Genomic DNA, 144,179 nt, shown 5'->3' on the forward strand with positions numbered 1-144,179 from the left:
TATTGATCAGAGTTGGCTACAAATTCTTAAGAGTGTTTTTAAAACATTAACAACAAGAGAAGCTAGAATTTATCTGTCTCTATGACAGTATGCTTTTAAAATGTTCAGTTTTTCCATCACCTGCTTCTGTGTCCCTCTGGGTAGTTCCTTTACAATGTAAAAAGGAAAACAAGCAGTTCAGGCAGCTTGGCTAGTTATCTCAGCCTTTTGTCCTAGGCTGAGTTTCCTTTGCATGTACTGATCAATTACTGGAAATATTCATGAAGACTTAGGTTACTCCAGGAAATGAATTTTGCAGGTTGTAGACCCAGTGGAAAATTTGTGACAGATTTGAAGATTTTCTTGTTTTTGTAATTCATTGTCTGTAATTTGGGTGGCAGAGTTAAAAAGCATTTAACCAGGACTCAGGAAACTATCCTTAGCTAATTTTTTGACTTTGTGAAAATTTCTTAAACTCTCCATACTTATCATTTTTTAAAAAAAAAATGCAGATTTTGGATTATCTCACCAATAACCATCTTTCCAGTTCTGAATGTTCCAAGTCTCCGTTTTAACATTAATTCATATTGTTAGCCCTAAGGGAATTATTTTAATTCTATGTACTGTGTTGACACAGTCTCACTGTGACAAAATTTTAGGATGCTAGCTTGAAGCTTCACATGTTATTTGCTGACATTAATTCTCTGAAGACATAATTATATTTGGTTTATCAACTAAACACATAATCACAGAACTTTTATCAGAATACAGTTTAAAATGTACACATATATTCTTTTGAGCTAAAGATTAATGTTCTAAAGATTCCAGTATGAACCAGTTGATTTGCAAGCTGTTCAGGGAATTTAAATGCTTCTAGGATATGCATTAAATTTTAGTCACAGCATGTGTTTTCCTTCTCCAAACTATATTTCGTTGATACACCGTAATTAATTGGCTTTTAAATAAATGTTCTCTTTGTATTTATCAAGCTGGCAAGAAATTAATCAAAATCATTATTTAACTTTTTAACTTGAAATAACTTTTAGAGAAATTTAAAAAGGTTTTTTTTGTCATATGATTTATAGTTTCCTCAAAAATACAAATAGTTCAAGAACATTTGGGGTATTAGAGTTGACTATTCTCTAGCCTGGTATAAATAGGAAAGCTCAGACTTTATAATATTTCTTTAATGAGGTATGTATTACATTAAGTTGTAATGAGATGATTTCAGAGATACAGTTGCAAATACCAAACAGTCTGCTACAGATTAAAGCTAATTCCTTCCAAATGGTTGGAAACTCTGTTACATACTCCAGTCATCACCACCACCTGGCAAAAGTAATTCTGGGATTTACACAAAAATATACATTTTTAAAATTTGAAAATGGTACTGTATATTTAAACCTTGTTAAGTGTGTAAATAACTATAAAAATGTATCAAAATGAACTCTTCCCATAATTCCCTTAAGGTTTAGTCCTTATCATACCAATATTAGTAAAATGATTTCTGGGGGAATCAGTTCATAAGTAACTCTTTCTGGTTACTTGTTAGGGTTTTAAATGAAGCAATTCATAGTATATGAATCTTAAAGAACTATACATTGAGTTTTACACAGTGTATACCATAATATTCTTGTATTGATCTCTTATCCAACACTTGTGCAGAGAAATCTGTTTGTTGTATTACAGTAGGCAGATTGGCAGAATTTCTATTTATGGTACAAATGAGCAATTTTCACTGATTTTTCAGAAAATTAGTCATATAAGATTAAATTATCTATAAATGGTAACTTATTGAAAAATAATTATTTGAAATATTTAGTTGTATCAGTATTCCATCATATATATTTGTTCTTCCAGGTACATTTGTCAGTATTTCACCTCTCAGTCTTGATTTTCCAACTGAATATTAAGCCTCATCTATCTTCTGAGGTTCTGGGAAAATAAAAGAAACTAATTAAATATATGATGTTCACAGTAGTTTTAAAACAGACAAACCTATTATTTTGAAAAATCTTATTTTTCAAAAATTCATATAAACAAGCCTAAGGATTTTTTTATGAAGCATTTTTTAAATTAATTAATTTATTTATTTTTGGTTGTGTTGGGTCTTCATTGCTGCACTTGGGTTTCTCTAGTTGCAGCGAGCGGAGGCTATTCTTTGTTGCAGTGTACAGGCTTCTCATTACGGTGGCTTCTCTTGTTGTGGAGCATGGGCTCTAGGCATGTGGGCTTCAGTAGTTTTGGCACACAGGCTCTACAGCACAGGCTCAGTAGTTGTGGTGCACGGGCTTAGTTGCTCTGTGGCATGTGGTATCTGCCTGGACCAGGGCTCGAACCCCGGTACCCTGCATTGGCAGGTGTATTCTTAGCCGCTGCGCCACCAAGGAAGTCCCAGCCTAAGGATTGTTAATCATGGCCAAATATAGGTTTTTACTGCTTTGCTTGTGACTGCAATACAAAATTTAATTCCAAAAATTCTAAGTTTAGTAAGACAAAATAGTTTGGAACTGTTCTCAGTTTAATTAACCACAGGTTAAAGGCTCAGGAGAGCTGGAAAAGGATGCATTAACATAACCTTCACATTGCTTTTTCCCCCATTGGGTTACCAAATAGCTCTTGAATTGTGCCCAAATCTGTTTATGGCAACTGTACTTTTTATCACAATTATATGATTTAATTAATGTCACAATAAACCAATTATTATCACCAAAAAACGAATGAGAAATGAGTGACAAATGGAACAAATTCTATGAAAACTTATTTGAAAGCTTTGGAAATATTAATGATATTATAGTGAGTTGCTAAAAAAATAATGTTAAATTAGCTTTGATCAGACAATTATAAAGTATAGAAGAAAATATTATAAAAATCTTAAACAAGCCTGCATCTAGAGGGCTTAACAAATATCTATTATTAATCGCTTGTTCATCTTTAACAGTGTGGTAATCTCAGATAGTGCTTTATGAGTGTGACTTATACACAAAGACTGGGAACTCCAATCATTGGATCTACAACCAAAGACTCACCCATGCATTAAAAGAAGATGAATGAATGCAACTTCTCTACATTTTATATATATATACATATATATTTCATATGTATGTTTCCCATCTTAATAGACTTAAAAAGTTAATCTACCAGTGACTTCTTCTAATCACTTGAGAACAGAGGATATCTATCTTAAATGCCAGGCAAATTATGGACATTGGGAATGGAGTGATGAAGAAAGTCCTTGCAACTTTGAACATCATTTTCTGTATTCCTTGCAACTTTGAAAATCACTTTCTGAGACAGGTGTGGTAAGACAGACAATAAATATAAGAGCCAATAATCATAAGATAATTACAAATTAACTTAAGGTAGTAAGTGCTATGAAGAGACTATAAACATACAGAGTAAAAGGGAGTGATAGTTGCTTTGACTGTGGTGGTCAGGGAAACCATCTTTGGAGAGCAGAAATTTGAATAGAAACTTGAAAATAGTCATGAAAATATCTATAGTTCTCTACAGCGAGAAAATGATTTGACGTGCTTAAGGAACATCTAGAAGGTCACTGTGGTTAGAAAGTTATGAATAATGGGGAAAGTGGAAAAGTTAAATTCAGAGAGAGGTAGGGGTCCATTTACATGAGCGTTTTTAGATAATAACAAGTCTTTTGATAAGGGTTTTGATTTTAGTTTAAATGCAGTAAGTATCCACTGGGGAATTTTAAGCAAGTATATAATATAATCTAATATGTTCTTTGATTTTTACCTTAAAATGATAAGAGAAGATACTGCAGAATCTTAAGGATTAGCATGGTAGCAATGGAGATGGCGATCTGTGACTTGAATTATTATCTTTTTCTTTTTTCCAGAATGTAGCCACCAGATTTTGCTGATAGTTGGTATAAGTGGAATGAAAGAGAAAAGAATCAAAAATAACTTAGAAGTTTTAGGCTTAGCATCATTAGCTAAGATTGTAATGACTAGGAGAGGGGTAGGTTTGGCGTATGGGGCAGATGGTGATAAGTGATTAGTTCTGAACAACAGTTTCAAAGTTGAGATGCTAATTTGATACTAAGGTAGAGATGTCAAGTAGGAAGTTCAACATACAACTCAAGATCTCAGGAGATGGGTTGTAGTTGGAGATACAAATTTAAAAATCATCAGAATCTAGGTATATTTGATGCCCATCTAGGGAAAGGGTAAGTCCAGAAGAGAGAATAAAGAGAATAACTGAGATATGAGCCATGCTGTCCTTGAGAGGTCGGACCACAGAGAAGGAGTCAAAAAGGATATTGAAAAGAAGTAGCCAATGGGGTATAAAGAATTTGACAACTTTGCGGTAATGAGAAGTTAAAGGAAATGCTGCTTTGAAAGAAAGAATGGATAATATAAATAGTTGGGAAAGAGACTGTTGTGGCTTCAATAGTGTCTTAAGAGCCCCTCTCAGAGCTCTTCTTGTTAGTAGTGAGAACAAGCCTAGAGTTTCTTAAAAGTGTATGCTATTGATACTGTGTATAAAATAGATAACTAATGAGAACCTACTGTATAACACAGGGAACTCTACTCAGTGCTCTGTGGTGACCTAAATCGGAAGGAAATCCAAAAAAGAGAGGGTATATGTATATGTATAGCTGATTCACTTTGCTGTACAGTAGAAATGAATACAACATTGTAAAGCAACTATACTCCAATAAAAATTTTAAAATAAGCTATTCAAAATTTAAAAAAAAAGTAAAGACATGAAGATGTGGACCCACAGTATAAATGACTCATTTAAGGAATGTTGCTATGAATTGATGAGAGAAATGGGTGGTAGCCATCAAGGAATATAAGGTCACTAGGAGTGCAAAAGAGATCTCATATTAAGTAAGCCATGTTGCTATACCAGTGACAATAGTACTGGTGTGAGGGAGAGATTGAAGATGTAGAGGGAAAGTGGGACAACCACCAAAGTAAAATCCTTGAACAAGTGACTGAGATTGGCTCCAAGCATAACTGTAGAGATTGACCTTGGATGAATGCAAGGCACTTAATTTATTGTGACAGGAAGAAGTACAGCGTAAATGAGTCCAGATGCAGAGGATGGATTTGGAGAGGTAAAGTAAGTCCACTCCCATTTGAATATGTAGTAGTTAAGAGCAGTGCTCTAGGGCAGACTGCCAAGGTTCATTTCTTAGCCTGGCCTCTGACAGCATTCTCATCTTGGACAAGTTACTTGACCTTTGTGTGGCTTGATTTCTTCATCTGTAAAGTGTAGAACTACCTTATAAGGTTGTTGTGAGAATTCAGTTAGTTAAGATATCTCTAATACATGTACAGCAGTGTCATAATCCTTCGTGCAAGCTGAACTAGCTTCTAAGAGTGAGGAGACAAATAGGGATTTTGGAAATTGTTGTTTTTCTTAACATGGTATTTGTCCTGATAATCTCTTAGGCACTGTTTTAATGCTTTAAATGTATGAATATATTAAATACCCACAACATCCCTAATAGACATATAAATAAGAAAATTGCCTAAGGTTACACAGCTGGTAAGTGGCAGAGCTAGTATTCATATTAAGGGAGTCTGCCTCCAGAGCCTGAAATCTTCTTTTTTTAAGGGGGATTTTTTTTTTTCTTTTTTACATTGGTGTTGAGGTACAAAATACATAAAGTATCCATAAAGAAGATATACAAATAACAAATAAGCACATGAAAATATGTTAGCCATTAGAGAAATTAGCCATTAGAGAAATTCACGTTGAAATTATATCACCCCTATCAGAATGGGTAAGGTGAAAAATAGTGATAACACCAAATGCTGGTGAGGACTCAGAGAAAGTGGATCACTCACATTGCTGGTGGAAATTTAAGATGGTACAGATACTCTGGGAAATAGTTTGGGAAATCATTTTGGCCTTTCAAAATTGAAAATGGGCTTAACATAAAACTTAGAAATTGCAGCCTTGGACATTTAGCCCAGAAAAATGAAGACTTATTTTTATTCATGTTTGTAGCAGCTTTATTCATTATAGCCCAAACTAGAAACTACCCAAATGCCTTTCAGTGGGTAAATGGTTAAACAAACTGTGGTATATCCACACCATGGAATAGTACTCAGTGACAAAAAGGAAGAAACTATTGCTATGCACACCAAATTGGATGAACCTTAAGGACTCATGCTGAGTAGTAAAATAGCCAGTCTCGAAAGAATACATACTGGGGTAGATGCACATAGAGTCTGTCATACAGAGTGAAGTAAGTCAGAAAGAGAAAAACAAATACTGTATGGTAACACATAAATATGGAATCTAAAAATAAAAAATGGTAGTGATGAACGTAGTGGCAGGGCAGGAATAAAGATGCAGACATAGAGAACGGACTTGAGGACATGGATGGGGGAGGGGAATCTGGGGCGAAGTGAGAGTAGCATCGACATATATACACTACTGAATGTAAAATAGTTACCTAGTGGAAGCAGCAGCATAGCACAGGGAGATCAGCTCAGTGCTTTGCGATGACCTAGAGATGTGGGATATGGAGGGTGTATCACTACTCTGACTTATATTACCACCGATAAGTTTTTGCTGATCTTGGAACTTTGCAGAGATGGAATCCATTGGTATACTCTTATGCATCTGGCATCCATCCATGCTGCCGCATGCATCAGCCATTGTCCTTTACCATTGCTATGTGGAATTCCATTGTGTAAATACACCACATATTTTTTTACTTTGCCATTGATGGCTATTTGGGTTGTTTTATAGTCTTTGGCCATTTTGAATAAAACAGCTATGATTGTCCTTACACATGTGTTTTGGTACATACATTTTCCCCCCTTCGGAATGTGCCTAGAAGTAGAATTGCTTTAGTACATACAGCCAAATAATTTTGAATCAATTACACTTCCACCTGCAAAGTATGAGAGATCCAATTGTTGTACATCTTTGCTAGCACATAGAAAGTGCAGTCATAACCTCTATGCTATACATAGGAGTAAGGAAAAGATGTGAAATAAGCACAACAGAGAGAAGGAAATGGACTTTACTTGGAAAGTGTGGTAGGATTACTGACATTAATAAATATACATTTGAAATTTCTTGATCCTAATTTTAAAGGAAAATGAGTAGTCCTGATTGTGTAATTCACCCCATCAAGCTTTAGCTGCTTGAATGATGATATAGCTTGTTGGATTTAATCAAGGTGTTTCAGGAAAAGCAAGTAGAACAGATTGGAGCCCTTTGAAGTGCTTAACACCTTGTAGCTAGGAGGTTTGTAGATGGTGGCAACAAGGACAGATGACGCATGCTTGAAAAAGTGGGAACAGCTATATTTTGGGGTATTATATATTTCTTGGGGTACTGTATATTTGGGGTACTATATATTTCTTGCTTTAAAAGAACCTCAATATCTCCTTTGTATCTTTCAAAAGGTCTTAATACATCTTTTAGAGAGTGCAAATTTATGGTATTGATAAGAAACTACTTTAGAGAATCATGGCAGATAAAATTTCAGTAATATATCATTGTTTACCCATTAGGATCCCTCATTTTGCTTTTATGTTGCTTGTACTTCTTACTTGCAAAGCCCATTGTTTGATATTCTCTATAGAACTTCACAAAGTTTAAGTTTACATATCCTACAATACATCCATTATCTTATGTTTCAAAGCTTTTAGAAACATAAAGGGAGACAGCATTGTTATCACAAACTTCTGATTCCAGTTCCCCACATATTTGTTAAATCTGTTCTATAATCCTGCCTGTTGGAAGGTTTCCTTGAGAATTTCCTCCAGAGATTCCATTGCCTTTTCATATTTTACCTGCTAAGGAGGCTTAGCCAAGTAATGTCTTTCAAAAAAACAAGATCGTCAATTATTTTTAACAAAATAATTATTGATAAAGATATTTCCAAGTAGTTCTGAATTTTACAGAAAGTCACCTGTTTTTCTTAATCATCATCTTGAGTTTTCATCATCTTTTGTAAATAAGACTGTTAGCTTATCTCTACATGTCTGTGTTTATAACTGTGTACTGCAAAAAGTTTCATGAGTCTTTTGATTGGGCCATCCCTTCAATAACATAATTTTGTTTCATGATATAGAATTCTTGACCAAGAACTTTGGCTAGAGTGACTTTAACTTATTTTATTATGCTCTTTCTCAACTGCATACATAAATTTAAAAATTTCTACTACACAGTAAGTTGAATTTTTCCAATGCTGTTTTAAAAATTTCTAGAAAATACCTTTCTGTATCTCATGATAACTTAAAGTGTAGAATAATTCCTGATGTTATTGGGAGGTATTATGATTTTGTGGTTTTAGTGACTACTTCTGCTAAAACACCCTGTGTTTCAACCTGTGTATGCCACATGATTTTGGAGGTAGTTGGAATGATCTTTTAGGTGAAAAATATCAGCTCCATAGTAAGGTAGCTTTTCTTTACATAATTTATAAAAATATGTTCATCTTACTACAATATCATTTACTACTTTTACTGAGAGCATTTACAATAGTGATTTTTAGAAAGGATGAATATTATGGAGATTTCAAGATTCCAGCTATAAGAAGAGTCAATTTTCAACTTCCTCCAAATTTTAAAACCACAGACCTTACCTTATTATTCTCTTATTATATTGAGAGAACTTGTCTAGGGGTAAAGAAATTATTGTTATTAAATTCCATAACTCTTTTTATATAAAACTACCAATTTGATCATTTTAGAAATTTATTTTGAAGAGAGGAGAACTTAGATGGCAAGATTGAAACTGAATCTATTCTCAGCATTTACATCATCTACAGCACAATTGGCTATAAAAGGCAGAAACCAATTCTGACTTGCTTAAGCAAAAATAAAGAATTATTAAAAAGATATGTAGGGCCACATCGTGAATGGGAGTCTGGGAACCAGGCTGGGTACTAGGAGAGCTGCTTAGAGCCAAAAAGCTAGAAGCACAATGACTGTCTTTTAACAGAAAGAGTAAAGCTAGGTCTTCTGAGGCTCTAGGATATGGTCTCTTCTGTAGCCTTAAAAGAATTCTTCTTGTTCCTCATTTTTTATGTCATTCAATCAAGAGACAAAGGCCTACTGGGGCATCTGATAAGCTATTGCAAAATGATGTCCATATGTGCTGCCTGCCAGTGTAGAGCAAAAGTTCTTGCCTTTCTGATACTAGTAGTGGGAGACAGACCATTGCCTTTCAACAAGGTGACACATACAGTAGGGAACTCCTACCAAATAGAAAAGAAGGATGGAAACTCATCAATCAAAAGAAGATACCAAACTTATAAATGAGCTCTTCCCCATTAAAAAATTAAATATATACATACATATATACACACATTAATACACACATATATATAAATTAAGTGTACATATACACATGTGTATTTCATGTCAATATGCATGTATATTTTACACATTTTAGAAGAAATAAAATTCCTTGGAAAAAAGATCAATAAGTACTTTTTTCTGTGACTCTTTCCCTCCTTTTTCCCTCTGAGCCATAATATTTTAATCTAGAGAAAAAGTATTTTGACTGCTGGTTTCCTCACCTCTGTGCAGTGAATTAGTGTGTTAACAATGTGAATAAAATACATAAATATTTTCCATTGATATTGTCCTCTAAAATCCAGAAAAAAATGTACAATTGCCCCATTATTTCACTTTCCAAATGACAAGAGTGAGGAGAAATTCAAGTTGCTTATTTTAATAAGGAGTAGACAAGTGATGCTGTCACAGGTGCTACATGATGTGTCCCATGTACATGACCCTGTTGCCCCGAGAAAGCTCCCTGACATGCTTCCATCAACCCTCCCTTCATCGGCGGTCTGCATGTTCTGAGGAGACCCTGCAGACAGAACTAACCTTTCCCAGCTGTGTCCTGGTCTCTCCCTCCTTTCACTCAGCACCTCGCCAGGAAGAGGCTCTAGGGCTCCAGCAGCTCCAGCCACAGGGGGCCTGGCTAATTTCTACGCTAGGTGGATTTTCAAATGATATAGTTTAAAGTTCTGATAAAAAAGTGCAGTTTCTCTTGCTAATGCTGCATCTCATATGGGAACCAGGATCTCTAGTCTGAAAATTTGTAATTAGAGATTGATGCAACGTAGAGGACTATATAATTTCAGATATTAACCAGGAGATGGGCAGCTAGGTACATAAACAGATCATCACAATGTTTGAAGATAATCATACTCCAGACTTGTAAAGTCTTTGAGGAAAACTAATGCTTCCATTTTCTTTTCCTTATATTGAACCAAAACATATATTTTAGAGAACAATATAGAGCAATATTTACAACTTTGGAGTTATATCTGAAGCTCTATTATTTTCAAAGTAAAGAGTAATATAAATGGATTGGACTTGGATTACAACATTAAACAGTTAAGAAAATAATTCTCCGTTAAGTTTGTTCCTATGTGTAGGGCCACTCTTAAAGTCAATCTCTCTATGACACTGACCCACAGCTTTTAACAAGAAACACCTATTTACAGAATTGTAGATATTTTCCTTTTGGACTGTCTTGATATTTATATTTTCTATTAAAATACAAAAGAATCAATTTCAGCCCACTTCTCATGGTGAAAGGGTGACCCTTCTAAAATATTTTTTGGCATATTTAAGTTGCAATGCAGCAATACAGTGTTTTTCTAGTGTTTAGAGATGATGTGTCAGAGAAGACTCTTTTAGAGAGCAGAGTTGGCTCAAATCCTTCACAGATGCAGTTAGCATAACTTTAAAACTAAAATAGGAAACAAATACATCCAATGTGATCTAGGTATATCTCAACTGTGATCGGAGCCTGTCTTTCCTTTCCCTTTGGAAACGCTGAGTCTTCCCAGAAGTGGCTTAAGAGAGAGGACACCTGCTTCTCATTTGAGAGCTGACAGGTCATCAAACATTAGTGATTCTTGCTTAGTTCTTAACATTCTTTTCCCTGTTCTGATTTTATTTTCATTCTATGCTCTTCACTATAAATTAATATTTCAGCCCAAATGTCCAAGCTAGTTTTTACCTTAAGAACCAGCTCATCCCTTACCTTCCCACCACCATCTTTTCCTTTGTTGTTGAGTTAGTCTACTGTCATCTCTTTATTCCTCCGCTTTAGTGAGTCACTCATACCTAGCATTTCCCCACTGAGCCACCCTGACCAACACAAAATCACTTTATAGCAACTACTCTTAACCACCAAGAATAAAAATAAAATTTGAAATAAACCTCATTCTTTGTAAGTGGAGGTGTGAGAGGAAAAGTACTCCTTTGTTTTCATAGTCACAGGCTCTCGTGGCTTTTTTTTTTTTCCAGTTTAGAAGGTGAGTGTATCTGACACCGAAGCATATTTTATACCCTAAACCGAGGGAAAATAGCAGGAAATAGTTCTAACCCAATGATAGAATAACCAACTTTGCCCATTGTAGTAGTACAGGGAGAGAGTACTCAGTTGCCTGGAAAAGATTCCTTTATCGGGTTTTTGCAAACCAAATGTATTTTATCCTCACTAACGCCTTACCCCTCTCCCTATTAAGTTTCTAAAGCTTCATGAAAATGATTAGACAAAGGATGGGGAGAATTCACTTTCTCTGGATATGTCAAAGAACTATTTTTTTCCTGTTTATTTTAGTTTTAAAAAATTCTAAACATGTTTGTTTTTTTTATTTCTTCCTCCTCTGCTTTCACATCACTGAGTCCCAAAGAGGTTGTTACTTCGAGTACTTTTTGAAAACTGACAAATAGACAAATACATGGAAATAAAGTTAACCGCAGCAGTGGATGTTTGTTCAGACCTAATTAAAGAAATAGAAATTTGATTCAAGGACATTTTTACCATTCCGATTTGAGCTTGTCCCCAGCAATACTGAAATAACCTTCTTCTTTATAACTAATGTTTTTAGCTCATTGATGTGAAGCAGGGGCCGTTTTACAGTTTGGATGAATTGTGTGAGGGTTGCTGGGTGAACAGGACTGGCTGCCATCCTCAGGCCAAAAGGCTTTGGCTTCTGCAGCCCCTGCCACTTCTGCCATCACCTGTAGGGTTGAAGGAAGGGACAGTGAAGCCATTCTGCAGACTCCAGTGCAAGAGGGACTGCTCCTTACCAAAACTTACCGGAAAAAGAATTTCAGAGAAATTTTCATTCTGAGTGCAATGAAGACAATGGGCCCCAGGGGAAGGCCCCACCTGGAAACAGGAAGAAATGTGTAAGGGACCTTGAATTTAAAAATGGTGATATGGTTGAAAGAATAATGGTGCCCTAAAGATGCCCACATCCTAATCCCTGGAACCTGTGAATATGTTAGATTAAAGGGCAAAAGTACATTAAGGTAGCAGATGGAAGGACTTCCCTAGCAGTCCAGTGATTAAGACTCTGTACTACCAACGTAGGGGGTGCAGGTTTGATTCCTGGTCAGGAACTAAGATCCCATATGCCTTGCAGCATGGCCAAAAAAAAAGGTGTCAGATGGAACTAAGGTTGCTAATCACTAACTGACCTCAAAATGGATTATCCTGGGTTCCTGGGTTTTCCAGGTGGTCCCAGTGTAATCACAAGGATTCTTAAAAGGGGAAGAGGGATATAGAAGAGAAGGTCAGAGTGATGAAGTATGTGAAGAACGCAACCCACTGTTGCTGGCTTTGAGAGGAGGAAAGGGCCGTGAGCTAAGAAATGTGGGTGGCCCCTAGAAGACAGAAAATACAAGGAAATAGATTCAGCCCCGCAGCCTACAGAAGTCTGTGTACCATTTTTCTAGATTCCACATATATGCATTAATATACGATATTTGTTTTTCTCTTTCTGACTTACTTCACTCTGTATGACAGTCTCTAGGTCCGTCCACGTCTCTACAAATGACCCGATTTCGTTCCTTTTTATGGCCGAGTAATATTCCATTGTATATATATGTACAACATCTTTATCCATTCGTCTGTCAGTGGGCATTTAGGTTGCTTCCATGATCTGGCTATTGTAGATAGTGCTGTAATGAACATTGGGGTACATGTATTTTTTTGAATTATGGTTTTCTCCATATATATGCCTAGGAGTGGGATTGCTGGATCATATGGTATCTCTATTTTTAGTTTCTCCATAGTGACTGTACCAATTTACATTCCCACCAACAGCAAAGGAGGGTTCCCTTTTTTCCACACCCTCTCCAGCATTTATTATTTGTAGACTTTTTGATGATGACCATTCTGACTGGTGTGAGGTGATATCTCATTGTAGTTTTGATTTGCATTTCCCTAATAATTAGTGATATTGAGCATCTTTTCATGTGCCTCTTGGCAATCTGTATGTCTTCTTTGGAGAAATGTCTGTTTAGGTCTTCTGACCATTTTTTGATAGGGTTGGTTTTTCTTTTGATATTGAGTGGCATGAGCTGTTTGTAAATTTTGGAGATTAATCCCTTGTCTGTCACATCATTTGCAAATAGCTCTTTGTTAAATATTTCTTGAATCTTTTCAATCTGTGTCTCTATTTGTTTTCTGAGATCTTAGATCATCTTTACTATCATTACTCTGAATTCTTTTTCAGGTAGATTGTCTATCTCTATTTAGTTGTTCTTCTGATGTTTTATCTTGTTTCTTCATCTGGGACATATTCCTCTACCATCTCATTTTGTCTAATTTTCTGTGATTACTGTTTCTGTTTTGCAGGCTGCAGGGTTGTAGTTCTTCTTGCTTCTGCTTTCTGCCCTCTGGTGGATGAGGCTGTCTAAGAGGCTTGTGCAGGCTTCCTGATGGGAGACTGGTACCTGCCCACCCAGAGCTGGGTCCTGTCCCTCTGGTAGGCAGGTCTGTGTTGGGGGTGTGTTTATCAGGCAGCTGTTTATTCACAAAGACTTTAAGCTTATCTACTGATGGGTGGAGCTGTGTTCATGTCCTATTGGTTGTTTGGCCTGAGGCATCCCAGCACTGGAGCCTACAGGCTGTTGGGTGGGGCCAGGTCTTGGTGAGAAAATGTTGGCCTCCTAGAGGGCCTACACCAATGAGCACTCACCAGAACCACCACCGCCAGTGTCCCTGTCCCCACAGTGAGCCACAGCCACCCCCACCCCCGCCTTCACAGGAAACCCTCAAATACTGGTAGATGAATCAGGCCCAGTTTCTTATGAGGTCACCACTTTTTTCCCTGGGTCCAGGTGCACACAAGACCCTGTGTATGCCCTCCAAGAGTCAAGTTTCTGTATCCCCCAGTCCTGTGGAATTTTTGTGGTCAAACCCTGCTGGCTTTCAAAGGTGGACTCTCTGGGGACTCCTCCTCCCATTGCCAGACCCCCAGGCTGGGGAGCCTGATGTGGAGCTCAGAACTCTCACTCCTGTGGGAGAACTTCTGTGATACAATTGCTTTCCAGTTTGTGGGTTGCCCACCTTGCGTGTATTGGATTTGATTTTATCACAGTTGTGCCCCTCCTACTGTCTTATTGTGGCTTCTTCTTTGTCTTTTATATAGGGTATCTTTTTTGATAGGTTCCAGCGTTCTTTTCGTCAGTCATTGTTCAGCAGTTAGTTGTGATTTTGGTGTTTCCGTAAGAAGAGGTGAGCTCACGTTCTTCTACTCTGCCATCTTGCCTCCTCTCCTAAAGTAATTATCTTATTCAGTGACAGCATTATAATCCAGTTAATTAGGTTTTATCATCCCTGAAAATAAAATATAAATTTAAATTCACATTTTAACTACACTGTACATATCCTTATTAGAATTTATTAGAGGTCAAATTTGGGTATTCAAATATATGTTTATTGATTTACCTATCATGTTAAAAATTGCAGAGCTGCATGAGTAGTAATCACTTATACTTCTCCTATGTTAGTGTTACTTCAGCAAAAAGTCTGTAAGGCATTTCCATTTCTTCCAAGTAAAAGCATTATGTGACAGAAAATATAATACAGGAAGTGCATTAATGTGACACTTAGGAATATTTTAATGATTTAGGGATAAATTTTGAGCAATAAATCAGAACTTTAATTCTTTCATGTTGTTTCAACATGCATGTAGATGAGACAGGTAACAAGTTCCCTGAAAAATTTCTGGACCATCTTAACTTTCATCTCCACTTTATATGAGCTACAGTGCCTAGAGAAAATCCATGAACTTAACCATCACCTGCAAATGGTCTGCCTTGAAAATCATAAATGTAACTTTCCGCTCTTTGACCACATTCTTCCATTCTTCAGTCTCACTCTAACTTTCCCAATATGCCCACTTTTCAAACTAAGAGAGCTCCCAACTCCCTGATGCTTTCTTTTTCTCCTAAGCCTATCAGCCCTCCTCACTGCTAATCATCTCCTTCTGCCTCTCTCCCTTCCCTCTCCCTCATTTGACACCAGTAATCCCAACTCTGCTGCCTTCAATTTCCTGTGGAGAGAGAGCAGAAAATAACTTGGTTGCACCTGCCACTTCTGCAAATCCTGATCTGTAATCCTGGAAGCAACCTTTTAATATCCTTGGTTCATTAGTGATGAGAGGTTTGCTTACGCTGCCATAGAAAATCCCAAAATCTCAATGGCTTAACACAATAGGGCTTATTTTCTGCTCATATTATACTCTGATAATACTTGATAGCCCTTCTTCAATTTATAGCTTTTCCATTGGAAGCTCACAGCCTTTAAGATTTTCATAGCTGGTGGAGAGCGAGCATGGAGCAGATATACCCACTCTAAACTGCCTTTGACTGGACAGCACTCTGCTCACATGAGCCCTCCTAGATGTGTGAATGCTCAGGAAATCTAGAGGACAAGGTGGATATTTGCTGAACACTAACAATGTCTGGCACACATCATTAGCTCAACTCCATTTCCCTGAATATATGTTTTACATTTTTATCACTCTCCTTAAGGCCTTAAATAATTTTCTGTATCCTCCTACCTATCCCACCTCCCTCACTTCTCCTACCATTTTCAACAGATGGCCCTTTCCTTCTTCCATGAAAACGTTGAATGTTTATATTTGATCTCCTTCTATTTTCCAGTCCTATCCATCCCTCATCATTTCTCTTTCACTCTCATGCCAATGAATCTACCCTAACCCTTTCTCACCAAGACCATGCTCCCTTAATTCCTTCCTATTCTCTATCTTTAGACAACCTCTTTTATCCTAGGATCTTCTCCTCAACCTATAAGTGTAGATTTAAAAAAATCTATCCTAAATGCTTCTTAATCCCCTGTTTACTTCCTTTTCTCCTCCAAACATCTCAGAGTTCTGGTTTATTACCTCTCGTACACTCATGCCATTGTAATCTAGCTTTTGCTCTCACTATGTTTTTGAGATTTTACCTTACAAGGTCTAAATACAAAGGACAAAGTCTTTACTTCAATTGACTCTGCTAATCAGTATCTAGTTCTGAAAACTTTCTGTATTACAAAAGGAACATACTCTTTTGAGTCTTTTCCTATCTTTGCGTTTTTCCATGTAATGGATTTTTCTCCACCAGTCCTTTAAATGCTGATTCCTGGAGGCTTCATCCCCAGCAGCTGTTCATTTTGCATTTACTGTGGGAGATATTGTCCAATTTCATGTTTTCAGAGACCAACCATATGAAAAAAATAGCTCTGAAGTCTGTGTGTCTAGTCAAGGCCACTTACATGACTTGAAGACCTTGTATCTGATTGCCTATTTTACCACTCCAACTGACTGTTCTAAAGATACCTCAAAATCAAAAATTTAAACAGTGAACTAATTTTCTCAGCACCATCATTCAGTAGACACGTTTTCCTGAAGTCTGTTTCAGTTGGTGATGACATACTACACCCTGACAACAAAGTAACATTCTGGTCAACACCTTCCATAACACCAATAGAAGCTTTGACCTCCTCTCTCAATCTGCACAATAACCAACCAATGATGAGGGCTGTCACTCTCACTTAGCATATATTTCTGAAGTCACTGTAACCATTCCTAGTCCCACTGCCATAGTTCAGATACTTTTCAACTCAACTTGACTACAGCAATAGTCTCCTAGATGATGTTTCTCCTTCTAGTCCTGTCTTTCCAAGTCTATTTTGCATATCCATAACCTCAGGTAATATCATTCTACGGCTTAAAATTCTTCTTTGACTTCTCACTACCCACAGGATAAATTCCCAGTCTCTCAGCAGGGCATATAAAGAACTTTTCCATCTGTCCCTTGCCTACCAACCCATCTTCACATCTTTACCTATTTTGTATGTTTGCTCTCACAACATTAAACTGTTAGGAGAGCAGGAGCACACCATGCTGTTTCTCCCTCTATGCCTTTGATCATGATGTCGCCTTTCCCTGGAATGTTCCTTCTCCCCTCTTCACTTGGCTGGGTCTTCCTGTTCTCCCCATTCTTCACAACAGGGAACCAATAGGAGATATATAAACATACATATACATTGGATTTATTATAAGGGATTTTCTCACGTGATTATGGAAGCTGGCAAGTTCCAAATCTGCAGAACCAATGTTCCTGCTTTAGCCTGAAGGCTGGCAGGCTGCTCTTGTACCAGGAAGAGCCAATGTTTCCATTTGAAAAATTACCAGTGCCTTTGTGGGTCAGTGGTGGGTCAGCCTTTGTGATATTCAGGACTTCAACTGATTGAATGAGGCCCATCCACATTGTGGTGAAAAATCTGGTTTACTGTGTCTACTGATTTAAATGTTAGTTTCATTCAAAAATAGCCTCCCTTGTAAATCAACTATACTTTAATAAAAGAATTGGCCTCTCAGAAACACCCAGAATAATGTTTGACCAAATATCTGTTTACTCCATGGCCCAGTCAAGTTGAAACATAAACTTAACCATCACACCACCTAATACTATTCTAATGTATCTTATACTTGAACTCTTTTATAGAAGACCTTATCATACTTCTTTGCAATTAAAATATTTATATTAAAATTTTTTCTGATCATTATGCTCTGTTAAAAAAGTTTCCTCTAGACTGAGATATTATTATAATGATTATTTCTATAATATGGATAAAAATAACAAATATTTTACATTTTTCGTAGATTGTTAAACATAAAATTCAAAATTTTACCAAGAACTCCTATTTTATTAACATAGATAGCTGCTTTCTCTTCAAATAGTTTCCATGTATTCGGATGAATAGTACTTAATGCAGGACTGAGAATGGGTTTGGCATCAATTCTATCCCTACTTTTCATTTTTATAAATGTGAATGATATGGAATCTTGTTTTGATATAGCAGTGTCACTTGACTCCTTGTCATATGCCAAAAATCACATAGTTATCCATCATTTACAAAAAAGAAAACTCATCTTTTTGTTGACAGCTTGATTAAGTCCTCTAACTCTTGAATCAAAGAATCAGAAGCCACCCTAGTGTGATAATCTGGGCTTTCTTAGATTGTGACAGGTAACACTGTGTAAAATAATCACGTACATGTGTTTGCCTTTCTGACTGGTTTGTGAGTTTCAAGAGGACAGGGACAATACGGTATCTATCTTTGATTCTACAGTGCTACATAATATCTGTCACATAGTAGATGTAAATTAATAAAAATTAAATTCGTATATTGTGGTTTGTTTTATAGTCATTTTTATTATCTCCAAAGGTAGATAAATAATAGGTCTCACATGAGGCATAAGTAAATTAGATAGTTACCCGTATATAAAAATACTGATAATTTTTTTCAAGAAAAATTAAGAAAATCCTCTCATTCAAAGACTGGATAAATATTTCCTGCATTGTTTGCTAGGGCTGTCATAACAAAGTACCACAGACTGGGTCGCTTAAATAACAGGTGTTTATTTTCTGACAGTTCTGGAGGCTTGAAGTTGGAGATTAAAGTGTTGACAGGATTGGTTTATTCTGAGACCTTTCTCTTTGGCTTGCAGATGACTTTGTTTTCCTTGTGTTTTCACATGGTCTTTCCTCTGTGCATGTCTGCGTCCTAATTGCATTTTCTAATAAGGAGACCAGTCATACTGAATCAGGCCCCATCCTAATGATATCGTTTTAAATTAGTTACCTCTTTAAAGGCTTTATCTCCAAATACAGTCACATCTTGAGGTACTGGGGGGTTACAGCTTCAACATATGAATTTGGGGGGGACACAATTCAGCCCATAATAATCCCTAATTAATAAAATGACTGAATTTTACCTTAATTATATCTTTGATTTTATGGGCTGATTTCTGATTGAAATCTTATTTCCCCCCTCATCCTCACTCAAACTACTGAGTTACTTTATTCTAGGACGAATTCTCAGTTGTTTCAGTCTGTCAAGGAAATACCTTATTCACCTACCTGTGCCCTTGCTCTAATTGCCCACAGATCTAATTGCTCAGTGTTACCAAAATTGCTCTTGTTAATGGGAAGCCTTTCCTTGTGTAGGTGTATATAACCACTGATCAAAATACGTATGTGTACAGTTGTATAAAGAACCTAGTACAAAACTTTACCATGGAACAGATTGTATTCATTGTTGTGTTATTTTTATGTGCTTATCTCCTTCACTAGTGTATAAGTTACTGGAGGGCAGGAACCTGTCTAATTCAACTTGGACTTAGAACCAAACACAGTGCTAGTAATATGCATAGTGGTATCTCTGTAAGTGTTGAATGATCAGTTAAAAATCATATCTTAGCTTTTGCTGCACTTCAACTGATTATGTGTTGATTTTCCTTTTAGTTGGTGTAAATCTCCGCCAGACTTTTGGTGAACATAAAGGAATTGAATAGTAATTCAATTTTATTTATGTCTTTAGTAAAGAATGTTCTCAACATCCAGATGGGAGAAAAGAATGGGATAAAAGCAAAAAGCTTGAGCCTTTGAGTTTTCTGTCCTTTAATGTTCAAAGCAACTGATGCTTGAAATCTGCTTCCTCACTTTCAGTGCTTGTAAGTAAGTGTCAATGTTTTAGGGGAGGAAGCATCTTGTTCTATTTAGAACTTCTTTTCACTGTCACATAGTAGATGTAAATTAATAAAAATTAAATTCGTATATTGTGGTTTGTTTTATAGTCATTTTTATTATCTCCAAAGGTAGATAAATAATAGGTCTCACATGAGGCATAAGTAAATTAGATAGTTACCCGTATATAAAAATACTGATAATTTTTTTCAAGAAAAATTAAGAAAATCCTCTCATTCAAAGACTGGATAAATATTTCCTGCATTGTTTGCTAGGGCTGTCATAACAAAGTACCACAGACTGGGTCGCTTAAATAACAGGTGTTTATTTTCTGACAGTTCTGGAGGCTTGAAGTTGGAGATTAAAGTGTTGACAGGATTGGTTTATTCTGAGACCTTTCTCTTTGGCTTGCAGATGACTTTGTTTTCCTTGTGTTTTCACATGGTCTTTCCTCTGTGCATGTCTGCGTCCTAATTGCATTTTCTAATAAGGAGACCAGTCATACTGAATCAGGCCCCATCCTAATGATATCGTTTTAAATTAGTTACCTCTTTAAAGGCTTTATCTCCAAATACAGTCACATCTTGAGGTACTGGGGGGTTACAGCTTCAACATATGAATTTGGGGGGGACACAATTCAGCCCATAATAATCCCTAATTAATAAAATGACTGAATTTTACCTTAATTATATCTTTGATTTTATGGGCTGATTTCTGATTGAAATCTTATTTCCCCCCTCATCCTCACTCAAACTACTGAGTTACTTTATTCTAGGACGAATTCTCAGTTGTTTCAGTCTGTCAAGGAAATACCTTATTCACCTACCTGTGCCCTTGCTCTAATTGCCCACAGATCTAATTGCTCAGTGTTACCAAAATTGCTCTTGTTAATGGGAAGCCTTTCCTTGTGTAGGTGTATATAACCACTGATCAAAATACGTATGTGTACAGTTGTATAAAGAACCTAGTACAAAACTTTACCATGGAACAGATTGTATTCATTGTTGTGTTATTTTTATGTGCTTATCTCCTTCACTAGTGTATAAGTTACTGGAGGGCAGGAACCTGTCTAATTCAACTTGGACTTAGAACCAAACACAGTGCTAGTAATATGCATAGTGGTATCTCTGTAAGTGTTGAATGATCAGTTAAAAATCATATCTTAGCTTTTGCTGCACTTCAACTGATTATGTGTTGATTTTCCTTTTAGTTGGTGTAAATCTCCGCCAGACTTTTGGTGAACATAAAGGAATTGAATAGTAATTCAATTTTATTTATGTCTTTAGTAAAGAATGTTCTCAACATCCAGATGGGAGAAAAGAATGGGATAAAAGCAAAAAGCTTGAGCCTTTGAGTTTTCTGTCCTTTAATGTTCAAAGCAACTGATGCTTGAAATCTGCTTCCTCACTTTCAGTGCTTGTAAGTAAGTGTCAATGTTTTAGGGGAGGAAGCATCTTGTTCTATTTAGAACTTCTTTTCCTGTGCAGGAATCTGCACTTTTTTTTTGCTTTATTCCCCCTCCCAGACAATTGTGTTGTATACCATCAGACCTGTGTCTTCTCTTTTTCTATTTGCTGACTCTTCTCACCAGCTACCTACATTTTTACTTCAGGATCAGCTTGGAAATCACACTAGCTGGCTGTGATGTTGAAAATGCTTGTCCTTTTCAAATTTCTAATACAGATGGTCAGTTCCCATAACTATCTTCGTCATTTGATCAAACATACCCAGTGGAGGTGACAGAGGGGCATAGTGATCAGTACTACTCTCTTTGTGACAATGAGCTTCATTTTCATTTTCTTTCAATTGTGAGTTATATGCATTCATGGACAAAACGACGAGAAATTACTTTTACATGTATATATGACAAATCACATTAATGCCAAAAAGTTTTAGAGCACAGTGTTAGCTAAGTAGACTGTTCTATGAGGTTATCTGTAAATATTCTCTAGTCTGGAAAAGACTGATAAGTGAAAACATTAGTCTTAGTTTACCAGATTGCTATAGAAAAAATAGCAATATGGGAACAAATGTAATTAAATAAATGTCTAAATGCACCAGATATTTTTAGAGACATTCCACAGAGAAGTAGTAAAAATCAGTTATCGGGCTTCCCTGGTGGCACAGTGGTTGGGAATCCGCCTGCCAATGCAGGGGACACGGGTTCAAGCCCTGGTTCGGGAAGATCCCACATGCCGTGGAGCAACTAAGCCCGTGAGCCACAACTACTGAGCCCAAGTGCCACAACTGCTGAAGCCTGCACGCCTGGAGCCTGTGCTCTGCAACGAGAGAAGCCACCTCAACAAGAGGCCCACGCATTGCAACTAAGAGTAACCCCCACTCTCCGCAACTAGAGAAAGCCTGTGCACAGAAACAAAGACCCAACACAACCAAAAATAAGTAAATAAATAAAAAGAAAAAAAAATTTTTAAATCAATTATCAATTAAAGCCAAAATGCTATATGAGCACAAAACATATACAGTAGGTTAGAATAATACAATTCCACTCAGATAATTTTCTAACTATAACTTAGAAATGTTAACAGTTCAATCTTTATCTTCCATGTACAAGATCACCTATATTTACTGGTGTATTTTGGTTGATAACCACCAACTTTATGTTCTCAATGAAGTACAGAGAAATAAATGCAAGAAATGTATTTTCAAATATAGGCAAAGTGTATTTATCTTTTTGTTGATAAACTTGGCCCAGGAAACTCATTGTTCCAAGCTTTTGCAAAAGTTATCTAAAATAAAATTAGGTTTTAAGGGCTTGGGAGCAAAAGAAATAAGGCTACTTAGATAACAAGAAGTTTTGATTAAAAATGAATGATTGTGTACGTATGTCACTTTATATAGAAATTATTGGGGTTGCTGCTTGTGTGTCTACCTTATATTTATAAGCTTATTTCATAAATACTTCTTTTAATAATCATGACAAACTTATTAACTAGATATATTATTCCTCATTTACATATGAAAAAATTGAGTTTTAAAGGGGTCAGTCAGTGGCCCAAGATCACGCAACTAGAAGCAGAAGAGCTAAACTTGAGCTCCCATGTACTGAGTTTAATATATCCCAGCTTTCTCTCATGAGCGGCAGCTAAAATTTTTTTAAGGTTTAAAGTTGGAAATCACCTTAGAATGTGATAACACATGTCCCTTAGATAGTTATGTCCCTTAGATAGTTAGATTATCTTTGTCTATTGGCAACTGTTATTTCTTCCTCCACTCACTTGCCCTATTCATTGCTTCATAAAATCATAGAGCTGAAAGGGACCCAGATCTCTCCTTTGTTTGTGAGAAAACAGAGACTAAGAAAACGAAATATATTTGTTCTAGATAATCCAAATAATTATTGGAGAATTTCAAATAGAATTTAGCTTTTCTAATCCCCATTTCAGGGATCCTATCATTGCATTCCTAGTGAAGCACATAATCATTCAGAAGTTATTTATTGAAAATCTGCTCACTGAGGTAATAAAAAGCTTCATTTTCTCTGACTTCTAAGTGCCTTATAATTCAGCTGGAGAGATATAGAGATATGAAATAATAAAGTGACTGTCATTGACCATAAGTTTACTGGTACACCTCAGAGCAAGCAGAGATCAGTTCAGGACATGGTACAGGAGCCCTAAGTGAGGGAGACTGGGCCTTAACCCTTCCGAATAGGTAGATTTCTAATGGAGGGTGGGGCAAAAGAGAATATTTTAGAAGAGGACAACAGTCTGTCCTTAACCCATATGCTACGAACTTTGTATAGATGCTCCATCAAATTGTGAACAATTTGTTAAATTTATTGTTGCTGCAAAACAGAGGCTCTGGTGATGACTGTCAGATGGGATGTTGAACTGAGCAAGGGTAAGTGGACAAGTAGCTGAAGGATGTGAGAGGTGTGCCTCAATGTTTAGCTAATACCAAGGAAAAGTTGCTTTTTTTTCTCATATTTGTGAGAACTTTGTTTTGTGAAACTAGGCAAGAGGACTATCAAGGAGGTAAATGGTGCCATTCAAACAGGCAGCACAAGACAATCGAGTAAAAGAAGAAATAGCTAGATCTTTCTAAAGATGTACTGAGCCAAGGGTGATTATGTGGTCAGTAGTACTGACTTGTTTGGTAGTTCCTACAAGAACTTGACCAAAATACTAATTTTTAAGAATAGGTTGCAAAAACAAAAAGTTGCTGGTCTCATAGGAATGTCCATAATGACTATCAGGAGTCAGTAAAGAGATGGAGATTCAGGCTGGAGTGGATGGCCTGAATTGATGCGGGAAAGGAAACTGCGCTGCCGCTCAAACAGAGGAGAAACTGACAAGCATATTCTCTAAACTTCATTGGGTTTTTTGTTGTTGGTTTCAGTTAAAATGGAATTCAATCTCATTCCTGTTCCTAAATTTCCTTTAGAGAAAAAATAAAAGGTGCTTATTTTGGTCAAGCAAATCAAAAATAAATCACAATATCTAATACCAAAAGAGATGAGATAGTCTTTCCAGCCTACCCTAGACCTAAAACTTGTTACCTTGTCCATCCAATATTTTAAGGAACATGATCTCCCTTGACAGGAATCAATTCACCTTAAATATATGTATAATGACCAGGCTTTTTTCTTATTCTTGACATGTTCTGAAGATAAAAGAGCCTATGAACCTCCAAGGAGCAAAATTTAAATACTAAAATGAAAACAATCATAGTAATAGGAAGGTCCTAAAAGGACTTCAGTTTTATTAGAATCACAGTAAACCAATGTGTGAAGAGAAGCCAGTTGCAAATGAAAAACAGAGAATAGGTGAAGATGAATTACAAAGAAAATATATGCATTTAAAATAATCAAAGAATATTATAAATTGTTACACAGCTATATCCCAAAAAAAGATTAGGAAATAAAGAAAAAAAGATACTAACAGGGTGAGATTGGAAAGTTAACATGATTATAGCTAACTTGTTAGCTATAAAACAGCAATTACAACTCCTCAAACAACACTAGAGTTTGTAATACTGTGACTTTTTAGTCTATTTTTTTAAAGTATGAGCAACAGATACATATATTTTGACAGGATTAAATTTAAAAATTTCTAACAACATTTAGAACATGCTGTAATTAATTATTAGTTCTGGCTGAGTGCATTTTGCACAAAATGCTCTTAGAAGAATACTTAGATGTTAATAGGCTCAACATTGAAATCATTTCAGTAAACTACAGGAAAGACCTGAATTTTAAAATAGAATGGATAGCTCATATGACAAGAATGTTATTTAAAAGAGTTGGTCATACTTCTGAGGGAAAAAAAAATTAACAATTTTACAGCCTGGCTACAACCTGGCAAAACTAAATAGCAGAAATTTATGAAGACACAAAGTAAAAATTCAAAACTAAAGTAATAGAAAAGGTGTGGCAAGTAGAAATGTTAGGACAGGAGAAAAAAAGAATGCTACCCTTTTATTCCTAAATATTTCGGGAACAAATTAGAAAATAAATATACAGAAGTATTGAAGATTTTAAAGCAAATGTAGTAAATAGAAGATGAGGGTGGTGCATGGTGGGGGTGGTGTGTCTGTGTTGGTGGTAGTGGTGTGTGTGTGTGTGTGTGTGTGTGTGTGTGAGAGAGAGAGAGAGAGAGAGAGAGAGAGAGAGAGAAAGAAAGAAACTCAGTAATTAAAGGAAACCAACCAATAGGGTTTTGTGGCTAGATTTAAAAGGACAGCAAGTTGATCTTTCAAGCTTGGTGGTAAGGCAACCATGGGGCTTCAAATGAAAACCCATACTCTGTAGGGTCACATACTTTCTTTCAAGTATAACATGCATAACTGTGGATTAGTAGTGCTACAAAGACTTGGCGTTACACAGCTCATTTTGACAGATTCATCAAATCATGGATCAAGTTGCACCTCTAGTCTATATGTCCAACATTTGTATTGTGTGATACGTAAAATATAGCTGCACTTTGGGGATATGAGGAGATTCAGAGACACCTTTCAAACTATACTAAGAAAACACATTGCACCATGGTTTTATAAATCTTATACGCTCACTTAGAATAGTGAGGTAAAAAGGAATTTGAAAACGGAAAAATTAAAAAAAAAAATACCCTTTGGAATCAATAAAGTGATTTTGATGTAAGAAAATAATTAAAAAGTGGGAATGAAAGGGAAGGTATGTACATGGGAGGTAGACTTACAAGAGTGCTGAAAGGATAGATTTTTAAGTGCAAAACAATGGGACATTGGTAATTAGTATGAAATACCATCATGAACATACAGTGGGCTGGTAAATTCAAGAGTATCATCAAGAACCTAGGGTAAGCTTTTATCTAAGACAATAAGCTATCCTGTACTGGCATCATGCCATAAACACATTTCTTTCTTTTTTTCTTTTTTTAAACTTTAATTATTTCATTTATTTTTTATACAGCAAATTCTTATTAGTTATCTGTTTTATATATATTAGTGTATATGTGTCAATCCCAATCTCCCACTTCATCCCACCACCACGCCCCTACCTCCACTTTCCTCCCTCGGTGTCCATACGTTGCTCTCTACATCTGTGTCTATTTCTGCCTTGCAGGCTGTTTCATCTGTACCATTTTTCTAGATTCCATATATATGCGTTAATATACGATATATTTGATTTTCTCTTTCTGACTTCCTTTACTCTGTGTGACAGTCTCTAGGTCCATCCACGACTCTACACATGACCCAATTTCATTCCTTTTTATGGCTAATATTCCATTGTATATATGTACAATATCTTCTTTATCCATTTGTCTGCTGATGGACATTTAGGTTGCTTACAAGACCTGACTATTGTGAATAGTGCTGCAATGAACATTGGGGTGTATGTGTCTTTTTGAGTTATGGTTTTCTCGGTATATGCCCAGTAGTGGGATTGCTGGGTCATATGGTATTCTATATTTAGTTTTTTAAGGAACCTCCATAGTATACTGTTCTATTTAGTAGCTATATTAATTTACATTCCCACCAACAGTGCAGGAGGGTTCCCTTTTCTCCACACACTCTCCAGCATTTGTTTGTAGATTTTCTGATGATGCCCATTCTAACCAGTGCGAGGTGATATCTCATTGTATTACTGATTTGCATTTCTCTAATAATAAGTGTTGTTGAGCAGCTTTTCATATGCCTCTTGGCCATCTTTATGTCTTCTTTGGAGAATGTCTATTTAGGTCTTCTGCCCATCTTTGGATTGTGTTGTTTGTTTTTTTAATATTGAGCTGCATGAGCTGTTTTAATATTTTTGAGATTAATACTTTTCCCATTGATTTGTTTGTAAATATATTCTCCCATTCTGAAGGTTGTCTTTTCATCTTGTTTAGAGTTTCCTTTGCTGTACAAAAGTTTCATTAGGTCCCATTTGTTTATTTTTGTTTTTATTTCCATTACTCTGGGAGGTGGGTCAAAAAATATCTTGCTGTGATTTATGTCAAAGAGTGTTCTTCCTATGTTTTCCTCTAAGAGTTTTATAGTGTCTGGTCTTACATTTAGGTCTTTAATCCATTTTGAGTTTATTTTTGTGCATGGTGTTAGGGAGGGTTCTAATTTCATTCTTTTATATGTAGCTGTTCAGTTTTCCCAGCACCACTTGTTGAAGACACTGTCTTTTCTCCATTGTATATGCTTGCCTCCTTTGTCATAGATTAGTAGACCATAGGTGCGTCGGTTTATCTCTGGGCTTTCTATCTTGTTCCATTGATCTATATTTCTGTTTTTGTGCCAGTACCATATTGTCTTGATTATTATTGCTTTGTAGTATAGTCTCAAGTCAGGAGTCCGTTTCCTCCAGCTCCATTTATTTCCCTCAAGATTGCTTTGTTTATTCGGGGTCTTTTGTGTCTCCATACAAATTTTAAGATTTTTTGTTCTAGTTCTATAAAAAATGCCATTGGTAGTTTGATAGGGATTGCATTGAATCTGTAGATTGCTTTGGATAGTATATTCATTTTCACAATATTGATTCTTCCAAACCAAGAACATGGTATATCTCTCCATCTGTTTCTGTCATCTTTGGTATCTTTCATCAGTATCTTACAGTTTTCTGAGTACACGTCTTTTACCTCCTTAGGTATGTTTATTCCTAGGTACTTTATTCTTTTTATTGTAATGGTAAATGTGATTGTTTCCTTAATTTCTCTTTCTGATCTTTCATTGTGCGTGTATAGAAATGCAAGAGCTTTCTGTGCATTCATTTTGTATCCTGAAGTTTAGCAGATTCATTGATTAGCTCCACTAGTATTCTGGCAGCATCTTTAGGATTCTCTGTGTAGTATCATGTCATCTGCAAACAGTGACAGTTTTACTTCTTCTTCTTCTATTTGTATTCCTTTTATTTCTTTTTATTCTCTGATTGCCGTGGCTGGACTTACAAAACTATGTTGAATAATAGTGGTAAGAGTGGACATCCTTGTCTTCTTCCTGATCTTAGAGGAAATGCTTTCAGTTTTTCACCATTGAGAATGATGTTGACTGTGGGTTTCTTACATATGGCCTTTATTACGTTGAAGTAGGTTGCCTCTTTGCCCACTTTCTGGAGAGTTTTTATCATAAATGGGTGCTGAAATTTGTGAAAAGCTTTTTCTGCATCTATTGAGATGATCATATGGTTTTTATTCTTCAATTTGTTAATATGGTGTATCACATTGATTGATTTCCATATTTTGAAGAATCCTTGCATCCCTGGGGTAATCCCACTTGATCATGGTATATGATCCTTTTAATGTGCTGTTGGATTCTGTTTGCTAGTATTTTGTTGAGGATTTTTGCATCTATATTAATCAGTGATATTGGTCTATAATTTCCTTTTCTTGTCTGGTTTTGGTTTCAGGGTGATGGTGGCCTCATAGAATGAGTTTGGGAGTGTTCCTCTGCAATTTGTTGGTAGAGTTTGAGAAGGATAGGTGTTAGTTCTTCTCAAAATGTATGATAGAATTCACCTGTGAAGCCATCTGGTCCTGGACTTTTGTTTGTTGGAAGATTTTTAATCACAGTTTCAATTTCATTCCTTGTGATTGGTCTGTTCATATTTTCTATTTCTTCCTGGTTCAGTCTCAGAAAGTTTCACCTTTCTAAAATTTGTCCATTTCTTCCAGGTTGTCCATTTTATTGGCATAGAGTTGCTTATAGTAGTCTCTTATTATGCTTTGTATTTCTGCAATGTCCATTGTAACTTCTCCTTTTTCATTTCTAATTTTATTGATTTGAGTCCTCTCCCTCTTTTTCTTGATGAGTCTGGCTAATGGTTTATCAATTTTGTTTATCTTCTCAAAGAACCAGCTTTTAGTTTTATTGATCTTTGCTATTGTTTTCTTTGTTTCTATTTCATTTATTTCTGTTCTGTTATTTATGATTTCTTTCCTTCTGGTAACTTTGGGTTTTGTTTGTTCTTTCTCTAGTTCCTTTAGGTGTAAGTTTAGACTGTTTATTCGAGATTTTTCTTGTTTCTTGAGGTAGGCTTGTATAGCTATAAACTTCCTTCTTAGAGCTGCTTTTGCTGCGTTCCATAGGTTTTGGATCATCGTGTTTTCATTGTCATTTGTCTCTAGGTCTTCTTGATTTCCTTTTTATTTCTTCAGTGATCTCTTGGTTATTTAGTAACGTATTGTTTAGCTTCCATGTATTTGTGTTTTTTACGTTTTTTTCGCTCTAAATAATTTCTAATCTTATAGTGTTGTGGTCAGAAAAGATGCTTGATATGATTTCCATTTTCCTAAATTTACTGAGGCTTGATTTGTGACCCAGTATGTGATCTATCCTGGAGAATGTTCCGTGTGCACTTGAGAAGATAGTGTAATCTGCTGTGTTCGGATGGAATATCTTTAAATATCAATTAAATCTATCTGGCCTATTGTGTTATATAAAGCTTTCCTTTCCGTATTAATTTTCTGTCTGTGTGATCTATCCATTGGTGTAAGTGAGCTGTTAAAGTTCCCCACTATTACTGTGTTACTGTTGATTTCCTCTTTTATAGCTGTGAGCAATTGGCTTATGTATTGAGGTGCTCCTATTTTGGGTGCATATATATTTATAATTGTTTTATCTTCTTCTTGGGTTGATCTCTTGATCAGTATGTAGTGTCCTTCCTTGTCTCTTTTAATAGTCTTTATTTTAAAGTCTATTTTATCTGACAGGAGCATTACTACTTCAGCTTTCTTTTGATTTCCATTTGCATGGAATATCTTTTTCCATCCACTCAGTTTCAGCCTGTATGTGTCCCTAGGTCCGAAGTGGGTCTCTTGTAGACAGCATATATACGGGTCTTGTGTTTGTATTCATTCAGCAAGCCTGTGTCTTTTGGTTGGAGCATTTAATCCATTCACATATAAGGTAATTGTCGATATTTATGTTCCTATTACAATTTGCTTAATTATTTTGGGTTTGTTTTTGTAGGTCGTTTTCTTCTCTTGTGTTTTCCACTTAGAGAAGTTCCTTTAGCATTTCTTATAGAGCTAGTTTGGTGGTGCTGAATTCTCTTAGCTTTTGCTTGTCTGTAAAGCTTTTGATTTCTTGATCGAACCTGAATGAGATCCTTGCTGGGTAGAGTAATCTTGGTTGTAGGTTCTTCCCTTTCATCACTTTAAATGTATAGTGCCACTCCCTTTCTGGCTTGTAGAGTTTCTGCTGAGAAATCAGCTGTTGACCTTATGGGAGTTCCCTTGTATGTTATTTGTTGTTTTCCCCTTGTTGCTTTTAATAGTGTTTCTTTGTGTTTAATTTTTGTCAGTTTGATTACCTTGTGTCTCAGCATGTTTCTCCTTGGTTTTATCCTGCCTGGGACTCTCTGCACTTCCTGGACTTGGGTGGCTATTTCCTTTCTCATGGTAGGGAATTTTTCAACTGTAATCTCTTCAAATATTTTCTTGGGTCCTTTCTCTCTCTCTTCTCCTTCTGGGACTCCTGTAATGCAAATGTTGGTGCATTTAATGTTGGTTGTCTCAGTGGTCTCTTAGGCTGTCTTCATTTCTTTTCATTCTTTTTTCTTTATTCTGTTCTGCAGCAGTGAATTCTACCATTCTGTCTTCCAGTTCACTTATCCATTCTTCTACCTCAGTTATTCTGCTATTGATTCCTCTAGTGTATTTTTTATTTCAGCTATTGTATTGTTCATCTCTGTTTGTTCTTTAATTCTTCTAGGTCTTTGTTAAACATTTCTTGCCTCTTCTCAATTTTTGCCTCTATTCTTTTTCTGAGGTCCTGGATCATCTTTGCTGTCATTATTCTGAAATCTTTTTCTGGAAGTTTGCCTATCTCCACTTCATTTTAGTTGTTTTTCTGGGGTTTTATCTTGTTCCTTCATCTCGTACATAGCCCTCTGCCTTTCATTTTGTCTATCTTTCTGTGAATGTGGTTTTCATTCCACAGGCTGAAGGATTGTAGTTGTTCTTTCTTCTGCTGTCTTCCCTCTGGTGGATGAGGCTGTCTAAGAAGCTTGTGCAAGCTTCCTGATGGGAGGGACTGGTGGTCGTTAGAGCTGGGTGTTGCTCTGGTGGGCAGAGCTCAGTAAAACTTTAATCCACTTGTCTGCTGATTGGAGGGGCTGAGTTCCCTCCCTGTTGATTGTTTGGCCTGAGGTGACCCAGCACTGGAGCCTACAGGCTCTTTGGTGGGGCTAATGGCGGACTCTGGGAGGGCTCACGCCAAGGAGTACTTCCAAGAACTTCTGCTGCCAGTGTCCTTGTCCCTGTGGTGAGCCACAGCTGACCCCTGTCTCTGCAGGAGACCCTCCAAAATGAGTAGGTAGGTCTGGTTCAGTCTTCTATGGGGTCACTGCTCCTTTCCCCTGGGTCCTCATGCACACACTATTTTGTGTGTGCCCTCCAAGAGTGAAGTCTCTGTTTCCCCCAGTCCTGTCAAAGTCCTGCAGTCAAATCCCACTAGTCTTCAAAGTCTGATTCTCTGGATTTCCTTCTCCCATTGCTGGACCCCCAGGTTGGGAAGCTTGATGTGGGACTCAGAACCTTCAGTCCAGTGGGTGGAGTTATGTGGTGTAATTGTTCTCCAGTTTGTGAGTCACCCACCCAGCATTTGTGGGATTTGATTTTATTGTGATTGTCCTCCTCCTACCATCTCATTGCGGCTTCTCCTTTGTCTTTGGATGTGGGATATCCTTTTTGGTGAGTTCCAGTGTCTCCCTGTTGATGATTGTTCAGCAGTTAGTTGTGATTCCAGTGCTCTTACAAGAGGGAGTGAGCATACGTCCTTTTACAATGTACACATGTGCAGAGATCATGCACACATTGATCTCTGTCTCTTTGCTTGCTAATTGTGAAAAAATAAGCAGAAAAATGAAAAAGAGTGCCAAGAGAGTATAATTACTCATTTCCATCCATTTTTTTCCTCTAACATTATGGATGGCTTAAAGATGACCAACTAAGTGAGAGACTGAGAAACAGCAGGGTGCAAAACCACATGTGTAATAAAGGAAAAACAAAGAAAGAAAAGGAAGTATACCTCGGTTATAGGTGACTAGATTGCTTCAAAATATAATTAAATTTTATGATGGAAGAGAAAATTTGAAACTTGACTCCTTGAAACACTCTTCAAAGGATTATTCTTGACTCTTTGCCTGAACCTGTATAGACTCAAGTACTCCAAGCAGTTGCCTCAGGCTGCCTGAAATCAGCCTATAAATAGATAAGATTGGAATGACAGTTTACTGATATCCTACTTCTGCTATGTTAATGCAGTTATAAACAAGAAAAAATACTCCAGGTCAGTGTTTTCACAAGTTATAGAAAAGCAGGCAAACCTCAATCTAGACAGATAACTACTGTACTTCCTGTTTTCAACTACTAACTCTTCCAATTCAGTGGAGTATCCAGTTGTCAGTGATAAGGTGGTGTTGCTAGGCAACAAGGGTAGTCCTTGCTACAGAAGTCGGCAGAAGGAGCTGCTGCTGTGCAAAAACATTTACCAAACCTGTATTTGTCTAGAAATAGCTAGTACCTACCACTGTCTTCCTGCTGAGAATCACAAATGATAGCAAAGCCTTTTAATAATATTTAAGAAATGAATATTGGGTTTTGAGGAAAATTATTCTGCGGAGTCCATCAAAGGCTTTACATACTACAAAAGGGGTCCATTCCACACACACACACACAAAAAGGTTAATAATTCCTGGACTAGAGACAATAAAGAATTATATAAAATCAGAATTTAATTTGGAAGGTCAGAAAATTTACCTATCTATATTAGATATCATCAATAGAATGAAATGTTGAGGTTTAACCGATTTAAAAAGTATGAATGTGGCAGGAATTCTAATCTGTCAACCTTAGGGAATGTGTGCAAGGCCAAGGCAGAGGTAGAATTCTAGGTGATGTCTGCTTGTGTTTTAACATTTTCTCTAAGTGTTTTCCTACCACTAAGTACTGGATTCCTTCATGCCATTTCAGACATGACTGTCATCATGTACTATCTTCAGATATTTATCTATGTTATTTAATTGTCAGATCAAACACTAATATCTCATTACCTCTCATTTTGCTATTCTTGCTACTTTTTACACTTGCAAATATTAATGATCTTTCTCTTTTGGATATGTTCATGGTAATGTTAAGGGAAGTTAAAATGTCATAAAATTTAAATTCAATACCTTCAACTCATTGAGGTACATTTTATCTTGCTTTTTGCTTTTTGTTTTATGAGTCTCATTTCTATATAGTGTATCTAATTATAGTCTTCAGTTCATGGCAAACTATCATCATTGGTCTGTTTTATCTGAGGTTATTAATTTTTCCTCTTCAGCCTCTCCCACCTACAGGAACCCAATCTAATGTGTTTAGTATCTGACTTCAGTATGGGGCTATTCTATATTATTGCAGTATGTTATTTTATTTTAGAAAAGTGATATTGTGTTATATTCTTGTTTTCTTTCTCAATTTTTTTCACCTAACATTATATGTTTAGAACCTACTCATCCTGAGCTGTAACAAACACACACAAACACAAACACGCACCTCAACTTCAGTGTTTTTGATTGCCGTATAGTATACTGTTCTCTGTTTCTACCATATGAGCTTCCCCCCCCCCCCCCGCCAGCCCCCTGAAATTGCCCTGATTAACAGCCATATTCATGTCCTCCCTTGGGCCTGTGGGAGCGAGTCCCTGTGGACACACTAAGAAGTGGGATTGCTGGGTCAGAGAGATAGGTTGCTGTGCTAGTTTTCAGAAGGGTTGCATTTGTTGACACTCCCACTAGCAATTTATAAAGGTTTTTATTTCCCATACATTTCCTAAAACTTAGTATTATTGAGCACTTAAAAAATGTACTAGTTTTTATGGAGAAAAGTAGAACCCCATAGGCATTTCTCTGATTACACTATCAGTTGATCATGTTATTCTTACATCAAAGCCACTTAGGATCTCCTCTTGTGATTTGCCTATACACGTCCTTGGACCATTTTCCTGTTGTGCTTCCCATGATTTCCTTGCTAATTAATGAGAAGTGCTTGTTAATGTTACATGCATTATTCACATCTCTGATTTAGGCATCACTAACAACTTCCTCCAGTGGGTTCCCCTTTAGCAATTTTATCTGTGGTATTCTTCATTGAATAGAAACCTTTAATTTTGATATAGTTAAGTCATACTATTTTTTAATTTTTTTGCATTTTGTTTTGTGCTCTTGCATTTTATTGAAGAAATTTCCACCCCAAGATCACCAATATAGTTTCTTATATACTCTTACTATTTACCTTATAGTTTTACCTTTCCATTTTTTTTTTCTTTTTTTTGGTAGGCGGGCCTCTCACTGTTGTAGCCTCTCCTGTTGCGGAGCACAGGCTCTGGACGCACAGGCTCAGCGGCCATGGCTCATGGGCCCAGCCGCTCCACGGCATGTGGGATCTTCCTGGACCGGGGCACGAACCCGTGTCCCCTGCATCGGCAGGCGGACTCTCAACCACTGCGCCACCAGGGAAGTCCTAGATATTTTTTTTTAATTAATCTGGGTTTTATTCTTCTATGTTATTTGAAAGAGGGGTTGAATTTTAGTTTTTCCTATATAGAGAGCCAGTATTACAAATGCAGTCATACATTATCTATAGTAAAAAAATATCTATTCTCCTACTGCTCCCTGTTGTCACAGCTATCACACAACACTACCCTAACTAAATATAAATCTGCTTCTGGGCATTCTTGCTTTTCCCTACTTTTATGTGTCCCTGTACCAGTACCATACTTTTTATTACTGTGGTATAGCATGCATTAAAAAAGCAATAAGGTGAGTCCTCCTCTTTACTTCCTCAGAAATTTCTAGGAGGACAAAAAGTTTATTGGCCACATTTTTTTTTCCTTCAATATAAAATTTGCTATATTTGAGAATGCTGAAAAACAATATATAAAAAAAACTTTTATGGGCTTCCCTGGTTGCGCAGTGGTTGAGAGTCCGCCTGTCGATGCAGGGGACACGGGTTCGTGCCCCGGTCTGGTAAGATCCCACATGCCGCGGAACGGCTAGGCCCGTGAGCCATGGCCGCTGAGCCTGCGCATCCGGAGCCTGTGCTCTGTAACTGGAGAGGCCACAGCAGTGAGAGGCCCGCGTACTGGAAAAAAAAAAAAAAAAAAACCTTTTATTGCCTGCTTTAGGAATGTCAATGCAGAATTGTGCTCTGCCCTGGAACCACTAACACTTGATCTTTGGTATGTTAGAATAGGAACTGGCAGCAGTATTTTAATATTTCATTCAGAAATTAAAGCATGAGTCTTGAAGCCCAGCCAGCAACATACTCCTCCACAGTCTTTATTTTGTCCAGCACTGCTCAAGGACTTAATGTGAGATAGTTCATTAACTCTTAGCCAAAAATTTTTTAATACTCTATTGTTTTCTCTCTGTTGATCCTACTGCTTATTTTACCACTACTAGCAAAAGGTATACGAAAGAGTTCGAGAAACATGAAGGCTCTTAATACATTACGTATTTTCCATTATAAAGAGTAGTGTTTTATAGATAATAACAGTAAAGCTTTATGTTTGTATGATTTATAAGTTTATACAGTAAGACTTTATTCTTTCCTTAACTTTAATGACAAAACCTCTGACTTAAGAATTTTTCTTATCCCAGATTATCCATGAAGGATCTGTGTCTTAGTGTGGTTCTCTTACTTTTTCAAGATCATAGGGCTGTGTGAAAGGCAGAATCAAAACTGGACCTCAGTTCTGTCCATTGGCATGCTGATACCATTTCATTGTTTGTATTGGCAGAAAAGCCTTGTCTACTGTAGCAAATCACATAAGAGACCCCTACAAGCCACAGTGGAATCTACTATAGGTTGCATTAAACTAGAACCTCTGGGTAAGAAAGATAACCATGCATAATGTTTTTATGCCTGATTTATAAAAGAATATACTATGGCTGTGAGGCAAACCGGATTGCAGTAACAAGAGCATCAATAATCCTCTATTGGCAATATTGTTCTAATATTACCAAGTATTCACTCTCCTTTTTAAATCCTTTTTTTCCCCCTGGCTCAGCTTATATCATACGTTCTCTGCATTTGAACAGTTATGCCAGAACCACTTGGCATTTATAAAAGCTTTCCCTCACAGACAAAAGTTGGCAAACACGTTGTGAGACAAATGCAAGAGGTACTATGGCATTTGCGAGGCTCAGAATATGAGGAACATATGATCACTGAGGACAAATAGACTAAGAAAAACTAAAAATGTGCACAAAATGCTTCTGATTTTCCAAACTGTGATGTGGGACGATTGGAAATCTTTGATTTGTTGCCCCTATTACTAAGAATTTTCTCACCAAAATGAAGATAACAAAAGAATTTAAGTACACCTAAATATTTTAAATATTCATGCAGAAAACCCAGTGATAAAACAAATAAAATCTATTTTTTGTGTTCTTTATTACATCATATATATATTTATATATATGTATTATATATATATATACATAGAATTATCTCCACATTTATGAGAAAGGGAAAATCTTGTACAAACTATGCTAGATGAAAAAAGTTTAAAGGAGAAAATCTTGTCACCTGCTTTTTATTTTTTTATAATAGGCTATAAATTAAGGGACTCGGCAATATAGGTGAATGACCATGAAGGACAACATGTGGGACTGACTGAGAGACCCTAGCAGTTTTCTTTTTATCTTCTTCAAATGAGCTACATTAAACATTACTGGTATCTTGTGAAGATCAGCTCTTCAGGTTTCTGCAGATCTCTTGAGCTTGAAACTGTAGTTGTCTCCAAACGACTCCTTTCTCCGTATTTATCTCCTAGTGACAAGTCCATGCTCCTGTACCTCTGTAATAGTCTCTCTCTCTCACCACTGTCATTGCCTCAATAACTCTTTCCCAGGAGTAATTCTGGACCCTATTAAAATAATGAATAATGTGGCCTTTAAACACACACCTTCCCACAACACTGCAATCTATTTTATACATCACTTTCACATTAATTGTCATTTCGAACAATTCCACTAAAGAGTTTTCCTTCCCTAATCAAGATTTGTGAGCCTGTAAACAGCCCAAGGGTGGATTTTGAATAGCCGAGGCCATTCACCATGCCACTCTGCCCGCTTTTTATGGCCGTGCCTCTGTTATGTATGGTTGGATTTTTAATTGTTCCAGAGCCTTCAGATAACATGTCAGCAGAGTACATTTCTAATTGGCCTTTCCAGCAACCACATTGGCTCAACGCTGAGTGCTTTATGTGTGTCCCAAGGAAGAGTCATTTATATCCACCCTAGTCAAGATTCATTTGCTTCAACATTTATTATATTTAGATGTTTGACATCAGAGCATAACTCAAGGTATAATGATGGAAAAGGGAGGAATTTACAGGCATTCCTTTGCACTGTTCTCATGAGCACAAATACCAGTTGCCACGATTTAGTAAATAACACCAGTCTACCAACAACACTTCAAATTTCAATGATCACTGTATTAGCTGTGAGTAATTGTATTAGGTACAAACTTGGAGGCTAGCTCTCAGTGCACAAATCACTACATAAATAACAGATGCCTTTATGATCAGGGACTGACTGACCACATCACTTCTTTCAAAGTCTATCAGTGATTGGTCACTGCACATCTATTATTTGGTTCACCCACAGACAGCAAAGGGTATAGTTCAGTTACCTCCTTGACTCCCAATGATAAAACCCACATGACATTTTACAAAAGTGGATATCCAGAAGAGGAAATTGGCCAACAAAGATTGAAGTGTAGCAAACAAATGATGAATGATAATGCTGGAAGTGAAATATGAATTGGGAAAAAATGGAGGTATAAAGAAACAGCGAACCTGGGCATGTTGATGGGGCCCCGATTGGAGAGAGTCTAGATGGGCAGCCAGGAGAACTTAATAAAGGGGAACTTGACATAAATGAAGAGTGTGGTTATGAAAAAAAGGATGACGACTGTCCCGAGGAACAATACAGGCAAAACACTTCACATGAAAGGAACTCCTGGAGTTATTTCACAATACTGAAAGCACAAAGGATAAAATGTCAGAAGCATATTCAAAGTTGGAGAGAGGTATGATGGTTTTCCAAGGCTTAGAAAAAAAAGTAGCTCTGTATCCTGTTATATGGCAAGCAGAAGGCAAGCACTGTTCAAACAACCACTTGATAAGTTTTATTTTTTACATAAAACACTCTAATTCTCAGTATTTCTAGTGGTTAAAATTATAGTTTAAGTAAATAATAATTTTACATCAAAAATGTTTTAATACATTTTAAACTAACATTAACAGAATTTTTAATGTTCTGACAAAATTTTTAAAGGTCACCAAAGAATTGTAACTTTCCTTTTTAATTGTTATTAAGATCACTTTACACAGTTTCAGCTTATATGGTCATTTTTACAGTCCCATACTGTGCAAAGTGAGGAATACACACTGTGAATGTGTGTGTACGTGTGGTCGCGGTATGTGTGTGTATTTTGGGAGATAAAAATGACAAATCTTTCCAAATAAAATTTAGATATAAAGTTTATAAAGTGTAAAATGTTATTTATATATATATAGCCCACATATATTTTACACTCAAATTATAGATTACTAAAAGAAGTCATGAAAAGCTATACTTTTATCAGAAAGATTACATTTATAGAAACTTAACTGGAGCTCATCAGAGTTTATCTTTTAATTCAAATGTTTTTCAGTAGAGTTTTAAAATGGTTATATAACCATGTATTGAGCTCAGATCTCTCTGGCAAGTTTACCAACCTCTCTGGAGAGTGCACCAACATGGCAGTATAGCAGTGAGCACTTTCCAATGCCCCCTGCCAAAAGGAACATTAAGTGATTTCAGCCACTCATATTGAATACTCTGTGTGCCATCACTGACCTACTAGAAATAGGATCCTTAGCACATTTTGCCTGCTGTAATTTTCTGACGCAATTGTCATACAGATATGAACAACCTACACTCAATAATGGAAGGCATACTTCAATCCGTTGTGCAAATAAAATGTAAATTTTTCCTTGATATTGAAGCTTTGCAAAGCAAGATTTGCAAGGCTACCAAAAGTTGTTCACCTGTATATGCATATGCTACTTTAAAAAACAAAATACAACAACAAAAGCAAAACACAGAAACATCTTGTGGTACTGAAATCTTGTCCACATGTGCAGTGAATACTCCTTAATCAGTAGATTGGAGAATGCAAGGTTCAAATCACTCAAATATTCTTAATAACACACAGTTACTCTACATGTGTCTTCAGATATTAATATTTCAGATAAATAGGGCCAATAGCATTGCTTTCAGTATAATTCTTAATGAATTAGAAGATATTTTAAGATATTCTTCATGAATGGAAATTGTAGACCTCAGGAAATACAGTGCTGGTTAATGGGGACTTCTGCCTGAAGGGAAAATATTGCCAGACTTTAGGATGTGCCGTTAATAAAAAAAAAAAAAAATTCTTTAATTTGCAGCAAATGCTATTTCAAAAGATTTATGTGGTTTGGAGATTTTGCCCATCTGTCATAAAAAAGGCAAAAATTACCCAACTGGTTCAAACTCATCCTTAGGCCATGGGGTTCCAGCGTACTCTGAGGAGTCTTCTCTCTAATATCACCCTGAACAAGTATCACATGCCCACTCTCTTCACTGCCACGCCAACACCCACCTTACTCCAATAACTCAGTCTTAACCTATCATCTCTAAAGGTATTACCTGAACATGGTTGAATTTCAGTCTGTGTCAACACTTGACAGCAAGAAAATCAATATATAGGTCTTTACTCTGTAAAATGCGTTTTCATAATTTCTGCTTAATTTATCTCTTAAGGTTCCATGGGGTAGGCTTTGGGTTTTATATTTCAGACTTGCTAAAGGAACTGTCTGCTTTTTACAACCCCTTCATGGCCTTATAAGCAGCAACACAATCCTATTTGGCACTTAGGTTAAAAACAGGCAACTTACTAAATTTGTGGTTTGGTTATGGAAACTTACCATCATTTACACATTAAATACATAACTCTACAAGGCCTAGGAAATGTGAATTTGCCGTGAGGTGGTTAAGAGGTTACAGTGTAAGAACCAGAGTCAGCAATCCTGGGTCCATTGCATGACATTTCGAGTCACACAAATTCTATTCTCACTTTCTTCATCTATAAAATGGGTATAATAATAATTTATGCCACAGTGTTGTTAAGAGGATTAAATGAGATGATATACATCTTTATACTTGGTGGCATGTAATAAGCACTAAAATATTTTCAACTATTATTAGAACAACATAATTTATAACCAAGCCCAGAAATTTTGTATTGGACAAATGCCAAACCAGACAGAATACGGGGCTTAAAATAGGATCACCCCAGGAAAACCAGGATGTATGGTGACCCTAGTTATTATTATGTGGTTGTTTTAATTAGTTTTACTTATGGCAACTGCAGTTAACCTTTCTACCCACCCATTCTTACCTTTTTTTGTTCTTGTATCCCAACCTATCCAAGATGGCACATATGTAAACCATAAGATGACATTAGCAAATGGTATACCATATCCGAAGTCTCTGTGGCCATACAATTGATTGCTGGAGTGGGTCAGCCCCAGAAGTACAGTGGACATGATGATGGCAGTAGCTCCATTCATTACAGCTGGCCCAAAGGTGGGCAACCCATTTTCTAGACCTGAGTCCTTTATAGCAATCTTCCTAACTTTTTTTTTTTTTGGCTGCTTTGGGTCTTCGGTGTTGCGCCCAGGCTTTCTTTAGTTGTGGCGAGCGGGGACTGCTCTTCATTGCAGTGCACGAGCTTCTCATTGTGGTGGCTTCTCTTGTTGTGGCGCATGGGCTCTAGGCGCGCGGGCTTCAGTAGTTGTGGCTTGCGGGCTCTAGAGTGCAGGCTCAGTAGTTGTGGTGCACGGGCTTAGTTGCTCTGCAGCTTGTGGGCTCTTCCCGAACCAGGGCTCGAACCCGTGTCACCTGCATTGGCAGGTGGATTCTTAACCACTGTGCCACCAGGGAAGCCCAACCTTCCTAACTTTTTCAAAGCCTTCATCACTGTTACTTTTATTTATACAAATTGAGGACTATGAAAGTTCAGTTATAACTCATGTTATTATGTGAATTCCAATTGATGCGTGCTTTTCAGCTAAACTCAATAGTTCTTGTGTAAGTAATTCTTCAGAGTTAAATAATTCTTACCCATGAATCTCATTTTACTCTTCAGATAAAACATTTTCTTGTTTTTAATAGCTATAAACTCTAGAAACATGATGGCATTTTTCTTCCTGGAGCTAGAAAGATGTAATAAGAAACCAAGCAAGTTTATGCAACCATGGTGCTAGCAGCTGGATTGTGTCAAAATTCCTTCATTTATTACTTCAGATTTACCAACAATTATGGACTCTTTTAAACCAGCCTTCAGAGTTTGAACATATTTTATTTCTATAATCAGAGTATACTCCAAACAGATGGATTAAGAAAATGAGACCATTGACCTGTGAATGACAGTTGGGGGCAACTGGGGGAGAATGTGCAAAGTATTAGGGCTGCTGGAAATTTCCTCCTTTTATACCAAGTTTTGGACTTGAAGAAGCATAACTATTACATTTTTCTGACTAGTGGTGGGAATCATTTTCATTAGTAGTAGCCTTAGTGCCAGATTAGGACAAGGAAACCTGGGCATCAGCTAGTATTTTCACTTAACCTCTAGAGTTCAGTGTTTTCTCCTTAATATAAGAGAATTGGCGTAATCTTCAAGATGTGTGCTTTATCTGTAATTCTCTGCTTCTAGGGTTTTCTTGACAATTTAGGAGAAACTAGTCATACTTCTGGGATAATAAATCTTGCAATTGCATGATGCATCAGAGGAAATTGAAGGAAGAGAGAGAAACTCTCATATAAAAGTCAAAACCAAGCCCCTCTGTGATCCTACAGCACCCCGTTGATGCAGTACCTATGCTTAGAAATGTGTGCAGTAGGGACTCTAGGCATTTTTACTTAAGATCAAGGTCAACAGTTGCCACAGTTGTCCTGAGTTACTCTTAGTAGTAAGCAGTCAGCTACATAAGTTCTTTTGTGTATGCCTGAGAATCCTTCACATCTCAGAACCTTGGCCTTCCTTAGAGCCACTTGATACTTCTGCCTCAGTTTCTCAAGTTCAGTCATTACACAGTAAGTCATACAGGAAGGTGTACTCGGTGTAGAGAGAGTCCATCATTCACTGCAATATGACCAGTTTAGCTTTAGTGGAAGAGTTGATGAAGTTGATTTCCACCAGGATGGAATGAGGTTGGTCCATCTGGATGTTATGCGGGGAAGACTACACAAAAAGAGAACTTCTTTTTCCTTTGCAGATTTTAATGTATGTTTTGCTTTAAACATCTGATCTCAGAGACTGAGCCTTCATTTTATTGTTGCATAATGTCTTGCTTTCTTTCCCTTTTTCATATACATGCCATCTTTCTGACCTTTCAGAATCACTAATTGTGTGGCATTTATCCTGAATATATTTTTGAGTTGTATTTAAATGGAACAATAACAGAATTTCTTATGACTCTGTCTCTAAGCTTTTGCCAAATGTCCTTAGATCCTCAGATTCCTGAATAACTTAAACATGCAATCAGAGATCTATTCTTTAGAAACTAGGCCTCACGTATGTGAGTCACAAGAGGAGAAAGTAGAGTCATGACCTCATTCCCAGATGCCTATCAAAGGTGAAGCAAAACAGGACCAAGTCATACTGACATCCAGGCCAAAGAGATTCCAGAGGCAGTTACTCAGTGTGCCAAGACGATAGCGCTTCATCACATGTCCCACTAGGAACACTGAAAATTCGAACTGAAGGAGATTTTAATATGATTGTAGCTTCAGAACAAATATTTTATACCTCCAAGAATAATATGCTGTTTTGGTGAGTTGACGTATCCTGGCCTGCCTTCCTGCATGAAGAAGGTCAAGCTTCAGTACATTGAATTTGTGATGCCACTTGGGCCTGCCAAGGGAACTTAAGAAACACACACCTGATGTCTAAACTGATTATTTTTGAAACCAACCCTATTTTGTGTAAAACTCAGCTAAGTACTTTAAAAAAAAAAAAAAAAGCAGTTACTACTCAGCATTTACCCCCTTTCCAGATCAGGAAGCTGAGGTCTGTTTTATAATTGGCTGAGAATATGTAAGTTTATCCACTGCAAGTTGGACTTCAAATTTTATAACCAGTTAGAGCTCTCATTAAGCTGCATGTCCCATGAATTTGATTCCACGTCTATTTCTTCTCTTCTTGCCAACTACAGCAACCTTGAAATACTTGTCTACTATAAAATTTTGCTTTGCATAATAATCCCCAAAGGAAATCAAATTTAAACTTGGTCAGTTGGGTTTTTCTTTTGCTTGTTTTATTTTTGTTTTTTTTTAATCTCTTTATCAAGAATATTCTCACCTTGGTAAAAATAATGAATTTCATCTGGGTCCTGGTACCAATGTGCAGCTCCCAGACTGGGAAACTTTTCAGGGTGGATGTGAAACAAACACTGCCAGACCTCCCAGGGTCTCTAGTCACTGTGGAATGTCTTTTGTTTCTCATTGTGCAGTCTCAGGAGCCCTGGAGGTATGTAATTTTCATGTACTGGAAAGTCTTAAGAGCTAAAGTGGAAGTCACTAGACCTGGAGGAAAGAATGGTGACTTGCAAAAAGGTCTAAATAAAATATCTTATTTTTTTTGCTGGATAATTGGAGGGATTAGGTTAGAAATACCAAACCATAGGAAAAGATACATGCATCAAGGCACAACACGTCAGATTAAAGAGAACTCCTGAGTTATTTGAGTTCTCGGGTGTTTTCTCAAGGGTCTGACTGCCTTGGAGGTCTCCTCTGGGGGAAAAAAAAACACCTTACTCTTGTAATAAACAAGTTTTTTATTGCTAGGTGAGGGCCTAGCACAGTGTCTGACTCAATAGTAAATGCCCTTACTAAGTAGTTGTTATATTTCTTTGATATGTTGTGACTTTAAACAGTTTGAAATATCTTTTTGTCCATTATGATGTTTTTCACTTTAAATTCTATTTAGTCTTACGTTAAAATTGTTACATTGGCATTTTTATCCTGTATGTTTTATGTACATTGTTGTTCTTTGATTTCATGCTTTCTATGTCCTGTTGTTTTATTTTTCTTGTAAACAGTATACCATGGGACCTTCTTTTTAAACGAATATGAGAAGCTCTATCTTTTGATTGTGTTCACGCACTTATATTTGACTCTTACCCATTTATTAGCTCTGATTACTCTTATATCTGCCATCTTGTTTTGTATTTTCTTGTGCACATGTGCCTGTGTGTATATGTGTGAGACTTTGAATACCCTGAGTTCCATGGCCAGCCAGCTAACACCAGCTGAAGTTTGTGACTACAATGGAGAAGGTAACACCTTTCTCAGGCTACCCTGATGGCAGCTTCTGGATTGGCCAAACTCAGGGCAATGTGGGAAAGAGAACAGAACAACTGGAATGCTCTCCAACCTAGTCCACTATAGTTGGCTATTTCCTCCCTGTCAGGGGACTTGTTCCTTTTCTGATCTTTCTCAGATAACTTTTAAGTTTTCTCCATGAATGCCTTAGGACCCATGATTCTCTACCCTCACTGCACATTATTACCATCTAGGGAATATTTAGGAAGTACCAGTGGTGTAGTGTCACCTTAAGGGACTCCAGCTTAATTGGTGTAGGATGAGATCTGGGAATTGGTTATTTTTGGTTTTTAAATTTTTATTGCAGTATAGTTGATTTACAATGTTGTGTTAGTTTCAGGTGTACAGCAAAGTGAATCAGTTTTACCTATACATATATACACTCTTTTTCAGATTCTTTGCCCATATGGGCCATTACAGAGTATTTTAGAGTTCCCTATGCTCTACAGTAGGTCCTGATTAGTTATCTATTTTATATATAGTAGTGTGTATATGTCAATCACATTCTTCCAATTTATCCCTCCCCTCCTTACTCCCCAGTAACCATAAGTTTGTTTTTGACATTTGTAACTCTATTTCTGTTTTTGAGATAAATTCATTTGTGCTCTTTTTTTAGATTCCACATATAAGTGATATCATATGATATTTATCTTTCTCTGTCTGACTTACTTCACTCAGTATGACAATCTCTAGGTCCATCCATGTTGCTGCAAATGGCATTATTTCATTCTTTTTTATGGCTGAGTAATATTCCATTGTATATATGTACCACATCTTCTTTATCCATTCCTCTGTTGATGGACATTTAGGTTGCTTCCATGACCCGGCTGTTGTAAATAGCGCTGCAATGAACGTTGGGGTGCATGTATCTTTTCGAATTATGATTTTCTCTGGATATATGCCCAGGAGTGGGATTGCTGGATCATATGGTAGCTCTATTTTTAGTTTTTTAAGGAACCTCCATACTGTTCTCCATAGTGGCTGTACCAGTTTACAGTCCCACCAACAGTGTAGCAGGGTTCCCTTTTCTCCACATACTTTCCAGGCTTTATTGTTTGTATAATTTTTTAACATCTTTATTGGAGTATAATTGCTTTACAATGTTGTGTTAGTTTCCACTGTATAACAAAGTAAATCAGCTATATGTATACATATAGTCCCATATCCCCTCCCCCTTGTGCCTCCCTCACATTCTCCCTATCCCACCCCTCTAGGTGGTCACAAAGCACAGAGCTGATCTCCCTGTTCTATGCGGCTGCTTCCCACTATCTATTTTACATTTAGTAATGAAGATATGTAACTGCTACTCTCTAACTTCATCCCAGCTTACACTTTCACCTCCCTGTGTCCTCAAGTCCATTCTCTACACCTGCATCTTTATTCCTGTCCACACGCTAGGTTCTTCATAAACATTTTTTTTTTTAAAATTTTTTTGTGGTACGTGGGCCTCTCACTGCTGTGGCTTCTCCTGCCGCGGAGCACAGACTCCGGACGCACAGGCTCAGCAGCCATGGCTCATGGGCCCAGCCGCTCCGCGGCATGTGGGATCCTCCTGGACCGGGGCACGAACCTGCGTCCCCTGCATCAGCAGGCAGACTCCCAACCACTGCACCACCAGGGAAGCCCTATAAACATTTTTGTTTGATTCCATATATATGTGTTAGCATACAGTATTTGTTTTTCTCTTTCTGACTTACTTCACCCTGTATGACAGCCTCTAGGTCCATCCACCTCACTACAAATAACTCAATTTCGTTTCTGTTTATGGCTGAGTAATATTCTGTTGTATGTATGTGCCACATCTTCTTTATCCATTCATCCGATGATGGAAACTTAGGTTGTTTCTATGTTCTGGCTATTGTAAATAGAGCTGCAATGAACATTGTGGTACGTGACTCTTTTTGAATTATGGTTTTCTCAGGGTATATGCCCAGTAGTGGGATTGCTGGGTCATATGGTAGTTCTATGTTTTGTTTTTTAAGGAACCTCCATACTGTTCTCCATAGTGGCTGTATCAATTGACATTCCCACCAACAGTGCAAGAGGGTTCCCTTTTCTCTACACCCTCTCCAGCATTTATTGTTTGTAGATTTTTGGTGATGGCCATTTTGACCGTTGCGAGGTGATACCTCATTGTGGTGTTGATTTGCATTTTTCTAATAATTAGTGATGTTGAGCATCCTTTCATGTGTTTGTTGGCAATCTTTATGGAAATAAAGATAAACAAATGGGACCTAACGAATCTTAAAAGCTTTTGCACAGCAAAGGAAACCATAAACAAGACGAAAATACAACCCTCAGAATGGGAGAAAATATTTGCAAATGAAGCAACTGACAAAGGATTAATCTCCAAAATATACAAGTAGCTCATGTAGCTCAATATCAACAAAACAGACAACCCGATCCAAAAATGGGTGGAAGACCTAAATAGACATTTCTCCAAAGAATATATACAGATTTCCAGCAAACACATGTTTGTATATTTTTTGATGATTGCCATTCTGACCGGTGTGAGTTGATATCTCACTATAGTTTTGATTAGCATTTATCTAATAATTAGTGATGTTGAGCATCTTTTCATGTGCTTTTTGGCCATCTATATGTCTTCTTTGGAGAAATGTCTATTTAGATCTTGCGCCCATTTTTTGATTGGATGACTGGTAGTTTTTTTAAGTCTCACCACCCCTGGGGATTCTAATGTGCAGTCACGGTGGAGAACCCCACTACATTACAAATATCATCTTTCACGATTTGTAACGTTTACCTAATACAAGGAACAAAAGCCTAGTCCTGAGTGGCTGCTCCTCCTGGAGGCTTTTGGAAGCTTTGTACATGTGGGGAGCTGTTTGTGGGGCTATGAGTACCCTGAGTTCTGGACTGACAAACCCCAGACAACATTTGTGGTTACCATGGAAAGAGGGCTACCCTGCTCAGACCATTCTACTAGGAACTTCTGGGTTGTCCTCAACCAGGACAATATGGAGGGAAGGGGTTAGAATAAGGCACAAGGGGAACTTTCTACCTGTCCTCATATTCCATATTGTCTTTCCCTAGCCCTCTCCTACTGTAGGCTGCTGTTTTCTCTCAACGCAGAGACTTAACCTCCTTTTTCCAAGGGTCTCTCATAGGATTTTTGTTTAGGTGACCAGTGAGGTTTTAAGTTCTGTCAGCCTCTCCTGTGCTCTTTCTGGTATTGAATGTGCCATCTTAAAAGGGCATTTTCCCTCAGCTCTTTTTTTTCATCCCTCACTGCCTTTGTCTATCTACAGTTGTAGGTTTTCATGTCTAACTGTCTTCTAAACTGACTAGACTATAATCTACTTTGTCTCTGGTAATTATTGTTTACTCTGTGCACAGAGTGGTGCTTGGCTTGGTTCATAAAATTATCTTTATTCCTGTTATCTTCAAGTAGTGAAGCTCTCCATCTTAAACAGCTTTGATTTTACAAGTTTCAATAAAAATATTTTTTAATAATCAGAAATAAAACATACATTAATTTAAATAATTTATATAATTTATTTTACTCATTTAATAGGAGGTAGGGCTATAATTTCAATTTTGTGATGGCCTCTAAATAGTTAAAATGAGTTTGTAAGTATCAAACTATTCTTAGCACGCTATGATATTACTGTTGACACAAATCAATCTGATGTGTTTATTCTGGAAAAATTACATTTTATAAGAGACATGGGCCTCTAAGATATTTTAGTTTCCTGGCTTATTGCTACATACTGCTTTTTATAATACCTAAAGTTCTGGCAGCAAATAGAGCCTTATAGAGAAAGAAAAGTAGTTGAAGGTGTTTTATTATACCTTGGGATACAAGAAAGGGAAAAACAAGGCCAAACTTTGGAGGGAATAAGCCAAGTTCAGAGCATACCAGGAGCCTCAGGAAACAGGATCTGATGGCTTCAATTAGTCACAGAGGATGAAGAGGGGAGGCTGTAGAGCACAGTAAACAAACCTTCTTGCAATAGACTTTAGAGCAGGCGTAGAGTCAGTTACATGCCTGAAGATGTGGAGGTTGTCCTTGTGGAAAAATTAACCTGAGAGAAGAGTCTGTCTCTGCCAGGAGAAAGGAGAAGAAGAAAGACCTAATTGGGCTTATAAGCAATTTGGTGAACAAACAAACCAAAGGGAGTGGGGGTGGGAGGGAGAGTGAGAGAGAGTACAGAGAGCAAGAGAGAGTTAATTTCCATAACTAAATGATCTGTTGGGAGAGTTTTATGTTTTTCCTTTGAGAAAACATCACAGTTTAAATGGAATATGATCAGTTTCTCAAGCTTATTCCCTTTCCTTTGATTATGGCCACCATACTTAACAAAGATAGTTGGCTCGGTATAATTTTTCTCTTTGCTTGTCAGTTAGTTTATTTGCTAACTCTCAGAAAATAGCCATACATATAAAATGATTTTAATTTATAACATCATTATGAGATATGAATCTCAATTTTCCTTTAAAAAGAGTATAAAAGGCAAATTTTACATATCAGTAATAGCGTATGCATCATTATGTCACATTAGTCTGAAGCATTAAATATATTTTTATACTCAAAGGAGACATGTTCAAAGTGAATAAGTTAATTTTATGTGAATTTTTTTATTCATTAAACTTCTGATAGCCAAAGGAACATTGAGATTTAAAGTTTGTTCATGTTCCATGTTCTAAAATTGAAATAATTTAAGCCCTACACATAATTTTAAGACATTCAGAAGTAAAACAACAGGGTGTCTCTAACTCCCTGGTTAACTGAGTTAAAGGATTAAAAAGACTGTACAAGTCAATTTCAAAAGGAATTCAGAGATGTAAATCACCATGGCCAATGTCCTGCTTTCAATTAATGAATAAAAAACCCTGTAGAAAATCTACAGACTCCTATTATAGAGAATGCCCTGAAACAGCAATTGTTCCATAATGTATTGTTAAACAATAAAACATTGTCTTTTCCTTCATATAAAGTTTGAATATTTTAAACAAAGCAGAATACCACCCATCTCTTGAAGAGCTCTTGCAGCTGTTTTCCCCAGAATAAGGAGTCTATTGTTTTATAAACCAGATCTGTCGGGAGCTATCTACATGGCTGAAAAGCGCGGGATAGTCAGTAAACGGTTCATCTATAATCCCAGCAAGTCAGTTTATTGATGGTTCAGTAATCCCTCAATTCCTTGAATTGAACAACTGGGGATTTTTTTTTTTTCTCTTCAGTTGATAGATGTGTCTGCCTCCAGACTCAGAATTTACCTAAAGCTCTTAAAGGATAAGTACACATACTTTATCAGTTAGGAAAAGCATGTTTGAAGTTTCAGACCATTGGTTCTCTGATGGTAGCAACTTCCTTAATTTCTGGTTTAGATTAGTCTTCCGAAAAATGATGAGATAGAGTTTGTGTAAATTATACGATAGCTATCTTCTGTCTCTAAAGTTCTATAGCACTACCAAAGGATCTTATTCCACAAAAACAGTCACTGGAATTTTTCACTTTGATAAAAAACTGGCCAGATATACATTGCTCTCGACTTGAGGTGCCTCATGAATAGACTCGGCACTAAAATCAGGATCACGTAGAATGTATATTCTTGTCAATTTCCAGACAAAAACAAGAGTAAAACCAAAAGCTGTCTGAAAAGATGAGGTGATCCCAAATCTAAAGGTTTCTATATTGGCTTGTAGTTGCTATGCTTAGTAATACAAAGAGGTACTTTTTATTTTATACTTTAAATTAAATCCACAACTTGATGCCATCACTGCTGTGTTTTTTTGAGATTATAATCATACATGAATTATTGACAAATAATCTCACGGGTTGTAATCATTGATCACTTTCTCCATTTATTTGAATGTCATTGCTCCAGGTGTTTTCAGGACTCATAGCAGGAGTGGCCCAGACTTGAAAGCTGCAAGCACAGGCATGGAGTGTGCTCTGTGAATCAGCTCTTTACAGGTGGGCCATAGTGTGAGCTTACTACACTTATTTTCAATAATTTAGGCACGTAAACTATAGTACAACCAAAACTTACATCTAGATTTGAACAAAAGTTAAGCTAATTTTCTGGTATAAAGACCTCAAAAATAGTCTGTTTGCATTCCTGGTCTGGTTTACCACATTTTCCAGTTTTGAATAAGATCAAACTAAAATAATCTGCATAAATAGCATGCTAACCCAAAAGAAAACAATTATCCAGTGCCATAAATCTCACAACAAGAATTTTGTTGGCAGAGTTTTGCAAATCTCATTGATACATGAGGGCCTTGAGCTGCGTATCTGAGTACAGCTGACATTCATCAATGATTGCAAAAAATTAAGGGAGAATTAAAACACTAGAAATACTCATTGCAAAAATGGGAGAAGCTGTGAGGTGTTCCTAAACTTTAAAATAATTCCTCTCTTTCAGGGAATATATTATGTAATCAGTTTATTAGTTAAACATTGCTTTTCCTATCACATTCTTCAAGCACAGTTCCATTCTTTTCCTAGAACATTTTCTTTATTGTGTGCTTGCATTTATATACCTTTAAATGCTCTTTTGACATAAATTTTGTAGTATTGCTTAAGCTACACCTTAAATCTTTTCTAGAGTCTTGTTACATAAGAAAACAATATTAGATGTGAAGGATTTTTTGCCTTATTAAAAATCAATAGCTAAGATAAATAGTATCAAAAATACTGTCAAACTGTAAAGATAGGGGATGGTATATTGATACATAATACATACATTTAAAAAAATAAACATATGCTTGTCATAAAAAATTAAACTTGAAGAAACCTGAGAAAACTACAAATATATGTCAACAAAAAGAAGGTAATATAGTAACTGACTACTGTGAACTACATCTAAGTGGTATATATCTATAGTATATAACTATAGATACTATATTAGTATATGGCTATAGCTAAGTATTATATCTAGTAAGTTTTTTTTAAATTTTTATAAAGTGGTCTTTAAAATTAATTACAAGCAATGATTTTCCTCCCCTTTTCCTACTCTCAGAAGTGAGTGCTTTTATCTCTTTAGCTTTTTCTTTTGGAAAATAATATTCATCCAGCTAGTTCTCCATCCATCATTTTAGCCATTGATTATCTTTTGCCAGACAAATGAAATTTATCTCCTTTTTTGCCAGACCTCTAGCTCCCCTCCTCCCATGTTGGAGATACACACTTTTTTTTGAGATTCAGTTCCTTTTTCAAAATGTCCCATTATATCTGTAGGTAATGCGTTAACCTCTAGAAAATGAGGTTAGAGAATGTTCCCTCAATTATGGAAGATCTCTTTGATGCTCCACTTTGTAACAAATGGATACAGTCTCCCCCATCCTACCCCACCAACAGCTCTTCTTATAATTGTGTATAAATACTGTTCATTAAAGACCCAAGAGTGAATATGATTCCACTCCACTTCTGCTGCTGCTTCTCTTTTCCCTGAAGTTGCTAATTATTCCTTTTTATGTACTATTTATAGTAAGTATTCCCTCTATTTCTTTCTAATCATGTGTGTTTTTTTAGAAACCTTTCTCCAAGGTCTCTGTGTTCGGCTTTGATCTGGTACTCTGTACACTACACTTCTTTCCTCTTTCCTGGATTCTGTGTTTTTTCCTTTCCTTTGCTTTTCTTTCCTTTTTCCTTTTTTTCTTGTTGAATTCTGTTTTGCTGCAATCATTTAGATGGTTTGGGTTGGGTCCAGAGATTCTGAATTTCTGTATGATGCTGATGCTATTGGTCAGGGAAACACACTTTGAACAGTATTGCTACAGACTAGTGCTGTCCAGTAAAAACATAATGCAAGCCAAATCTGTAATTTTAAAATTTCTGGTGGCCATATTAAAAAAGTAAAATAAACAGGTAATTAATTTTAATAATATATGTCATATTACCCAATATACTCAAACAGGTAGCATTCAACATGCAATCAATATTTTTAAATTATTCAAAAAATATTTTCATTATTTTTCATACTAAATATTTGAAATCTCGTACATATTTTACACTTTACAGCATGTCTGAATTTGGACTAGCCACATTTCAAAAGCTCAATAGCCATATGTGTCAGGCACCACTGTATTGGACAGTGTAGCCCAAGGGGACCTCTTGCATATGTGCACTAGGACATGTGTACAAAAATGTTCACAGTGATGATGCTCAAACTAGCAAAACAATGGAAAAACCTAAATGCCTATTGACAGGAAATGAATAAATGACTACTGTGCAGGATTAAAACTACAACTTCAAACAACAACAGGGATGAATATTGGGAACATAATTAGTTAACTAATAATAAACTTAGTTAACTAATAAAAAAATTAGTTATATAAAACTGTACTTATAATACTATTTTATAAAGCTCAAAGACATAGAAAAGTAAAACAGTATATTCCTTTGGAATACATAAACATATGTTAAACTTATAAAAAAAACTACAGTAAGAGAGTGACAAAACCAATGCTTGTGACTATGGCTCATGGAGGGCACGAGGGTTGTGAGAGGCTGAGGAATGAGATGGGGAGAAGCACATAAGAACTTGTGGGTTATTGGAATACACTAGTTCCTGGGAGGTGGGTAGTGTAGCCAAGGGTGTTGTAGTTTATATAACTGCAATTCAGACCTTTTAACTTGTTTTCTTGGCTGAGGTTCCCCCAGGAAGATAGAGTCTGAGACAAGTGATGGCATGCAGGTAGTTTGTTATGAGAAGTGATTCCAGAGAACAGGATAGGGATTTTGGAAGAGGGAAACAGGGAAGAAGAGAAAGCCAACAGAGTTATTGAGGACAACTGGGGCAGGACAAATCTGCCAAGACCTCTGTGGGACCAAAAGAATCTACCTCAGAATCCCAAAGTGATGCATTCATCACTAGCTCCTGTCTCCTTTGGTCAAGGATTGCCCCATGGAGCATTAACTTCCCACTTCCAGGTGGGGCAGGAATGAGTGCCGGCTCAGTTCACCCCAGCTTCCCGTGTAGTGGTTTTAGGGAAGCCTCAGCCCCCATGTGAGAGATCACCACTCAGCTAAAGTAGATGGTCGTGGCGGGAATGGCTATAGGAATAAAATGTCCTCAAGGATGTGAAGCAGGAGACCAGAGTTGTCCAGACAGCTTCCCTGCAGAATACATATATTCTTATGTAGGTATCAAATACATTTTAAAAGTTGATAATAAGGAAAAAAATACATGTATGTTTCTTTTTCCCCAGATAAAATTATTTCATGGGTACTTAATACTTAACAGATATCATAGTGTCCCTAACATGGCCAAACATAGCATCCATGACCTGGTCTTGGCTACTTCTCTAACCTCATTTTCTAACACCCTCCTCATTCTTTACAGCAATCCATCAACATTGCCTACAGATATTCCGGGGACTCACCAACTCCTGGAACTCACCTCAGGGTCTTCACTGTTCCCTCTGCCCGGCTGCTCTTCACACGGCTTACTCTCACTCCATGGAGGTAGGTCTCTGCTCACCTGTCAGTTTATCTGAGAAGTCTTTCTTGAGCACCTAACCTTCACATGAGTGTCCCCCACTGACCCACTAGGTTGTCACTCTCTGTACTCTTGTGCTGCTTTTCTTTACATGACATTTCTCACTACCTGATATTACATTATAAAATTACTTTTGCTGTCTGTTTCTCCCACTAGAGTGAAAGCTCCATGAGGACAGGGATACTCCCTGTTCAATTCATAATTCATGCCTGTACCCCAAGGGCCTAGGATAGTACCTGACACCTGATGAATATTTATTGAATGCCCTCTTTTTACTATTAAAAAAAAGCATACCCCTAGCTACTTTTGTTTGTTTGTTTTTGGCCACACCGTGTGGCAAGCTGGATCCTAGTTCCCCGACCAGGGATTGAACCCATGCCCCGTGCAGTGGAAGCATGGAGCCTTAACCACTGGACCACCAGGGAAGTCCCAGCTCTCTTTTTTAATTTCACACTCTACCAAAATCTCACCTACACTTCTTTTTCCAAGGACTCAAATCCAGAACAACTGCTTGAAATATATGACCCCTTTGTAAATAGCTGTGCCTTTTATAGAACCTAAGCTGACATTTACGTTTTAATGAAACCTAAAATTGGACAAATTCACATGGCCTCAGGCCTAACTGAGTACTTTGCATGGTATTGTATAAACTGTGGTATAGAGTGGTCGTTCATTAGCTCTTCCAGACAACACTTGCCTCGCCCGGAAGGATATTTGGGGATGCAGAGTTACAGCTGAGTGGTTATGGGTTATGGGTTTCCTTAGGTGGCACAGTCTGTGTGTTTGTGAATCAAAAGTGTGGGCAGAAATATGCTTCAAAGTCTAAAGAAATGTAGGATAATACTAACATTTGTACATATTACTTAATTTAGTCATAGGCTATTGTTATAATATTTCAGTTTACGTTAAGCTGTTTGGGTCCTATTTGTAGTTGTTTCTTCTCTGACAAATGGTACATTTAAAACCGATTCATAATGCTCTCCACATTTATACTAGCATATATTTGGTATGTAAGCCACATGGTCTTGCTCACAGGGCCAGTGGAATCACAGAGCTGATCAGTGGGGAGGAGCAGTATAAGTGACGATGATGATTTTTACACCATTAAGTTGTAACTCTGAAGGTGGAGGACTAATGACGCTTTAGTGTTGGTGCCCAGGGCTCCTATCTAGGTCCCCTTGGCGCTGAGTTACTGTCCATGGAGTCTCATCTTTGACCTAGCTACACATTATGGGTTTCTAAGAAGAAAGGACATTCACATTCAGGGGTGGCAAAGCTCTGCCTCGAAGGAAGCAGTTATGCCTCATTCACATGTGGGGCCCAACATATGAGGACCTAGTAAGTATCTGTTGATTGAGTTAATTAAATGCCCAGTATCAATGATCAACTAGTACTAAAAGAAAAGCAAGAGGCAAATTTTGTTTTTGTAATTCAAAAAAGTTTAAAAGTATTTTTTTCTTTGAAAAATGTACTGTCAGTTGTGTAGGTCTTTTTGTTTTTGTTTTTGTGGTACGTGGGCCTCTCACTGTTGTGGCCTCTCCCGTTGCGGAGCACAGGCTCCGGACATGCAGGCTCAGCAGCCATGGCTCACGGGCCCAGCCGCTCCGCGGCATGTGGGATCTTCCCGGACCGGGGCACGAACCCGTGTCCCCTGCATCGGCAGGTGGACTCTCAACCACTGCGCCACCAGGGAAGCCCAATGTAGGGGTCTTTTACCCACAGCCTTAGGCCAATACCTTTACTTCTTAGCCTCAAACTAAATTAAAAAAAAAAAAAAAAGCATGAAACACCAAAATTTTTAGTACTACAAAACCAAGGTTTTTTCATCCTTTGTGGCACTACATATGAGTGTGTGTGCATGCATTTGCATGTGTATATAATACAAAAATATTAGTAAATTTAGAAAATGATATCAAAATATAAAGAGCCCAAATCCTGAAAAATAACTTGAAGTTAATAATTTTTCTACCACTATAATATATATGATGGACTTTTTTGATTTTGTGTTTGTTCTTTTTATATCTGAAGATTTAATGAATCAATACATGAATAGTACTTGAAAGAGTGCCTATTTAAAATGGCACTTGGTTTCTCAAGGGAACTTGCCAATAATTAGAATGTTGGTATCCACATAGATATGAGAGGAAAAAATATTGGAGTTTTTCTAAGGTTTAATGCAACATTTCATTAAAGATTATAAGATAGAACCTAGGAGTACTAGTAAAATTTCAAATTTTAAGAAATTTTAGCTTGTGTCGCATTAGAGAGTTGTGTTCTGTAGATACACAGTCCTCATCCTTTCCTCATTTTCATGCCAAGTATTTTGGCTGCACCATCTTCTAATATCCATTTGGAAAAACATGTCAGCAGCTCATTTTCTCATCAATTTAAACTACTAAACTATAAATTTGTTGCAAACCGCAGATGGCCTCAAAGATTGTGTTAACTATATAGAAAATATGCTGGATGCTTTCTAAATACGTAGCAAAATAAGAAGCATTTTTCTAAGTCAAGACATTATACCCTTTACGGAGAGACCTTCAAGATGATGGAGGAGTAAGACATGGAGATCACCTTCCTCCCCACAAATACATCAGAAATATATCTACATGTGGAACAACTCCTACAGAACACCTACTGAACACTGGCAGAAGACCTCAGACTTCCCAAAAGATGCCCTCAGGAGACCTACACACAGAGGCGGGGCCAAATCCAAAGCGAACCCCAGGAGCTGTGCAAACGAAGAAGAGAAAGGGAAATTTCTCCCAGCAGCCTCAGGAACAGTGGATTAAATCTCCACAATCAACTTGATGTACACTGCATCTCTGGAATACCTGAATGGACAACGAATCATCCCAAAATTGAGGCAGTGGACTTTGGGAGCAGCTGTAGACCTGGGGTGTGCTTTCTGTGTCTAATTTGTTTCCAGTTTTATGTTTATCTTAGTTTAATATTTAGAGTTTATTATCATTGGTAGATTTGTTGATTGATTTGGTGGCTCTCTTCCTTATTTTTTAATATATATATGTATTTTTTCCTTTTTCTCTTATTGTGAGTGTATGCTTCTTTGTGTGATTTTGTCTGTATAGCTTTGTTTTTACCATTTGTCCTAGGGTTCTGTCTGTCCTTTTTTTTTTTTTTTTGGTATAGTTTTTAGTGCTTGCTATCATTGGTAGATTTGTTTTTTGGTTTGGTTGCTCTCTTCTTTCATTCTTTTTTTTTCCTTTTTATTTTCCATAATTTTTTTCTTTTAATAACTTATTTTATTCTTTCCTTCTTTCTTTTTTTCTCCCTTTTCTTCTGAGCTGTGTAGCTGACAGCATATTGGTGCTCTGGCCGGGTGTCAGACCTGTCTCTGAGGTGGGAGAGCTGAGTTCGGGACATAGGTCCACCAGAGACTTCCTGGTTCCATGTAGTATCAAACAGCAAAAGCTGTCCCAGAGATCTCCATCTCAATGCTAAAACCCAGTTCCACTCAACAACCAGCAAGCTACAGTGCTGGACACCCTATGGCAAACAACTAGCAAGAAAGGAACACAGCCCCACCCATTAGCAAGGAGTATGTCTCAAATCATAATAAGGTCACAAACACCCAAAAACACACCACCAGAAGCAGTCCTGCCCACCAGAAAGACAGTATCCAGCCCCATCCACCAGAACACAAGAAGCAGTCCCTGCCAGCAGGAAGCCTACAAAACCCACAGAAACAACCTTAGCTACTGGGGGCAGACCCCAAAAGCAACTTGAACTATGAACCTTAAGCCTGAGAAAAGGAGACCCCAAACACAGTAAGTTAAGCAAAATGAGAAGCAGAGAAATACGCAGCAGATGAAGGAGCAAGGTAAAAACCCACCAGACCAAACAAATGAAGAGGAAATAGGCAGTCTACCTGAAAAAGAATTCAGAGTAATGATAGTAAAGATGATACAAAATCTTGGAAGTAGAATGGAGAAAATATAAGAAATGTTTAACAAGGAACTAGAAGAACTAAGGAGCAAACAGACAATGATGAACAATACAATCAGTAAAATTAAAAATTCTCTAGAAAAAATCAATAGCAGAATAACTGAGGTAGAAGAATGGATAAGTGACAAGGAAGATAAAACAGTGGAAATAACTACCAAAGAGCAGAATAAAGAGAAAAGAATGAAAAGAATGGAGGACAAACTCAGAGACCTCTGGGACTACATTAAACACACCAACATTCGAATTATACGGGTGCCAGAAGAAGAGAAAAAGAAAGGGACAGAGAAAATATTTGAAGAGATTATAGTTGAAAACTTCCCTAATATGGGAAAGGAAATAATTAATCAAATCCAGGAAGTGCAGAGTCCCAGACAGGATAAATCCAAGGAGAAACATGCCAAGACACATATTAATCTCTCAAAAATTAAATACAAAGAAAAAATATTAAAAACAGCAAGGGAAAAGCAACAGATAACATACAAGGTAATGCCCATAAGGTTAACAGCTGATCTTTCAGCAGAAATTCTGCAAGCTAGAAGGGACTGGCAGGACATATTTAAAGTGATGAAAGGGAAAAACCTACATACAGGATTACCCAGCAAGGATCTCATTCAGATTTGACAGAGAAATTAAAATGTTTACAGATAAGCAAAAGCTAAGAGAATGCAGCACCACCAAACCAGCTTTACAACAAATGCTAAAAGAAGTTCTCTAGGCAGGAAACACAAGAGAAGGAAAAGGCCTACAATAACAAACCCAAAATAATTAAGAAAATGGTAATAGGAACATACATATCAATAACTACCTTAAATGTAAATGTATTAACTGCTCCAACCAAAAGACATAGACTGGCTGAATGGATACAAAAACATATATATGCTGTCTAAAAGTTACCCACTTCAGACCTAGGGACACATACAGACTGAAAGTGAGGGGATGGAAAAAGATATTCCATGCAAACGGAAGTCAAAAGAAAGCTAGAGTAGCAATTCTCATATCAGACAAAATAGACTTTAAAATAAAGACTATTACAAGAGACAAAGAAGGAAACTATATAATGATCAAGGGATCAATCCAAGCAGAAGATATAACAATTGTAAATATTTATGCACCCAACATAGGAGCTACTTGATGAGTTTAATTGTACAAGAAGATGTGCTGATGAAACCCTACTAAGTCATTCTGTACTTGGACAGGAACTATTGAGAGACTTAAGTTTCACTGGAAATGAAAAAGACTTCCAATGATTGACTGAAATGAAATTGTATCTAACAAAAATAGTTCCCAATTTAAAAAACTTCCCATCACCTAAAGAAAAAAGGACTATGATAAATGAGAGGGCAAAAATATTTTTTAGATGAAGATGGAGACTTCTTTATAGAGAAAAAAATCCAGTAAGAAATTTGGTTTGTAATGATATAGAGTAAACTTTCTAGTCAGGAAGGTTGTATTTGTTTATTTTTACCAAGGGTAAGTCCTAATATGTTATCCCAGAAGAGAGTCCTCCTTTCAAAAATATACAGTCTAAGCCCTACACTAAGGATTGTGTTACAGACTCTGAAAGGACTTTCAGATTTTAAAAAGAAAACTACAGACATGACTCTTATCACTGTAAGTCAAAAGTACAGTGCAAGACTAACAATCAGAAGTGGACGGGGATGACAAGATCTAATTATTTCCACCTCTGATCCAGGTTTCTCAAATTGATTCATTGCTAGTGCCCACTAGGGAATCTTAAGCCCATCATTTGCCCCTTACATAAATCCCTTTCATTGTTCCCATAATAATCAGGCTGGCACTGCTATAATTTGAAACAGTGGTTTCATGGAGTCTTATTTTTCACACTAGCTATAAGAATTCTTTGAGACACCTGGACCATACTATCCTTTGATTTTTTTCTAAGGCCCAAGGGTGAATCATGAAAGCAAAAGAGTAATGATTCCATGTATGGCAAACTAAAGACACTTATAACCCCTTTGCTGTAACATTCCCGGAGGGTTGATGTAAATACATTAATCATTCTGCCAGGAGCTAAATTTATATTCTAGTTTGCACAATTGCTTCATGACAAGCAAGGTACTGTATGTTTCAAGACATCATACTTAATTAAGGCTTTTTAACAGGTCTTCTTTCCTTCTTTGGAAGAAGAATTTAAAACATTTAACATAATGTGATCTGGTTTCCTGAAGTTTACTATAATTTGTTTGGGCAAATTAAACAAAAAGTATTATAACTGTTTTGTAGATTCTCATTATTTTTCTAAAATATAAACCAGAAATATGAATTAGAGCCACTTCCTCAATGAAAACCTCTGATAGATTCCCATAACTAATGCCATTTATTATAACAATGTTAAATAATACAATTGTATTGTTCTTGCAATATAATATTATAATTGTAAAGTTATTAATATAATTACATGCCTGTTAATTATGGATTTATACATTTTATTATATATATAATTAGCAACTTCCCACATACACAATTAACAAGCACAATGATAAAACTCTTGAGAGAGGAGCATATAGTACATCTCTTGAAAGAGTTGAAAGATCTATGTAAATTTCCTTAAAAGTTTGTCTCTATAACAAATTCAAAATATGCACAATCTCCATACATCTATTTATACACTGGATTATGGTTTAAAAGTACTATGTGGTTAATGCTACTCCTTATAGATACTCTAAGAATAATTTTTAAATAATTAAGTAAATAAATGCTCAGAAGCAGATATAATTCATACACATAATTACTATCTCCCTGTCACATATGTGTCAACATTTATGAATTAGGAGGCACAACTTACACCTGATCACATTTGTTCATTTATTCTCTTGGATAAAAGAGTAATCCCATATAAAACCTTCTGCGCTGCTCCTTGGGGAAATATACATTGGTATTTATACGTATGAAGATGGATAGCTGGTGGGTAGGAGAGAGATTGTTCACTGGGCTATGAGTAATAGCAGCCTTGACCTCTCCTCTTACAGTCAAGACAAGGTGGAACCAGCGAGGCAGAAAATTCCTGGGGTGCTGCCATGGCATTTATTGTGCCTGGAGTCGTTATGTATGAAATGGGATCAGCCTGGGATCATGAACCTGTTATGGCCCATGTGTCTGGGTTGTGTCTACAGTGCTCAGAGTATTCGAAGTAGAGAGGCAAGGCCAGTACCTGCCACTGGAGTCACTGGTGTACCTGGGCCTTTAGTAGAGCATGAATAGCTAATATATCCAGGTCATCAATGAGTGCAGTAAAGTCAGTTTTCTCCATTCAGTCAGGATGTCAGTCAGACATCTGGATGGAGTGCAGGCTCCAAAAGGATCTAGGTCTACCTGCTTCCTATACTTGGCCCTTTTGTGTCCCTCCCAAACCATGACCTGAGCCTCTGTTGATGTTAGTCCCAGCAAAAATCTATACCACTCTCTTTGCCTGCCTACTCCCATCTTATTCCTCACACACAGCTCTATGTAGAATTTTGCCCATAACCGTGGGGCCCATAACTACTACAGCTCTGGATTTCATGTTCTGGAGACCAGAGAGTGGTGGCCTAGATGGCTAATGACTTCTCATTGTGGGCTCCATATGTAGGCAGTCTGGGATCAAGACCCAGTTATGCTACTGTTGGTTAGGGAATTTTGAAGGAAGTAACATAACATCTTTAAGGCTCAGTTAACTTATCTTTAAAGTGAAGAAATTAATAATATCTATTTCATAGATATTAGATATGAGACCATAAATAATGCCTAGCTCCATGCTTGGTACTGAATAAGCAATGAAGAAGTGAAGTGATAGTTGTCTTCTTTTCTTTTATCCCTCAACATAAAACATTCTTCTCCCAACATTCATCTGAGCATGGTTTTTCCATAGTCACTAGGTGGTTACACACTCATCCCTAGACTGAGAACATGAACCCGGGGAAACAATGGAAACCATTTCGTTGGAAACCTGTATTTCCATCCCCATCTGCTCCTCACTGCCGTCTACATTCCTTCCACTCTGAGCCTCTGATTTTCTTCCCCCAGCTCTTCCACACCACTCTTCTTGCTTTTACCTCTCCCCTACCTTGAAACTCCTCTTAGACTCAACTCAAATATCTGCTCTGTAAAATCATCACTGACCTCAGGAAGAGTTGAGGTCTCTCATTTGTGTCCTCAGAATTCTGTGTACAGACTCCTCTAAGTACTCCTCATATGAAAATTATTTAATTCTTTTGTGAATTTAAGGAGATGTCCATCTAACAACTGCCTTTTATGTTTTAATTCTTGGGAATATAAACATCTTCCTCTGAAAATAAGGATAAGTCAGCATTAATATCACAGTTTCAAGTCACAAACTTAAAACACATACTTTAAATGGCACAGCAATGAAGACCCAATGCAGCCAAAAAAAAAAAAAAAAAGGTTCCTAAAGCAATCAACATTTTACACACACACAACTTCTTTCAAAGTCATATATCATAGGCTTTTATAATACATAATTAATTATATAATTATAACAGCAAGGAAAATTGGCGTCACCAGTTTGGGGAACAAACACAACTGACTCTTGGTAAGCACAACTTGTGGGAGAAAAATAGATGTAGGTAAATAAAAGATTAGCTTGCAGGTTGACTACAAGCATTAACTATTCTGTGGGCATCACTCAGCTATGTTTTGCACAGGGTAGAGAAATCTTTATTTGAGACTGATAATGCATTAATTATACTTAACACTGGATGAAAACACCAGTGTGGGATAAACTTATTTATTTGTATAATTCCTATAAAACTACATGAACAATTTATGAACATTGAATTTAGATGTGCCACAAGAATATTAGTCCAGGTCATTCTGTTAGGTGATTAAGTCCAAGTTAGAATGGAGAATGGCAACTGTCTGATGGGATCTGACATAAGATGAGGAGAGATGGTGGAGAGGAGCAGACAGTGAGAGAGGAGTCTGGGTTCCAGGCCCCATGTCATTGGCACAGGCCATGCAATGAGCCTCTGGTTCCTACCTGCAAATTAGGGATCCCATCTGCCTTTCTAACACATGATTAAATGAGATGGTAAATGTGGAAACCTTACAAAAGCTGAAGGCAACAATGAAAAAAATGTGATTATTATATTTTACACATTATATTTAATCTATGGAAAAACCAGCTTTTAAAATGGAAAAGGACCTTACGTGGTTTTAAAATATGTCCATTTAAAATCTTTTATGGGGCCTCAATATCCATAGTAGATAATACCAAAGAGATAACATCCAGATCCAGGTGATCTATGTGAGAAAACCCAGGGTCCTACTTCCTGAGGCTTTCTCTCATCCTGTCAGGCAGCCCTTAAGGCATCTTAACTCTCTCCTAAGACTCCACAAAATTCAGTTTAACACCAGAGATCCAGGCCAACACTCAAGTTTTGCAGATAAGGAGTCTGAGGGCCAGAAAGGCCAAGCAAAAAATCTGTGGAGACTTGGGGAAATAGAAAGGCTGTGATTTCACTTTCAGTAGGTCCTATTTTTTTGACAATTTGGTCACGTAGTGCCTTCTAATAAAGAGCTCTACTTAACGCGTTACTGTTCTCACTGGTTCACTGAAAGGTTACTGCCAGCACATGAACAGATGAGGAAAGCAGCATGCATGGTCAGAATACAGCACATGCACCTAAGGCAGCCACCTTGGATAGATGACTCATTCTCTGCATGACACTCAGGCACCTGCCATGTGCCAATACTACACATATTTTGTTCCATTTTTTTATAAACCAAATTTGTTTATATAAAATGTCAAGATGATGAAATTTCTTTTTTTATTGAAGTATAATTGATTTACAATGTTGTGTTAATTTTTCCTGTATAACAAAAGTGACTCAGTTTTATATATATATATATATATACACACACACACACACAGACATATATATATTCTTTTTTATATTTTTTTCCATTATGGTTTATCCTAGGACATTGAATATAGTTTCCTATGCTATATAGTAGAACCTTGTTGTCCATCCATTCTATATGTAATAGTCTTCATCTATTAACCTCGAGATGATGAAATTTCTTAATTTCTTCTGGGAATTTTTTGAGTAGTAGAGACAAAGCACATAATTTCTATTTTTACAGATAGCACTATGTAATTCTAGATTCTAGTCTCAATCATGCTGTCTCTCTCATACATACACACACACTTACACAGACATAAACACCCAAGGCAAAAAAAAAAAAAAATGCTCAAATGGTTAAGGTAAACAATTTTCTCAAAATACTATACCATGCCCTAGTACATCAGTCCTGGACATTTAACGAGTAGAAAGGGTTATTTCAAGCTATCCCAAACTAGAAAGAGTTATCACATATCCAACACAAGACATTCATATGTTATAATTTTTCACATTAGCAGATTTCCTTGTGAAAAGTGTCACTTCTGTCCTAATAAATTTAATAAAAAGTATTTAAATGTTTAGAATAATAAGACCCAAATTAGGAATATGTATTTTATATGAATAGCTCAACTTTGTTAAAAGAATACAGTTGGTTCATTTTTTAATGTGGGAAAAGTTTGAGTAAAACAAGAGGAGCCTTAAGGGAATGGAACTTAAATATGCCTGGAAATAATACTTTAGGAAAAAGGGGAACATTTTTGACCCAGTGGGAGAAACTAGAATTAAATTTATGTTGTAAAAATATAAACAAAGGATAGAATCCAATGTGGTTAACTAGGATGTAACTGTAGAAAAGGAAATTAGCAAAGGAACTTTAAAGCACAAACAATGTGGTAAGGGAACAATTTGAATACATATTATAAAAATAAGCAAACCTAAATGGAAAAGGATAATTAAGAAACAAATGAGAATAGACAGTATGAAAGTCAATTAAAATTTTGCCAATGATTTAAAATGAGTTTGATAATATGTGGGAGTCAGCAGTTACATCTTTGGCAAGCCTTGATGAAAAATTATTTGTTCATTGTAATTGGACTATTTTCCTCATGAAAAACTGTATTTTGAATATTTCCTTTTATTGATAATTGAATTAATGATAACTCCCCCCCCCCAACTCCCCAATACTTGACTAAGTTCTCCTGTTCAGAAACCTGCTTCCAGCTTCTCAGGCAGTCTCACTAAATAGATGCAATTAAGTAAAATATTTTTCACACTTTCAAGTAACTTTATCCTGAAATTTGTCAAGTCAACTAATTCTTTCTTCTCTCTATTTCTCTTTGCTTTCTCCAGCATTCACTTTCTCTTTATTTATTCTCTGCTAGAATATGTGCCCCATCCTGTTTTTCTTTCTCTGTTCCTGGAAATCAAGATGGAGAAGCAAGCCTACCTTGGCTTACTTGATCATGTAACACATTTGAGTATAATTAAATGACTTATTTCATGCTGTATAATGTCCCAGACGTCAGTTCTGATTTAGATATATTTAAGACTCATCTTGAGCTAATAATTAATTTCTCATCCTAATGAACTAAGTTCATTGTATACTAACTTGGGACCAGTTAGAATGCATCATATCATACTTTTCTTTGAAAATGTTTTCCTAAAAATGTTTTGTGAGTTTAGGGTAGATTAAGAGAAATTATTTTATTGGGAATATTATCACTCTCAATTAACCAATATTTATTGAAACCCTACCTCTCAATTATAGCAACTGTGGATGATAGATACAAAGATCAGATACTTTATCAAGAGAGACAAATATGTATTCTCACAACTCTGTTGCAAAGTAAACAATGATACATTTTATAAAGTAGACCCAGTGCAAGGGCTGTGAAAGAAACTTTGCTCCCTGTGCATGAATTTTTCTCACACTGTGTATCCTCATTTGGTGGAGTCCTGTGTCTCCTGTATTGTTCAAAGATTTTCTTCACAATGGCCCTTAAACAATGAAAAATTGACTGGATTGGCAGTCTTCCAGTTTCTTTCTCCCAGGGGCATTGGGTGGGGGGCATAGGCAGAGGGAGAATTTAAAATTTTACTCTGCTTCATTTTTAACCGATGACCTCTATTCTCTGGAAACAGGGAAATGCATAACCCTGAGCTGCTAATTGGCCTTATTCCCTTATGTTATTCATGGGAAGAAATGTTCTGCTTTTTCATAATAAAACAAAAGCTCATATTTTAAATGCTTTCTAACCATTATAGTTCCAGTATGTGAAGGATCCTATGATTAGCTGAATATAAAGTAGATATGATTTGGAATTTCATTTATCACATCAAGTGACTTTGTGTTTTGTTCTATACTACAATTAGAACACCACATAGAACAAAGATTTCAGCAGTGGAAATATTCTGGGATTATCCTTTATGGCTAGGACTAGAATGAGATGACTGAGGAACTTGTCTTGGACATAAAGTACAGAGAGGTGCTGAAAAATTCAGTAATTAAGATAAATAATATATAGTGCAAGATTTATAAAAATAAAAACTAACCTAGAAAATACATAATGAACAAAATATCACAATTAAAATAAAAACAGATTAGTGTTGATGATTTTTCCTTTTGCGTCAAACTATGGCTCAGCACAGCACTGGCATTGTCTCTGAAACTTCAATGTCAATGGCCAATATTGAATTGGTTATTCAGTCAAGATTCATTTGTTCGGTTAAAGACATGCTAAGTGGCTAGATCTGCAGTGATATGGTTATTGAGAAAGTTTATCATTTTGGTCCCCAATTTATTTTGCCTTGAACTGATGAAATTGACAAATCATTTTAATGACATGTAGGCTTTACCATACTTGTTCTTCTGTCTTTCTCAATTTTGCAGTTCCTCTTTTTACTTTTTTCCTCTTGTGGTTTCATTTCTTATGCAAATGATGTCTGACCTTTTGGAGGACTACTTTCATTATATGTTGTAACAGATTTTTGATGGTTCACTGGTAGAACTTTGCTGACTTACTTCCTCTCCAGATTTTTTAAAATCCACTAATAATACAAGGGAAGTGATAGGTCAGAATTTTAAAGCCTTGATTATAAACCTAAATTTGAATTTCCTCTGGAGATGATTTCTTATCATTTCTGAAATTTAGTATTTTTTATCACAACGGACAATGTGTAGCTTTTTTTTTCAAAATGAATGATCATAATTTAGTAGTGAGACAGAAATACTTCTAGTAGGGTATAATTGCTGGTGTAGCATTTTTAATGCTAAACACCTCAGTTGCATACACTCTTCTTAAAATTCCAGACGAAACCAAATCATCCAGCTCTGAAACTAGCTTCAAATATCATAGCACTTAAAATAATAAAGAGTAAGAACCTTCCAACAGTACAATCGTCATTCCTCCCTCCCTTCTTTTGCTATACTGTTCTCATACAATTTACTTTTACATATACTATAAACTCAAAATACATTGCTACTATTTTTGCTTTAGATATACATTTTTTTTTTCGGTACGCGGGCCTCTCACTGCTGTGGCCTCTCCTGTTGCGGAGCACAGGCTCCGGATGCGCAGGCTCAGCGGCCATGGCTCACGGGCCCAGCCGCTCGGCGGCATGTGGGATCTTCCTGGACCGGGGCATGAACCCGTGTCCCCTGCATCAGCAGGCGGACTCTCAATCACTGTGCCACCAGGGAAGCCCTAGGTATACAATTTGAAAATAAATAAAAGATAATAAAAATGTCTCTTATATTTACTTGCATTTTAGCCATTTCCAGAGATCTTCATTTTTTGTATATACTTAGGTTTCTGTCTGGTATTATATTGCTTCTGCCTATAGAACTTACTCTGAAACTTCTCATAGAGTAGTTCTGCTGATAATAATTCTATGCTTTTGTTTGTCTGGAAGAGGCTTTACTTCCCCTTTATTTTGATGTTTTCTCTGATTGTAGAATTCTAGGTTTAGTTTAATTTTTTTCTTCAGTACTTTAAAAGTGTCACTCCAGACTTCTGGCTTGTATAGTTTCTGACAAGAGAGCTTCTGTAATTCCTATCTCTGTTCTTCTGTAAGTAATGTAAAACTGCACATAGAGACCCACTTGTCTCCCAAGAAGACTCCTCTAGTATTATTAAACTTGGCACTCAGCAAGCTTGGATAGATTTGAATCCATTCAGAGATAAATAAACAGAAAAATAATGAGATTAAATGCGGGACTTGTGCAAATTTTTGTCAAAAAAAAAAACACACATAAAGCATGCAAAAGATAGATGAGGAGACAAGATATTTTGATTGCATGCCCCAATACAGAGAAAAAAGTTTGGATAAAAACTTCTTTGAACTTTGAAGGAAATTAAAGGAAACATAGATGAGAGAGAGAGAGAGAGGTAGAAATGAAGACACTATCGCTCTTAAATGCTACAGATCTTTTGATTAGGAAAAGGGAGTGTAAGTATAGCAGTCCCAGTACCTCAAGTGGCTTTCAAGTGCTTTCATCCTGTGCCAGTTGAAATTAGGGAATTATGAAGCTATTTACCAATATTACCTTTATATAATTTCCCTTAACATGTCAGGTCTCTCTCAGGAAGTAGGATTATATGATTAGAAATATCTATAAATTAGAAATCATATAAGCTATACATTAAAAATATAATCACCTTTCATACAAATTCCACTATATCTGGCAGAAATTCCTTTATGTATATATTTGGCACTATTCCCTAATTTTGAAACCAATGAAGTGGCTGCCACATTTTTCATTTCTCCTTGATCATTTCAATCAGTCTGGAAGAGGAATGTGTAATCCCCTTTGCCGCTTTCCCAGAAGTTTGTATAACTGATTAAAAACAAAACACCACCACCAGCAAAAAGAAAGACTCTATCTTTTGTAAAGTTTAGAATCTGTGATCACTGCAATAATCAACATTAATTAATAAACATTATAATTTTTAATTAATAAACAAAAGCATCTACTTTGTAGTTTGGGCTTTAATTTAAAAATTTGGATATTTATTAATATAGCATCTTAATTATAAAAATTAGAAAATATAGGTTAGTGAAAACAAGAAAATAAAGTTACCAGCAATCACCATTCAGGGCTAACCGTTGTTGACCTGTTAGTCTGGTGCCTTTAAACTTTTGGAAAATCTGTTTGTCACCCCTACCTCCCCAAATTAACAAAATATTATGAATATTTTCCCAGGTAAATTGTTCCCTAAGGACAGCTCCACATTATTTCACATTCACTATTGTGATGTTAGACATTTTCCAGTTATTTGCTACAGCTATATCTTATTTTCTTGATTCTGTTTTAAGCTATTCAAAATGGTTTCTATTAAAATTTTCTCCATCCCCACATCAATACTCTTGTGCTTTATAGAAGCCATTTGTCAAATAAAGATCTGATTGTTTTGACTGGAAGACAAGCAATGAGTTTTTAAGATTCTCATTTAAATCAAATAGGGGCCTATTCATATGGACTTCTCACATCTATATAGGAATTGAAGTTATCTTTTAGGATGCCTGAATATTCATCATTATAACCAACTTAGTTGTTGAAGAGCATTACATCTTCAGGAGCTCATACTAAATAAATAAAACAGAAGTTTCAAGTCAATACATGTACTTGTGTCTTAAGAGATATACCTCCAGATGGCACTTTATAAAAATAATACTCATCTATAAACTCAGAGTAATATATGAAACCAATTGACTTCTCTAGTCTCATCAATACTGGGGATGATAAAATCTTCTGTATCTGTTATATATGGGTAAAAATGGAATCTCGTTAATTGTTTTAATTTGTGTTTTTCTGATCACAGGTGAAAATGGGTATTTTTCTAATTATAAAGTACTCAGCCAATACTTGTGCTGTTTTTATTGAAATATTTCCTTATTGATTGGTATTTTTTAATTTATGAAAGGTAAATCTTGATAGTTAAAAACATAAATGTGATTTATGCTTTCTTATTTCTTGCTTCAGTATCATGCTAAGGAAGTCATTCCATCCCCCACAATTATAAAAATTCATCACCTGAATTTTCTTTGCATATTTCAGTATTCAACATATACTTCAAATGTATTATATATATATATATATATTCTCTTTTTCAGATTCTTTTCCATTATAGCTTATTAATCTCAACCACTGCGCCACCAGGGAAGCCCTATTTTATATTTTTAATACATAAATCATAAGCCCATAAGGAATTTATTCTGTGTAATGAATTTGTGATGTATAGTGTTAAGATATGATTTTAACTGTTTTTTAAAATTGTTTTAAATTTTACTGAAAAATAGTTGATTACAATGTTGTGTTAATTACTGCTATATAGCAAAGTGATTCAGTTATACATATATATTCTTTTTTGTATTCTTTTCCATTCTGGTTTATCCAAGGATATTGAATATAATTCCCTGTGCTATAGAGTAGGATCTTGTTGTTTATCCATCCTCTATAGAATAGTTTGCCTCTGCTAATCCTTCCCTCCCAGACTCCCTCCCCCTTGGCAATCACAAGTCTGTTCTCTATGTCTGTGAGTTTGTTTCTGTTTCACAGATATGCTCATTTGTGTTGTATTTTAGATTCCACATATAAGTGATATCATATGGTATTTGTTTTTCTCTTTCTGACTTATTTCGCTTAGTATGATAATCTCTAGGTCCATCCATGTAGCTGAAAATGGCATTATTTCATTCTTTTTATGGCTGAGTAATATTCCATTGTATATATACCACATCGTCTTTAACCATTCATCTGTTGATGGGCACTTAGGTTGTTTCTATGTCTTAGCTATTGTAAATAGTGCTGCTATGAACATAGAGGAGTGACTTTAACTGTTCTGAGTATTGGCTATTCTCAAGTGGGTAGCTTGTTTTACTGAGTATTCCATCCTTTGCTCAATTATTTGAAATATAACTTTCACTATATACTAAATTCAGGCTTAGTAGTCTACCCTATTGTTCTAGATCTACTCCTACAGTAATACCACACTTCTTTAATAGATGTAGTTTTATAATACACGTCTAATTGAAAACTTTTGGATATAATTGCAGATTCACATGCAGTTGTAAGAAATAATACAGAAAGAAATATGATTAGTTTTCCCTAATCATAACACCTTGCAAAATTATAGTCCATTATCACAACTAGTATATTAAAATGTTTACCATCCATGAATCTTATTCAGCTTTCCTCAATTTTATTTGTATTCTTTAATGTATTCTTCAGTGTATCTTGACTGTGTGTATTTAGTTCTATGCAATGTTATCACATGTATATATCACCACAGTCAAGATATTGAGCAGTTCTATCACCACAAAGATTCCTCAGGTTTCCCTTTTATACCCATATATACCTTCCCATCTTCCTACCCCACTCCCATTCCTAACCCCTGTCAATCACTATTCTGTTCTCTATCTCCAACATTCTGGTGAGGATGCAGAGAAACTGGATCACTCATTCATTGCTGATGGGGATGTAAAATGGCACAGCCACTCTGTAAAACATGTAATTACCATATGACCTAGCAGTTTCACACTTGGGCATTTATCTCAGATAAATGAAAACTTATATTCATATAAAAATTTATACACACAGGTTCATAGCAGCTTTATTCATAAAAGTACTCAGTAATAAGAAGGAATTATTGATACACACCTGAATGAATCTTTGGGAAAATATGCTGAGTAAAAAAAAGCCAGTCCCCAAAGATTACATACTGTACGATTCCATTTATGTAACATTTTGAAATGAAAACATTTTAGAGATAATGCAATTTAATATCTGTTAGTGCATGACCCTTATCATGCTTTTTTAGCATTTTTCTGCCTAATCTCACAACTTTAAAAATTCTGATCAAATTATCAAATCTTTTTTACCTTATTTTCCAATTACTGAGCTGTGACATAGCTGAATTACTATATTAAAATCAGGAATTTGACCCTGTGATACTAAATATTGTCATATATATGACTTAATGAGTATCTCCAATTCAAATGTTCTTTTATGTTGCTCAGTAGAATTCATGGATTCACCCATGGTGATCTTGCATATTTCTGATTAAGTAGATTTTGAGTCACTTCCTGAAAATGTGCTCTTATTTCACTTTTTACTTTTTACATAAATGAAGGACACTAATTTCTGTATTTTTATTTTATAAAAACTTACACTATTCATTAGGCACTATATATACTAGTTTTTTTTTTCCCCCTTAATACTCATGATTACTGAGCACCAAGATTTGCATATGGGTTAGATACACATTTTTAGAAGATTCGGTTTTCTAGTTATATTATTAAATAATCATTAAAACATCATTTGCATGATGGCTAGTTTTCATTTATATTTGAAATGATAAAATCCTTTGATTATTTACATGCTTTTTAATTCACATCTATAGATGCCAAATTGACATGAAAGACTTTGGTTGTTATTCAGGTTGAATTTCTCTTTGGTCTCTTAGAGTAGACATTGAAAAACATCAAAGTTCTTTGGGAGTTTGGAGCTCAGGTTTGGATTCAGACACATTTGACTGGGTATCTCACTGGGTATCTCATTAATTGTGAGACCTTGCTCAAGAGATTTAACTTCCACCAGGTCTCAGCCTCCTCATCTATGAAGATGAAAGCATCCATCTTACAATGCTGTTATATAGATTAAGTAATTAAATTTAAAATAGATTAAATATAAAATATTTGATAGACAGCCTGATAGAGTTGGAGAGCAATAAATCTGTGTGTGTGTTTGTGTGTGTATTGGTGTATGTGTGTGTGTGTGTGTGTGTGTGTGTATATATATATATATAATATAAAAAAGTATATATTATATGAGAAGCTTTATTTTGATATGATGAGCTGGACTCTTGTTTTAGCTGAAGTCACGCAAGGGCTATAATAAGTATATCTAAAAGATAAAATATATATTTTTTTTATTTAGTTTTTTAATAGATCTTTATTGGAGTATAATTGCTTCACAATACTGTGTTAGTTTCTGCTGCACAAAAAAGCGAATCAGCCATATGCATACACATGTCCCCATATGCCCTCCCTCTTGAGCCTCCCTCCCATTCTCCCTATCTCACCTCTCTAGGTCAGGCAAAGCACCAAGCCGACCTCCCTGTGCTATGCTGCTGCTTCCCACCAGCCAACTGTTTTACATTCGGTAGTGTATATATGTCGATGCTACTCTCACTTCACCCCAGCTTTGCCCTCCCACCCTGTGTCCTCAAGTCCCTTTTCTATGTCTACCTCTTTATTCGTGCCCTGCAACTAGGTTCATTAGTACGATTTGTTTTTTTTTTTTTTAGATTCCATGTATATGAGTTACCATACGGTATTTGTTTTTCTCTTTCTGACTTACTTCACTCTGTATGACAGACTCTAGGTCCATCCACCTCACTACAAATAACTCAATTTCGTTTCTTTCTATGGCTGAGTAATATTCCATTATATATATGTGCCACATCTTCTTTATCCATTCATCTGTCAATAGACACTTAGGTTGGTTCCATGTCCTAGCTATTGTAAATAGTGCTGCAATGAACATTGTCATACATGTCTCTTTTTGAATTATGGTTTTCTCAGGGTATATGCCCAGTAGTGGGATTGCTGGATTGTATGGTAGTTCTATGTTTAGTTTTTTAAGGAACCTCCATAGTGTTTTCCATAGTGGCTGTATCAATTTACATTCCCACTAACAGTGCAGGAGGGTTCCCTTTTCACCACACCCTTTCCAGGATTTAATGTTTCTACATTTTTTGATAATGGCCATTCTGACCTGCGTGAGGTGATACCTCATCATAATTTTGATTTGCATTTCTCTAATAATTAGTGATGTTTAGCATCTTTTCATGTGCCTCTTGGCTATCTGTATGTCTTCCTTGGTGAAATGTCTATTTAGGTCTTCTGCCCATTTTTTAACTGGATTGTTTGTTTTTTTTCATATTGAGCTCCATGAGCTGTTTGTATATTTTAGAGATTAATCCTTTGTGTGTTGATTCTTTTGCAAATGTTTTCTTCCATTCTGAGGGTTGTCCTTTTTTCTTGTTTATGGTTTCCTTTGCTGTGCAAAAGCTTTTAAGTTTAATTAAGTCCCATATTTTTATTTTTGTTTTTATTTCCGTTACTCTAGGAGGTGGGTCAAAAAAGATCTTGCTGTGGTTTATGTCAAAGAGTGTTTTTCCTTTGTTTTCCTCTAAGAGTTTTATAGTGTCTGGTCTTACACATACGTCTTTAATCCATTTGGAGTTTATTTTTGTGTATGGTGTTAGGGAGGGTTCTAATTTCATTCTTTTACATGTAGCTGTCCAGTTTTCCCAGCACCACTTATTTAAGAGGCTGTCTTTTCTCTATTGTATGTTCTTGCTTCCTTTGTTGTAAACTAGGTGACCACATGTGCGTGGGTTTATCTCTGGGCAATCTATCTTGTACCACTGATCTATATTTCTGTTTTTGTGCCAGTACCATACTGTATTGATTACTGTAGCTTTGTGGTAGAGTTTGAGGTTGGGGAGCCTGACTCCTCCAACTCTGTTTTTCTTTTGCAAGATTGCTTTGGCTATTCGGGGTCTTTTGTGTTTCCATATGAATTGTAAAATTTTTTGTTCTAATTCTGTGAAGAATGCCATTGGTAATTTGATAGGGATTGCCTTGAATCTATAGGTTGCTTTGGGTAGTATAGTCATTTTCACAGTATTGATTCTTCCAATCCAAGAACATGGTATATTTCTCCATCTGTTTATGTCATCTTTGATTTTTTTCACCAGTGTTTTATAGTTTTCTGAGTACACGTGTTTTGCCTCCTTATCCAGGTTTATTCCTAGGTATTTTATTCTTTTTGTTGCAGTGGTAAATGGGAGTGTTTCCTTAATTTCTCTTTCTGATTTTTTATTGTTGGTGTATAGGAATGCCAGAGATTTCTGTGCATTAATTTTGTATCCTGCAACTTTACCAAATTCACTGATTAGTTCTAGTAGTTTTCTGATGGCATCTTTAGGATTGTCTATGTATAGTATCATGTCATCGGCAAACAGTGACAGTTTTACTTCTTTTCCAATTTGTATTGCATTTATTTCTTTTTCTTCTCTGATTGCTATGGCTAGGACTTCCAAAACTATGTTGAATAAGAGTGGAGAGAGTGGACATCCTTGTCTTGTTCCTGATCCTAGTGGAAATGCTTTCAGTTTTTCACCACTGAGTATCATGCTTGCTGGGGGTTTGTCATATATGGCCTTTATTATGTTGAGGCAGGTTCCCTGTATCCCCATTTTCTGGAGAGTTTTTATCATAAATGGGTGTTGAATTTTTTTCAAAAGCTTTTTCTGTATCTATTGAGATGATCAAATGGTTTTTATTCCTTAATTTGTTAATGTGGTGTATCACATCGATTGGTTTGCATATATTGGAGAATCCTTGAATCCCTGGGATAAATCCCACTTGATCATCGTGTATGATCCTTTTAATGTGCTGTTGGATTCTGTTTGCCAGTATTTTGTTCAGGAAAATGATATCTATGTTCATCAGTGATATTGGCCTGTAGTTTTCTCTCTGTGGTATCTTTTTCTGGTTTTGGTATCAGGGTGATGGTGGTTTTGGCATCAGGGTGATGGTGGCCTCGTAGAATGAATTTGGGAGTGCTTCTCCCTCTGCAATTTTTTGGAAGAGTTTGAGAAGGATAGCTGTTAGCTCTTCTCTAAATGTTTGATAGAATTTGCCTGTAAAGCGATCTGGTCCTGGATTTTTGTTTGTCGGAAGATTTTTAATTACAGTTTCAACTTCATTACTTGTGATAAGTCTGTTTATATTTTCTAATTTTTCCTGGTTCAGTCTTGGAAAATTGTCTTTCCAAGAATTTGTCCATTTCTTCATGGTTGTCCATTTTATTGGCATATAATTGTTTGTAGTAGTCTCTTATAATCCTTTGCATTTCTGCAATGTCAGTTGTGATTTCTCCTTTTTCATTTCTAATTTTATTGATTTGCATCATCTTTTTTTTCTTTGTGAGTCTGGCTAAGGGTTTATCAATTTTGTTTATCCTCCCAAAGAACCAACTTTTAGTTTTTTTGATCTTTGCTATTTTTTTTTCGTTTCTATTTCATTTATTTCTGCTCTGATCTTTATGATTTCTTTCCTTCTACTGACTTTGGGTTTTCTTTGTTCTTCTTTCTCTAGCTGTTTTAAGTGTAGGGTTAGATTATTTGAGAGTTTCCTTGTTTCTTGAGGTGAGAATGTACTGCTGTAAACTTCCCTCTTAGAACTGCTTTTGCTGCATCCCATAGGTTTTGGGTCGTCGTGTTTTCATTGTCATTTGTTTCTAGGTATTTTTTTATTTCTTCTTTGATTTCTTCGGTGATCTCTTGGTTATTTAGTAGCACACGGTTTAGCCTCCATGCATTTGTGTTTTTTACCATTTTTTTTCCTGTAATTGATTTCCAATCCAATAACATTGTGGTCAGAAAAGATGCTTGATATGATTTCAGTATTCTTAAATTTACCAAGGCTTGATTTGTGACTCAGATGTGATCTGTCGTGGAGAATGTTCCATGTGCACTTGAGAAGAAAGTGTATTCTGCCACATTTGGGTGGAATGTTCTATAAATATTAGATCTATCTGTTCTGTTGTGTCATTTAAAGCTTGTGTCTACTTATTTATTTTCTGTTTGGATGATCTGTTCATTGGTGTAAGTGAGGCGTTAAAATCCCCTACTATTATTGTGTTACTGTCGATTTCTCCTTTCATGGTTGTTAGCATTTGCCTTATGTGTTGAGGTGCTCCTATGTTGGGTGCATAAACATTTATAATTTTTATATCTTCTTCTTGGATTGATCCTTTGATCATTATGTAGTGTCCCTCCTTATCTCTTGTAATAGTCTTTATTTTAAAGTCTATTTTATATGATATGGGTATTGCTACTCCAGCATTGTCTTGATTTCCATTTGCAAGGAATATTTTTTTCCATCCCTTCACTTTCAGTCTGTATGTATCCCTAGGTCTGAAGTGAGTCTCTTGTAGACAGCATATATGTGGTTTTTTTTGTATCCATTCAGCCAGTCTGTGTCTTTTGGTTGGGGCATTTAATCCATTTATATTCAAGGTTATTGTCGATATGTATGTTCCTATTACCATTTTCTCAATTGTTTTGGGTTTGTTTTTGTGGGTCTTTTTCTTTCTTGCATTTCCTGCTTAGAGAAGTTTCTTTAACATTTGTTGTAAAGCTCGTTTGGTGGTGCTGAATTCTGTTAGCTTTTGCTTCTCTAAAAAGCTTTTGACTTCTCCATCGAATCTGAATGAGATGATTGCTGGGTAGAGTAATCTTGGTTGTGGGTTTTTCTCTTTCATCACTTTAAGTATATCATATCACTCCCTTCTGGCCTCCAGAGTTTCCACTGAATAATCAGTTGATAACCTTCTGGGGATTCCTTTGTATGTTATTTTTTTTTCCCTTGCTGCTTTTAATATTTTTTCTTTGAATTTAATTTTTGTTAGTTTGATTAATATATGTCTTGGTGTGTTTTTCCTAGGGTTTATCCTATATGGGACTCTCTGTGCTTCCTGGACTTGGGTGACTATTTCCCTTCCCATGTTAGGGAATTTTTCAGCTATAATCTCTTCAGATATTTTCTCAGTCCATTTCTTTTTCTCTTCTTCTTCTGGGATCCTTGTAATTCGAATGTTGGTGCATTTAGTGTTGTCCCAGAGGTCTCTGAGATTGTTTTCTATTCTTTTAATTCTTTTTTCTCTGTACTGCTCCTTGGCAGTTATTTCCACCATTTTGTCTTCCAGCTCATTTATCCGTTCTTCTGCCTCAGTTATTCTGTTACTGATTCCTTCTAGTGTATTTTTCATTTCAGTTATTGTGTTGTTCATGTCTGTTTGTTCTTTATTTCTTCTAGATCTTTGTTAAACATTTCTTGTATTTTCTCAATCCATGCCTCCTTTTTGTTTCCGAGATTCTGGATCATCTTTACTATCATTACTCTGAATTCTTTTTCAGGCAGATTGCCTATTTCCTCTTCATTTATTTGGTCTTGTAGGTTTTTACCTTATTCCTTCATCTGTGACATATTTTTTTGCCATCTCATTTTTTTTTTTATCAGTGGGATTGTGTTCCTGTCTTACTGGTTGTTTGGCCTGATGCTTCCAACACTGGGGATTGTAGGCTGTTGGGTAGATCTGGGTCTTGGTGCTGAGATGAGGAACTCCGTGGGAGCTCACTCCAATGAATATTCCCTGGGGTCTGAGTTTCTCTGTTAGTCCAATTGTTCGGACTCAGAGCTCCCACTGCAGGAGCTTCAGCCCAACTCCAGGCTCGTAATCTAAGATCCCACAAGCCACCTTGGGCAGAAAAAAAACTAACAAACAAAAAAAATACAACAATAGCAAAGTAAAAAATAAAATTAGACTAGGAAAGTAGCAGCTATGTTAGGAAGAATATAAAAATAAAAATATAGATGGATCAACAACCGGAAGGTACATCAGTACCACAATAGTGAAAAATAGGAGGAGGGAAAAGAAAAAAAAAGGGGGGGGGGCGAGGCCTTGGCTGTGGTGGGGCCTAAGCAAGGGGGAGGTTTGGGTGGTGGGTGGGGCCAATGCTCAGGACCCACAGGGCTGGAAAAGGCCTTGGGGGCTGTGAGGGGTGAGGCTTAGGCTCAAGGAACAGAGGGGTCCAGGTGTGCCCCCCACCCCTGGTCTCAGAGGGCAGGGGACCTCACCTGGGTGCCCAGCAGGCTTCCTGGGCTCAAGTGGGCAGGGCAAACACCCTCCTCTCCTCTCCTGCTTCCTCCGGTCTGGGAGGGCTCCTCCCGCCTTCCTCTCCTGATCTCCCTGGCCTCCTATGCCCCCAAGGACCATCCCATCTCCTTGGGCATCAGAGTCACCCCCAGCAGTTGGCAGGCACCCTAGTTGTGGGGAGATGCTAACTCCATGCCTTCCCACATCGCCATCTTGACTCTGCCTCTATATATGTTTTATAAAAGTATAGTTCATTTACAATGTCATGTTAGGCTCAGGTGTACAGCATGGTGATATATATATATTTCAGATTATTTTCCCTTATAAAATATTGTTATTACAGAAGGTTGTTACAAAATATCAAGTGTAGTTCTCTGTGCTATACCATAGGTCCTTGTTGGTTATCTATTTTATATATAGTAATGTATGTATGTTAATCCCAACCTCCTAATTTATCCGTCACCCCCTTTCCCCTTTGGTAGCCATAAGTTTGCTTTCTATGTCTGTAAGTCTCTTTCTGTTTTGTAAATAAGTTTGTGTCTCTTTTTTTAGATTCAACATATAAGTGATATCATATAATATTTGTCTTTCTCTGACTGACTTCAGTTGGTATGATAATCTCTAGGTCCATCCATGTTGCTACAAATGGCATTATTTAATTCTCTTTTGTGGCCGAGTGATATTCCATTGTATATATATGTACTACATCTTCTTTATCTATTCCTCTGTTGATGGACCTTTAGGTTGCTTCCATGACCTGGCTGTTAATAGTGCTACAGTGAACAATGGAGTGCATGTATGTTTTTGAATTACGATTTTCTCCAGGTATATGCCCAGGAGTGGAATTCCTGGGTCATATTGCATGTATCTTTTCAAATTAGAATTTTCATGTTTTCCAGATACATGCCCAGTAGTGGTATTGCTGGATCTTATGGTAATTCTATTTTTAGTTTTTTTAAGGAATGTCAGTACTATTTTCCAAAGTGGCTGCACCAATTTACACTCCCACCAACAGTGTAGGAGGGTTTCCTTTCTCCACACCCTCTCCAGCATTTATTATTTGTAGACTTTTTCATGGTAGCCATTCTGACAAATATGAGGTGATATTTCATTGTAGTTTTGATTTGCATTTCTCTAATAATTATTGATGTTGAGCAGAAAAGGTAAAATATATTAATGTTGCTTTTTGTCAGGGAGGTTTTACTATACACACAGGGCCCCCATGAATTGCCATGGAGTTTGTACACAATCCAGGTCCTGGAGCACCATTCACACAGACTGCAATGAGATGGTGACCTTTGTGTCTATGACATGCACAATCAGCAGGTCCAAAATTAAGGTGATGTGAGTGATGCAATCAAATATTAAATATTATTTAATATTTAATAAATTAAAATATTAATATTTCAGTGTAAAAGTTTTAAATGTCAGGTAGGCATATTTTTGCTTTTGCCTCAGACTCTGCTATAAGTGCATGGCACTGTTTCTGGTCCTGTCTTTGTTTACACATTTTATATTTCGTTCATGATAAATTTTTGCATTAATTTTTGATTCTTAAAAATATTTGTAAAATATTGCACTAAAATAGTATTTATTATCTTGATTACTGAGTTTTTCGGTGACCCCTTAAATTTTGCACCCAAGGAAAGTGTCACACATTCGCCTCACCCTAGTCCCAAACATTGCAGCTAGTACAACTTTACTCAGTGGATCTATGTATACAGCTGTCATGTGACAATAGTATTGATAATCCCAAACTTTCTCTTCCTCCAGTCATTCCCTTCTCAATAAATGGCACCACCACGTACTCAACCACTCCAGGCCAGAAACCTTACAGGTATGTTTAACTGATCTTTTTTCCTCTACACCTCGCATGTATATAATCCACAGGTAATGTGGATATGTGTAATTCACATGTAACCTAATCCAGCTGATTCTCCCTTCAAAATATATTCTACATCCATGTTTTATTACTTTTACAATCCGCCTTAATTCAAGCCTGGACTAACTGGTGTTTTTTTCTCTCTTAACCCTCACCCTCCTAGTCAAGATGAACCAGAGGGATTTTTATAAAATGTAACTCAGACCATGTCATTCTTTTCATGATCCAGAGAGACATGATTTGTGGCTTACTATACAGTTAGGGTTCATTTTTTACAAATTGGCTCTTAGAATCTAGATTCTAAACAAACATAAAAGTATTTATATTCCAATCATCAGAGCCCTCAACTGGCTTCCCATTCCAATAGAACACAATTCAAATTCCTTTCAATGCCCTAGATCATCACAGAACCTGACTTTAGCCCATCTCTTCCTTGTCGTCTCCAACCACTGACAGCCACCCTCACTCCAATCTAGCCACACTGGCCTACTTCTGTTACACTACCCTGTATTATTCTCCATCAGATCACTTTTTGGTATTTAATTATAAGTTATCTCTTTATGTGTTTATTGTCTCAGTTGCACAATTGAAAAAAATTGGAAGATAGCCTTATTTAAACTATGTAAATGATAAGGATTACTAGAATGTAATCTTTGCAAGATAGTAATTTGTCTTGTGCTTACTATGTTACTTTTTGCTTGCCTTGAAGATTTTTCTTCATGATTTTTAGCATGCCATTACAAAATATATTTCTTGTAATTTATCTAATATATACTCATATTGTTAGAGGAAAGTTCCTCAAATTATCTAGTCCTGTATTTTTAGAAGCAACTCTTTCTGAGTAATTTCTTTTTAAATAAGAATTTTAGTTTATATCAAATTTAAATGCCAATTAAACAGTGTATAATGGCTAAATTTTTTTAATGTTAAAAAATTATAATTTTTAACAAAAATGCCACCTGAAAATTTTGAAATTGAGAAGAAATACTCTTAAATCTTCAGGTAAACAACATGTTACCTGAAAGTTTCTATTGGGAGTCTGCAAGTACCAATAATTGTCATAAAAGCTTAATTCTCTACCTTTTAGTTCTCTGTTATCCAGGAGAGACCCTGGCCCCATATGCTATTAGCACTTGAGGTATGGATGGTCTGATTTAAGATGTTCCTCAAGTGTGAAATATGTACTAGATTTCAAGGACTTAGCACAAAAGGAAGAGTTTAATTTCACTTATGAATGATTTGTATTTTACTTGCACATTAAAATGATAATTTAGACATAGGGGGCTAAATAGAATGCATTTTTAAAATTAAGTTCACATGTTTATTTGTACTTTTAATGTGGCTACTAGAAAATTTAAATGATGTTTATGGCTCCCACAGTATTTCTCTTACCAAGCATGGTAGCTCTATCTACCATTTTCAGATTTTCTACAAATTTAGTCATTTTTAAAACAGTCTTGAAATATAAACTGGTAATGATTTCATAAACTTTCAAAGTATAACTTCCAAAGAAGCCTTAAATATAAGATAAATGCTATGGGTAGACTTTATGACACTTGTTTTAGAATTTGCTTTGGATAAGAAATGGTTTTAATTTTTGTTCTTATTTACAAATATAGTGCATACCCTTTGTTAAAATTTCAAACAATTTAGACACGCATAAAGTGAAAAGGCAAAAAGTGAACAACTCAGTTCTAACCATTCAGAACAACCTTTATCAATACCACAATATTAGATCTTCAGAATTATTTCAATTATGTACACATATACATATGATTGATTTTTTAATTAAACTCTTATTCCAAAGGTGAACAAAAGAACTCATCACTGCACCAGTAGCAATATTTCTGAACTAAACTGATGACTGTATACAAAAAAAAGTAACTATGAAACTATTATGGAATTGATACAAATTACATGTGAGATGCTAAATCTGTATCTTGAGAGGTTCCCTTAATTTTTATGAATTTTTTTGTAATGGTATAGCTTGCTTTCTACATATTGTGAAATGTTTTTTACAAGAACTGTAGTTACTAAGAGAAAACCCTGAGTAGTCTGTATGCATTGCACCAAAATATCCACTTCTAAGAAAAGTTTAAAAATACACTGTGAGAATTCAGTAATTGCAACGAAAACCGACTGAGCAAAGATGAAACCTATTCCTTAAGAAATGTATTAAGATTTGAGGGTGGGGTGGGAACTGAAGAGTTAAAATAAATACATCTTTGACAAGGAGTCATAGATTTAGTTACCATTACTATTTATGAAGGCAGTGCTGATGCTGAACAGCCAAAACACTTCCTCCATCCTCCATGGACTTTGTATTCTTAGAAAGTCATCCTAACTGATGTTGACTGTGAAATCTAATGATAAACTTGGTTTGTTAATCTATAGAGAAAATATTACAATTCTATTCATTTCCCTCTGCATTTTTCAATAATAACATAAAATTATCCAACACTGTGCCATTTTTTTTCAGGTTCACATCTACAGACACTGTGAGTTTCTTTTAATGAGTTTTGATACTTACAATTGCTATAAACTGGGAGACAGCATACAAAGTAAAATCTAGTATTAAATCAACTGAGTATTATAGAAGTTTGTAGTTGTTGATTTTATTTTACCTCTTTGAGAATCATCTGCTTTACTAGTTTTCTCATGGTCTAGCCTAGATCAAATGTGAGAATTGACTTCGAGTTACCTTTTAGTGGCTTAACCGAATATAATTCATCTTTTTACTATTCTGAGAAATTTAAAACCTATAAAACTATTAGATTTAATTCCAGTTTTGATTAACAACCTACTGCCATATACTCCTTTTTTACCAAATAGTGTGTGTATTTATATAGATATAATTATATATATAACTTATATATACTTACCTATAAATATATATATGCAATTTTAACATTAAAAACTGTCCATATTGAATATTGTGATTGGCTTACATGTAAAATATAATAGGCATCATCTTAAATTTCATGGAAGCAACTTTGGTGGTAGAAATCTTCCCCTCTTCTTTCTGTGATGACTTGAGCTGGGAGGCTGGAGGTGGGGGTGGAAATGGCAAACAGAAAGCTTCTTGACAGTGTGAAACTCTCAGGAACATTATAGGGGAAAGAAAATTAAGAAATAAAAGAAGGGGGTGTGAGGAAGAAGGAAACTGGAAAGCAGGCATTGAACACCACCACCTATCAGGACTAAAGGTCTTCCTGAGTCCTTTGCAGGAATGAAGGTTTATGCAGCGTCTGAAATCCACCACTTTTTTGAAATCAGTTCACCACTTTCCTGTTACTATTAAGAGGACAGTCTGTCCCTATATGCTTTGTCATCCTTGTAATAAAAAAATAGTGTTTATAAATGTTGAAACTCAAGGGAACATATTTGAAAATGTATCTGCTATTTTTTCCACTTTGCTAAAACATTTGAAACTTAAAACTAATTCCAACATCAGAATTCAAAATTCATATGATCAAAATTCATATGATCTAAAATACATGTGTTTGCTTCGTTAAAAACTGACTAACAGTTTGATCAAATAAAATATAAATGCATTAATAAACAGAAAATATATAAATATTCTGTTGAAAACAGATAAAGTAAACACAATTGTTGAAAAGTGTTTTAGAAAAATAATTTTTTATTCTTTTTTTAATTGAAGTATAGTTGCTATACAATATTATATATTAGTGATATAGTGACTCAAAAATTTTAAGGTTATATTCCATTTATAGCTATTATAAAATATTGCTATAGTCCAATATATCCTTGTAGCTTAATTTATACCTAACAGTTGGTATTTCTTAATACCCTACCCCTATATTGCTCTTATATTTGTCTTACTCTGTCTGACTTATTTCACTTAGCCTAGTGGTCTCCAAGTCCATCCATGTTACTGCAAATGAAAAAATTTCATTTTCTTATGAGAACAAAATAGCATTTTTTAAAATGAAAGATATAATTATTATAATTAAAAATTCAATGAAAATTTCAAACAGAATTAATGCACTGGAAGATATACCTGAAGAAATTATCTTATGTGTAATGTAGAGAAACAAGGCAATGGAAATAATAAAAGAGATTAAGAGATGACAATAGGTAATATTATACATTACAAGAACATCTAACATATATCTATTCAGAATTCTTTTAGAGAATGAGGAGTATTAGGTGGGCAATATTTAAAGATCTAGAATGGATGAAATTTGCTAATTCACAGGCAGAGGAGGGGAGCTTAACTTAAACAAGAAAGATAAAAGAAATCCACCATAGACATAGTGAAACTTCAAGTTAAATCAGCCAGGGAGAAAAAAAGAATTGCCTACAAAGAAGCATTAATCAGACTGGCAGCTAATATTTTATCAGCAACAGTAGAAGGTAGAAAATTATGAAGTAATATCTCAAAAGAAGTTGAAGATAACTTTCAACTAGAATTCATACTCCAGAAAATGATGATTCAAGATCGAGGATGGAGTAAAGTCATGTCAAATTAAAGAAAAACTTGAGTGAGGATTGGCAAATTTTTACTAAAGTAGCTACTGAAGGATATGTTTCAGAAACAAAATGTCATATGGTAACTCTACTTTTAGTTTTTTGAGGAAGCTCCATACTGTTTTCCATAGTGGCTGCACCAACTTATATTCCCACCAACATTGTAGGAGGGCTCCCTTTTCTTCATACCCTCTTCAGCATTTATTATTTGTAGACTTTTTAATGATGACCATTCTGACTTGTATGAGGTGATACCTCATGGTAGTTTTAATTTGAATTTCTCTAATAATTAGCAGTGTTGAGCATTTGTTCATGTGCCTGTTAGTTATCTGTATGTCTTATTTGAATAAATGTCTATTTAGTTCTTCTACCCATTTTTTGATTGGGTTGTTTGATTTTTTTGATATTGAGTTGTATGAGCTGTTTGTGTATTTTGGAAATTAATCCCTTGTTAGTTGTATCATTTACAAATATTTTTTCCCATTCCGTAGGTTGTCTTTCCATTTTGTTTATCATTTCCTTTGCTATGCAAAACTTTTAAATTTAATTAGGTCCCATTTATTTATTTTTGTTTTTATTTCCATAACTCTAGGAAATGGATCTGAACTTGGGGATTTAGGTTGGGTGGGTAGGTAGGTAGGTAGGTAGGTAGATAGATAAGATAAAGTAGGTTGGTAGAGATATACATTGAAATTTGTATTTATGATATGCTGGGTACTATCTGCATCTATGTCTATATATTAATCTATATCTATATTTATATTTTCACTGAATAAGCCCAGAAATAAGGATACACCAGTAATAAAGATTACTCCTAGTGCCCGGGCTGTGGTGTCTGTATATTGTTTCCATTAAAATGAACCAGAACTTCTTGGAGAAATGTCTAATTCCAGAACTGATTCTATTTATCAATTACCCACTGAGTATTTCCTCTCCTGAAGCTTCATCTCTTGCTACCTAGTAAATCCTTTTCTCTGTCTATAGAACAGTGTTTTCCAACTTCCTTTAACCTTGCTCCCAGCTGGAACTTCTGCTTGGTGTCCTTCCTTTAACCACTACATTAGTTGTTTAAAAGACTGTCTGATACATGCTAAATACACTTCTCAGGAAATGTACAGTTCACTAGTTACTTCCATATCCTCAACTCTAGTCATCTCTTAATCTGTTGCAATCTGACTTCTGAAATGAACTCTTTGGTAAAATTACCAACAAGACACCTTTTCACAAAGTCCATTGTACTACTTCTTGACACCTGTCCACCATTTAATACTGTTTCTTGTAGAGAACTTTCTTGGCTTTGTTGGCACTTAGGCTACCTTGATTCATGCTACAACTCTTAAAACTCTTCTGTTTTTGCAACCATCAGCTTTATGTCCTATTTTTTTCATATTTGCATAACTTCATTATCTCTAAATAGCTCTACTTTCTTCATTTATTTGCTTTAGAATCAAATAAGTGGAAGGATCACAAGTTTGATCAGGTTTAAGCTATCATTTTATGCTGCAATCTGCATCTATAATGACTTTTGTTAAGAGACCACCCAGCCTTTGGCTTGCTAAATTTATAGAGCATTGATGTCAGGCACTATATAGGTTAAGCACTCACCAAATACTCACAATGGCCCTTTGAAAATTAATTAATTTTCCCATTTTAGAGATGAGGAAACAGAAGCTTAGTTAAGCAGCAATGATTATACAACTTGTAAGAGTTGGACCTTGATGGTGGTTCCACCCACTATCCCTGCTGCCTTGCTTGAAAGTCTTCCTTTGAGGTTGTTCTTTCTGTTTTCAGATAGTTTTTACTGTTAGAAATGTATTTCTTATGTTGAAGTCTATCTCCCCTCTAGTTCCTACTATTTATACTAGCTCTGTTTCTGGAACCATGCAGACTACGGCTAATCCCTCTTTCACATTATGACTTTCAAGTATGTGAAGATAGTTATCACATCTCCTTTAATTAATTGTCTTTCATTCTAGTACAAATACCCTCTGAACCTTCATCTATTCACCATATCACATGATTTTTAAATCACCTTACCATCCTGGCTACCCTCTTCTTATACGATGTTTCCATTTGTCATTATTTTCCATAAATATCAATGCCTGCAATTGACTGTAATACTCCATACGTGATTTGGCCAAGTAAGAGTAATTCTCATGCTGTTCCACCTGCCAAGAATACCCTATCCCTTATCTCATCTCCTCCTACTGGGATCTTTTACTGGTCCAGATATCTGGTACCACTGTCACTTATTTGACGAAATCAATACTGTCCCTAAACCCAGAAATTTTTTCTGACTTCTCTACTTTCTTTGAGCACTTCAACCTCTCTTTTTGCATTACCATACTTGGTTTTATATTTTACATGCATATATGTTTCATCTCTCCTATTAAATAATATTCTTTGAGATAGGAGACCAAGTTTTAATTTTTCTATTTCCCACACCAACTATAGTACTGCACACTCCTCTAAGAATTCTTATATATTAGTAAGTTCTCAGTCCATGTTGTGGCTCAGGTCGTGAGTTCTTTGCTACTGTGGTATATCTGGCACATGGTAGGAACATTAAGTAGTTATTTAATCACTTATGAAATAAAACTATTAGTTTTACATTCAATACATTTAGGTAGTACCAATTTAATTTTCAAAAATTTTTCCTCTTCATAATAAACACTATACATTATAATTAAAACGTGTTCTCAAGCATCTGGAATTTTTCCCCATGATATCTAACAACTATATCCTTGGAAACATTTGATTAATGAAGTGTTTCCTTTACAATAGAGTATTTTCTATTACATAAACACCACCTCAGGATTTCTATAACTAAATACAAAACAAAATATAATTTTTTAAATATAAACATTTGAAAAATCCCTGGAATTAAGCAACAGATATTTTCATGTCCAAAGAACTAAAGAAAATACACATATAGTCATTCACTGTAATAAGGGTGGCATTCAGCTCTTACTGTTTGCAAATATAACCAGAGGGTAGAGAATAAATGTTTTCTTTTGAATTTAGATCTCTGCCTTTAAAGCAAATGACAGAATCTTACTCTGATGGTACATTTTGTTACAGTGAATATTTTTTATAAATTGGACATTTTCTCTACATTGACAATTTAGTACTGGAGGAAAGAAAAATATGAAATTTACAAGTTCCAGTCACAATCTCATGTCACATTTTTACTTACAAAAGAGATTGACAACACAAAGGCCCAACCTGGCATCATTCTCTTGCCTCTGTGTTTTTTTTGATTGTTGTTTCTGTTCACACAGTGCATATTTGTAGGCCAGTATGATCATTCCTCAGCACAGTACTTGCAGTGATATATATAATTAACTACATATTTTTTAGACCCATAATGTCCAGTCGGTTTACCAAAAGCCTTGGTAGAGCTAGAATTAAACCCATTTTGGAGAGTCTAGAAACGGAAGGGTAAAAGGCAAACAAAGAACTCTCCCAAAAACTTCAGCTCTGGAGTTCAGCTTTTGCTTTGAAGCAGAGGTCACCTAAAATCAGTGAAATTGAAATCCTCTGGTAGGACCTGAGAGCCCCATGCTCTGGCCTTGTGGGCAGTGTGAGTGCATTATGAGACTACACACCCTGAAATATGAAAAGCCTCAGAAATGGAAGCCAGGACATTTGCATATAGAGTGCGGATTCGGTTGTCTGAGTGAAAGCTGCTCTTGCTTTGCTTCACCCCTGTAAAAATCCGTCCAGCCAACTGTTTACATGCTCTCCATTATGTTAGTGTTGGCAAGGAAAGGGCAATAGCGAAGAGATTTTATTTCAGCTTACACTCTGGGGAACCGTGGGAGTTCACCAGCTTGACAGACAATTAGACAAGCCTGCCTTCTCTTTCCAAGAAACAAGAAAGTGACCTGTGAGCTATGGAGGTATATGTGATAGTGAACTAGGCTATGTTGCTTAGACCTCAACTCCTGAAGTTCAGTTCTTAAGTGAGGGAGAGGGCAAAGCAGAACAAATAGAACAGGAATAAGTCAAGGCCATAATATGTGAGTGTGCTCTGCTACAATTATTCCTTGTAGACCAAAGGGGCCTCATTGATTTTTTCAAATAGAGCTCCCTTCTAAACTCATAATTTTGTTTTTAAAATCTACTTTTCTGACCTGTTGGGAGCAGGAGGATCTGTATTTTAAAAAACTAGAAGGCCGGGCTTCCCTGGTGGCACAGTGGTTGAGAGTCTGCCTGCCGATGCAGGGGACACGGGTTCATGTCCCGGTCCAGGAAGATGCCACATGCCGCGGAGCGGCTGCGCCCATGAGCCATGGCCGCTGAGCCTGCGCGTCCAGAGCCTGTGCTCCACAACGGGAGAGGCCACAACAGTGAGAGGCCCCTGTACCGCAAAAAAAAAAAAAAGCTAGAAGGCAACAGTTTTGAGAAATAGCATGTTACGATTTCCATTGAGTAAAATATTAGCTTGAGTCCATAGCACTGCTGTCCCAGCATCAGAATCTAGGGCCTCTGGTTAGCCCAACTGATTATAACACAGAATCAGCTATAAGAGGATAAATCTCATCAAAATGTAACAACTAAATGCAGGACAGATACTCGTGTAGCACCCATGAGGATCTTCCTCTATTCTATGCATATAGATTCATGTGATTTTCTTTAAAGGTTTGAGTTTGATATTGTCTGTCAGGAGGAAGGTGCAATTACACGGCAGAGATAAATCTCAGTAGGTGTAGGCATCACTAGTGTTGCTGATGAGATTGATAGTATCGCATCGGCCCTAGAGTCATTAAGGTGTTTTGTTTGTTCACAGTTGATACCTTGTATTCTGTTCCTACAATCCAACCAAACATAGTAGCTAAGGCAGAGTTTCACAGTTTATCAAGAAATAACTATTCTTAATTAAAAGGATTTTGTTAAAAGGAAGGGGAAAAGAATTTGTTTTTAGTTTTGCATATAACTTATTTTAATTTTTTCTGATTAGAAAAGTCAATAAAGAACTTAGAAATGCAGAAAAATGAAAATCATCAAACGCTAAATAATTAAAAAGCATTAAAATTAAGTAGTGGGCTTCCCTGGTGGTGCAGTGGTTGGGAGTCTGCCTGCTGATGCAGGGGACATGGGCTTGTGCCCCGGTCCAGGAAGATCCCACATGCCATGGAGTGGCTGGGCCCGTGAGCCATGGCCGCTGAGCCTGCGCATCTGGAGCCTGTGCTCTGCAACAGGAGAGGCCACAAGAGTGAGAAGCCCGCGTACCGCAGAAAAAAAAAAAATTAAGTAGTGGGGGTGGGCTATTGACTCAAAGGCTGTGCATGAAGGCTTCTAGGGTTCAGGTTATTTTCTTCTTTGTAAGTGCTGGTTATCCAGGTTGTCTCACTTTGTACTTAATATTAATAGAGTTGCAAACATTATTTTTGCACATTCTGTACATATACTTCAATGAAATTATAAAAAATCAAACTCCTTAAGTATCCTTTTCTCCCTATAAAAATCACTCATGAGGATTTCCATTATGAATATGAAGGTATAAGCTCAATATCTTCCACCTTCTCCTTCTGGAACTCAGCGTAAAAAAACAGCAAACAAAAATGATACCACAAACTCCCTTTTTTAGCAAAACGATGAGATTGGCAGCTTGAGAACTGTCAAGAATTAGATCTAAGAAAACACAAGCAAAAATACATTGGAAGTTGATGGGTTCACACTGAATTGCAAAAGTTACATCCCGTTTCTTCAAGAACGTTAGTTAAGATGTAGGCCTACCGGGGCTGATTTCTGGCTGAGAATGTGCAGGGTGAAATGGAAAAAACTGGTATAAAAATGGTAGCTATAGAAGACAAGCAAAGGAGAAACAATGTACTCCTCCTTAAGGAAGAAAAAAGAGTCTCCAAAGGGGGGGAAAAAAGAGAGAAAAGAGAAAAAGAGTGAAAGAAATATTTTAAAGTAGAATTCAAGAAAACTTGAGTCTAAATATAAGAATGCACCATGTACCACATCCTGCAAATTTTACACCCAAAAGTCAATAGTGAGACACAAACTTGTAAATATACTGGACGTTAAAAGTAGAGAATGGATCTTTCAGACAGGCAAACAAAAGGATCAAGCATTTATGTGTTGAGAACAATGAGGCTGTCCACAGACTTTGCCGCAGTGACATTCGTTGCAGGAAGACAGGAGAGCAAAACTTACAAGATGTTCATGTGAAGGAGGCATGAGATTTATATCCAATCAAACTCTCATTCTGGTGTGAAGACTGCAGACAGACAGTTTTGAACATGCATTATCTGAGAAAATATTATTCCCATGAACCTATGGAAGATAATTTTAAAGGATGAACTTCAGCCAACCAAAGGGTTACTGGAAACATTATGGCAGAAGAATTCCTCTCAGATTTGATCTCAAAGAAAAACCTAAGTTTTCTCTATAATGAAGAACCACTAGAAACAAGAGAGGGAGAAATTGAGGAATGTTAAAATACATGTTTTTAAAAGGATGTGTAAATGTATATCATCAAATGCAAATATACGAACAGAAAAATGTAGGAGTTGCAATCTTAATATCAAGCCAAAGGGTACGCCATAATGATTAAGGGAACAATTCACATTGAAGATATACAGTTATGTGTATTAATGTATGAAATACCATAGTAGCGTAGTAAGCAGACATTACAGGAGATGTGAGAGAAATAGAAACAAAGAAACTAGCAGAAGAAAATGTTAACTCACTACTCTCAGTCCATCAGAGTTTGAGCAGACCACAAATAAAGATGTTACAAACATTCAATGTATTTAATGAAGTAATTTTCTATCTACCACCCATCTGCCTGTCCTTCTGTCTATCTATCTATCTATCTATCTATCTTTGTCTATCTGCCTATCAATACATCTCACAAACTCTACTGAGAAATAGAAAACCCTCTACAGTAAAAATGGAAAACATAGATTGCTTTTAAAACAGTCACAAAAATTGCCGACGTATTAGGCCATAAAAATAATCATTCAATTCAAACTCAAAAAAATATACACGTATATGCAAATCCAATTAAAAAACATTAACAATTTGTATAAGGCCCTGGGTGAACTGCCACCTCCCTCTCCCCACCGCCCCATCCCCTTCTGCCTACCTCTCTAATTCCCTTGATGCCTCCCTGCCTATTCCTAAGCACATCAGGCATTTTCTACCTCAGGGTTTATGTCTTATTCTTTCCTTATTTGGAATGCCCTGGTATATCATTTTACATCCTTTTACTTTTAACCACTCTGTATGTAAGGGTTTCTTGTAGATAGCATTTACTCTGGTTCTATCTTTTTTATAAATGTTGTTTCATTTGTCTTACATTTATCTGCTTTCCTTTTTGAAATATTTATTTTTTCACCATTTTCTTAGCTCATAAATGTCTGTGCAGCTGCTTAAGTTATATAGGTTTTCTGATAAAATATTCTGGTTTTGTTGATGAGTTATACCCTGTGATTTTCCTTCATGTCAGTATAGGTTCATATTTCTTTAATTTTAAGGTTTATCTTGTCATATTTTTCTAACTCCTTGAGTTTATGTGTTTCTTGAGTTATTTTAATTTTTTCTTATTTTACAATAAAGATATTTAAGTTTGTAAATTTCCACACAAGCTCTGCAATAAAGTTTTATTCATTTCAAAAAATGTAAAGTCTATTTTGATTTTATTTTTATATTAAATACATGTTTGGCTTTTGCCTGTTACTTGCATTAAATACCTGAGCGGGAAGATTTTGTTGTTTGGCAGTCCCTTTGTTGTTAATTGGTTCTCCTTTGTCCATCTTCCTTTTATAAACTTTTTCATAAATTTATCTTATTTATTTTTGCCTGTGTTGGGTCTTTGTTGCTGCACGTGAGCTTTCTCTAGTTGCAGCTAGCAGAGCTACTCTTCGTTACGGTGTGCAGGCTTCTCATTGCGGTGGCTTCTCTTGTTGTGAAGCACAGGCTCTAGGCTTGCGGGCTCAGTAGTTGTGGCTCACGGGCTCTAGAGCACAGGCTCAGTAGTTGTGGCACACGGGCTTAGTTGCTCTGTGGCATTTGGGATCTTCCCAGACCGGAGATCAAACCCGTGTCCCCTGTATTGTCAGGCAGATTCTTAACCACTGCGCCACCAGGGAAGTCCCTATAAACTTTTTGACTATTCTAAACTGTTTATCATTCAATTTAAAATATAAAATTATTTATTAATAGAAAACAATCCACTGGTATTTTGATTTGGACTTTTCATAAACTTAAGGATTAGACTGAGTAGTTGATGCCTTTCTGATATCAATTTTATAATCTAAAAGCACAGCATATCTCTCTGTTTATTTGAAGCTTCTTTGTCTTTCTCAGAAAGTATCTGAGGCTTTGTTATAGGTTCTCCATATATTTTATTAAATTTATTCTTAGATGATTTATATTTTTGTTGCTACTGTGAATTTTTGGAGTCCTTGTTTCAAATGTATCTTTTAATTATTTTGGCACCAGGGTTTTTAAAATATTTTGTTTTATATCAGAAATATCAATGATGGTTTAATAATTCTCTTTTTTACTTTACAACTTTTATTATTCAAATTTTTGTTTCATACTTTAGTGGCCAGAAGTTTCAGAAAAAATACATTTAAATGATGCTGATGTGACTTTTTCTATGTTGTCCCAGAGGTTAAGGAAAAATTAGATGTTTCTATGTAACTTGAGAGATGTTTTTATATCATATGAAAGTATTATAATATTGTTCCTAATTTGATTATTTTTTAAGATTGGACTTAGGGTTTAAATTTTATCCACTAGTTTTCTATCATCTGTGGATATGGCATGTGGTTTTCTTGGCCAACTGATATAATATTATAGTTTATGATATTAAATCATTTGCATACTTATATAAACCTACTTAGAGATGATAATTTTTAAATAAACCATTCATTTAAATTAAATTTATCCAATTAAAGATATGATGAATATAATATTTAACAAAACAATATTTATTAATAACTAGTTGGGGTTTCACATATATGTCCGTAAGTGAAATAGCTCTGTATTATTATTATTGTATGATATCCTGGTATAAAAGTTTTTCTAGTTTCATATTACAGGTAATCTTTTAATTCTAAATGTAGTAGACAGATGGTGGTCTATACATTTAAAGCTTGAGAACAAAACTTATATAAAAGTATCTATTATATCTAATTAAGACCATTCTATATCAGCTGTCTATTAAACATCTTATTTTAGTATATTATTGCTAGTTTTAAATGCTATGACTGTTAGTTTTATGTTGATCCAATATTTAGTAATAACAAAGCCTACAACAAGACCTTTAAAGTTCTCCCCAAATCCTTACATATACATAGGACTTCAGGAAAAGAATTTTATCACTTAATGAACACATTTAACGAGTGACTTTCCCCAATAAAGAATACTTGAAAATGACAAGAATGCAAAAAAAATTATTTTCAAAACTAGATTTTGGCCCTCAGGCCAAATGATGATAAATAGAAATAAAGATGAGGGTACATTACATATCTTTCTTAATTTAAGACATAGATGTGTGTGTGTGTATATATATATACATAAACACATATATATGTAAAGAAGAAATTAAAATTGTAACTCCTCACCTTCCTTTTTATGCAGTCTATTAAAAAGTTGCATTTAGTCATTTATTTACACACATCTGACTAATGTTTGGCAAGAAATGGCTATGGTGGAGGAAGGCATGACAAATTATCTAGAATAAAACAAACTTCAGTGCATATTTATAGTTATTGTTCTGGGAAAGTTGCCAAATAGGGAATTTTACTTAGTAAGTTTAGAGAAAGTGGTGTGTGTGTGTGTGTGTGTGTGTGTGCGCGTGCGCGCGTGTGTGCGTGTGTGTGTGTGTGTGTGTGTGTGAATAAGCAAAAAACTGGGGGCAGGGGTTCTAAAACAACTTTTAAAAAGTGGAGTCTTTACTTGACTATTTCAGGTACAAAAAAAGATATTTCTCTTTAGAATATCTTTATGCTTTAAATAAAACTTCAGTTTTTCACATCAAGGGGACATATCTTTGCCTTTTTCCCCCCCACTAAGCACTTGAACCTGCAAGATGTGGACAGTATTAGAATAGAATAAACAAATAATATTTTTTCACCTATAAAATCACTTGACTGTTCACTTGAAATAATTTATAAATATTCTAATGTGTTAATTTTCTCTTCCTTGATAGTAAATTAGCTCAAAATATAGTGGCTTAAAACAACAACAATTTCATTTGCTCATGATTTTCTGGCCATCAATTTGGGCTAAGCCGATCAGTTCTTTTCATGGATTCCATTCTGTAGTCACAGTCATCTGGTAGCTGAACTGGGACTGAATGGTGTAAGACGGTCTCACTCACATGTCTGGCAGTTGGTGATGCCTATCAGCCAGGCTACAGTAAACGTAACAAATGAGCCTGAACTCCTTCACATGGTAACATCAGCATTTCCAAAGGCAAAGAGTAGATGCTGCAAAGTCTCTTAGGTCCTAGACTTGGAAGTTGACAAAGTAATCTCTGTCACATTTTATTGGTCAAAGCAAGTCACAAGGTCAACCCAGACTTAAAGGAAAGGGAGAGTAGACTCTACCTTTTGATAGGAAGAACAGCCAAGTTACATAGCAAAGAGTGTGAATTCAGGGGTAGGAAGAATTCTTATGGATCTTTGCAAACAATTTATAGTTCATATTATGGGACTACTAATGAGAGAAAGTTCTCAAAAGTATGTGAATGAGGTAACAAGCATATCTATCATGTCGTTTACTCGATTAAATAAACTTCAAAATAAATAAATTTGATGAATCAACTTCCCCTGAATGTAGAATGTCAACTGTATCCATTCAAATAGTTTCCGTGTGTGTGTGTGTCTGTCTGTCTGTTTTGTGATTTGGTGTAAAGCCTGCCATGAAATGAAACAACATAAACCTAAAGTTTTGGGATCAGGTTTAAAATCAACTTAGACTTTGAAGTGCAGGGTGAGACGAGGAGCAGTTTGCCTCCGTGAGGTTAACATGAGCTAGTATTTTTATTAATTTACCTGTTAGTAATTAGCAGATTGTCCGAATAGTCTTTATAGACAGTTGTTTTCCTTACCGATACCATTTCACTTCAACACAGAATTGTGTAAAAATGAGGTGTATTTCTCCTTAATAATTAGATTATGCATTGATCTAATGCCACTTGAGTAAAAAACAACTCCTTAAAAAAAGCTGAAATGTTACATGATAATATGTAAGTGCTTAGTCCATCCTGACCCAATAAAAATTATTTAAATATATGTAAATAATGGCAGAATTGTCTTTAAGATAATTGAGAACGGGAAGTAAACCTGGCTGCAGGAAAAGTGAATGACTCATTGCACAAGACCTGAGACTTTGTTTGGGTTTAACATATAATAGCTTTTTGGTGAAACAAATTGTGTTAAGCTAGTCCTTACATAGACAATATATAATCTAACATTTTTTACCTAATCCTTTCACTTTATGGATGAAGAAGTTGAAATCCAGTGAAGTTAAAGAACTTACCCAAAGCCACTTAGTTAGCTGGTAGTAGAAGGGGGCTGAAAACCCAGATTCCCTAACTACCAGGGCAGTGCTTTTGTGTTTGTTTTGTTCAATTATTCAAACCTTGCATTAAGTGAATTCATATTTACCTGGTAGTTCCACTCTTCCTTCTTTATCTAGGCATTTGGCCAACCACTATTCCACCCACGCCCCTGCCCCTCCACTTTTGTTTCATGTGTATAGACCAAACTTTGGGGATATCAGTGGTAGCTTAAACAATGTTCTTCCTTGATAACATTTTAATGATATTATAAAAATTAATTTACTCTCATAGTATAAGCACAGTTATACCCCCGATATTAAACATTGTTTTATTAAAATGAAATGTTTGGTTCAAGTAAATTAATTCTTTTAACATCATTAACTATTATTAAGGAAAAATTCTTTAAACTGTCACTGATATAACCTATGGTATATTAAACATTGGTTTATTAAAATAAAATGTTCTGGGGCAGGACAGGAATAAAGACGCAGATGTAGAGAATGGACTTGAGGGCACGGGGAGGGGGAAGGGTAAGCTTGGACAAAGTGAGAGAGTGGCATTGACATATATACACTACCAAATGTAAACTAGATAGCTAGTGAGAAGCAGCCACATAGCACAGGGAGATCAGCTCGGTGCTTTGTGACCATCTAGAGGGGTGGGGTAGGAAGGGTGGGAGGGAGATGCAAGAGGGAGGGGATATGGGGATATATGTATACATATAGCTGATTCACTTTGTTATAGAGCAGAAACTAACACAACATTGTAAAGCAATCATACTCCAATAAAGATGTTTAAAAAATAATAAAATGTTCTGTTCAATCCAGATAGCTCATATCATTATCTTCATTATTCATCATTTATATTTCAGCATTTGGAAAGGTGAGGTTTTAAAAATATTATTTGGGACTCTATGGAAGATAATTTTCACATAAGTAACATTAAGTAAACAACTTATTTACAAGTTTGCCTCAATTGTATTTTACACAAAGGTTTGAATTACTAGTCATTATAGAAAAATTATTTTTCATAGGACATGTACACATTATGGTGAATTATCCAATTGCCATTTTGTAACAATATTGGCAGTTTTACATGATTTAATCCAATATACATGTTGATTGTGTTACTCTCAATGATTTGTGTGTTGTTTTTCTATATACGCACATTTCTAGTTAAAATGTTATTCAATCTGTTTATTAATTCAACAAATATAAACATAAATTAATGAAATAAAGCTTTTAAAATGGCAAATTGCTACACGTTTGTGTTTTTGACAGAACCATGTAATCTTTAAGGCATAAGAAAATTCAGTCTTAAAAATAATACATAACACTCACTCAGCTTCCCTGGATAATACAGCAAAAAGACTTTAAGCAAAAGTAAAGAAATAAGTGAAAGAAGACTGGGATACAAATCAGAAGTTGAGGGTAGAAGAGAAAAGTGGAAAAATGTAATTTTACCAAAAGGCTCAGAAGTATTAGAGTACATATTCATGCCTGAATAATACATTGATTATCTGAGATTAAATTAGAATCAGGAAAAAATGTAATATTACATTTCTTGTATTCACGAAGATATACCAGTTGAAAGACTATGAATAAGTTATTTTCTACTCAACAGTTAAACCAAACTATTTATGAAATTAACAAAGAATCTTTAAAGAAGTGTCCTCTTTGACTTTAATATTTCATTTCAAAATTGGAAATGTTATTTTCCACTCAGAAATATCCATTAGTTTGTTACAGCAATAAAATACCATGAAGAATAAAGCTATGACCTAATAGTTTGAGAAGATTTTAGGGCCCCTAAATTCAGTTTGGAATGTCTATGTGTACATCCGTGGATTTTATGGCTCCATTTTTTATTTTATTTATGTTTCTATGGTGTTCCCACATTTGTATTTCATAGGAACTTGTTGTGGCGTTAAGCCCATTATTTTGTGTGTTCATTTTTAGCAATGAGGAAGTTACGGTTTATAGTAGCACAGTTTCTTATCTGGTCACTGTTACCAAATAGATTATTCTTTTCTAAGGAATTCAGACTTTCTCTGGCTTTTCCTGACACTATTCTAGTGAGCCTTCAAAGTGCAATAGCGTTTCACAACACAATAGGTAAGATGGGGACCTTCTTGGATAGAAACTCCTAGAGAAATGAAAGGGTATGGGCAGCACAAGTAGAGAGACCATCGCTAAGTTTCTATACTGAGTGTTAGATGGGGCTCCCAGCTGTCACTGTGTAACTTGATGAGCCAGAGGCCGAGGGCCTTAACTTCCTTGACCTGCTACTGCTCATGTTGCAAAGACTCTTCACTGAACTCCCAAGAGCTTCTTAAGTTTCTATTCTATAAAGTTTTGCTATTCTTATTACCTTTATATTATTATTGTGATTATTACGATTACCAAGTAGTCTGTTAGGTGCTGGGGATATAATGGTAAACAAAAAGACAGTTTCTGCTCTTATGGAAGGGAAAGACAAATCATTAATCCATAATTTGGCATAAATGTGATCACATTTTCATACTTTAGGTCAGTTTTTAACTACCCATAATCCAATTACTGTGTTTAATTTCATCATATACAGATACTTTTGCACAGATCTCAGTTCACCCTTTGGTGTTGAGACCATAGTCACTAAATTAAGCCTCCCCACTCTTTCTCCTAGATAGCATTTTTTGAGTGTCATATGGTAATCAACACTCAGTATGTTTATGTTAGCTTTAAAAAAATCTCCACCGTAGTCCTATGAAATCAAAAGCTAGAAATGATTAAGGTTAGTGAGGAAGGCATGTGGAAAGCTGAAATAGGGCCAAAGTAGGCCTGTTGTGCCTAATTGGTTAGCCAAGTTGTGGATACAGAGGAGAAGTTCTCAAAGGAAACTAAAAGTGCTACTCCAGTGAACACAAATGATAAGAAAACAAAACAGCCTACTTGGTGATACGCAGAAAGTTTTAGTGGTCTGAATAGAAAATCAAACCAGCCACATTCCCTTAAGCCAAAGCCGAATCCAGAGCAAGGCCCAAATTCTCTTCATTTCTCTGAAAGCTGAGAGAGGTGAGGAAGCTGCAGAAGAAAAGTTGGAAGCCAACAGAGGTTGGTTCATGAGGTTTAAAGAAAGAAGCCATTTGCATCACATAAAAGTGCAAGGTGAAGCAGCAAGTGCTGATGTAGAAGCTGCAGCAAGTTATCCAGAAGATCTAGCTAAGGTAATTAATGAAGGTGGCTACACTAAACAACAGATTTTCAATGTAGACTAAATGGTCTTCTATTTGAGGAAGATGCCACTCAGGACATTCATAGCTAGAGAGGAGAAGTCAGTGCCTGGCTTCAAAGCTTCAAAGAACAGGCTGCCTCTCTTGTTAGGGCCTTATGCAGCTGGTGACTTTAAGTGCTCATTTACCATTCCAAATATCCTAGGGCCCTTAAAAATTATGCTAAGTCTACTCTGCCTATGCTCTGTAATGGAACAACAAAGCCTGGATGACTCCACATGTGTTTACAACATGGTTTACTGAATATAAGACCACTTTTGAGAGCTACTGCTCAGAAAAAAAAAATTCCTTTCCAAATATTACTGCTTATTGACAATGCAACCCATCACCCAAGAGCTCTGATGGAGATGTACAATGAAATTCATGTTGTTTTCATGCCTACTAATACTACACCCATGCGTCAACTGGTGATTTTGTCTTTCAAGTCCTGTTATTTAAGAAATACATTTTGCAAGGCTATAGTGGCCATAGATAGTGATTCTTCTGATGAATCTGGGCAAAGTAAATTTTAAAACCTTTTGGAAAACATTCACCATTCTATATGCCATTAAGAACATTTGTGAGTCACAGAAAGAGATGAAAATATCACATTAACAGGAGTTGGAAGAAGTCATTTCCAGTTCTCATGGATGGCTTTGAGGGGTTCAAGACTTCAGTGGAGGAAGTAATTGCAGATGTGGTAGAAAAAGCAAGAGAACCAAAATTAGAAGTGGAGCCTGATTATGTGACTGTATTACTGCAGTCTCATGATAAAATTTGAATGAATGAGGAGTTGCTTCTAATGCATCAGCAGAGAAATTGGTTTTTTGAGATAGAATCTACTCATGGTGAAGACTCTGTGAAGACTGTTGAAATGACAACAAATAATTTAGAATATCCCGTGAACTTAGCTGATAAATCAACAGCAGAGTTTGAGAGGATTGACTCCAATTATGAAAGAAATCCTACTGTAGGTAAAATGCTACCAAACAGCATTTCACGCTACAGAGAAATTGTTCACGAAAGGAAGAATCAATCAATGAAGTAAACTTTCCTGGTGTCTTATTTTAAGAAACTGCCACAGCCATAGCAACCTTCAGCAACCACCACCCTGATCGGTCAGCAGCCCTCAACATTGAGACAAGACCCTCCACGAGCAAAAAGATTATGACTTGCTGAAGGCTCAGATGATGGTTAACATTTTTTCGCAATGAAGTATTTTTAATTAAGGTATGCACATTGTTGTTTTAGACATAATCCTATTGTACACTCAGTAGACTACAATATAGTGTAAACATAACTTTTATATGCACTGGGAAACCAAAAAATTCATGTGACTCTAGTGCAGTCATCTGGAACTGAACCTGTGATATCCCCAAGGTATGCTTGTATTTTCTCATCACACACTTATTGAACACTTACTAGTTGTCAGGCACTGTGCTAGGATGCAAAAATGAATAAGTTGTAGACCTCAGTGTTGGTGGTGTGATAAGGTAGACCTATTTGTATGCAGATGTTGCACTACAAAGTGATATGTGCAAAGATGGTGGACAAAAACATGCAGCAGTAGCCTACAAGAGAGAAGGCCTCCACATCCGGAAGCTCTAGCTAGAACAGAGAATAAAGTCCTTTGTCTTACCAAAGAATAAACAATCATCTTCCAAAGAATTCCAATAATTTACAGATCACTCTAGGGTAGGAGCTTTTCCATGCATTTCTGTTTACTGGAAAGGTTCTTATAATCTATAATTAGATTCCATTCAGTTGCAAAAGTTCTCATTTCTCACTTTCTCAAAATCCCAGACAGTTTCCTAAATCCCAGGTAAAGACCCATCTCCCCAGATATCTATACACAGTGGGACTTGCAAATAAAATTCCCTCTGGCCACTGTGGTTCAGTGGCATATGTTTCCACCAATATTAGTTTCCTAGGATGGCCATAATAAATTACCACAAACTAGGTAGCTTAAAACAGCAGAAATTTATTCTTTCACAGTTCCGGAGGCTAGATATCCAAAATCAAAGTGTCAGCAGGGCCTCCCTACCTTCCAGAGGCTACAGGGGAGAATCCAGTTATGTCTTTTTCAGTTTCTGGTGGTGCCAGGCGTTCCTTGGCTTGTAGTTGCTTCACTCCAGCCTCTGCCTCTGTGGTTACATTACCTCCTGCTTTTCTGTTTGTGTCTCTCCTCTGTCTCTTATAATGTTACTTGTCATTGGATTTAGGGCATACCCAGAATATCTAGGTTAATCTTCTCATCTTAAGATTCTTAATTTAATTATATCCATGAAGACCCTTTTCCTAAATAAGGTACATTTACACGTTCCAGGGGTTAGGACTTTATATCCTAATATCAATTCACTACACCATCTGAGGCAACCCTCCCTTCCAGCTTGAATTGTCCTTTGGTTTGTTTTTGAGAGATAATGAAGGATTTCATAGATTCAGGATCTCTCAGTGAAAAGGAAAGATCCTCTTTAGAAGAGTCAGGACACGCCTTTCACTTTGGTGTCACCTGATAGTATTTGCAAAAATTGGGGAACCAGGAGAGATTTTGAAGCAATGTAGAATTGAGAAGCCTGGCAACAGTCTTAGAGAGACGTGTATTCCCGAGAATGTCCTGGGATTTCATGAGTGGCTCTGACAAGTGGAACGCAGCTTGTTTTTGATAGAGCTGGGAAATCAAATGAGTTTATTTTTTTCACTGTAAGCGGCAATGATATATTTGTTAGACCCTCTCTCTAATACCTAAGTGAGTGGTTTGGCAAACATCCTAAATCTCAGTTTATATCTTAATGCACTAGGTTCTATAACAGCAGTAAGCTAAGTTGAGAAACATTTTTATGGAAACCAAAGAGTTCATTTGATACCTTTAAGCACATCCTCATAGGGCTCTAAAATAACCTTATATGCAACCATTGTTCACAGTTTGCAATTAACATCTTTATTATCCACTGACAAACTCAACCAAGTATATGATATTCTAAACTCAGTAGTAATTTTTAAAATGTAGTGACTGAGAAATGTTATACATTGTTTCTCTTGCCTTCTCTGAAACTAATTATGGTTTAGCAGCATCTCATAATATTAGGTCACTGGCTATGCTCAGTCACATATAGACTGTAAATTATCTCAAGCATTTTCAGAAACAAGAAGATTAAATCACATCAAGGAGTTATTTCAATATGGCATTAACAATTAAAGACACAGCTGAATCTAATTTAACTACTGTTTAATTCACCTAGTGGGTAGTGGCAATAGACTCTAGAGATCCTAATATTTTTAGGCCACATTCTTTGCTTGAATAGCCATCCACATTTGCTAGGATAAAACTATAATGCTTCATTTAACTTTTCTAAAATAGATAATGCTTGGATCTGCTGGAAACCCTGTTGAATTTAATCTATTTTTTAATAATTCTTAAACTACCTATCTTCAAAAAGGTTCGATGATTTATAGTATTAACACATGTTTAAGAAACAAAATTATTATTAATTTTTTAAACATCTTTATTGGAGTATAATTGCTTTACAATGGTGTGTTAGTTTCTGCTTTATAACAAAGTGAATCATCTATACATATTATCCCCATATCTCCTCCCTCTTCTGTCTCCCTCTCACCCTCCATATCCCACCCCTCTAGGTGGACACAAAGCACCGACCTGATCTCCCTGTGCTCTGTGGCTGCTTCCCACTAGCTATCTATTTTACATTTGGGAGTATGTATAAGTCCATGCCACTCTCTCACTTCATCAGAGCTTACCCTTCCCCCTCCCCATGTCCTCAAGTCCATTCTATACGTCTGTGTCTTTATTCCTGTCTTGCCCCTATGTTCTTCAAAAACATTTTTGTTTTTTAGATTCCATATATATGTGTTAGCGTACAGTATTTGTTTTTCTCGTTCTGACTTACTTCACTCTGTATGACAGTCTCTAGGTTTATCCACCTCACTACAAATAACTCAATTTCATTTCTTTTTATGGCTGAGTAATATTCCATTGTATATATGTGCCACATCTTCTTTATCCATTCATCAGTCAGTGGACACTTAGGTTGCTTCCATGTCCTGGCTATTGTACATAGAGCTGCAATGAACATTGTGGTACATGTCTCTTTTGAATTATAGTTTTCTCAGGGTATATGCTCAGTAGTAGGATTGCTGGGTCATATGGTAGTTCTATTTGTAGTTTTATAAGGAACCTCCATACTGTTCTCTATAGTGGCTGTGTCAGTTTACATTCCCACCAACAGTACAACGGGGTTCCCTTTTCTCCACACCCTCTCCAGCATTTATTGTTTGTAGATTTTTTGATGATGGCCTTTCTGACTGCTGTGAGGTGATACCTCATTGTAGTTTTGATTTGCATTTCTCTAATGATTAGTGATGTTGAGCATCCTTTCATATGTTTCTTGGCAATCTGTATATCTTCTTTGGAAAAATGTCTATTTAGATCTGCCCATTTTTGTATTGGGTTTTTTTTGATATTGAGCTGCATGAGCTGCTTGTAAATTTTGGGGATTAATTCTTTGTCAGTTGCTTCCTTTGCAAATATTTTCTCCCATTCTGTTGGTTGTCTTTTCATCTTGTTTATGGTTTCCTTTGCTGTGCAAAAGCTTTTAAGTTTCATTAGGTCCCAGTTGTATATTTTTGTCTTTATTTCCATTTCTGTAGGGGGTGGGTCAAAAAGGATCTTGCTATGATTTATGTCACAGAATGTTCTGCCTATGTTTTCCTCTCAGAGTTTTATAGTGTCTGGCCTTACATAGAGGGCTTTAATACATTTTGTTTTTCTTTTTGTGTATGGTGCTAGGGAGTGTTCTAATTCCATTCTTTTACATGTAGCTGTCCAGTTTTCCCAACACCAATTACTGAAGAGGCTGTCTTTTCTCCTTTGTATATTCTTGCCTCCTTTATGAAAAATAAGGTGACCTTATGTGCACGGGTTTATCTCTGGGCTTTCTATCCCTTTCCATTGATCTGTATTTCTGTTTTTGTGCCAGTACCATACTGTCTTGATTGTTATAGCTTTGTAGCATAGTCTGAAGTTCAGGAGCCTGATTCCTCCAGCTCTGTTTTTCTTTCTCAAGATTGCTTTGGCTATTCGGGGTCTTTTGTGTTTTCCATACAAATTGTGAATTTTTTTGTTCTAGTTCTGTGAAAAATGGCATCGAAAAGATTTTTTATTACAGTCTCAGTTTCAGTGCTTGTGATTGGTGTATTTATATTTTCTATTTCTTCCTGGGTTAGTCTCGGAAGGTTGTGCATTTCTAAGAATTTCTCCATTTCTTCCAGGTTGTCCATTTTATTGGCATATAGTTGCTGTAGTAATCTCTCATGATCCTTTGTATTTTTGCAGTGTCAATTATTACTTCTTTTTTCATCTCTAATTTTATTGATTTGAGTCTTCTCCCTTTTTTTATTGATGAGTGTGGCTAGTGGTTTATCAATATTGTTTATCTTCTCAAAGAATCAGCTTTTACTTTTATTGATCTTTGCTATTGTTTCCTTCATTTCTTTTTCATTACCTTTATGATTTCTGCTGCTAAATTTGGGGTTTTTTTTTGTTCTTCTTTCTCTATTTGCTTTAGGTGTAATTTAGGTTGTTTATTTGAGACTTGAGGTAGGATTGTATTTCTATAAACTTCCCTCTTAGAACTGCTTTTGCCGCATCCCATAGGTTTTGGGTCGTTGTGTTTTGATTGTCATTTGTTTCTAGGTATTTTTTGACTTCCTCTTTGATTTCTTCAGTCATCTCTTGCTATTAAGTGCTCTATTGTTTAGCCTCCATGTGTTTTGTATTTTTACAGATTTTTTCCTGTAATTGGTATCTAGTCTCATAACGTTGTGGTCAGTAAAGATACTTGATACAATTTCAATTTTTTTGAATTTACCAAGGCTTGATGTGACCCAAGATATGATCTACAATGTTGTACAAGTACTTGATAAGAAAGTGTATTCTGTTGTTTTTGGTTGGATTGTCCTATAAATATCAGTAAGTCCATCTTTTTTTAATGTATCATTTAAAGCTTGTGTTTCCTTACTTATTTTCATTTTGGATGATCTGTCCATTGGTGAAAGTGGGGTGTTAAAGTCCCCTACTCTGATTGTGTTACTGTCAATTTCTCCTTTTACGGCTGTTAGCATTTGGCTTATGTATTGAGGTGCTCTTATGTTGGGTGCATAAATATTTACAATTGTTATATCTTCTGCTTGGATTGATCCCTTGATAATTATGTAGTTTCCTTCTTTGTCTCTTGTAATAGTCTTTGTTTTAAAGTCTATTTTGTCTGATATGAGAATTGCTACTCCAGCTTTCTTTTGATTTCCATTTGCATGGAGTATCTTTTTCTTTCCCCTCACTTTCAGCCCGTATGAGTCCCTAGGTCTGAAGTGGGTCTCTTGTAGACAGCACATACACAGATCTTGTTTTTGTATCCATCAGCCAGTCTATGTCTTTTGGTGGGAGCATTTAATCCATTTACATTTAAGGTAATTATCGATATGTGTGTTCCTATTACCATTAAGTGTTTTGGGTTTGTTATTTTAGATCTTTTCCTTCTCTTGTGTTTCCTGCCTAGAGCAGTTCCTCTGGAATTTGTTGTAAAGCTGGTTTGGTGGTGCTGAATTCTCTTAGCTTTTGTTGTCTGTAAGGGTTTTCATTTTTCCATCGAATTTGAATGAGATCCTTGCTGGGTAGAGTAATCTTGGTTGTAGGTTTTTCTCTTTCATGACTTTAAATATGTCCTGTGACTCCCTTCTGGCTTGCAGAGTTTCTGCTGAAAGATCAGCCGTTAACCTTATGGGGATTCCCTTATATCTTATTTGTTGTTTTTCCCTTGCTGCTTTGAATATTTTTTCTTTGTATTTAATTTTTGATAGTTTGATTAATATGTGTCTTGGAGTGTTTCTTCTTGGATTTATCCTGTAGGGTACTCTGAATTTCCTGGACTTGATTGACTATTTCCTTTCCCATATTAGGGAAGTTTTCAACTATAATCTCTTCAAATATTTTCTCAGTCCCTTTCTTTCTCTCTTCTTTTTCTGGCACCCCTAGAATTCAAATATTGGTTTGTTTAATATTGTTCCAGAGGTCTCTGAGACTGTCCTCAATTCTTTTCAATCTTTTTTCTTTATTCTGCTCTGCAGTAGTTATTTCCAGTATTTTATCTTCCAGATCACTTATCCGTTCTTCTCACTCGGTTATTCTGCTATTGATTTTTTTTAGAGAATTTTAAATTTCATTTATTGTGTTGTTCATCACTGTTTGTTTGCTCTTTAGTTCTTCTAGTTCCTTGTTAAACAGTTCTTGTATTTTCTCCATTCTCTTTCCAAGATTTGGATCATCCTTACTACCATAACTCTGAATTCTTTTTCAAGTAAACTGCCTATTTCCTCTTCATTTGTTTGGTCTGGTGGGTTTTTACCTTGTTCCTTCATGCTGTGTGTTTCTCTGTCTTCTCATTTTGCTTAACTTACTGTGTTTGGGGAACACTGTAGTTTTTGCATCTATAGAAAGAATTCTTGGTTTAAATACAGAGACGTTTGTTAAAGTACCTTTTTATATTTCTTGAAAAACTATAGTTGGACTCGTTCAGTGCTTCCTCAAAGTTTTTTCTTTTCTTTTCTTTTTTTTTAGTAAGTATCACCAAAGTGAAGATGCAGCAGCTAAACTTAGAAAATAGGGGAAAAAAAGAAAAAAGCTCTGTTGCTTCTGGAAGAGTTTTTTAAAACAGTCCCCGAGTTCAGAAAATTGTAAACCTGTTTCTTTTAAACATTAGATTCTCAAGTGAGATTTTGTTCACTTTGGGGTCCTAGATGTGTGAGAAGGACTGCTGATAATCTGTCATAAAAATGTCACAGTCAAAGCTCCATCTTTTTCTTTAAGTTTCCATCCTACTTTACTAAAGAAGTGGTTCAAAAGGGTGCCTTCAGAGAAGGCCATTTTTTCTTTAATGAAAATTATGTTTAAATTCACTCAGGCTCTTCTTCAGACATTAAATTAGTGTTCTGGTGTGTTCTGCCATAAACTATGGACAATTTGGGGCCTATAATACCAGAGTGTGATCTCTGGGGAAGGTCACACTCTCAGTAGAACTACAGTCTGATAGACACACTTTAGAAGAATCCTTCAAAGGATATTTATTACATCGTTCAACACCATAATAATCCATATTAAGATCTCACAAAAGCCTGAAGACCAACAGTAGAAATAATTATTTATAAAAAGTTATTTCCAAATGGATTTCTTTAGAAAATATTGTCATTTCAGTAGGGTTTAGGAAATTTCTAAGATTATTTTATATGCTCAGAATGTAGATTATTTTAGGTAACTATGTCAGTTATATATGTGAATTCTGACTAATGAATAATGAGGAATATTTTAGAATAATGACTAATGGACTAATTCTTATTAACTTATGAAGATGTATTCAGCCAAGTGTACCAGTGTTAAGTGGTGCTCTCATGAATATTCTCAATTATTTAGGTTTATAAATTTAGAGTTGATTATTTTCAAGTAAACATATTATTCATGAAGTTCCAAATTATCACATTTTCCCAAGAATCACATTTTTATTGCATGCATGCAAGTTTATAAAAAATCCTTTTCTTTGGTTATTAATAAAACATATCTGGCATACACATTGGCAGCTGACACATTAGTATCAAAAGTATGACTAAATTGATTACTAACATTTCTGCTCCCTTACGATTATTGACTCTTCATTGGATGTTAAAAGAATATAAAATGCTATTCTGGTCATTCCCTAAAATGCTTGGTTATGAGAAAAATTGAAGCTTATCTACCATGAGTTCTTTTTTACACAAAAATGAATTTATTTCCTGAGTGATTAAAGACCATGTGTTGTCAGAGTTAGTTCCTCTTTTAAAAATATTCTATGATAAGTACATCAGACACAGATTAATCTTTAGCAAGATTGTTATCCTACTTTTGAAAAACTGACAATAATGTCTTACTTAGATCTTGTTATAGGTCTATGTTTTATTATGTCTTACCAGGACACTGAAAAGGCTTCTTTGTGGTTTATATTTGAGCAGACAAATCAGTTTTTTTCCCTCCATTAGAAAACAGTCACATTAATAACAGTTTACAGTTATGGTCTCAAAATAAATGGGCACCATGCAGACATTTAAATCATGCCATCTATTTAGTTTGGGTGCTCAACGGAGTTCTATAGCATAAGCACAGCTCTATTACTAAACTATGCAGGCAATCATTGAACAATGTTATTTTTATGTAGAATTTTTTATTTAGGTAAAATATTTTGTTTATATTCCCATTTATACTTGATGTAGATTTAATTGCATGCTATTTTTTATGGCCGTGTTGACATGCCTTGATACAAAATTGTTCAGAATAAGTTGTCATAGAGTTAATAAGAACTGATTTCTGCCTAACACAGCTTCTACCCAAAGCATAAATTAGCTATTCACTTTAAATTGCTTGATCAAAAAGACAACGGTTTCTAAACGCTTCCCTTGAAAATTTCTGGAAAATATACAGTGGAATTCATGTTGTAATGCAAAAGGTCTCAAGAAAATACATTCTTGAAGAACTTCTTACTTCAGTGTACCATCATTATAGTGTTGTACTCCATTGCTTTTGGCTGATAAAGTTATCAAGATAACTTTAAAATTCAATATGTTCTCAGTAAATATTTTTACCTAGTAATCTCTGAACACTTCCTGGCAAAAAACTAAGTCCTTGACTAAAAAACATATAAATTTCTGACTTATGTCCCTTTTCCTTCCCAATTCTCTGTCTCTTTGCCTGTGTGTAGATGTATGTGGAACTCTTGATATAGAGAGAATAGAACAATAAAAAAGAAGCTAGAAATGAGTTAAGCATAAAATTTGGTATTAAGGAGCTGAAAATAAGGCAAAGAAACTAAAAATTTGTATACATTACATACAATAACATAGTGGGAATAATGGGATGTGAGTAGAGGGATAAGGGAGGAAATCCATTAGGCAACCTCAAAACAAGAAAGTTAAGAAAAATAATAGTGTCAGCCTCTTGCAGATAATTAAAGAGTGGGAATTGAGCCAATGTTAGAAGGGAAGAATAGTACTATAATCTTCTTTTGAAAACAATGGCAATGGGCCATTTATCCTGTTGGTTTTACCTCGGGCTGGTGTCCAGCCTAGACAATTAATAAAATATTCTTGTTAAGGCACTGGCAACTTTATCTTGCCGCTGTTAGCAAAGTGTCACTAACAACTATGTGCACAGATCTGATCCATATTCTAAGTTTAAATGAAGTGAAAACGTAAAAAACCAATGCAATTGTAAAGAAACAAGTTAGTAGACAATGGAGATGGATCTTTGCTCTTTCTTGGGGCAAACATGTTGAATGGAAGGACAATTCAACCTGATATTTTCATGATAATGACCATCTTTACAATGAAATATCCAGATGATATCTGGGTATCTGAATGGATAAGTAAGGTAGATTATTTATGGCTCCAAACAACTGGATATTTGGAGGTCCAAGTACATTGGTCCTAACAAATGCCAAGGTAAAATAACCTAAGTAAAAGTGTTTTTGTTTTTTAACATCTTTATTGGAGTATAATTGCTTTACAATGGTGTGTTAGTTTCTACTGTATAACAAAGTGAATCAGCTATACATATACATACATTCCCATAATAAAAAATATATAGTACATTCTGTCCTATGCCAATAATATGTCTGAATTAGAACCAGTATTTGATATTCTCTCTATTTCTCTAAGTATTTTGAAGAGCAAATGACAACGAATACATTAGAGTTTTTTAATTACAAGGAATCCTTCAATATTTTTGCTTTCCTGTGGTTTAATCCCGATTTATTTTTATTCCCCCAATAAATTTTTTACTAATATTAACATTGGCATTATAAACAATGTATTTTATAATTTATATACATTTATAATAAAATTCAGATAATTAACATTTTAATATGTTATTTGATGGAACACATTTTGTTTTTCATTTGTTCTCTTTTTTTTTTTAAGAGTATTGAAGTTGCTTATTTCTGAAAATTCTTATACTCTACAGTGTTAGCCACAATTGGGTCAGTTTAATCTCTTTCAAAATCAGGATCCTATCCAAGAACAAAAAAGTCGCTCTCATTATTTTAGTCACAGTACGTAAACACTGGGGAAATGTATTCAATGCTTTCTGTCAGAGTTCTTTCAGTCGTCAAAAAATACACTGAATGGAGTCTAAACAATATGATTGTAGATTTCTGATAAAGATCCATTTATTTCCATCAGCCTAAATCTTAGAGATTTTATATAACATGATGGTTCACCAAAAACTAAAGGTTTGATGTGTGTGTTGAAGTTCAGTGAAAATCTAATTTCTTCTCCATACTGTTTTGTGTTAGAGAAGAAAGACTTAAAAAGGTTAACGTGGCAAATGGTATCCTTTGTTGCCTTTTCTTCTAATGGAAAATTGATACATTCTCCAGGTAATTTTTATAATGATGGAAAACTTATCATGTTTAATTATCAAACTTACCACTTATATGCATACCCATACCTAATATGAAAATGAGAGTACAAAATTCTGAAGATTTTAGTTCCATTGCCATAACAGATTAGACTACTCTTCTGGAGACTTGGTTTTGTCAAAAGAATAAGAAACATACCCAAATACCGAAAACAGTAGAGAGGCAATAAGTAACCAGTGAAGTGTGGCTGCCATATTTAATGTTTTATGTGCTATCTCCAGATAGCTTAGAGAGTAGAGATAGTGGAGTCCCCCCAAGCAGTGTGCCTTACTTATATACTAACATGGCATTATCACTTCAAATTAAATAAATTTTTAAAATAAGGATTATTTAAAAATCTGTAGTTTAATCAAGAGCTTGAAGATAAGCTGCAAATTTTCTAAAACTAGCCTCTGTCTCTACCTTACTCTAGTTATTTTAAGTTTTCTTTTATGAAGAAGTCTAATGAGATTTTGCACAAAAGTAACACTCTCAGAAATATATAATGATACGGAATCTTCAGAATAGTTAAGGGTTTTTTGAGTCAACTACATTATTTTGCAGGATTATTTCATGCAGTGTTTATTTTCACCAGGGGATTTTTATTTGCTGTTGTAGTTGTATGAAGTAATGAAAATACCTTCTGGTCATTTAAATAAGTAAATTCCTATATCCGACTTACCTAGCAGTAGTTCTTTTAGCAATTATGTGGCAAAACAAAGGACATTTCTTCTATATACAAAAGCTATGTTTCAATCCACGGATTGTTGTTGCGTTCCAAGATATTAGGTATAAATCCAGTTTATCCTTATAAAATATTCCCAGTGAAATTAGGTGGAGTCCTGATTGATTTAATACTGAAGAGTCTGGCTTACTGTAGTAAAGGCAGTTGAAAACTATGTGAAATAATTGAAATTGGAATGGGACACACCCATAATGCTAAGCAGAAAGCAATATAATTAAAACCACACTGATATATCATATGACCTTGACCTAAATGGAATCAGTCTTGGACAATTCAGCAAGGGCTGTTTATCTTTGTCTTTTAATATTTGTGCTCATCCTTCTTCAGTACTAAGAAGAAAGTCAAATGGCTTATTTTTTCTTGGAAAACATCCAAACATCTGTATGTGGATTTCTACTCTCCTAACCATCCAAGTAGAATGTAGGTCACTTCCTTACATACATGAAACTCTGTATACAGACTCTACAAAGTGGGGCAAAACCTCATTTAATTTAGAGTGTGGGTATATGACTTAATAAGTAAAGGTCATATCCAAATTTTTTTATACTCAAGTTTAAACTTTTCTATTTTACCATAATTTCTAACATTTAATGACTGTTTTTTTAATTTAAAATATTCATTTTACACCTGATAATGATAAAGAGAATTCAACTGCTCTTATTAAATTTTTTCCTACTTCTCATTCATCCCAGTCTGTCTATACGACAAGATATCCTTCTGCACAGGCATGGGACACCCCTGCCTGCATGTCCAGGCTTTGTCCACACCCCTGTAAACAGCTACCCTGTAGCCACCCTTTGGGCCTAGAGGCACGTACTCATTGGAGTATGATTGGCCCTCAGAGGGTGGAGCTAGGGAAAGGGCCTGCAGGGCCTCTGGATGTGGGCATGGGGCACTCATGTCAGAGTTCCTGGTTCCTGGAGTATGGTTTAGAAATGGTGGCAGGAGGTTGTAGCCACTGGTTGAGCGGGTGTCCTTGGGCCATCAGATGCCTAACACCACACAAAGAGACAACTGGAGGAGGATCAGAGCAGGCTTCTCTGAAATATGAAGGCTCAGGATAGGGGCACTAGTACCTGAGAATATAGATCTGGGAAATGAGAGTTCCAGACTAAGGTGGTGAGCTGTGTCGGCCCTTTGGAGTTCAAGCAGAAACGGCTCTGGCAAGAAGTGGGGTAACGTAAAGTTTGTGCACTCCACAAGGAACTAGAGAGAGCAGGCTTCGACACCTGTATTTTATAAGTTGGACTCCTTGCACTTTTAATATTCTTTGTATTTATTCCTTTGGGCATTTTTTCTCCTTAGTACTTAGCTATCTATTTTGTAGTTCTAGGCCTAACTTAGCTGTGCTACAGAGAACTGGCTTATCTATACTTGCGTCAGAGCTTTTAGGGTACAGTAGCTCCAGGTGCCTGCAAGGCATGAGGGAAATAATCAAAGGAAGTGGAAATTTGGGAGGCAGTGAGGATATTTACTGGATGATGGTTATACATGTACTATGGAATCCAAGTTGGAAAAGAAGGGTGTGTAAGAGAGGAGGAGATTAATGGATAAGAGAAAAATGATGGAGTCAATACATTTGAAATTTGTGAACTAAGAGTTAAAGTGGTGATGTAAATCTGTTAGTTTTTTTGGTTGGAAACCAAGAAAGTAACGCTGACTCCCTTAAACATTAAAAAAAAATTAAAAACTGTAACAAAGCCCTGGAAAATGCAGAACAGAAACTCATGGGAAGTCTAGGAGAGGTCCACGAGATGACTCAGTGAAACCACCATTCATAGTGGTTTATCTTTGCTCATTTATATTTCCTAAATTTCCAAGAAAAAGACTTTTTTTTTTGCTGACTTTAAAGTGCATTTATAAATTTCTCCTCATTGATTGTTCATGTACATTCAGGGGACAGGGCTGATAACAATAACTTAATAACTAGGGAATTAACCACTTGAGCAAGAGAGCTGGATGAACAGGAGTTTATGGTCAGAATGGAATATTAGAAACTGTGATTTCAGAAAGGGTGCAATTTCTGCTAATGACAAGGAGTGATAAGGGGTGGTGGCTGAGTTCTGCAGAAAAAGTCCTAGTCAAGGAATCACGGTCACTTGTTCCATGTTGAACAAAGGAAGAGGCAAAGAATGTTTCTGGTCTGAGATATGGGAAGAATTGAAGCAGCAGTAATCAGAATGAAGGTTGTCTACCAGAAGAGCTAATTGGAGGGCGTGGAAAGAATGGACGGGGAATTATGTGGCTTAAAAATGCTAAATGAAATGCAGTGCATTATATGGAGAAATGGAGACAAATGAGGGGAAATGGGGAGACACAGCACAGGTCTCAGCCCTGCCCTGGCTTCAGTAACCTATTGTTCTTTTGATCACTCCAGGTCTCTGTTTTATTCTTGTAGTTCTCCTGTGCCCTCCCATACCTTTGTTCTTAGTGTTTTGATAAATAAACCCTTCTCAAATTATTCCAATTTGAGTGTACTATTGATTTCCCGTTAGGACCCTAAATGATACATCAGCTAATTTAAAATATTTTATCTCATTTTTCTCTATTATATATTATGGTTAATGATAATGATCAACTCTAATTACTAATAATCAAGCAGTATGCATATATTACATAATAATAGACATTATATTATTTAATTATATTATTTAATCTGTGAGGTAGGTTGTGCTCTCTTCATATTATAGGTGAGAAAACTAAGACTCAAAGATATTGTTATATAGTCAGTAAGTTGCAAAACCATTCTGGCTCTAGTATTTGTTTTCTTAAATACAAGCATTGGATTGACTCTCACAAAAGGGGATACCAAACTGAGTAAGCTTTACCTCTGCCCTTAGTAAGATCAACAGCTGTTTGGTAAAATAATAATTAACTAATTAATTAATGTACGGTGTGTGTGTGTTTGTGTGTGTGTATCCTTCAAAGGATAAACTGGCTATCCTAGGTATGGAAGAAACCCACTTGAAAACTTTCCCAAAGCCCATCAAAATAGGTCATTACTTTGAGAAGTTGGCTTGATGAAAGCAACATTTACTTGAGTAAGTGTCTGCAGTGAGAAGTTTAAGCCATTCTCTATACACAGACAACCACATAGGAAAACAGCTCAGTAAATTCAAAGCATGAAGATCAAAGTTGTTATGATTACATTTTATTTCCATTTCACCTTACCTTACTGTGCATGCTTATTATTTTATGCTGTTTATACAGCCCATTACCTACTCCCTCTAGTTCTGAGGTCAGAGGAATGGCATTTCCCCTTTAGAGCGTTACTACCTCACACTCTATAATTGGCTAGTGGAATTAGAGATTTTGTGGTTATGGGAACAGAAAATTCCCCCCTTCAGCAAAAATGCAGAATTGTCATGGTACAATTTACTTTCACTCATTCAAGCATTATTCAGACTTACTGATTTTTTAAAATTTCTTTCATTTAAAAAAATTTTGAGGTATTTTCTATTAAATTGGGCTGGCAGAAAACTATTAGAGATATTTAAAACTTGGAGAAATTCCAGACACTATTAATCCAGACACTTTTTGTTTTGAAAATAATCCTTAGACATCATTTACAATTCACAGGACAGTTGTTTTCACATAGGGGAAGTTGTTATCTGCCAAAGTCATATCAAAGATAACACACAATATCTGACAGGACAGAAAATTAGAGAAATAATGTTCTTTGAGTTTTGAATTTTTATTTTATCTTTAAAAATGTAAATATGTTCTTATAAAATAGCTCATCTATGATTTGGCATTTCTGTTGTCAATAATTTATAGAAAGTGAGAACAGCAGTTGGCTTATTTTTTTCAGGAAACTTTTCTGAAGACAACAGAACTGGAAAGCTAAATTGAACAATCTTACCACCCTCAAAGGACATTGCTTAGGAGCAGAAGCCCAGACATGTAAGTTTTTCCTTGGTAATCTTGTTAATAATAACTCTTAACCACTGGCGACAAGGGGACTTTTCCGTTCAGTACCATCAAAGGCAGTTGAAATTAAGGACACTGAAAATGAAGGAGTTGGGTTGGGTGGAGGGCAGCCACTAATATAATCTAATTCATATTTAACCAGACAGTGATTTAAAAAAACTTGCTTTCCTATTCATATAAATTGGATAGTTCTTATAGGCTTTTTTTCTATTATAGGTTGGATTTGTAAAGAGTTAGTTTCTGTTACTTCTCCTGGTTACTGTGACTGCAGAATGAAAATAGAAATTCCGAAGGCTTGTGGCATGTGTTTGCATGCCTGAGTGTGTCACATGGGTGAAGAGGGAGAGAGAGAGAAAAAAGCTTGTGAGCTGGTAGATGGAGCCAGTGTTCTCCAAGATGAACTCTTATGGGGGAGCCTTCTTGGATTTAGATTATTCCAAGCACAGCCTTCATTTCACTCTGATATCTTTTAATGTTGGGCTTTTTCTGTGCCAGTAGCATTCTTGAAAGCTATAAACACAAGAGAGAAGAACTGTTTATCGGTCAGGCCAAATGAGTTTTGTTTGTGGATGTTCTATGCACTGTGGAGGAAACAAAAAGGCTGTGAGGCCAGAAGTGCTGAGAACTGAGGTGCCAAGAACACCAGAGCGCATAGGGCAACTAGGGATGGGCTAGAACACAAAGGAGTTTATAATCAAGCCAGGTGAACTCTAAAACTTCATTCGTTGGGGAGGCTGGAGATTGGACTTAAGTTCGACTTCAATTTTTCCAGACATGCGGGGCTCCTTTGGGCAAGTTTAATCCACGTGGACCTCAGTTTATTCTTCCATGTAATGAGGGATATCTTCTAGTCAGGGATAAAAAAATATATGCATGAAGCTGAGTCTTCCCTGTTTCTCCACCCATGTGGCCAGTAAGCTAGGATGGTCACACCTTTTCCTGCAGAACCCAGAGAGTGCTTAGAAGCCTTCTCAACATGAATTGCAAGAAGTAACTATCAGTTGATTGGAGCTAGTGTGTGAAGTAAAACCAATTCACCATTCAGGGCCTGATTGATCTTTGACATCTGAATTTATGAATCCAAAATATGTTGTACATGATCTGTGTCACACATTTGGCATAAAAATAAACAGGAAAACAATGTCTTAAATTACAGCCCTTTATGGGCCACAAACTGCTTTAGGTTAAACCTATTCTAAAACAACTGGTTTCTCAATTTTCAGTACACATCAAAATCACCTGGAAAGATTTTTGAAAATAGCAATGCCCGTTGTATCCTCAGAGATTCTGATTCTGTTTTCCTGGGGGTGGGTCCCGAGTATGACTTTTTTTAAGCACCTCTAACAAATCTAATGTGAAGACAGCGTTGATAACCATTGAGCTGGAGGAAACAAAACAGTAGCACTGAACACTACTCCTCTCAGATAAGCATGAGGAACAGAGAGAGAGAGAAACACCTGTGCAGTTTGCTGCAGTATGTCTCCATGTACGAGGCAAGGATTTTATTTGGCTGTGAAGATTAAGCTGGGTCTGAATACATGTTGAGGAGAAGGGAGAGAAAATTTCAGGTTGGAGAAGCAGAATAGACAAAAAGCACAGAAGTGAAAAGCATGTCATGAGTGAAGAAGACACAAAGGCTATTTGATGTTGGGGGAGGGGTGTGAGAAATTAGATTGGCTGAGTGTATAAAGCTATTGAAATTGACTAGCATTTATCATTTAAGTTTCATAAAACTGTTCTATACACCTGCACTGGAAGCGTTACAAAAGCCTTCAGTCTCCGTTTTAGTGACTGAATAAATAGCCAATTTTCTCTTTTTAGAAACAAACTAACTCAGGCTTTTAACCTGACCAATGAAGTAAAGTAGGCCTTCATCTGGTAGGAAATGCTGGTGACTAGAGTCTGTCTGCTCATTCTTGTTTAGACCCCCAGAAGAAGTGTAACCTCTTTCTGAAAATGTTATAAAAACAGTGTAAGAATTCCACAACCAGTGGAAAATAATTTAACTTAGCATTAACGTTAGAGAAAATCCATACCATAAGGGTTACTTTTTCTCTTTATAACAATCTTGAACTCACTGGGGTAGAAAATGAAGTGGTTTTATACATCATCCTGTGACCATAAAGTACCTAACATAGAGCTTTATAGAATCTGGTTATTGAGTGTATGTCTGAAAGTGTAACCAGATTATTATGCTCCTTCTTTTTTGTTTTCCAATTATTGTTCCTTTCCTTGCATTTGAGTTCTTATAGCAGTCTCCCCTAATTAAGGTTTTGCTGTTATTGTTTTCTGTTTTCCCGGCGCAACACATCCACCCGGCAACCCTCTCAAGTCAGGATGCATTTCTAAAGTTGTATGTAAGATAAGGGGAGCTCTTAAATAACCTGAGAACAAAATTCACTTAATGTGAGGTAAAGGTTAATAGATGAAAATAGACTGTGGGAAAAAAGAGCTTTACACACAAGTTCTTTGCTATTTAACTTTGAGTTTTGTAGGCAGCTAAAAATAGCCCAGGCACACCTGTGTTATTAAGTGATCCTTTATACTGTAGACTTTAGGTTAGACTGTGTCTTTACTTAAGTGTTGATAGCTAGGCAATTGCTTTAATTTATCTGCTACATTTGAATTATTTCAAGTTAGCATCATTTTTCCATGATTAGCAAAATAATAATTTATGAAATTGAAAGCTCTTCATTGGGCTCTGTCAATGGTAGATCATTATTTCTAATCTTGACCTTCCAGCTTCCACTAACTCGTAAAGAAATAAGAGACTGCATTAGGTGAAATAAGAATAGTAATAATAGCAATAGTAATACTTCAGTGAGGAATCAACACTATACATAATCACAGAGGAAATAGTTCTCAAGCATTTTATTTTCTCCCTTTTATGGATAAGCTTTTCTACAATCTATAAGCATTCATAAAAATCTCAGTCTCAGTGAGTGCCCTGAACTTTGTATTTTCTAAAAATACATAAATAGAGAGGACTCAAAATTCTGAGGTATGGATCAGGATAGCCCCAGAGATCTGTTGTCAGCATAAAGGTACATTCCAAAGATGTTTGGTTTGGTTGGAGTTTCATTGTGAATGGAGCCCACTCAGATCAGGAACTCCCCAGTATTACACTGAGCTGAAATTTTTCACTTATCCAGATTTCCTTAAATGATTCATAATCTTACTACCTCATATAATACATTTTTATTTTAGTATGTATTCCCTTCTTGTTTTTAAGTCAGCAAATTCTTTTTCAGCCGTATGCAATATATATAAGTATATTACATACACAGTTACACACACATATATATTTCCTTGTATATTTAAGAAAAAATTTTAGCATCATCTCAGTATTGCAAGGAATCTTAAAATGTCCAATCCAACTATCCATCTGATACTAGAATATTCTCCTACAGGCATCATTTAGGTCAGCCTTGAATATTTTCAGTGATGAATAACTCACCACCATTAGAAATCTTAGGATAACACTAATATTTGAAATTTCTCCCTTACATTGTACTGTACTTTCTGCTTATGGTTTTTTTCTCTAGTCTTTGACAACATAAAAATTGAATCTAATGTGTCTTGTACATGCTATTTCCTGTAGTAGTTCCTCATATGGCAGAGTTTCCAAATCTATCCTTCATCAAGAAACTTTCCTCAAGAATATTACATAGAGAGGTGTTATATTCCTAGTTACCGAAAGATATATCTACTCATAGATGTAAGTATTAGCGTATGTAAGCAAGTATGCAAGTAAAGCCAAGTATTAGCTTTTGACTTTTTTGGTTGGTTAGTCTCTTTGTTTGTTTGGTTTTGTTCTTATCTCATTCCTGTTGACCTGTTTCAAAGTTTATCATTGCATAAAATCACAAGGTTGCTAGCCAATTGATCAGACACTGTTAATTGTACACTACTATATGTTCACCACAACCATGGTTTATCTTTAAATTTTACAGTAAGTGAATTTCTAATGTGTTCAGGTGTCTAGCTTTAGGGAAGTTTCCTCTATTCCAAACTCATGGGTAAATCCTGAACCCATGTCAATTATGATAATTAGTTTTCCTCACCAGAATTAAGTAATGGATGTGTGACCCAGGTCTAGTCCATGAGATGTGTTGGAAAGTCTGTAAGGTAGGAAGAGAGGCTTCTGAAATACTGTTTTCTTAAAATACTTTTTCCTACAAGTAAAAAGAGACCATATAAAATAATAGTTTCTCTTCCACTGAATATTGTCTTACCTGTCTGTGATGCCTGAGAATATGGCAGCCTTCTTGCAAGCATGAGATAAATTAGCCAGAGGACAGGCAGACACACACAAGATGACAAAGTAGTTCTTTTTGCTGGTTTTAAAATGTATTGGGGTACAATTTAAATACAGTAAAAATACAGGCATAAAAACTTATGAATTTTAACAAATGTGTATATTCATATAACAACACCACAGTCAAGATATAGTCTCATCATCCCAAAGTGTTCTCTCAAGACACTTTGTAGTCAGTCACGTCCCTACACTCCTGGCCCTTGGTAACCACTAATTTTTTTTTTTTCCTGTCATAGTTTTTCTTTTCAGAGTGTCACATAAACAGAATCATACAGTATATAGCTTCTGACTCTTTTTTCACTTCACATAGTGTATGTGAGGTTCATCTACGTTATGACATAGAACAGTAGCTTGTTGTTTTTTTACTACTGAGTAGAATTTCATTTTGTGTGTATGCAGCAGGAACATTGATTCTTCATGGTAGTCAACCACAGAATTAATCAGATTGAAAGCCATCCTACTCTGGGATGTATTGATAGGCAAGACAGTTTTTCCCTTTTAAGCTATTTTGTATTTCTTGTCCAACCCATTGTAGCTGATATACCAGATTGATCTGTCCTACTATTAATGATGTCAAACAGTGAGTTTAAATGTTAGGTGGTATATTTATTCCAGCTGGACATTTCACTTAAAGTGAGTTCATTCAAAACAAGTTTGCTTAAAATCACTGTCTATAGTCCATTCACTTAAATTCTATCTTGTTGGATTGAGCACACCACAGTGGCTGTCAAGATATATTTTTGCCCTAATTTTGTCATTTAATATGTGTGCTATTCTACTGCATTTATGCTGTACAAATTGAGTGAGCCTATCTTATATCAGCTAATCCAACATAATATAACAAAAGCTATATATATTGAAATCCAGTCTTATTGTCATTTATTATATTTTCCTTTCTCCTTTAGACCATTTATTTACCCTTTCCAATACAGATGACCACATTATTCCAATTGTTTCCAGGTTGTCTCTAAATCATTTTTCTATTTGAAATGTTTGTCCTTAATAATTTAGAGAGAGACTCAATTAATTCTTCTCCCACTGATGTTCATTTATTTCAGTAAAATTTATTAATGATAGCACCTTTCTAAAAAGAGTCATATTAATCCAGAAACACAATAAATAACATTAATTCAGCATCTATTAAGTTGTTTACACTTTACCACATATTAACTTATATCCTCTCATTTATTCTTCACAATTATCATTTCAACTTTACAGATGAGAGAATTAAGCTTAAATCTTGTATCAACCACAGTAACATGTCCTAAATTAAATTTTCTACACCCAAATTTGTAAAATGTCATAAAAAGTAATGTGCAGCAATGTGTTTTATTTTTGAAATGTGTTTCTTTTGACTGTAAGGGGAGGGTTTCATTTTATTTCATTAATTTCTCAACTTTAAAAAATAAACATGCCAATCTTCTACACCAAAACCCAATGGCTGCATTCAATATAAATATATCCATATGGTTTCTGTATCTGTTTTATATTTTGAAAATTGCTCCAGCTAGAAGAAGTAGTAGCAACAACATAATCTAGCAACATTCTTCAGTATGCTTGTATCTCTTATGGGTCTAGCAATATGCTTGTATGCTTGTATCTCTTACAGGTCGCCAGAAATATAATTATATATCTCAATAAATATAATAGGTATATATATGTGCCTGTCATTTGTTTGTCCTCATCTCAAAAAGGGTTAATGGAGGCACCAAATCATATATTAAAAGCACATTGAGAAGGATGAAAGAGAGATTCTTCTGTGGGTACTTTATAAAACTACATTTACAACATGATAAAACTGCCATGAGGTGATTCTCTAAATCATCCTTGAATGTTTGAGCAGTGGCATCAATGCCCTTTCCTAGCAAGTCATAAAGCAGGTTGCCCTGGAGGTTCACTGGTATCCCTGCCCAATGGCCATTTTTTCCCCTAATTTGCTTTTATAGTCAATGAGTGTATTTAGTCATGTCTCCATTAATCATTTCCAGGGGAGCCAGCCAACAAAGGTTATGATGTTCTGTTTTAGGATGTTAGTCCTGGTGTTTGCTTGAATACAAAAATCTCCTAGACAATTAGCCACGGCAATTCCAAAGCTGGTGCATGGAGGCCTTCCTTCAATTTAGGAAAGATCCCTGGGTAGCTACAAGAAAGGCCACCAAGCAGGGGAATGTCCCTATTTGAGTTATGCTGAGACTAATGTGTAAATGTGTATAATGAATATGCAAGGAAGATTCTTACTTCAAAAAGAAATTACTTCTGCCCCAGGCATCAATATCTTTACAATAATAATGACTGATGCCTCTGCTGCAGCTTTCTTGGCCAGAGCTGCAATAAATGAAGGGAATCCATCAGTAGTGAAGGCTAGCAGCCTACTGTCTTATAACAGATTGTTTGATTTCCCTCAGTCAACTTAAACAAGCATGGCACTCAGAGAAGAAGTATGCATAGTATGTAGAACACTATTTGGGGAGGACTGGGAAATGCATGCTTCGGGAATGTCACTCTGTTTCAAATCCCTGCTCTGTCACTTACATCCATGTAATCTTGGTCAATTCCTTAGTTTCTCAGTGCCAAAACTTCCTTACCTTCTAAGTTAAAAATAGTACCCAGGTCATAAGTTTGTTGAGAAGACGAAATAAAATATTTTGTGTAAAGAGCAAAGAACAGTGTCTTGTATGCTATAGGCTCTTGGTTAATGGTAGCTATCATCATCGTTGTTGAATATGTGGATTACAGTTCTACTTTAGGACATCATATGAAGCTTTTTAGACTTTTTAGGTACCAGCTTCATCAAATCATTTGGACCCGCAAATACTAAAATATCTGAATGTCAAAAAGCTAAGTTAGAATCTTTATGAACTAACTAGAATTTGCCAAAGAAAAGATTTAATCATAAAATGTGTTCTTATACTTAAATGAAAGGTACAGAAATGCTGCTACGCTACTCTGTATGTTATTCAGCATGAATATACAGTTTCTACATTTTTGTTTCAGTTCTTTAAAAAAAATATCTGTTCTCATTTACAAGGTGCTAATTAAGAAACAAAAGAAACAAAGTGAGACCCAGGGTTGAGCCTGGTTCTTTATGACATATTTTACTTGAAATCACCACAGAAAGATTCTCTACCACATGACTTTTCTACTCCTTTCTATTTCTAGTATTTCTTACATCTCTCTGCCCTTGAACTAAAGAAACATAACCAGCTATTCATATATAATACCAATCATACAATAGGTAATGTGTGTAGAGGACACATGAATGCCCAGCACAGCTGTGGGTGCTTCCTATGTATCATCTCATGAGACCTTCACAACTCTATGAGGTCTTAGTATTCCCACTTTATAGATGGGAACACTAAGGCACAGAGAATGTAAGGGACTTGTTTCAGATCATATAGCTAATAAGCAAACTGCATGGGACTACAGAGAATGCTCCTCACCACTGTGCCTCACTGCCTCCACAGTGCAGAGTTTGATTATAGTACTGTGTCCCTACCAGTCATAATCATCTATGTGACTTGACTAGGTATCTAACAATAATCTTCCTGGTTATTTTATACAGAATTCCATTTTCTCTCTTAATCTCTTTCTAAATATGCTGTGACAACTGTCATAAATACAAAGTATGAGGGTTATTTGGTCTGATTTCCTTTTTGCCCACAAGGATAGTGGGCAAAACTGATCAGATAATCAGTCAAAAGAAAGAATAGGTCCCTAATATCTAGATTTATGAGACTGTACTATGAAGTAATTGAACCAACTTTTTAACAAACCTCTAAATAAATTCTGTTCCGTTCAGTGGTGTCACAGCTTGGTGAGGATGTGATTAACCCCAGTGATGTCTCCATTACTCTTATGGAATTTCCTTTTGTATCTGAAACACAGTTTTTTGTCTTCTTTTTAATTTTCTTGGTGGTGAACAGTCATGCATTGAACGAAAGGGGGTAATTTTCAAAAGGAGCCAAAATTTATTTAATTAAAAGTATGAAAGAATATTGTAGAAGGTAGTGGCAGGACATACTTAAAGTGATGAAAGAGAAAAACCTACAACCAAGATTACTCTACCCAGCAAGGATCTCATTCAGATTCAATGCCGAAATGTAAAATTTTACAAACAAGCAGCGACTAAGAGAATTCAGCACCACCAAACCAGCTTTAAAACAAATGCTAACGGAAATTCTCCAGGCAGGAAACACAAGAGAAGGAAAACACCTACAATAACAAAACAAAAACAATTAAGAAAATGCTAATAGGAACATACATATCAATAACTAACTTAAATGTAAATGTATTAAATGCACCAACCAAAAGAAATAGACTGCCTGAATGGATACAGAAACAAGACCCATATATATGCTGTCTACAAGAGACCCACTTCAGACCTGGGACACATACAGACTGAAAGTAAGGGGATGGAAAAAGATATTCCATGCAAATGGAAATCAAAAGAAAGCTGGAGTAGCAATTCTCATATCAGACAAAATAGACTTTAAAATAAAGACAAGGACCCTAAATAATGATCAAGGGATCAATCCAAGAAGAAGATATAACAATTGTAAATATTTATACACCCAACATAGGTAAACCTCAATATATAAGGCAAATGCTAACAGCCATAAAAGGGGAAATCAACAGTAACACAATCATAGTAGGGGACTTTAACACCCCACTTTCACCAATGGACAGATCATCCAAAATGAAAATAAATAAGGAAACACAAGCTTTAAATGATACATTAAACTAGATGGACTTAATTAATATTTATAGGACATTCCATCCAAAAATAATAGAATACACTTTCTTCTCAAGTCCTCTTGGAACATTCTCCAGGATAGATCATATCTTGGGTCACAAATCAAGCCTTGGTAAATTTAAGAAAATTGAAATCATATCAAGTACCTTTTCTGACCACAACGCTATGAGACTAGATATCAATTACAGGAAAATATCTATAAAAAATACAAAAACATGGAGGCTACACAATACACTACTAAATAACCAAGAGATCACTGAAGAAATCAAAGAGGAAATCAAAAAATACCTAGAAACAAATGAGAATGAAAACACAATGACCCAAAACCTACAGGATGCAGCAAAAGCAGTTCTAAGATGGAAGTTTATAGCAATACAGTCCTACCTCAAGAAGCAAGAAACACCTCAAATAAACAACCTAACCTTATACCTAAAGCAACTTGAGAAAGAAGAACAAAAAACCCCCAAAGTAAGCAGAAGGAAAGAAATCATAAAGATCAGATCAGAAATAAATGAAAAAGAAATTAAGGAAACAAAGCTAAGTTCAATAAAACTAAAAGCTGGTTCTTAGAGAAGATAAACAATATTGATAAACTGCTAGCCATGCTCATCAAGAAAAAAAGGGAGAAGACTCAGATCAACAGAATTAGAAATGAAAAAGGAGAAGTAACAACTGACACTGCAGAAATACAAAGGATCATGAGAGATTACTACAAGCAACTATATGCCAATAAAATGGACAACCTGTAAGAAATGGACAAATGCTTAGAAATGGGCAACCTTCTGTGAGTAACCCAGGAAGAAATAGAAAATATAAACAGACCAATCAGAAGTGCTAAAATTGAAACTCAGATTAAAACTCTGCCAGCAAACAAAATCCCAGGACCAGTTAGATTCACAGGTGAATTCTATCAAACATTAAGAGAAGAGCTAACACCTATCCTTCTCAAACTCTTCCAAAATAGAGCAGAGGGAGGAACACTCTCAAACTCATTCTATGAAGCCACCATCACCCTGATACCAAAACCAGACAAAGATGACACAGAAGAAGAAAACTACAGACCAATATCATTGATGAACATAGTTGCAAAATTCCTCAACAAAATACTACCAAACACAATCCAGCAGCACATTAAAAGGATCATACACCATGATCAAGTGGGATTTATCCCAGGAATGCAAGGATTCTTCAATATACACAAATCAATCAATGTGATACACCATATTAACAAACTGAAGGAGAAGAACCATATGATCATCTCAATAGATGCAGAAAATGCTTTTGACAAAATTCAACACCCATTTATCATAAAAACTCTCTAGAAAGTAGTCATAGAGGGAACCTACCTCAACATAATAAAGGCCATATATGACAAACCCACAGCCAGCATCATTCTCAATGGTGAAAAACTGAAAGCATTTCCACTAAGATCAGGAACAAGACAAGGTTGCCCACTCTCACCTCTGTTATTGAACATAGTTTTTGAAGTTTTAGCCACAGTAATCAGAAAAGAAAAAGAAATAAAAGGAATCCAAATTGGAAAAGAAGAAGTAAAGCTGTCACTGTTTGCAGATGACCTGATACTCTACATAGAGAATCCCAAAGATGCTACCAGAAAACTCAATCAATGAATTTGGTAAAGTAGCAGGATATAAAATTGATGAACAGAAATCTGTTGCATTCCTGTAGACAAATGATGAAAAATCTGAAAGTGAAATTAAGGAAACACTCCCGTTTACCATTGCAACAAAAAGAATAAAATACCTAGGAATAAACTTACCTAAGGAGACAAAAGACCTGTATGCTGAAAACTATAAGACACTGATGAAAGAAATTAAACATGATACAAACAGATGGAGAGATATACCATGCTCTTCGACTGGAAGAATCATCATTGTGAAAATGACTATACTACCCACAGCCATCTATAGATTCAGTGAAATCCCTATCAAACTACCAATGGCATTTTTTACAGAACTATAACAAAAAAAATTCACAGTTTGTATGGAAACACAAAAGACCCCAAATAGCCAAAGCAATCTTGAGAAAGAAAAACAGAGCTGGAGGAATCAGGCTCCCTGATTTCAGACTATACTACAAAGTTACAGTAATCAAGACAGTATGGTACTGGCACAAAAAGAGAAATATAGATCAATAGAACAGGATAGAAAGCCCAGAGATAAACCCACGCACATAGGGTCACCTTATTTTTGACAAAGGAGGCAAGAATATACAATGGACAAAAGACAGCCTCTTCAAAAAGTGGTCCTGGGAAAACTGGACAGCTACATATAAAAGAATGAAATTAGAACACTCCCTAACACCATACACAAAAATAAACTCAAAATGGATTAAAGACCTAAATGTAAGGCCAGACGCTATAAAACTCTGAGAGGAAAACATAGGCAGAACACTCTGACATAAATCACAGCAAGATCCTTTTTGACTCACTTCCTAGAGAAATGGAAATAAAAATAGAAATAAACAAATGGGACCTAATGAAACTTAAAAGCTTTTGCACAGCAAAGGAAACCATAAACAAGATGAAAAGACAGCCCTCAGAATGGGAGAAAATATTTGTAAATGAAGCAACTGACAAAGGACTAATCTCCAGACTATACAAGCAGCTCATGCAGCTCGATATGAAAAAAACAAACAACCCAATCCACAAATGGGCAGAAGACTTAAATAGACATTTTCCCAAAGAAGATATACAGATTTCCAACAAACACATGAAAGGATGCTCAGCATCACTAATACTTAGAGAAATGCAAATCAAAAGTACAATTAGGTATCACTTCACACCTGTCAGAATGGCCATCTTCAAAAAATCTACAAACAATGCTGGCGAGGATGTGGAGAAAAGGGGACCCTCTTGTACAGCTGGTGAGAATGTAAATTGATGCAGCCACTATGAAGAACAGTATGGAGGTTCCTTAGAAAACTACAAATAGAACTACCATACGACCCAGCGATCCCACTACTGGGCACATACCCTGAGAAAACCATAATTCAAAAAGAGACATGTACCACAATGTTCATTGCAGCTCTATTTACAATAGCCAGGACATGGAAGCAACCTCGGTGTCCATTGACAGATGAATGGATAAAGAAGATGTGGCACATATATACAATGAAATATTACTCAGGCATAAAAAGAAACGAAATTGAGTTATTTGTAGTGAGGTGGAAGGACCTAGAGACTGTCATACAGAGTGAAGTAATCAGAAAGAGAAAAACAAATACCATATGCTAACACATATATATGGAATCTAAAAAAAAAAAAAATTGGTTCTGAAGAACCTAGAGGCAGGACAGGAATAATGATGCAGACATAGAGAATGGACTTGAGGACACAGGGAAGGGGAAGGGGAAGCTGGGACGAAGTGAGAGAGTGGTATGGATATATATACACTACCAAATGTTAAATAGATAGCTAGTGGGAAACAGCTACATAGCACAGGAAGATCAGCTCGGTGCTTTGTGTCTACCTAGAGGGGTGGGATAGCGTGGGACGGAGGCTCAAGAGGGAGGGGATATGGGGATATATGTATATGTATAGCTGATTCACTTTGTTATACAGCAGAAACCATTGTAAAGTAATTATACTCCAATAAAGATGTTAAAAAAATTATTGTAGAGTTATGGCAGAGCAGGGGAGGAAGGAAGGAAGGAAGGAAGGGAGGGAGAGAGGGAGGAGAAAGAGAAAGGGGTAGGTGGGGGAAGAGAGAGAGAGAGGAGGGAGGGAAGGAAGAAGAAAGGAATAAAGAAAATCAGAAAGAGTTTCTCTCTGTGGATATAATGGATCCAGAATGCAATTCTGAAAAGAAGTCTCATAGATTTTGAGCTCTATTGAATTGTATGCATTGGAATTTATGTGGAACCTCCACAGATGACAGCTATAAAGACAGTATTTTTTTGTTAAACTTTGAGGAAAAATGCTTTTAAATTTTATTATTTTACTTTTTTTTTTTTTTTTTTACAAACACTGAGTCAACAATCCTAAATTTTTGTTTTTTCACAGAGGACAGCCGGATGGCAAAGAAAAGGAGTTTGCTGGAATGTGGAAATCTATTTAAACCTATGCTTGTGTTCCTCTTTACTGATTTTTTAAGTAGCCAAATGCCCTATTTAGCATTCTAGTCCTCCATTTAGGGTTTTAATCCAACTACAACCGTGGAAAGAGAGTAGTTTTAAATGATAATGGAATCTTACTTTTACTATTGAAACTTTACATCATCCAGGAACCAAAACATCTTTTTTGTCAGATAAGGCCCTCCATAAGCCTGCGTTATCCATCACTTCCACTCTAGGTTCAAAAAGCGGAAGGACCCACTTTTCTTTCAAGTAGATTTCTCATCTGTCTCAGCTAAGTCCCCTCCTGAACAGTATTCTTCGCCATTCTCCCCTTCTCTTTGCAAAAAAACTTTAAAAGATCTGAGGAAAGAGCTCTTTGGATTGTGTTGTTCATGGCAGGATCAGCATCGCTAATTCTTCCTGAGTGTTCTCAAAGTGTGGCTTGTCTCCAAAGCCAGAAATGCAAAATAATGTGATTTTTGTCATTTCCTTCATGATCCAATTTAAGGCATTTGGAGGACTTACATTTTATATCATTAAAAGGTCTTCTAAATTTTTGTTACTGAAATAGTCCCTAAAAATTATTTGTATGGTCAGTAATAGATAAATTATGTGGTCAGTTAATGGTATTATAAACATGTGGTTATGTAACCTCTAAACCCAAAGATCTATCATAAATAAATAAGTCAGAATTCAAATCCTGTGAGAACAAATTACATGCCTCCAGTTTTCCTTAGGAAACAGCTGTACTGAATCAGGTGGATTGATGAAGGCCAACTATACTTGGCCTTGAGAGTTGGACTTAATTAGCATCCACGACTCTCACTAAAATTTATGAGGATAAACTTTCCTTAGACATAATGGTCCCTGCCTTTTTGTTATCTCACGTCATGCTCACTGGCTTCCACAAAGCACTTGAATATGTTCAGGGCCTGTGTGTAGAAACTCGATAGTATCTTATTCCTAAGGATTTTCAGGGTTATATGATGATTTCTCAGATAAATGGAACAACAAATTTCCATGAAACTTATAGATTATTAAATGAGAAATGTTCATGCTAGCTAGAGGTAATGTGCGGAATCAATCTGAGTAAAATGCAGCACTAGAAAATTTTTATGCATTTTTTAACGGACATCTATAGCAGATGCCAGTTGCTAAAGGCTAAGTAGTTTTATTTAGCAGAAATAATAAATAGGGTCAGTCAGTAATATCTGAAATTTGATATGGACCTAAGCCCTGTGTGGTTTACATGGAAAGAACATCTTTGCAGATGGGTTCAAGAAATGCTTAGGGGATCCATACGCTACAATAGTTGTATACTTTCTGCTAATTGTCCCTACCTAAAAATTGCCGGATGGTGCTAAGAAATTGGATAGATCACTTGCTAGTATACGGATGGAAGTAAGAGCAAGTTTTATAGGAACAAGTGGAAGTTATTCACATTATTCAGAAATATTAGTAATATCATTGACTTGATCAGATAATTTGATGTTTAGTCATTAAATTAATTTTCTAAGGAAGATTTTCTTTTTTTTTGTTGTTTTGTTTTGTTTTAATACTGTGCCTTTATATTATGTTTCACCATTTGGTAGAACAAGTCCTCCCTTTTACTCTTTTTTTTTTTTTAACATCTTTATTGGGGTATAATTGCTTTACAATGGTGTGTTAGTTTCTGCTTTATAACAAAGTGAATCAGTTATACATATACATATGTTCCCATATATCTTCCCTCTTGCAACTGTCCGAAACCGAAACCCAAGCCTCAGCTTGCAGACCTGCCCGCCCCGGCGGGTGAGCAGACAAGCCTCTCGGGCTGGTGAGTGCCGGTCGGCACAGATCCTCTGTGCGGGAATCTCCCTGCTTTGCCCTCCGCACCTGTCGCTGTGCTCTCCTCCGCGGTCCCGAAGCTCCCCCCTCCGCCTCCCGCAGTCTCCGCCTGCGAAGGGGCTTCCTAGTGTGTGGAAACTTTTTCTCCTTCACAGCTGCCTCCCACTGGTGCATGTGCCGTCCTTATTCTTTTGTCTCTGTTTTTTCTTTTATTCTTTTGCCCTACCCAGGTACGTGGGGAGTTTCTTGCCTTTTGGGAGGTCTGAGATCTTCTGCCAGCCTTCAGTAGGTGTTCTGTAGGAGTTGTTACACGTGTAGATGTATTTCTGGTGTATCCGTGGGGAGGAAGGCGATCTCCGCATCTTACTCTTCCGCCATCTTCAAGCCCCCAGCCAGGAAGATTTTCTGAGTTGAGATTTTCTTATTTATTTTTCATTCAAAATGTGAATTTCTTATTTTTTTAATTTTTATTTTAGTATAGCTGATTAACAATGTGTTAGTTTCAGGTTTATAGCAAAGTGATTCAGTTATAATATACATGTATCTATTCTTTTTCAAATTCTTCCCCTATTTCGGTTATTACAGAATATTGAGCAGAGTTTCCTGTGCTATACAGTAGGTCCTTGTTAGTTATCTGTTTTAAATATGATAGTGTGTATATGTCAGTCCCAAACTCCCAATTCATCCCTCAGCCCCACCTTTCCCCTTTGGTAACCATAAGTTTGTTTTCTAAGTCTGTGAGTCTCTTTCTGCTTTGTAAATAAGTTCATTTGTATCATGTTTTTTAGATTCCACATATAAGCAATATCATATGATATTTGTCTTTCTCTCTCTGACTTACTTCACTCAGTATGACAGTCTCTAGGTCCATCCACGTTGCTGCAAAATGCGTTATTTTGTTTTTGTCTATGGCTGAGTAATATTTCCTTGTATATATGTACCACATCTTCTTTATCCATTCATCTGTTGATGGACATTTAGGTTGCTTCCATGTCTTGGCTATTGTAAACAGTGCTGCAATGAACAATGGGATGCATGTATCCTTTTGAACCATGGTTTTCTCCAGATATACGCCCAGGAGGGGGATTGCTGGATTTGAGAGGAAGTAACAAAAAGAATAACTTAAACCATACCAAACAGGTCAACATTTAATAAGTTAATTGAAACTTACTTAATATACTTACACATTTTGGACCACTTTTGACTCCTATTTAAAATGAATAAATGAATGAATGGGTATTTAACAAAGCCAATTAGTTAATTAGTAGCCTTTACCAGTATTTTTCCAGCAAGCACCTTGCAAATTTCCTATCTCAGAGCAGAAATCTAAATGTTCTTACTCTGAGAAATAAAACTTCATCTGTGGATGTTTGATTGGGAGCTCAAAATTTTGACATTTATGAATAAGGTTATCCATAAGAATATATCTCATTCTGACTAGTTCTGAACACAGCTGTTTGGTAAAATTGTATTACAGAAAAACATAGAAAAATTTGAAAATATAATTAAATGAAAAATATTCATAACCACCAAGGCCTAACTGCTTTTAATATTTTGGTATATAGTCACTCAGGCATTTTGCTGTGCACATATGGTTGCATATATAAGTATATATGCATTATAATATATAAATTATAAATCCTTAAAAATAATAGGTAATTAAATATATAATACAAAATATGACATAATAAAGCTTTCTCAAATGAAAACAATTATAATTCTACAATTCTTGCCATTTTTCATTTTACCTTCTGGTCTGCATTCATATTTCTACTTAATTGTAATCATAAAATTCATACTTGCATAACTACTTTGATAAGAAAATTATAACTACTTTTATTGCTTTCGGGCAATTCTTTTAACACACATTCCTCTCAAATTCATCCAAGAAGTGAAAAACCATGACATTTACATCAGAAGTGTTTTAGCCTTTTTGGGTGACAACTCAGTAGACTTATTTTAAAAAGCAATAACATAAAAAATTCCAAACATCTTATTTCCATATGGGAAGCAGCTGTTCTTTTCCATATTGGGCAAAGGAGATTTTTGTGTTCTCTGCTCTGTCTGGCCTACTGGGTCCCTGATCACTGAAATCGGCCTCCTGCTCTGATGCATCCTTGAGAGTTGGTGATGATACAGATAAGTTTATTGGAATTTATTCTGTGACAACACTGTGCTGTGCATTTTACAGTCATTACCTCATTTATTTCTCCAACTGCCATTTTAAAGATGAAGGAACTCAGGCTTAGAAAGGTCACCTATCTTGCCCAGGGTCATGCAAATAATAAGTGGCAGGGCCAGGATTTTCACCTGCTTGTTGCCAGAGCCCTTGACCACTAGCGCAGTATTATCCTTCATGCCTCTGTGTAGCTACATTCCACTGTTGATTGGGAGATTAATAATCAGATGTCTTATGCTGAAACCTTTCAAATCCTGTCCGTTGTCTTCACATCTTGGAGTAAATACTTCTGGCTTTTAGAAGAGCCTAGCTTTGGAAAATCTACTGTTCTACTCTTGGGAAAGCTCCTGACACACTGTTCCTTTTCTAGCAATTTCTCCTCATTTCTTGGCTCAGTACCTTGAATTAATGCAGTGCCAATCATTACCTATTTCTACGTTATTTCTCTCCCTTAGACCTGTAAGTTTTATGCCTCCCCCCAAAATCAACCTGCATATAGTTCTCTTATCTTCAGTTTCTTATCCATTTGAGATATTTGAGGGATCCCTTGTAATTTTCAAAACAATTTAATTCCTCAAAAATCTTCCATATTGTTTTCCAGTTGTTCAGGTCAGAATTTTTGGAGTCAACCCTGAATCCTCTTTTTCTCTCTTATCCTGCACCCAAACCATTGGCACACCTTACAGGTTCTACTTTCAAAATATCTTCAAGACACAGTAGTTTAAGATAAAACCACTTCTTACGTTTTTTCATTGCTACGACCCTGCTCCAAGCCCCTATCATCCTTCTCCTTCTATCCTTGCCTCCGTATTGTATTATTTACACAGAGACTCGAGGGATCCTATAGAAACTTCTGTCAAATTGGGTCACTCTTCTGCTCAAAGTTCACTAATGAATGACTTCCTGTCTCAGAGCAAAAGCCAGATGCCTGCACGGCCCTCCGTGCTCTTATCCCTACTCCCACACTGTCCTACCAATATCCCTACTTGTCTAATTAAACTGGCCACCTGCACTTTCTCAAATAAGCCAAACATCTTTATACTCCATAGGCTTTGCACTTGTTTTTCTCTCGGTCGGGGACATTTTTCTGGCCAATAGACACACGGCTTGATTCTCCATCTTATTTCACATCTTCCCTTAGAAGTCACTTTTTCAGAGTCCATTCCTGGTCCCCTTATATAAAATAGTAACTCCCAACCTCAGTGTGCCCTACTCTTCCTTTCCCTGTTTTAGTTCCCACCATAGCAGTTGATCAAAACCTGACCTGTGACACATTTATTTCTTCAATTGCATATTGTAGTCCTATTAGAATGTAATCTTCATGAGGGCATGGAGTCTGCTGTGTTTACTGATACACTGTCAGCCTAGAAGAGCACCCACCACACAGCAAATATTTGTTGTATACGTGAATGGAATTCACCTCACTTTTGAGGGATCATCGTTTTAGTATGGTGCTCATTACTTTGGAAGTAGGGTGCCCAATAGTGCAAGTCACTTTAATAATAACACTTAAAGTGTTTCTAGAATATTTTAGTAATTCATGTGATATATTGACAATTGAACCCAGAAATGAATTTATCATAAAGTTATGAAGTTTAAGTAATCAAATAGTTATCTAAACAAAAGTAGACAATCAATTTTTTGACGATGTATGTTTATACATAGCACTTGTCTTTGTCTGGTCCAATATCTCACTATCAACATTCCATACCTGGGCTCTGTGCCATTTTACAAGATAGAGAATGTTCGGAAGTGGAATAATGCTGTTTTGGCTGAACTGTCCCTATTTCTAAGGCTTTTTCTCCATTCTACCCTTACCTCTCTGTTGGAATACTATGATAGTTTTTAAAGCTGTGATCATAGGGCAAAATTTGCACTTCCCAAATTGGGTCAAAATCTATTTGTTCCTTCATGTAACATTTTCTCTTTTCTCCTAAGAAACATTTAACGAAAGCTGTCAGGCAGAACAATGAGAGGAAAGTAAAATCTCAACCAAAAAAATTATGGCTATTTTCACAAATTGAAAGCTTATTAGAATTAAACATTCACTAGCCAAACTGGCCTCGAATGGTAATCTGAATACTATCCAATTTCATTTAGAAAATGAACTTAAGATCAAATGGTTCTTTAAAAAAAAAATCCACATAAAAGTTGACTTAAAACAAATACTGATAAATATACAAAGAAAGGAGGAGACATGGGCTAATTTAGGAAAAGATTTTTTTTTTTTTCTTTTTGGTGGTTTATTATGACCGGGGCTGAACCCACCTATTTACAGTTTTCAGGGAAAGAAAATATTTTTTCTGACCACAGCTGAAGAGAGACCCTGACAGAGCTTTCCTGCTCCCCATCTCCCATGTCATCAGTGTTTTCTGGGAGAGGAATCTGAGGTGGTTTTCCAGCTAAGTGGTTACAGCTGTTTCCACGGCATCAGTCAGATGGAGTTTCTGCTCTTGTTGACTTTGGCTGAAGTCTTCCCCATGAGCCCAACAGCATAAGAACATTTGCTCTGAGGCCTGGGGCTCTGGACAAACATTCCAGTTTCTGAGTTCTTAACATTAACATTTGATAAATTCTTCTCTTAATTTCTCCTGGAGAAAAGTCAAAGACACTGGAGAGTCCCCTTTGCCCTGTGACAACCATGGTATTTCCCCCACATGTAACCCTTTTCCTTCTTTATATATAGCTGAAAACCTGAAAAACATAATCATGTGTGCAAACTATGTCAATCTACGAAAAAAGTGCATTCTTTTAAATACGTTTCAACATATTTTTGACAGTTTTCTGAAACACCAGACTCCTTTGAAGACTTTAAAAATAAAAGATAAAAATAAAAGAGAAAAATAGGCTTTAAAGCAAATGTTGAAATGCTGGTGTCAAAAGGTGCTATGAGAAAATTTGAAGTGTAGTTACAGAGTTAATTAGGGGGGTCAGCTGTCATAACTGCATGAGGTAGGATAGCACTTCTTATTTTGATAACCTTTAGAAAATAGTAAGTCTAATGCTTACTTTTGGTTAAAATAGTTTTTATGTGGATCCTCACATTAATCATGAGAGGCAAAACTAAGGTTTGATTCTTCAACACGTGAAGTATTGAACATAGAAGGTTATAACAAAATGACATTAGGAAATGATCCATTTTTGTTAACTGGCCAGCATGAAATGGATGAAATCTGCCTCCATTTGGAATAGCAGTAGAGGAACCCAGCTTTGGTTTCTACTCAAGGATTCCAGTTGTAAATAAGAGAGCACACCCTGAAAAAAGGTTATAAAAATGATAACTTGGATACCAAAAGTGACCTTAGAATCTTTTGCCAGGCAAGTTCTGAAAGTATACTTTTAAAAATTATTTGACTAAATTTGCCAGTATAGTCAAAGTAGGTATTAAAGTGATATTAAATGACATTTCAAAGTTCTATCAAGTCCACTACTGTGATATTTATGTAAGGTTACACTAAGATACAAAATGGCTACATGCATTTATTTTACACACACACACACACACACACACATAAATTTTATATATCTATACTATATACAATACTATAGTATTGTATATGTTGCCATATGTATAATTTAGAAAATAAACTCTAACAGAGCATAGTCCTTGATTCTTATACTGATTCATTATATAAAGCTCATAACAAATAATCTGGAATCTAAGGCTATATTACCTATGTTATTTGCAACATTATTCTAAGGGTAAATGAATAAAATGTACATTGTTCGTATGTTTGTAGATATATATATCCCCACCTATTTTAGGACGACTTAAAACCTTGTAAGAAAAAAAATCTTAACTTTGACAGTATAGGGTGATGCCTAAGAGTGTGGTCTTTGGAGACAAGTTGTCTGGGTTTAAGTCCCGTTCAGTCCCTTGTTAGCTGTTTGGCCTTAGGCCAGTTATTTATCTTCTATGCCTCAGTTTTCTCATTTGTAAAGTGAGAATAATATCGGCATTTAGTCCATATACTCATAATGTTACTGAGTCCAAACTTGTACTGCTCACCACATGACAGGCCAATAAATTAAGGGATGAGGTGCCAGAGCAAGGAATAGCAACCTTATTTGGAAAGCCAGCAGACCAAGAAGATGGTGGACTAGTGTCCCAAAGAACCATCTTACCTGAATTAGAATTCAGGCCTATTTTGTACTAAAAGGGAAGAGGGGGTTCTGGCTTGTTATTGCAAACTTCTTGGTGCAGGAATCCTTTGGTCTTGTAACTGTCCATGCAGGTCTGGTCACAATGCTCCTATAAAACTCCAACAAGACAGCTGTTATTTTCTGCAACTTTTTTTTTTTTTTTTTATACCTTTAATGGTCATGCCTGGGAGGTAGAACCTTGAGAATGGGCTATCATGTATATTTCAAGCTAGAGGCACCATTCTTTTACAGAGGTGCAGAGCCAGCATGACAAAGGACAGGAAGAGAGCACAAAGTTTAGCACAATATGGAGTCAGGTTTGTTCCTCTCTGTTACAATAAGAATTAAATACATATTCTATTTAAAGTGCTTACAAAGCACTAGCCGTATAACCCATTCTCAATTTTAAAAATTCACTATCTTTGTTCTTTTTCTATTTTAATGCAACTCACCTCCTAATGAAAAGATATCCTCTGTAACATGGTGCCTGTGGTCAAATAATATAAGCTTGAATATTTAAGTAAGGATGCTTTCTGGAAGAGCCCAGGGCTTTGCTGTATATCTCTAAGGGATAGAAGTTTCATTTTTCAATTTATGCAAAATATGACTTCCTGAATCTTCTAGATGCCTAGATCAACTCCAATCATTTCTACACCTTCCCTGTTACAACCTTCAAACCCTTAAAGCTTTCTTTAATCCCACTCCTAACCCCTATCTGTAATTACTCCCACCCTGGCCAAACACACTGCATGCACTCAGATATTTCTTCTATTTTATGATTTCATTAGTCTCTTCCCATCTTAGTGAGAGGTTTGAAAACTCTTAGTTTTTCAGCCTTTGAGCCTATCAGGTATTTTACCTTTCCGAACTTGGACACATACTTATATTGATACCGTGTAAACATTTTGGCTATATTGTTTTTGGTCAAGTAAAACCCCTTGATCTCTTTCATATAAATTTTTGTAAATCAGCTTCCTATAATTCTTTCTTTATTGTGTTGCTCTAGGACTCTTTATTGTATTGGCTCTTTATTATATTGGCTCTAGGACTTCTGTTTTTAACAATAACAGAGTGGCTTCTATCAAACCATCCCACTAGCCAAGAAAACCTATAAAAGCTGGATAAAAAACAACAAAAACAAGGACACAAGTATCCCATGTGGTTGCAGACATTAGCAAACAAAACAGCCATGATATGAAGGGTCAACATCCCTAAGAGAAGGAAAATTCACAGGAGCAATCACCACTTCTTTCTCTCTAGGAAGGTAACAGTCTGGAGCTTTTAGCAGTTGTAGAAACAAATACTGCGCTCAAGAGCTACCAAAAAGGCAAATCCCAGAGTCAAGGAAAGCACAGAGACTTGAGTCTCATAAATGGTATGTCTTTTCCCCTTCAAAATACTTGCCAAAACCAAAGCTTCCAAGGATTGAGAAGGGAAGATCCAAGTGGAAAGTGACTGCTGAGACGAGCAGAGTTCTTGGCATTCTCTGAGACAGTACAAGGAGATGGGGAAGGCAGAGCAACTCTTTACAGCCTGGAGAAACTGAACGTCTACCTTCTCTTTTTGACCTTTTCTGATGTGGTTGGTCCTGAGGCCTCAGTTTTTTCTGTGCTGTTTGGCCGAGTAGAGAGGTTGTCGTCTAAAAATTCCATCTTGTTAGGTTGTCTCCTTTCTTGTCCTTTAGATAAAGGGAGCAGCCTTTTATTGGGGCTTTTTTAGGTCTACTTCACTTGATGTTTCCAGCTGCATGTCTAGGATATATGAGGCAAGGTTCCCAGCAAGTCTGCCTTTTTCTCTCTAGCTTTCTGGGTCCAACTAATTAATTAATTAATTAATTATATCATGTCCAGAGTTTCCAGTTGTACCTAGTAGGAGGAACAGGGAAAAGTATACCTACTTTATTTTCCTGGAAGCATGAGTTCCCTCTTAGTTTTCTTTTACATAAAAATGCCTTTATGTAGCCTTCATTCTTGAGGGATAGCTTTGGTGGAATAGCAAAATATTCTGAGTTGGTAGATTTCTTTTTCCCCTTCAGCATTTTAAAGATGTTCTATGTTCTTCTGAGTTCATAGTTTTTGATAAGACACTAGCCATCACTTTCCACTGTATATAATGTGTCATTTTTCTGTGGCTGCCTTTTAAAATTTAATCTTTACCATTGATTTTTAGCAGTTTTATGGTGACATGCTCAGGTGTGTTTTTATTTATCCCATTTGGAATTTTTTGAACTTCTTGAATTTCTAGACCTATTAGTTTGTAGTTCTGGAAATTTTTGGCCATTTTCAAAAATCATCTTTACCCCTTTCTCCTTCTTTCTTGCTGAGATTCCAATTAAATATGTACTAAACCATTTATAATTGTCCCATACATCCCTGAAACTTTGCATTTTTTCAATCACTTTTTCTCACTCAGGTGGATAATTTTTATGATCTATCTTCAAGGGAATTAATTTTTCTTTTGTAATCTTTCTTATGCTATGAAGCACACCCGGTTGATATTTTATTTTATATATTGTATTTTCAGTTATAAATTTTTCATTTTAAAAATTTCCATTTATACTTTGAGGTTTCCTCCATCTTTATTCGTTATAAACATATTTGTCTTTGTGTCCCTGACTATAGTTAAAATAGCTGTTTTTATTTTTTTAATACCTGCTTTTAAATCTTTGCTAATTTCACTGTGTTGTCTCAAAATTCTTTTCTATTTATCTTTTTCTATTGTTCTTTTCTATTTCTCTTTTCTTTTCCATGAGAATTTGTCACATTTTCCTGGTACTTCATTTGTTGAGAAATCATGAATGCTGTGTTGCGCAGCCTCTGGATTTTGTTTTATTCCTCTGAAGAGTGCTTCTGTTTTTGTTTTTGTAAGAGCAGGCAATTAACTTGATTAGACTCAAACTTCAACTTCTGTTTCCTGGCAGCAGTTTAAATCTCAATTTAGTTCTTTTATTCCCTTATCTGGCTTGTGTGTGTCTTTTTGCATGTGTGTTTCAGAGGTAAGACAAATATTTGACAGATTCTTGCACAGAAACTGGATCTTCCCCTCTCTCTGTTTCTTCTCTCCAAAATTCCTTCCTTACTTCATGTAAGCTGTAGTAGCCCTGAATACTGTCCTCTGGTTTTTCAGAGAAACTGCTGGTGTCTCTTTTGAGTTTTAACTGCCCCTTATAGAGCTACCTTTGTTCTTCCCTAAAAGCCATATAAATGGATAATTTACCTATGCCATAACTTCTTTCAAGTATTCACTCCAAAAATCTCTCTCTTATTTTTCTCACTGTCCACTGCTTCTATAGTTTTTTAAAGTTACTACTGTGTTCATAGTTGTTATCTACAGTATGGTTGGGTCCAATAGAATCTTACTTCATCATGCAAAAGCAGAACTACATCAATTATATTGGAGTGTTTGTGAATCAGAAGGCTCCCAAAGATAAAATTTTGAAAAGTACTATATAAAATCATCTTTATCTCTAAATTATTTCTAAATAAAATTGCTATATAAGAATATTAGCTATCAACTGGAAGAAAATATTTGCAAACAAAAATAACAGTATAAAAATAGTTCATCAAGACTTCCAAATTAATAAGGAAAAGAACAAATAAATCAACAGGAAAAAAGGATATCAAGAGGAAAATCAGAGATATGGAAACCCAAAGGACAATAAGTATATGCATAAAAATTCTTAAATTCTCTAGTAAGCAAATAAATGAAAATTAAAATGTTGTCACTTCCCATGTATTAACTGAGCAAAACATTAAAAGCCTGACAATACTGGATTTTGGTGAAAATGTGGAGTAACAGGAATTTTTATGCATTACTGTTGGGAAAAAAAATTGGCATGACTACACTGGAGATATTTTGTAAAAATTAGTAAAGAGATAAGCCTAAACTATGAACAATAATCCCACTTCTAGATATGTACTCTAAAGAAATCCTCAACCATAAGGACACCTTTACAAGGATTTTATTGCAGCAAAACTTTGGAAAGAATATAAATATTAATTAATATGGTGTTATGGACTAAATTGTATCTCCTCAAAATTATATGTCAAAGTCCTAACTCCCAGGACCTCAGAATATGACTGTATTTGGAAAGAGTGTCTTTAAAGAAATAATTACATTAAAATGAGGTCATTTGAGGGGACTCTAATCCAAAATGACTGGTCCTTATGAGAAAAGGAAATTTGAACACAGAGAGTTACAGAGGGAAGACACAGGGAAAAGATAGCTGTAAATAAGTCAATGAAAGAGACTTCCAAAGAAACCAACTTTGCTGACACCTTGATCTCAGATGTCTAGCCTCCAGAGCTGTGAGAAAATAAATGTCTGTTGTTTAAGCCAGGGAACCAGACTGCACAGCAGGATGTGAGTGGTGGGCAAGTGAGTGAAGCTTCATCTGCCCCTCCCCATCGCTCGCATTACCATCTGAACCATCCTCCCTACCCCCGCTCCATGGAAAAATTGTCTTCCACGAAACTGGTCCCTGGTGCCAAAAAGGTTGGGGACCACTGGTTTAAGCCACCCTGTTGTGATACTTTGTTATAACTAATACATAGGATACGTAAATGATATATTGTAGTATACTTAAGTTATTACTATATAGCAATCATAATGAATGGATTAATGCTAAATGCATTTATGTGCATAAATCATTTTGAGGGAAATAACTTGCAAAATGATACATATATGGAATGATTTATAAAGTATTAAATACACAAATCTGCTTCATGTTTTATATATGCATACCATGTAGTTAAAGAATAAAGACTTTGATAGAAAGATTAAACAGCCACTTCAGAGATCTTATCTCTGGGGAGGGAAAATGAAATTGGGGTGATGAATATAGAAACCTTCAAGTGTACTTGTGAGGGAGAGGGAGGAAGTAAGCTGAAGCAAATATGCAAAATACTAACATTTCCTTGATGTACGTGATAAGCACATGGATTTTATTTTAATAACATTCTTTAAACTATGTTGAAATATATATAATGGATTAAAAAGAGAGATGGATCATAATTATCATATGCTGCCTCATTTTATGTTGTTAGTTGTTAATTACTCAGTTGTTAGTTATTCCCGAGTCTTTCTGTGGCAATTTTCATTCTAAAATTATTTCTTGGGAATTTCTTTTACAATAGGATTTACATGACTAGAAGTACATTATATTTCTTCATTGCTTATCATATAAGTCAGAGATAACTATAAGGTGCCCATCAAATAGCTCCAACTATTTTCTACAATGGTAGAATTACAGATGACTTTTCAAAAATGCCCATTAATGAATAATAAATTTAAGTGACAACATTTAGACCAAAAATTATGCTTTCTTCATTTCCATTTTATGAGCAAAATTGGCATACATATGATTGGGGTTTTATTCATCTTTTTCTTCTCTCTTACTGCTTAATTAATTGCTACTTCCTTTTAACTGCTTTAAATATTTATTTTTGAAAAGGCAGGAAAATCATTTTTAATTTAATTACATTGTTGCCAACCTATTAAACAGCCTGGCCAGAAAACTCAATGAGTGATATGGAAAGAAAGAGAAATTGAGACAAGTATTAGAACCCCATGCTATCTTTTAGATTAGTAATCATAATATAATCAGTGTGATGAATTGAGTGTTCGAGAAAAAGTTCATTAAAATTAATAAAGAAAAACAGAAACGTCTTCAAGTCTTTCTCAACATTAGAGAGGTCTATTTTAAAAGTGTTTTCTGATGGGTCCAGGCTAGATCATTTAACATAAAAAGACTCAGTAATTTTGTACTGCACATCTGTAGGGCCACTAGCGACTATTTTTACTCCCCAGGAAAAGTCAGTCTATTAGAAACATTTTTAGAATTTTTAGGATTTATCACACATTGGAAGTGGAAAAAACCCTGAAAGATAACTTAATCTAACCAACCACTTCACTGTAGTGATGAGGAAACTGAGGCACCCCAAGTCAATGGTCTCAATCAAAGTATTAAAGGGGGCTGAGAGCAGAGCCAGTAGTAAAATTCACTTATGATCTATAATTCAACCTTTCCTTTTTTAAAGCCTACTCCATTTAGTAGATGCTTTCATTATAATACTCAGTTCTTCTTTGCTTTAAAAATGCTTCTGAGGACTTCCCTGGTGGCGCAGTGGTAAAGAACCCACCTGCCAATGCAGGGGACACAGGTTCGAGCCCTGGCCCGGGAAGATACCACATGCTGCAGAGCAACTAAGCCCCTGCGCCACAACTACTGAGCCACGAGCCACAACTACGGAAGCCCACATGCCTAGAGCCCATGCTCTGCAATAAGAGAAGCCACTGCAAAGAGAGAAGCCTGTGCACCCCAACGAAGAGTAGCCCTTGCTCACTGCAACTAGAGAAAGCCCGCACACAGCAACGAAGACCCCAACGCAGCTAAAACTAAATAAATCAAATAAATTAATTTTTAAAAATGCTTCTGAGCATTTTCAATGGGGATTTCTATGAAACTTACCTTTGGGTTGTGAATGCAACCCAGGTCTAATGCTAACCAGTTGACTCTGTGTATGAGATCACTGACACTTTTCAGTGCAGCTGCCTTTGAAGGTGCTCAGATTCCAGGCCAACTGCCAAATTGCCTGGGCAAGATGGGGCACTGAACACAACCCTGTTGATTTTGAAGACCTGTCCAAATTTGTGTCCTTCATTCCTAAGAGTCACTAGACCATCTGATAACTGAAGAGTTCAGTTAAGTATCGTGAAAGCAAACATCTTTTCTAAGCTGATCTTTCTTTCCATCTACTTGTTCCCATTCCTTTCTCTCTCCGTTTTCCTTTTTAATTAATTTTTATTGGAGTATAGTTGATTTACAAGGTTGTGTTAGTTTCTGCTGTAGAGCAA

General features: G+C 35.9%; 1 long non-coding RNA gene across 1 annotated transcript; it reads left to right on the top strand.

Moving 5' to 3' along the window:
- The first annotated feature begins 50,531 nt into the window (after positions 1-50,531).
- LOC112407397 (uncharacterized) lies at positions 50,532-115,995 on the top strand. The gene is made up of 5 exons (XR_003004738.1): positions 50,532-50,614; positions 53,988-54,109; positions 80,478-80,541; positions 83,066-83,084; positions 115,909-115,995. It is a non-coding gene; the product is annotated as an uncharacterized LOC112407397 (long non-coding RNA).
- The last annotated feature ends 28,184 nt before the right edge of the window (positions 115,996-144,179 follow it).

The sequence above is a fragment of the Neophocaena asiaeorientalis genome, unplaced genomic scaffold (assembly GCF_003031525.2).
Source record: "Neophocaena asiaeorientalis asiaeorientalis breed wild unplaced genomic scaffold, Neophocaena_asiaeorientalis_V1.1 scaffold125, whole genome shotgun sequence".
NCBI classification, from domain to species: domain Eukaryota; kingdom Metazoa; phylum Chordata; class Mammalia; order Artiodactyla; family Phocoenidae; genus Neophocaena; species Neophocaena asiaeorientalis.